At 44.9% G+C, this 140,882-nt stretch overlaps 2 protein-coding genes across 3 annotated transcripts; one reads left to right on the top strand and one right to left on the bottom strand.

The window, feature by feature from the left end:
- Positions 1–19,798: 19,798 nt before the first annotated feature.
- LOC136652333 (beta-1,4 N-acetylgalactosaminyltransferase 2-like) lies at positions 19,799–47,290 on the top strand. Its single transcript, XM_066629268.1, has 10 exons — positions 19,799–19,890; positions 27,442–27,579; positions 31,233–31,339; positions 33,677–33,717; positions 34,935–35,115; positions 36,099–36,185; positions 37,179–37,366; positions 41,022–41,162; positions 42,684–42,903; positions 47,037–47,290. The coding sequence occupies exons 1-10, from the start codon at positions 19,799–19,801 to the stop codon at positions 47,288–47,290; spliced, it is 1,449 nt and encodes a 482-aa protein (XP_066485365.1).
- Positions 47,291–68,313: 21,023 nt separating this feature from the next.
- On the bottom strand, positions 68,314–139,030 carry IGF2BP1 (insulin like growth factor 2 mRNA binding protein 1). Of its 2 annotated transcripts, XM_066627621.1 has the most exons (15): positions 138,856–139,030; positions 137,225–137,285; positions 89,022–89,070; positions 85,788–85,839; positions 84,937–85,000; positions 82,191–82,472; positions 81,000–81,134; positions 79,122–79,244; positions 78,326–78,461; positions 75,359–75,481; positions 74,129–74,245; positions 72,984–73,058; positions 71,755–71,886; positions 70,502–70,615; positions 68,314–68,406 (listed from the first exon to the last, which is right to left on the bottom strand). In XM_066627621.1, the coding sequence occupies exons 1-15, from the start codon at positions 139,028–139,030 to the stop codon at positions 68,314–68,316; spliced, it is 1,731 nt and encodes a 576-aa protein (XP_066483718.1). The 2 variants fall into 2 exon arrangements, with proteins under 2 accessions (XP_066483718.1, XP_066483719.1); XM_066627622.1 differs by lacking the exons at positions 81,000–81,134; positions 82,191–82,472.
- Positions 139,031–140,882: the final 1,852 nt, after the last annotated feature.

Here is a 140,882-nt window from a genome sequence, read left to right as displayed (position 1 = left end):
TTTTGTAAGCGGTCAGGTTTCTTGGCTTGCAGAAGCCTTGTTGCCCATTATCTGCCTGCGTGGGCTGTTGCTGAGCCATTTTCAGATGGCTTCAGTGGTGGGATTCAAATAAATTAACAACAGGTTCTATGTCCTAATGAGCAATGAGCAACTCAGCTTCAATTGTCTGCTGCAAAGGAAGTTGAAAGACTATGGCTACACTCCTATACTGTACAGTACACACTTTTCTGGGAGTAAGTCCCATTGAACATAATGGGACTTACTTCTGAGTAGACAGTCATAGGATTGCACTGTAACTTTAACACGCACCCAATGTCTAAATCCAAATTGCAAGGCTGCAATTCTGTCATCTATAGTCATACTTACAGGCCTCTGGCCACTAGTTTCCAAGGAGGATAAACATGCGGCTGAAATGCATACTTCAAATGGACATTTTTTCTTGAATTCTCAAGGCAGTTGTATAATGAAATCAGGAAGGCACCAAGAAGAGGAGGTGGGAACTACCAGGGCTGCAGGTTACCAACCTCTGGAGACACCACAGCAGCATAGCACCTTCACATCTGCACAAAACAACTTGCTGCACTGGGCTTTGAGCTGGGCCACCTTCCTTCTCAGTGGGAACTTGGTGATTTTTACCAGAGCAGTCAATCCTGTCAAGGATCTGGTTCACTTTTAATGATGAACATCTGGTCAGCAAAAGAGCACTGAGCACATAGTCTGACACCTCATCATCAACCTAAAGCAACAACAGCATAGTAACATCTTTACATCTCCCCTTCTTTTTTGTTCTATTACAGCTTTCCTCAGCATCTGCCTCTCGCCATTTTGCATGGCCCACCTCTGGGAAGTACAACTGGAAGTAACTGGAATGACTTTATCACCAGTTATTTCCTTACTAAGAGGCCAGACATGATGCAACAAACAATGGTAAGAGGCTCAGGCTACAATCCTATCCACTTTTTCCTGGTAGTAAGTCCCATTGACTATAATGGAACTTACTTCTGAGTAGACATGCATAGGATTGGGCTCCCAGGATAGATGGGAGGGCTTTTTTGAGTGCAAGAAAAGCTGAACGGAGCCTCCTACCACTGTTTGTTGCATTGTCTTGCTGGTCTCACTGCCAGGCAGTGGAGGTCTGGGGGGGGGTCCTGCCGTGAGTACCACTGGGCACCAGCTCAAGTACCACTGGTGGTATGAGTACTACTGGTTGAGAAATGCTGCTCTATTACTTTTACTACCCAGCCCCAAAAAGAATTCCAGTGAACTCTAAAGCTTCCCCCTCCAACTTCCAACTCTGCAATCCAATGCACGTCTACTCAGAAGCCCAACAAGTTCAAGGGGAGTTGTTGACTTCCAGGGTTTGAGAGAGAATGGCAGCCTTGAAGGACAGTTTCACTAATGAGCAAAAAAGTACTATGAGGGGACTGTTCTTCTAGGTTGTTTTCCGACAGGCAACAGCAGTTACCCATCACTTTGGTCTACTCGAGTGGTGAGTCTCCCACAAGTTTGAGGGCTGCTACTGACCAGGGTGCAATCCTACTTCCACTTTCCTGGGAATAAGCCCCATTGGCTATAATGAGATTTACTTCTGAGTAGATATGCATAGGATTCTCCTCAAAGGCTGCAATCCTATCCACACTTTCCTGGGAGTAAGATCCATTGAACACAGTAGGACTTACTTCTGAGAAGACCTGCATAGGATTGTGCCCTTAATGAAGTAATGTTTTGTGCCACATTCCTGCCTTTTTTTAACCTGAGGAATTTCAGCTGTGGGAGCATTGCCTCTTTGTGTCTGATAGTGTATTATACAATCATTGTGTAACAACATGTTGTATTGCAATGAAAAGATCCCAGGCACAAAACTGCATTCCCAAACCCCAAGGATGAAAACCAAGCCCATGGTGCAGTCCTGTGCTTGTGGGAAGTAAGGGCACAATCCCTATGCCCGTCTACTCAGAAGTAAGTCCCATTATAGTCAATAGAGCTTACTGCAGCATGAGAGCCCAAGCCTATGCATAGAGTCTCATTATAGCCAAAGGGGCTTACTCGCAGGAAAGTGTGGCTAAGAGTGCAGCCTTTGAGCACAATCCTATGCATGTCTACTCAGGAGTAAGTCATTATAGCCAAAGGGGCTTACTCCCAGGAAAGTGTGGATAGGATCGCAGCCTCAGTGAGGATGAGATGCTTCCTTCTTCACCTTCTGATTGACAGTGTCTACTCAGAAGTAACTCCTATTTTGTTCAATGGGGCTTCCTCCCAGGAAAGTATGGCAAACTCAGAGAAGAGGATGAGATGCAGCCTTCCTTCACCTTCTGATTGACAGTGGCTGCAATCCTAACCACACTTTCCTGAGAGTAAGCCCCATTGAACAAAATAGGAGTTACTTCTGAGTAGACCTGGTTAGGCTTGTGCTCAGTGCCTACCCAGAGGTAAGTTCCATTGCGTTCAATGGGGCTTACGCCCAGGAAAGTGTGGATAAGATTGAAGCCTCTTAAGGAGCATGAGATGCTTCCTTCTTCGCCTTCTGATTGACAGTGTGTACTCAGAGGTAAGTCCCACTGTGTTAAATGGGGCTTACTCCCAGGAAAGTGTGGCAAACTCAGGGTTGGCACTGAGCACAATCCTAATCAGGTCTACTCAGAAGTAACTCCAATTTTGTTTCAATGGGGCTTACTCTCAGGAAAGTGTACTTAGGATTGCAGCCACTGTCAATCAGAAGGTGAAGAAGGAAGCATTTCATCTTCGTCACTGAGGCTTCGATCCTATCCACACTTTCCTGAGAGTAAGCCCCATTGAACACATTGAACAGAATGGGGCTTACTTCATTGAACACATTGAACACAATGGGGCTTACTTCTGAGTAGACATGCCTAGCATTGCGTTGTCAGTCCAGAGGAGAATGAAACTCAGCTGGGGGCCTCCAAGGGGCACCTCCTCCTTCCAGCTCCAGACTGCATAAGTTTTTGGAGCTCCCCCTCCACCTTTGATCCAGGCAAGAGGGTCAGTCTCCCAAGCAGGCAGGCTCGGGTGGGAGGGGACGGGGGAGGGGGCTCACCCTGGGAGGGGGGCGCCCTCCTCTTTGTCCCGCCCACACCCCAGACCCACCAGGAGAGCTGAGCCGGCTAGCTCGGCTGGGGAGGAGAGGTGCGGGCGGGCAGCTGAACTGCTCCTCTTACCCTCATCAGGGCGGTTGCACTCCCCGCCAGCAAATGGTTCTCAGAACCAAGAACTTAATTGGGTAGGGGTTCTATAGAACCGAGGCGAACCGGCAGGATCCCATTCACTGGATGGCTTGATGGTTAAAAATAAAAGGGTGGGGGGTTGAGATTTTCCAAACCATTGGGTTGCACAGGTATAACCACATTGGAGGCCCATTTATCTCTTCATAGGTGAAAATGGGTGAAAAATAGCAGACCTATCTTAAAAAATGAAAAATATATCCCAGCATTCCTTCTCTAGCTTGTTCAGATACTACTACTCTTCTTTAAGAGAAGTCCCTGGAATTTTCAGATTCTTCCTGGCAGTTATTTCCTTACTGGCCAGCCACTGCTTGAGTCAAAGCTAGGACTAAGTCCATGGGAATGAGTGGGGGCAACGGTGGAGCTCAAGGCCCTCTACTGTATAACCATGGTTACCACTGCCACTATGGCCATCTTACTAAATGTAGACACATGGAATTCAAAATGGTGGCTGAAGAGGAAGGGAGATGTCTGAGGTACCGTAGGGGGGCTTAGAAACAATGCCTGATAAATTAAGGGTACCAGATTGTGAGCAGGCTTGAAGTGCTAGACCTGATACTACGAGCCCAATCCTAGGCAGGTGTACTCAGAAGTAAGTCCCATTTGAGTCAGTGGGGCTTACTCCCAGGGAAGTGTGGCTAGGATTGCAGCCTCACAGCCCAATCCTATCCACACTTTCCTGGGAGTAAGCCCCATTAACTCTAACTTCTGAGTAGACATGCATAGGTGCTTTTCAACCTCTTCATAAATGACCTGGAGACAGGGTTGAGCAGTGAAGTGGCTAAGTTTGCAGACGACACCAAACTTTTCTGAGTGGTGAAGACCTGAAGTGATTGTGAGGAACTCCAGAAGGATCTCTCCAGACTGGCAGAATGGGCAGCAAAATGGCAGATGCGCTTCAATGTCAGTAAGTGTAAAGTCATGCACATTGGGGCAAAAAATCAAAACTTTAGATATAGGCTGATGGGTTCTGAGCTGTCTGTGACAGATCAGGAGAGAGATCTTGGGGTGGTGGTGGGCAGGTCGATGAAAGTGTCGACCCAATGTGCGGTGGCAGTGAAGAAGGCCAATTCTATGCTTGGGATCATTAGGAAGGGTAGTGAGAACAAAACGGCTAGTATTATAATGCCGTTGTACAAATCTATGGTAAGGCCACACCTGGAGTACTGTGTCCAGTTCTGGTCGCCGCATCTCAAAAAAGACATAGTGGAAATGGAAAAGGTGCAAAAGAGAGCGACTAAGATGATTACGGGGCTGGGGCACCTTCCTTATGAGGAAAGGCTACGGCGTTTGGGCCTCTTCAGCCTAGAAAAGAGACGTCTGAGGGGGGACATGATTGAGACATACAAAATTATGCAGGGGATGGACAGAGTGGATAGGGAGATGCTCTTTACACTCTCACATAATACCAGAACCAGGGGACATCCACTAAAATTGAGTGTTGGGCGGGTTAGGACAGACAAAAGAAAATATTTCTTTACTCAGCGCGTGGTCGGTCTGTGGAACTCCTTGCCACAGGATGTGGTGCTGGCGTCTAGCCTAGACGCCTTTAAAAGGGGATTGGACAAGTTTCTGGAGGAAAAATCCATTACGGGGTACAAGCCATGATGTGTATGCGCAACCTCCTGATTTTAGAAATGGGTTATGTCAGAATGCCAGATGCAAGGGAGGGCACCAGGATGAGGTCTCTTGTTGTGTGCTCCCTGGGGCATTTGGTGGGCCGCTGTGAGATACAGGAAGCTGGACTAGATGGGCCTATGGCCTGATCCAGTGGGGCTGTTCTTATGTTCTTATGATTAAGTCAGCCATCTTCAACCACTGGGCCTTGGCACACTGGTGTGCCGCGAATGTTCCACAGGTGTGCCACTGGAATTTGGGGAAGGTCATTTATTAATAGGGCCAATGGGAGATGTTAGCCTCCACTGGCAGCAATTGATAATTGTCAAGTACCTAATGGCGTACCTTGACCCAGTGGCATAGCTGGCAGGGGGGTGGTCCACCTCGGGTACCACCCTTGGAGGGGTGACACCACAAATGACCTAACATCAGGAAGGTTAGGAGTAACCCCATCGTGCCATATACCGTTGGATGTGGAATTGCCAGCTGAATGCAATGCGAAAAACAGGATTGAAATCTCTCCATTCTATCAAAAGTTATGGCAGTAATACTGTAAACCAAAAAATGCATAGAACCCTATGGAAAGTGAAACCAAGCCATATCACGTGTTTACTCGTGAGTAGGTGGACTTGCCTTAGTCCTTTGGAAAGGGCAGGCTGAGAGGAATCAAAGGTCACCAGAATAGTTCCTATCCAATGAAAGCAGCCCCCAAAAAGCACCCAAGAAGGAAGTCCCACCTCCAAGCTGAGGAATGTATTGAGCCCTATGGAACGCAAAAGGAAGCCACATTGTCGAATTTACTCCTGAGTAGGCAAATGTGCCTTGGTTCCTGGTCAAGTTGGGCACAGGGGAGTGCAAGGCTAGCTGCATGGTCCCGATCTGATGAAAGTGGAGCTCAACAAATGCTCCAGAAGGCAGCCTCCCCCCCCCCAAGAATGAAACAGAGGCTTCCGCTGTAAGGTGAATTTTTACTTGTTTTTAGACTTGCAAAGCTGGGTGAGTCCTGACAGTGATATGCTTACTCTCCCCCCTCCAATCCTGGATCCCCCCACAATCTCCTTTTCACCCCCCTCCAACCTGGATCCCCCCACCATCTCCTTTTCTCCCCCCTCCAAGCCTGGATCCCCCCACAATCTTCCTAGTGACCACAATTCTGGAAATCATGGTTTTTAGGAATAATACCATCGTGTTATATACCATTTTATGCAAAATTTCATCCATTACTTGTGGGGAAATATTCACTGCATTTATTTTCTGGCCATTATTGTTTTTCATTCCATGTCATGACTATTGCTATCTCTGTCTCACCTACCTCACAGGGTTGTTGTGAGGACAAAATAAGGAGGGGAACCATGTACACCACCCTGAGCTGCTTAGAGGAGGGTGGAATAGAAATGTGAATTAATTAATTAATAATAATATAATCATTATAATTATATATTAATTATTAATATAATGTTGATATTATATTGATTGATTGATTGATGATATCAATATAATATTGATATTGATGATTGATTACGTCATACGGGGTGACAAAATTTTATGGGCCCTGGGTGTCAAATGACCTAGCTACGCCTCTGCCTTGACCATTTTAGTGTGCCATGAGATGAAAAAGGTTGAAAATCACTGGATTAGGCTGTCAATCAGATTTTGACATAGCCCCAATGTGCTGAGAACTAGAGCAGGTTTCTTTCCACAGAATTGGTAGCTGTAGCGATCTTTCCACACAAATTTAATTATACATAGTCCTGGTTTGCTGAAAACCATAGGAGGTTTCTGCTCCCAGAGTTGGTAGCTCTTAACTGGCGTTCCACACAAATTTAATAACGTAAAAGCGTTCAAGGAAATTCAAAAGGTAAAATGTTTTAAAATTCAAAATCATAATATTCAGATGAAAAATGTCCATGGCAAGCTTGCAATATGAGGGCAAGATTGACAGTCCTCTCTGGCAAACTGGGGCAGGACCAAACTGCAGTGACACCGCATTAAGAAAAAAGTGTGATGGAGTGCAATGGAGAGGAGCAAAATATGATTTTTTTTCTTTTAAAAAACCCCCACAAACCTTTTTCAAACAATAGCAGCTAAGTTTACCTCTTTTCCTTGAGAATGTACAAAACACACACAAAAAAAATTGGCTCCCATTTCTTTTCTTAAAAAATAATGGGCTGTTTCTCCTCAGTAAAATGGAGGTAAAGTCTTTGTAAAATATTTCACAGCACCATAGCGGAAAAGAGGGCCCAACATTTACAAGGACAAGAGTTGGCTTCCGACTCACGGCTTTCAGACAGTGGTACCTGCTTGTCTCAGCGACAGGTCTCAATCCTAAACACACTTAACTCCCACCGAGTTTCAATACAGTGAAAGGGAAGTTTATGCAATTGAAAGAACCACATGAGATTGGTTTGCTTTCTGCTGATTCATGTGGGTCTCTGGTGGTCCTCTTACATGGTTGCTGGTATAACTTTAAGTTTTGTTTGATGCTAAGCAGCTGGAGAGGTTAGTATCTCCCAATCATGATTCTAAGACCTCTCTGAGCAAGGGGCTGCTATTGTGCCATTATATGTGCAAACAGCCCTTTAGCAACACCTAGTGACAGCAAACAAGCATGACAAATGCCAGCCAAATCAGAAACCCTCATATTCCAACCCAACAGGCCTGCCTTTCACTCAGGTGGCCAACAACATACTGACCACCGTCCCGTGATGAAGCAAACTTCCCCCACCTACCAAATTTAAGTGTACTCAGAATCAGCCTGTCTATAGACTACAAAGGTGAGTATCACATAAAGGTGTGTCTTTTGTAGGGATGCTTTCAGCCACACAAATCTTTAACTATTTAGACATCGCAATTAAAGGTTGCAGGTCTTCAACTGGCCATATTCTTGAGGGACAGAACATTATCATTTTATTCTTGTAGGAAAGCAAAAAAAAGAAAAAATTAAAACTGTTCATTGGGAGGAGGGGGGAGAGAACCTGCCATCTTTTCCGCTACGTCTGCAGTCTCTGTCGTTCTCCATAGAGAGCTCATAACACTGTCGACCTGCATAACAACATCTGGCTCATAAGAAATTATGAAACTTAACTATCTTTAATTTAAAAAAATATTCAAGACTATCAGCTTTTATATAAAATATCAGCAAGTCTAAAAAGAATTTCAGTAGAACTTAAGCATGCTTATCCGTCCTCTGGACAGTGGCCAGCAAGAGGGAGAAATGTGTCAGCCACAGACCAGGGAAAAAATCCAGAGATGTTTAACTATTTTAATTGGGCAGGAAGAAGTGTCTGAAAGAGAGATTTTGCTGTAATATAACTCCCGTATACAAAATGTGCACTCGTGAAACCAAAATAAGGGGATTGGGGTATCAGATAATACAGGGAAACCACATTCCCCAATAGGTTAAAAAAATGACACATTTAAAAAGATATTAAGCTTGTGCACACTCCTACCAATGCTCCACAACTAGATTTTGGTTGGTGGCCTTGGCTTTTTAAAAGAATCAGATGATGGGAAAAGTAGGGTTCTGAGGGTCCAGTCCTTTCAACTTTCCCGCACTGTAGTGTGCGCTGCATCCTGTGGGGGTGAAGACAGTCACAGAGGCTTCCTCAAGGTAAGGGAATGTTTGTTCCCATACCTCAAGGCTGTATCATCACTGGGAAGTGTCCATTTGGAAAGTATAATGTGTGATTCTCTTTAAGCTGCTTCTTGTGGTGGATGACTCCTAGATTTCCTAGGTGGGCTGAGGGCCTCTGAGAGGAATTTTATCAGGGAGCACAAACTTTCTTGTGGGCCCCTTCCCAAAGGGGAAGGGGCAAAAACAGAGTGAGAGAAGAGTGGGGGTGAGCCAAATGGGAGTGGGCAGGGAACAAAACAGGGTGGTGGAGGGTGGCAACAGCCAGAAAAGTCATTGAAGCCCAGGTCTACTGGGTTAACCCACCTGCACCGTGTAAGCAGTTAGATACAGTAATACAGAAAACCGGGTTTTCGGGTTGTAAGTAATACTCAAAACCGAGTTTTAAGTTTCTCTCTAAAATCTTTTAAATATGGAAAAACATTGCAGGAAATTAGCATTATCGTATTGAGGCTCATACTAGAATGGAAAGTGACCTGAGTACACCAAAATGTACTTCTGCAACAGCTGCAGTCCCAGCTGCGTCCCGAGTTCCTATATGCTTCTTCTTGGTTAACAGATCCACAAGTCAAGAGCTACTGTAGCAGGCCAGTTTCCTCCCAGATTTGACTCTGTGTTGAGGAGTGTCATGTATGCAGTCCTGAGCCTTGCATATGTGGCTTGCAGCAGCATCCACTGCAGGCAGCAAGTCCTGTGTGGAATTGGAAAATGTAAGATCCTAGCAAATTTCTGGGCCTGCTGCTTTGGCTCCTGAGCCCCCTTTTTGACCCTGGACCCTTTACCCCCCTCTCATGGGCCCTAGTAGGCTGATCCTGGAGCAAAGTAGACTGGAGAAGGGAAGGTGAGGGAGAAATCCTTGCTGAAGAGCAAGGGGATTGAGGGTTGCCAGCCAACTGAGTAGCCCCTGGGAATCTGGGGAGGATAATTGCACTATTTGCCTGGAGACCAACTCCCTTGGTCAGTGGGAGCCAACTCCCTTTTTCTTGTTATGAAAGAATTTCTTTCAATGTGTGGAAATACAGATAATGTTGTACCCTCCTTTAGTGTTGATTTAAAATATCCTGCTTCTCTAGTGACATATGGCTTAGAGTTTAACAGTGCAATCCCATCTTGCACTGGAACAGGCAGGCCAGTGGACCTGCGCTGTCTCCAGCACAAGTTTGGGGCTGGCCGAGGCTCTGCCCAAGGCAAGGGAAAACATTTACCCCAGGGAGATCCACAGTGGGCCCAATGGGTCTATTCGGATCTGTGCCACCTGATGAAGTGGCAGAAAGGAGCAGTCCGGAGCCACTCCCCGCTGCCCAGGAATAGGGGCTAGGGTCTGTCATAACTGCTGGATCCTGGCCTGGCCTCCTGCTCACTGCCCACCTGCCCACAGGCCTGCCTACCACCCACCCTTCCCTGCCCCAAAACACCTCCCTCACCCTCTGTCCACCTCCCGAGCTTGGCCAGCGCAGACCTACTTTCTCCTGTTGCCAATGAGGGTGGATTCAACCTCTGTGGGCACTGCTTACTTCCATGGAGGCGCAAACATGCTTTACAGCACATTCGTGACATTCCCAGGCCAGCGCAAGGGACTTGAATTGGCCAAGCACATCTTTAGGATTGCGCTCTAAGCAGGATGACCAGATACAATGATGCCTACATCTTTAACTGTTGTGTAGAAGAGTGAATTTTGGCAGATGCAGCTCAACAGGGAATGGTTTAAAAAGCTGCCCTGCCAAAATTCCCTCTTCTATACAACCATTAAAGGTACAGGCACTCTGTCCTCCATTGTATCTGGTCACCCTGGCTCTAAGATGTATAGGACCTCTCTCTGAAAATATATACAGTATACCTCTTTAATGGATGCCTTTCCAGATGGTGAGAGACTGCTCTCAGATCTGCTTCTTCTTCTGCTTCCCATTTTAAGCAGTGGCAAAAAAGGGGATGAAGATGCTCCAGCCATGCTGTCTGTGCCGTATTCTAGAATGAAAAGAAATCAAAAGTGCACGTGAGTCTTAATTTTTTACTCATATTTATAGGAACCACAGAATCCTAAAAAAACGTTGTGTGTATATTTGCATATTTGTCTTTTAAACTTATTCAGAGAAATAATTTTATGCTGTTCTATAATTAGCATATTATGTAATTCAAGTATAGTATGCAAAAATTCAAAATATAAGCAGTATAAACAAACACTACTGACTTTTTAAGAGTTCAGAAGAAAATTAAAATACAGGTGGGAGCCTCTTAGCGACCTACTGGCTTACGCCGGGATCGCATATACAATGACCACATATAGTCACGTGGTTGTTGGGGGTGCACACCCCAACCTTCTGAAAGCGAGGGGAGCCCTGCTCCCCTCACCTCTGGAAGTTTGTCTAAGCCTCCCAGAGGCAGCCTATGTCCGAGCGCTACCTCTGCAAGGCTCAGACTGAGGAAAATTGTGCCTCTCGCACAATTTCCGGCTTCCTCCATGAAACCGGAAGTCGCACAAGAGACGTGATTTCCCTCAGTCTGAGTCTTGCAGAGGCAGCGCTCGAATGTGTGCTGCCTCTGGGAGGCTCAGACAACCCTCTGGAGGGGAGGGGAGTGGAGCACCCCCTTCTCTGCAGAGAATTCAGATTGTGTCAAGCGCCACTTGACGACGGGGATCGCAGTCCCATTCCCAGTCGTTAACTGGCCCACGACTGTTCTCTGTAAAACCTGCAATGTGGTTGTCTGTTGCAATGTGTTTTGTCTATTTTACAAGACTAGAGTAGGTTACCCTAGTGCAGGGGTGTCCAAAGTTTTTGGCAGGAGGGCCACATCAGCTCTCTGACATTGTGTCGGGGGCCGGGGGGGGGGGAAATGATTAATTTACATTTAAAATTTGAATAAATTTACATAAGTTTACTTACATGAATATATTAAAGATGAACTTATATGAATGAATGAAGGTCTTGCAATAACTCAGTGTCTATAAAAGGCCTTGCACAAAGCAAGGCTGGCCTTTCCTTTGCTGCCGCTGCTGTATCACAGATGTGAAAAAGCAAGCAGTGGAGGGAGGCCTCATCCCACAGCTCACATGAGAGGTCAAACAGTCACCCTCATGCTGAGAGCAGTTGCGTTGGGCCAGTGCAGGCTTCAACAAATCTCCAGAGGGCCAGAGGCTCATTGGAGACTGGGGGCTCCCTGAGGGCCGCATTGAGAGGCCTCGAGGGCCACAAGTGGCCCCCGGGCCGGGGTTTGGGCACCCCTGCCCTAGTGCGATAGCCCACTTGGTCCAGCATAAGTCGGCCGTATGCCTAGTTTTAGCATTTTGTGATTGAATCCCTGATATGTACTTACAGATGAAGGGATAGATTTGCGTTTACTTGTGCACTTCCACCTTTTCAGAATATGAACAGTCCCAATGTATATAAAGAGCCCTAAATGAGCTGTCAGGCTTGAAGGTAGCATGATTTAGACATTGTCACACAGGATATTGTAGTCTAGAGGGTTGAGCCTCCATTTGCCTGAAGATAACATCCAAAGGTCGCCAGTTCGAGGCCACCGGCACCGTGCGACCTTGAAGCAGCTGACAAGCTGAGCCGAGCTATTCCATCTGCTCTGAGCGTGGGAGGATGGAGGCCAGAATGTGCGACCAGATCAAGAAAGAAACATCTGAATGTTGTGGTTTCTTGAAAGATAGAAACCTTCTTTCAAATTGTAAAAATCCCTACCGGGATTTAAATTTGCCTGCCTATGTAAACCGCCTTGAATAAAGTCTAAGGAGAAATCTGAGGACCAAGAAAGGCGGTATAGAAATACCTGTATTATTATTATTATTATTATTATTATTATTATTATTATTATTATTATTATTATTATAAAATCCGCCCAAGGCGAGGCTTCTCTTAAGCCAGTCAACTAGAGTTAAGGAGGCAATTGTTCGGATAAACCAGGTTTTGCCTTCCTGGAGGCTATGCAACCTGAGGCCTCCTGCCATTAGCCCAACTGAAGAGAGATAGTAGAACTAAATTCCATTCTCAAAATGCAGTAAACATGGAGGTTGCAGGTGGCACAGAACAGTTGAATTGCTGATTGAAAGTGATAGATAAATTAAACAAATGGAAATGGGAAATATCAATGGCTAAAATCAAGGGGTGCTCCTGGACTCAACTGTGCTCCTAGGGGTGTTGGCAGGTGCTGTGATCAAGGGTACCTTTGTCCAGCTTCAGTTGGTGGATCAGTTATAGCTTGTCTTGAAGAAAGCCAATCTGGCTGTTATAATCCATGGTTTAGTCACATCACCTCTACCTGTGCTGCCACCAGTAGAGGCGAGGGAGATGGTGACAAGAAATAGGGCCTTCTCGGTGATGGCACCCCATCTGTGGAATTTCCTTCCTCTGGAATTGAGAACAGCTCCCTCTTTGGAGTCATTTTAGTGGGGTCTCAAGTCCTTTTTATTTAGGGAAGCTTTTAAATGCTGATATTCAGGGCCTAGCACTTTTTATGAAACATCTTTTAATCTGTGATCCAATTGCGTTTTATAGTTTTTGTGGTTTTAATTGTTTTAATGTTTTTAGCACTGTTTTTAGCTTATTGAAATATTGTTGTAAGCTGCCTTGAGGTCCCTTAAGCGGGATGGGAAGGCAAGGTAGAAATCTCTTAAATAAATAAATCTCATTTGAACCACTGCAACACATTCTACTTGTGATTGCCACTAATGGCTCTAAGAACTGCAACTGGAACAGGAAACAGCAGCTAGGGGGTTCTGTTGAGTATCTGCAATTCCTGTTACACCAGTACAAACTGTATTGGATACCAGTATGTTTTCAGGTCCAATTCAAGGTACTAGTCATTATCTTCAAAGGTCTATATGGCTTGGGACCAGTACTATATGTGCTTGAAGGTGTATCTTTTCTTGAATCTTTGGTCTTCATATGAAGGCATATTCTTCTTCCCATCACCATCTGAGATACAGTTGATGGGACAGGGCCTTCTCAATGGACACCCACAGCTTGTGGAATTCCTTTCCCTAGGAGGCCTGACTAGTCTCAACAGTGCCAATGATAGACTTTAATATTGTTCTTGGGTGTGCTGTCTGTTGCATTAGTTTCATATTGTATTATGATATTGTAAACAGCTTTGGTGGTCCTTACAAATTTTTTAAATTAATGCTAATCGGATCCTTCACCCTGCCTTTCTATAACAGCTTAGGCTGTCAATTTGCCACTTGAGAGAAGGAACAAGCCACTCTATGTCTAGAATGGTGATTTATAACATAATTGGCCCAAAAAGCATTGAAGGGCTTGAGACATCAACACCTGGGAGACAGGCTAATAAAAACTTTTTACACAGTATTTGCTGCATCTGTGGCTGCTTAGAATTGGTGGACAGCAGGTTCTTGAAGGCCCCTGGCTACAGCCTGGAGGGTAGAGGTGGAGCTAAAGGGATTTCAATACTAAAGGCAAGGGTGGGGTTTAGATACACCTGTATGAATAGAGTTCACAAGTTTGTACAGTGACAGCTACTTTAGTCCTTTGCTGTCTTAGATGTTTTCTAGGGTGGGCTCATCAACATGTTCCGAAAGTGCTGGAGGTAAGTGGTTCTTGGAATTCTTATAGTAGCAGCTGGGATTCAAGAAATTGTTCTGATGAGGAAGAAGAGCTCTCCAGTTTCTCTCTGAGATCTGGATTTTTAAGGGCAATTGGAAATGTCTATTTAGAAGCTATAATGTATGATTCTCTTTCAGTTGATTTTTGTGGTGGGTGACTCCTCTAGATTTGCTGGGTGGGCTGTTCCTGGCCTGAAGTAAACTGGTGAAGGGAAGGTGAAGGAGAAATCCTTGGTGAGGAGCAAGGGGATTGAGGGTTGCCAGTCAACTGAGTTGCCCCTGGGAAGGTCTGAAAGGATAATTACACCCTTTTGCCTGGAGACTGACTCCCTTGGTCATTTTTTTTCTCGTTATGCAAGAATTTCTCTCAACGTGTGGAAATATAGATAATGTTGTGTTGTCCTTTAGTGTTGATTCAAAGTGCCTTGCTTCTCTGGCGACATACGGCTTAGAGTTTTAAGATGTATAGGACCTATTTCTAAAAAATATATAAAGTATACCTTCTTTATGGTGCCCTTTTCAGATAGTGAGAGACTGCTCTCAGGCATGTTTCTTCTTCTGCTTCCCATTTTAAGTAGTGGCAAAAAAGGGAATGAAGGTATTGCAGCCCGTGCTGTCTATCTCATGTGCTAGAGCGCATGTAGGATTTGCATGACCAGCAGTGCAGGTTTCAACTTGCATGGCTTTGTAGGATGTCTTCGGCATCCCTGTAAAAAAAAAAATGTAGGGTGCAATCCTAACCCCTTATGTCAGTACTTTCCAGCACTGACAGAAGGGCAATGCAGCTCTGAGATAAGGGAACAAACATTCCCTTGCTTTGAGGAGGCCTCTGTGACACCCAGCTGCAGGATGCAGCACATGTCCCATTAGCACCGCTATACCAGTGCTGGAAAGCACTGACATAAGGGGCTAGGATTGCGCCCGTAGTGTGTGAAAGGCAAGTTTATCCTACTGTTGCCAAAATAACCCCAAGACAAACGCCCTGGCAAAATGGCAGATGTGTTTCAATGTAAGTGAAAGGTAATGCACGTTGGGGCAAAAAAAAAAAAAAATCAAAACTTTACATGTAGGCTAATAGGTTCTGAGCTGTCTGTGACAGATCAAGAGAGAGATCTTGGAGTGGTGGTGGACAGCTTGATGAAAGTGTTGACCCAATGTGCTGCGGCTGTGAAGAAGGCCAATTCTATGCTTGGGATCATTAGAAAAGGTATTGAGAACAAAATGGCTAATATTATAATGCCGCTGTACAAATCGATGGTCAGGCCACACCTGGAGTATTGTGTCCAGTTCTGTTCCTCACATCTCAAAAGGGACATAGTGGAAATGGCACCCAATTGTTCTTTTGTTTTTCAAACTTTCACTTAGAGCCAAATGTTAATGCATGCAAGACTAGGTCAGAAAGGCACCCCCAAAGGCCAAATCTGATGGAGAGCTACATGCTAATTGAGGCCCTGCCTTCAAGTCAAGGTATAAAAGAAGAGGCACCCATCTTTGTAGAAACTGCTTTACTGATAAGTTAGAAGTGCTACACAAACTTTAAATAGCAGTTCAGAAGTTTACCTTCACCTCTTATTGTTGCAGTTGTGGGGGGGGGGGGAGTGCGTGTGTGCATAGCTCCCAGTCACCTCCCTGCTTTCTGCTTGTGATCTGCACCGATCAGCAGCTGGTCAGGCTCATAAAGCTGCTTTAAAGGGTTTTTGCAGGTTGCAAAATGTGATAAGGTGCAGCAGCAAACAGTGAGGCGATTGGGAGCTACCTGCATGCGTGTGCGAACACACACACCCATTTGTGGTGGGAAGAGACAGAGGGTTGCCAATTGCCTCACTGCTTGCGGGGGGGGGGGGATAGTGTGTTGATCCCCATTAGTTCCTTCTAAGATTGTGGCCTGATATAGGCCAATTAATGTTAGGAGAAAGCATGGCTTGAGTGGTACGCCCAAGATACAAAAAGCCTGAAGGTGGCACATACCATAAAAAGGTTGGCCACCATTGTACTAATGAATAGCTGTGTTTGGATAGCTAAAGTTAATTGGAGAAGGTGACTGAAGCTTTGGGGTGGGGGGAAAAGGAACTGTTAGGATCAAAAAAGGTGGAGGGGGGGAAAGAATACCAATGCTATTCTGCTGGAGTTTGAGTACAAAGTCCTTTTGAGCAGCCAAGGGCAGGGTTGCAAGGACTGGGGAAGAAACCTCAGAAACATGTTGCGACCATCTTTTTTGTGGGGGGAAAAATGACTCCAAGATGGAGGAGATAGAAATCTCCCAGATGCAGCTTTGCTAGGGAGAGTGAGATCTCCCTCCAAAATGGAGGAGAAAGAAGCTCCGAAGACACAGAGAAAGGACACTCCCAGAAGGCTTTAAGGAGTGACCAATTTCAGCTTCTAGAGCAGAACCTGATTATAGAGCTTTTTACAAAGGAAGTTGAGCTTCTCTTTTGCTACGCAGCATGAGCTTCCTGCCCATCCAGGAGGCACATGACAGGCTGACTGGTTCCCCAATCAGTGAGGTTCCTGCAGGACCATAGGTATAGCCAGGTGAGTCCAGAAATCTAAAATGGAGTTAAACCAACATGGGGTTAGTCTGAACTGCACACATATTGGGAAATTGAGGCTGTTCATAACAGCCTCCCTATGGGTGTTGAAGGCAGTGGTTCTCAAACTTTTCCAGCTCACGCCTCCCCTGATCCTTGTAGCCATTGGCCACGGCTCCCCATTACAACACCTCACCTCAGTTACCCCCAAAATGGGGATGAAGGTGTTATAATTATACACTAGAAACTAAAAAAAAAAAGCTGCCAGCACTCTGAGGCTGCAATCCTAACCACACTTACCTGAGGGTAAGCCCCATTGAACAAAATAGGACATACTTCTGAGTAGACCTGCTTAGGATTGTGCCCTGAGTTTGTTAGCAGCACACCTGGAGGGTTTTGGAAAGGGGGGGGGGAGTGATGAATTTGCTGGGGGAGGGGAAGACTTTGTTTTGTATGTATCTGCTAATTGCAAACTGATGCAAACAGAGACCCAGAGACTGTTTGGCTGCAATCCTAACCTCACTTTCCTGGGAGTAAGTCCCATTGAACACAAAAGGATTTACTTCTGAGTAGATCTAGCTAGGATTGTGCCTTTTGTCTTACAATAGCAGCCAACATTTAGCAGCCAACAACAGTCAACCCCTGCTAACTGGTAAGAGGCACTTTTTCAAGTGGGTTCTCCTCTTTTATTTAGCAGGGGGAGAGTAACTGGCCCACCTCCCCCCAGCAGTGTTTTTTTTCAGTGGCTGTCTGCTGATGTTGCATCTTTTTAGATTGTGAGCCCTTTTGAGACAGGGAGCCGTTAGTTGTTTAATTTTTTTCTGTAAACCGCTTTGGGAACTTTTTGTTGAAAAGCGGTACTGTTAATAATAATAAATAATAACAACAACAACAACATGGGAAGTACCCCCCCAAGGAGGCATTAAGGAAAAAGGAGATGGCTGAAAAGGAATGGGTATTTTTATTTTTTAATCGATATTTGGAGACAAAGCCATCAAGAGTGGTTTTTCTCTTTTTTGAAGGGGGAGGAAAAAGAGAAAGGTGAAGATCCTTGGTTAACCTGACACAGACCCCAAGCCTATGTGGGTCTACTCAGAAGTAAGTCTCATTTGAGTCAATGGGGCTTACTCCCAGGAAAGCATTAAATGATGTATCAGATATTTTCCCACCCTGCCTCCAGACTTGTAGGTAGCATGATGCAGTCACAGTCACATGGGGTATTCTGGTCATAGAATTCCACCTGCACCTCCAGGAAAGCAAGGCAAGGCTTCTCTTAAACTAGTCAGCTAGAGTTAAGGAGACAGTTACTCTGATGAACCAAGTTTTACCTTCCTGAATTCTGTGAAACCTGAGATCTCTTATCATTAGCCCAACTGAAGAGGGATAGTAGAACTCAATTCCATTCTCAAAATGCAGCAAACATCGAAGTTTGCAGGTGGCACAGAACAGTTGAATTGCCCACTGAAAATTATGGCTAAATTAAACAAATGGGAAATATGAATGGTTAAAATCATGTGTTTTTGTTTTGCACCTTCCTTTTCTGCACCTTCCTAGAAAATGCCATGTCATGGTTTGATTACGGTTTCTGGATGTAGGGGAATTATTCTGGCTTCCCTTTTCTCTTTTACAAGAAAATGAGCATTTTGTGACTTGCCTATTGTGTATTATCCCCTGTTTGGGAAGAGCTGGGGAGGGTGCTGATCTATGGTGGCTCTCCTATTTGTCAGGGAGTCCCAGAAAGTAGTGTTAGGGGATTGTGCTTGACCTTTGGTATATGCCAGGGATGGCCCAATTATAGCTCATGTGCCACATGTGGTTTTTTGACATATAATGTGTGGCTGACCTCCTTTTTGCATCACAATTAATATAAAGGGTAAATTTAAAAAAAAATTCAAGCTTTATAGTCATTCGGTCAGTAAGACCTTTATTGACATAAAATAGAGAGAAACAAAATTTAATTATTTACCGGGATAAACTGAGACTCAACTGGATTAAAATGTAAGTTTAAGGAGTAAATATATTGAAGAATGTCAATGCTTCTTAAATACTGAAGCTCTTAAATATTGAAGCTCTCAAACATCTCTCTAGCCGTTCTCAAACATCTGAATTTTAATGTATGTGGCTTTTACGTTAAGCAAGTTTGGCCACCAAGGGCTTTCCTCAGCCTCGGAATGCCTTAAAAGGCATAAAAAATATCTTCCGGTATCCCAAGGGAAATCAGAAGTAGCATTCTTTTTGGCTCCAACAGCCATTCTGAAGCCGGCAGAAGCAGCAGGCAGGCAGACTTGCACTGCCTTTCTGGGCTTCAGAAAGCCCTCTGGAGGGGATTGGCGCACAGCTCTGGTCATTTCAGAGGGCTTAAGGGGGTGAAGATCACAGATTTAATCTTCTGTATCAGCAAGGGTTCCGAGAATGGATCCCCCACAGATACCGAGGCCCCGCTTCTGTACTGATGCCACCTGGCTCTACCTTCCGTTTTCATCTGGTATCAGGAAGCTATGGACTGGTGCTCTGTAGCTATAAGTGGCTGGAGGTGGGTAAACAAATTGAAACTTAATCCAGGTGAAATATAGGTGTGTTTGTCAGTAGGAAAGTGGATTATGGAGTGAATTTACAATCTGTCCTGGATAGGGTTTCATTCCCTTTAAAGGATTAGGTTTGCAGTCAGGGGGTGCTCCTGGACTCAGCTGTGCTCCTGGAGGTGTTGGTTGGTGTTGTGGCCAAGGGTACATTGTACAGCTTCAGTTGGTGCATCAGCCATAGCCTGTCACGAGGATATTGTTAAACAACTTTTTTCCTTTAATTTAAATGGCCCTTCTAATTGCATGGAGATAAAACCATGGGTAATTAGGTTATAACTGTGGAAGATTTATCTTCTCTTGAATCTTTGCTTTTCACATGAAACTGTGCTCCCCTTTCCATCACCATACAGTTAATGGGATGTGGCCCATTTTTTAATGGCCACCCACAACTTGAGGAATTCCTTTCCCTAGGAGGCCTGTCTAGTCTCAACACTGCCCATTGCTGAACACTGATATTTTTGGGGGGTGTACTCTCTGTTGTGTCAGTTCCATAGTGTATACTGTATGATATACTGTGGCTTGGTCCTTACAAATCTTTTAAATAAACGCTAAACTGATCCTTCATCTTGTCTTCCTGCAGTGTTTCTTTCTTGGGCATAACCATTGTGCTTTACATTTCTGCTCTGAAATTTTGGAAAATGAAACCTGAAAGCGAATTGGAAGTCCTGACTCCTTTGAAGCTCCTTCCAGAAGAAAAATATAGATCTATGTTCATGTTTGATGGAGTTTGGTAAGTTCTGGAACCATAGCTTTCCTCTTTAAAGATGAATGAGACAAGGATGTAGCATTGTTCTCACTTGAGCTTTTCTCACCACAAAGTCTGGAATCTACAATTTTGGCTCCAACCTGGGTGGCACATTTTAAGAGCCCATTTTTCAATGACTGTGTTTGGGAGTCTGATTTTAGATTACACCATGTTAGCTGCAATGCCACTGTGTCCGCCAGTTTCAGCTGATGAAGTGGTGGCACTTATTGGACAGATCAAGAATGGCAAAGCGGCCGGTCCAGATAAAATCCCCTCTGATATGATTAAGACTGCGCCCCTATGGTGGGCTTCCATTCTTGCTGACCTATTTACTTGGGTAGACGAAACCGGGATTTTGCCCAGATCTTGGTTACAATTAACAATAGTACCTATCTTTTAGGTATCTTTTTTTAAATCTGAAGACGACATTTGATTCAGTCAATAGAAATTTGTTATGGTCCAAATTATCTAAATTGGGCATCAATCCCAGATTATTGTTTTTAGCAAGAGGCTGCATTCCAATACTTCATGTTGAGTCAGATTGAACCCACAAGATAATCTCTCTGACTCTTTTTGTACCAATAAAGCAAGTGAAGCAAGGTAGTATCCTTGCTCCTGTTTTATTCAATCTTTTTATTAATGATTTAATATCAAACTTGACCTTCATTGATTTGCACTGCCTCAAACTTGGTCATCAGCCAGTACCTGTATTATTGTATGCAGATGACACGGTCCGATTTCTTGGACACGTGTCAGGCTAAAACGCCTGATAGCAGGATGTATTAAATATCTTTCTGCCAACAATCCTAATTACACTAAATCTAAAATTCTTGTGTATGAGGAATCTTGGCAGTATCGTTCCTGGGTTTTCCATGGCAAGGCAATCCAACAAGTTAAGACATTTGGGTATTTGGGTTTGAATTACAGATTGTCATGGTTCCCTCAATGCATTTTGCTATTTATTCTGCTAAACTTTCATCTCAGGCCTTCTTTTTACATTTTTTTCACTTGAAAAGAAATTCATTCATTCCAGCAGCTCTATGTATTTTTAATGTCGAAACTTCAGCCCAACTCCTTTACAGGATTCAGATTTGGCTGCCAGCCTTCAATCAGGATGTTGAGAGTTCTCTCAACCTTTTTATATTTGGCTTAGTCCACTGCATTCCATATGCAGCCTTATGTCTGGAGGCTGGGCAGTATAGACTTGAGATTTAGCTTGGGCCAAATTGATCAAGTTCTGGCTCAATGTTTGCTTCAATGTGGGGCAAGCTCCTCTTTTCCAAGCCTTACGTTCTGATTCCTGGCAATCTACAGGTTTTCGTTGTTTCATCCTTAAAATCCGTTCTGTTGGCCTCTTGCTGGATACTTTGGACAATGATACTTTGAAGAGGAACAGCATGAGCATCTTGTGCAGATTATGGGACATAAAGAGCATAAGAACAGCCCTGCTAGATCAGGCCATAGGCCCATCAAGTCCAGCTTCCTGTATCTCACAGTGGGCCACCAAATGACATTGAAAGCCAGGAAATTAATGCAGCTGCTAATAAGACCTGTTCCCTTTTTCAGCTGCAGTTACCATTGTTCCTTGGTTGTCGTCCTAGATATCTGTGTGTGCGAAATGATCCACAGATCCGTTGAGCTTTTACAGTTGCTCGATGTAATATGTTTCTATCTCGTGAGCTAGAAGCTAGATTTTGTCAGCATTCTCAGATTTCAACCAAATGTGCATGTAATCTGGGGGATACTGAATCCTTGTCGTAAGAGGCGACTAAACAACCACTGGGTAGATGGGGCTCGTCAGCCTGGGAAGGCAGCTCATCTGAGAGAAGGAAAACTCTGATCCCAAACCTCCACTGCCTTGTGGCTACATCCAGTTATGGAAAAGGTTTCAGGAGTCAACCTCGAGGCAAAATCCGGAGCCGGAGTCCCTGAGGCAGTTCATGGCTGAACACAGTCACGTTCTGGCAACTCCTGCGATGCCGCTGGAACCAACCGTATTGGCCTCTGCCTTTCCATTGGACCATGCCAGTGACGTGGAGAGGGGGGATTTGCTGCATGGGTAACAGCCTCTCCTCCATACCTACTTTACCCAGGCTTCGCGCACTGGAGAGGACACTGTGTTCCAGAACCACCATTCAGAGCGTGACACCATAGTCTTCCGAGACTGAAGGATGCCAACTCAAAATAGTACTGCACTGCCCTTATTATATGCATATTAGAAGCAAGTTTCTAAATCTGCTTTCAGGTGGCCCTTTATGGGCACGATGAAATTCTACGTCTGCCTCTAGTGTCTACTGACACGCTGGTCATAAACCAGCTGGCTAAGTTTTTGCATGATATTGTAACTAGATGCAGCTTCATATTCCCTATCCACCCTAACAATTCTATTTCTTAGGCAGAGAGACTGTTTATATTTTGCTTTGTCTGTATGTCTGTTTTTTGACTGACTGCCAATGCCCAATAAAGGTTTTTGAAATTGAAAAACTAGCTTTTCATTTGGAATAGGGGCAATGGGTATACCAAGATCAGTGCTTTAATGACCAATATATAAGTAGGAGGGCCTTGTGCAGGTTGAGTTCCCCTAGACCCACACCATTCTATGGCTGGCTATGACTCAATGGTACTTCCTCCTCAATAGATAAGCGTAGGATTTCACTATAGGTCTCTTACAGCCGTTGTGTACATGAGAGAGAAACCTGGGTGAAAAATTAATACATCTTATCCTTGTTCTATCCATGTTTGCTAAATGCCATCTTGGGCATTTTTCTAAATAATAGAGGACTGGGGAGCAGTCGTGCTTAAGACCACTTCACTTGTGTTTGCAATAAGAGAGCTGGATATTTAAATTTGTCTTTGTGGAAACCAGAGTGACCTTTAGGTAGGGTAATACAATCTGTAAAAGCATGACAGGGTATTGGAACCTAAGGGGGACAAAAATACAAAACACCTATTTGTTTTGGATACTTTATTGCTGTGATTTGGAGTCCTTGATTGTAAATACATGCATGGTGATTAACTTATTTTTTTAACCTTTTTCAGAGGTTTAAAAAAAAAATTCTTTTTAAACCTATTTTTAATTTTGTTTTTCAGATAAAGAGAACTTGTCTGGGGACCAGAGCTGGGTTCTAGATTAATGCATCTAGAAATGTACAGAAGTAAAAGCACATAAATATATTATACTTTAAGTAAGGCACTTGGTTTTATAGCTGAGATTTATATACTGTAACAAAACAAAAATATAAACACAACTGAAACACAAAGCTAACATTTACAACTTGGTCAATGGAATCAATATTGCTCCAAGCAGGAAGTAGATTTAACCTCATAATCAGTTTGAAAAGAACAACAATCATAAGGTGGGGGAGGAAGAAAAATGAGATCAATAGAAATAAGTTAAAACAAAATTCATATAAATGACAAAACTACTGTAGCTACTTATAAGTTGATCTCACAGTTAAGTCGAGGGCAGGTTTTAAGCTAAAAATCCTGGAATCTTTTGACTGCTGAATAAATTGGGCGGGGGGTTAAATTTAGGAGGGTGTCTGATTATAATTTTGTCTGATTTTACCCAAGGCCAGATCCTGAAAAATAACCTACTAGTAATTGGTACCTAAGAACTGTACAGCCTCTAATTTATTAAAAATACAGTAAATGATCATAAGGTAGAGGAGGTCAATGGCAAATGACCAAAGGGCTGACAGAAGTAGCACTGGCTTGACACACTGCATGGCGACATGAAAATCATCCTCCTACAGCCAGACTAAGCCCACAACCGAGAGAAATGGCGACTCCGATCCAAAATAGCAGACCCCGCCACCACACCGGACAAACGCTGAGGAAGACAGTAAATGATCATAAGATATATTTGTATTCATTAACACTTTAAATTCTGGTCTTCACAACCTTTTTGTAAACACTATCAGAGTAAGTACACTGCAAACAACATGCCAGTAGAATCATTAATCAAATCCTCCTTCAAGGTGGCTGGTGTGTGAAGCCAGAAACTCTCTATATAACACATAACTGGGAGTGTGCAATTCAATTCACAGCAGAGAGACACTCAAAAACCAGATGATAAAAAAACCAGACCTCTGCCAAACATTTGCAAATGAGAACAAGGGGGCAGTCTCCTTGTCTAATTGCTGGCATTTCAATATCGTGAAATATTTGAGTTTGCAAAGAAAGGGGGGCTGGTAGTATTCTTATTTCTATATTTGTAAGCAGGGCCTCTGAGAGGAATTTTATCAGAGGGTACAAAGTTTCTTTTGGGCCCCTTTGCAAAGGGAGAGAGTGGTGATGGGCAAGCAGAATAGGGGCAAAACAAGCTGGGGGGAGGGTAGAGACAGCTGGAAAAGTCTTTGGTGCCCAGGTCTACCAGCCCACATGGGTTGATAGTGTCACCAAGATCCCCTGCGGGCAACAAGTCTGAGTACTGTAGATAGGAAACTGTAAGAACCCAGGAAATTTCTGGGCCCCCTCCTTTGGCTCCTGGGCCCCTCTTTTGACTCTGGGCCCTGGGTACAAATTACCCTCTTTACTCCCCCCTCTCCTAGGCCCTGTTTGTAAGATGTATAATCTTACAAATTTATCAAACTCCTCCCTGTTACCTGCATCCTTTTCCTTGGCTTTTAAATACAGATGTGTGCCACTTAACAATAGGGATAATTCTCAGATCCCTTTTATGCACTTAGGTCATTAAGTGAACATTTAGTCCAATATATTGCCTTTGTTGTGTAAACACACACTCTGCCAGACACTAGCTGACTGCACAGGCTAGAAATAGATTGCCTCTTTGCATTAAGAGCCTCTCTGCTGCAGGCTATGGGAGATGTGATTGCCTAATTAAGAGCATCTTTATTGTGCTTTGACCACCTGCATATGCAGTCCCTCAAGCAACCAGTTAAGTGGCACATGCCTGTAGACTCTTGGTATTATGTTTTGTTTCCCCTTTTGCTCTCCAATTGGTTTATTCCCCCCTCCATAAGTGTATCAATTTTTTTGTAAAGTGGCTATTTGTATGGAGTACGGATGCTAGGAGAGGATTCTGAGTTAGGGTGATTACTTGCTAATAGTTCACTATAATCGAAAGTTTGTTTGTACTCTACTCTGTTTGTATTCTTACCCTGGGAAGGAGGTCTTCCTGAGGAAAACTTCTTCTGCCTTGCTGCTTAGCTTTGGAGGACAGCAGTGAGTCACATCACTCTATTCCCAGTTTCCCCTGTAAATGGAGGAGGGGGGAGCCAATGACAGGCAGCCCGATTCAATTGCAGGACAGTGTTGGTGGCTTCTGCAGTGGCAATGGCTGTTGCAAATGTACTTAAGGCATGTTGCTGTAGCTGGGAGCCAAAGGGCACTGACAGAGAGGCCACCTGCAGTAAGTTCCCCACCAAATGGTGGGGAGGTATTTCTGGGTAGGTGGAAGGCAGGGAGAGGGCGAAATCAGGTGGGCGTAGGCCCAGAAGGGGGATGGGAACTGCTGCCACAGAATCCTATCCCTCTTTCTGTGCCTTGGAGCTCCACACAGTTCTCCTCGGTTCTGCACCAGCTAAATAGATGGCGCAGCTCCCAGGAGACCTGTAGGGGCTGCTGGGGCTCTACACAGGGTAAGGGAACTGATGTTCCTTACCCTAAGGCTGGGGTCGGCAACCCGCAGCTCTAGAGCCGCATGCGGCTCTTTCAGCTCTCTCCTGCAGCTCCAGACTCCTGGTGAAAGTGGTGGCACTTGCTGTTCCGGAGCGCATTTTGTGGAGGCAGAGAGGAAGAGGCGAGGCTGGTTGGAGAAGTGCGGGAAAGGGCGCCTTGTTAGAGCCAGATCCGCGTCGGGGGCCACTCTTGGGCTGCACTACTGGGGCTGACTTCTGAGTAGACAGGGAGAGGATCCACTCTCAAGCTGCTCTCCTGTCCACACATCCCTGGGAGTGAGCCCCGTTGACTCTCCTGGGGCTGACTTGTGAGTAGGCAGGGAGAGGAGGGGCTCTGAGGCTGCTGTACTCTCCACACTTTCCTGGGAGTGAGCCCCCGTTGACTCTACTGGGACTTACTTCTAAGGAGACAGGCAGAGGATGTCCCCTGGTTCTGGTGTTATGTGAGAGTGTAAAGAGCATCTCTCTATCCACTCTGTCCATCCCCTGCATAATTTTATATGTCTCAATCATGTCCCCCCTCAGGCGTCTCTTTTCTAGGCTGAAGAGGCCGAAACGCCGTAGCCTTTCCTCACAAGGAAGGTGCCCCAGCACCTACAAGAGGGGGCTACATTATAAAAATGGGACCTGTAAGAGGGGAGCGCATTATAAAAGTTGCATATACAAGAGGGGAGTGCATTATAAATTGGGACATACAAGGGGGAGTAATAACTATAAATCTCTTTATTGTATTGAAAAATACATGTCATTAGATTTTGTATTTCATTGTACCTCTTTTACAATACTGTGGAAAAGACACAAAGATGACTATTTACTGTTGGTCAGGATTTTCTGCTAGGGAGGGCACCAGCCCAAATCTTGCCTATAGCACCAAATTGGCTAGGGCAGGCCCTGGGAAAATAAATTAGTATTTAATTTAAATTTATTTTATTTTAGCTCTTTCGTTTTTTATATGTAATTCTAAATTTAATGCAACACACTATAGTTTTTTTATACATAGCATAAAGGTAAAAAAAACTATATATGCAGTGCTATCTTCATTTTAGATGTCAAAAGGGTTTTGTGGCTCCCGAGGTTTTCTTTTCTCCGGAAAACGGGTCCAAATGGATCTTTGAATGTTTAAGGTTGCCGACCCCTGCCCTAAGGAGACCTCAGGCTGCTTTCCAGGCCCTGCAGGATACAGTGGTGGTCCTTTCTGCTGTACCAGGCATTACAGCCGGATAGAATACTGTTAATAAATACTGTTAATAATATAAGATTAGGCCCTAAATGCTAGGTGCTACCAGATCTACCATGCCAAGAGGCAAGTGAAAAATAAAATAGAAATCCTGATGCTACTAATGGGGTACAATCTCTCCTCTTCCCTTACAAACGTCCATCAGAGTTTGGGAAATTGACATTCTCCAACTGGGCTGAAGGGGCAAAGGAATGGTCTGAAGCCAGGAGGCAGTTTGAATTTGGAGATAATCGAATGAAGGATATCTGACTGAGATCTGGGATGTGGGTGAAACTGAAGCATCTTTGGAACCTGCTGTTGCATTAGCAACTGTGGGCCCACTCCTATCCAATTTTCCAGTGCTTTTGCTGCTGTGTCAGTGGGGTATGCACTGCTTCCTGTGATGGGAAGGCAGTCACAGAGGCCTCCTCAAGATATGGGAACATTTGTTCCTTTACCTCTGGACTGCATTGAGGCAGCACCGGTGCTGGAAAGTTGGATAGGATTGGGCCCTGTGTTGTCTGCACAGCTGGAAAAATCTGTTTTCCATTCCAACCTTCACTTAGCATATGGTATAATAGACCAATTTAATAATAATTTAGTTCTTTTTTAAAAGGAATAACTTGAGAAAAAAATGTGAAGATGTCTTATGTGAATGGTCTGTTCCCCTCTCATTAGGTTAGTGCCAAAGAATAGGTGTGACTGCCCTAGACTTCACATGCGGGAAATCTATCAGCTTGCTGACTACGTCGACAAGGATAAGCTTGCTTCCATCGCAGAAAGACGTGAGAAGGCATTTGTTGCTTTTCGGAGAAGGTAACTTTCCCCAGGGAGTAGGGCTGTGTTTCATATAATTATGCAACACAACAGGAAGGGCTGTCATGGGTCTTGCTGAATTAGTTCTTCTAGTCACTGTTGTGTCTTCAGTAGCTTCCTGGCCCATGAGTAAAGCCATCCCTTTTAGATTATCCCCCGTTTGTGATAATCCGAGGACAGGTCACCTTTTACCTGTGAGGTTCTACTTCTTGCTGTTAGAGCTGACATGGCCTCCTCTTTTTTCTGTTCTTTTGCTTTAAGTAGTTGTGAAAAGTATGTATATTGCCTTTCATCAGAAAGTTATCAAATGGGCAGCCCAATTCCAATTTTCACTGCTTAGGAGTAGGGGTTTTTAACATCATGAATATTATCTAGTTCTACCATGGAGCGGAGATTCAATAGGAGAAGGCTGAACCTTCTCCACCTTGGAGAAGAATAAAATCAATGGGCAGTCTAACATAATTAACTATCTTTTTTAATCAAAATAAAGTTTTCATAATATTAATACATGTTTCTTGACGCTCATTCTGAAGCAGTGACCAAGCCCTTCACGGAAAAGATTGCTGTGCTGGGCTAGAGGTTGATCATATCTGAATCTCATCACAGGGATTCTACTGTTTTTAACACTGGCATTTTGGAGAGGGTGCAAAGGGGTGCATTTTTGTTTGGACAAATTTTTGCTTCTTTGGCTGTTTTTATTGCTTCCTCCTTTTTGATGATTGATTGCTTTACATTGTAGTTTAAACTTGCTAGTTGCTTTGCCCTTCCTTTTCAGGATTAAGAAAGGAGTATTAAATCTTCAAAATAATTTCATACCAGAGCAGATACAGATCAAGGAATGAACGTGGGCTTCGGGTGATAGGAGTACAGAACATAATCTGGAACCAACAGGGAGGTGGATCTGAAACCCAGTCCTAGGATTCCTGTTGAAAACTGTGGCTGTGAAAAGTTTGGAAATGACCTTCAGAGTAGATGGATCAACACAACCACTGAAACAGAACAGCCAGCTTTTGTGTTGTTGCTCAAAGCACCTTCTATAAGCCTTGTGGCTAGGCTGGTCCTGCTCTAGTTATGGCTTAAAAACAAATAGGAGTGGAATAGCAGTGGATCTAGTGCTGGGCAAAGGTCTGTACAACTCTAGGACCATGCGGGAAGCCTCATTGTGACTCATTGTGTCAGTCTCACAGTTGTGCAAGCTTTGTTGCACTTAGAAGTATGGGGGTGGCTTTGCACACAGGGGGGCAGCATCTCGTGGGGGGGTGACATCGTTGACCTTTGCCCCAGAAGCAGGGTGGGGTAAGTCTGCCGCTGCTCAGGTTTAAAAAAGATGTTAACAGTTTATAGTACTGCCTAAAGTGATTTGTTTTGGCTTTCATGAAGGAGAATCCTGCCAAATATTGGAAAGAGTTCTCATGTAACTCTGTCTTGATTTGGGTAAACTGAACAAATTAAAATTGGCAATTCAAGTTCTAGCGATCAATAAAAATTCCAAACTCAGCCTGGAAATGCAACTCCCATGTATACCAAAAGCTTCTGCCAGTCAGAGCACACACAACTGAATTGTAAAGACCTATCTAGCTATGACCTCCTTTTGTTTTGTGCTTGGGTACAGCTTCCTCAGAGGCGAAAGCTTACCAGACTCCCCCCACCTGGGCGGATTTTTCTTCAAGCAAAGCTACTGGGGTTCATGTCTGTCTGAAAGTCACTCTGAAAATGTTCAGAGGCATTCCTTTTTGTTGATCCTTTTATATATTCTAGAGCTCAGCCCTGGCATTGAGAAGAGGTTCTGGGGTTGAGAGTTTAAGCCCATCAATAAAGCAATAATCATACAGTAGTCACCACTCATAATGCTGGAATGGTTGGGTGTGTCCATTTGCAGCAAAGGGGTGGTATTTGAAGAAGGTGATCATGCTGCAATGAAGCACTAAAAAGCGGGAAAGAATATACTGGTACAGGAAATTTATCTGCCCCATCCCTAATTCTTACATGGCAGTGTGCCAGCCTCTTTTCCTCCCACTCCATGAACTGAAAAAGGAAGTAGCTAATGGAATCCGAGAGGAAGTGGGGGAGGGGGAGAGACAGGTGGGAGGCTAAAGCAGTTCTGAGCATTCTCCTCTCTTCCATACTTTCTCTTCTGCTCTGTCCTCCGCTTCCTGTTCCAAACCAGGAATTGGGAGGTGGTTAAGAGGGAGCAGTGGGGGCAAGTGGGCAGGTCCAGATGAGTGTTGCCCCCCCCCAACCTGCCCCCTGAGACAACTACCTCTGTTGACCATACAAGCAGACCAGACTTGGCTTCTTCTGAGGGGTGTTTTACTCTGGCCACCTTGGGTGGAAAGCTAGGGGAAGCATTAGCCTGGTAAGAATGTCTTGTGTATTGGTGACTCATCTGGCCTCAGCTGGGCACATTTTAGTGTCTCCTCAAACTTGCTCAGCAAGCTGCACAAAGAGAAGGAAAGGATGGCAGTGGCTGCTCCTTTTCTGCTTGCTGTCGGCCTCCCCCCCCCCCGTGGCAAGGATGCTGTAGCAGCTCACAGCAGTCACTGTCTGTTGCAGTACGCAGCTGACACTGCAGCTCCAGAGACTCAAGGTCAGGCAGATACTCCAGGTAAATAACGAGGCATAGACACGGGAGTGCTCCACCACCAAATGTCCTTTACTTGAATTATGTACAATATTTACAGTGCAAAGGCAGCTCAGCAAGCAATCAGCAAAGATAGCACTTTTCTCAATTCTCTGATCACCGATGTAGCTTCCCACAGACACTCCACATAACATCTCCCACACAGCAGCTTGCACACGCTGCAATATATACTAGCACTGGCCAATGAGAGGCGGGCTAAGATCTGGTGATTGCATGACTCAATGTCTGGTGACATGTCTGGTGACATGGTATTGCAGGGTATTGCATCATCCCTGCTGTGTCCTGTTGCATCAGCCAATCCCATGATGCATCAGTGCTACACTGCATGCATGCAGGCCAAGACATCAGGGCCTAGCCTTGCTCTATCCAGCCTGTAAATTGACTATAGGCCTGGGGCATATATCATAACACTGTCACTGAGTGCAGGCACAGGGGAATGAGTGGCAAGAGCAGTGATATCATTCAGCTGCTGGTCAAAGAAGCTGAGGTGGTTGCAGGTGCTAGAACTTTCCCGCTTACTTGCCAGCACCTGGGGAGCAAGCAGGGACGCAAGGGTCCCGATTACTACAGGCCAAAATAAACCTGACTGAGCTTACATGAAGCCCACATGTTTGTATATGAACAGAGCAAAGTGTAAAAGATGGGTCTGCTTTTTAATGAAAAGGAATAGGGGTGAGTCTCAGATAATGCAATTGGAGATCCTTGCACTAGAAAACAAGGAAACCTGCAATACAAACGACTTCTGAACTGTGTGTCAGTGGAGCTGCCACCTTGCCCATTGCCAACATCCCTCTTCAACTTTTTAGCTGGACTCAAAAGACTCATTTTAGCGGGTCTCAAAATGACCTTGAGAAGAAGCCAAGTTTAAATGTGCATGTTGACTGCTTTAAGCTTGATTGAAAGGAAGCATTGCTTAAAATGCTGTGGTTATTTTTAAATAGTTTATTATGTATGTACCTTTTTGAAGACTGCAAATTTACCGTGCTGCTTTTGTCTTTGTGCTTGAATATAGGTATCCCTTTGCAGCTAAAGAAGTCCTTGTTGCTCAGCCAAACACTCCTTTAAGCTACCCCATTCAAGGAGCTGAGGTGATGCCTTTACACACAATTGTAATTCCAGGTATGTTGGCACCAATGGCTGAGCCACTGCCAGAAAAATGTTTTGGTTTTTTTAAAGTGGGGACACTGAGTGAACAATGGAATTCTTTGGCTCTGTTAAGACAGAAGTTGAAATTTGACTACTAGACTTGTTGCTTGCTTTTGCTTTTCTGTGGCAACTTAGGCAGACCTTGGCTTGGCTGCCAGTTTTTCATATATTAGTGTTTCATCTTGAATGAGATCATTCCATGAAGTCTCTGGATTTGATGCCCAGTTCCAGGCACCCTTGCCAGCTGCAGAGCCTACAGACTTTATCATTGGCAGACTAAGGCAAGAGAGGGAATGATGAGTGGACCAGTAGCAGTTCAAAGAGAGTCTAAAAGGCGGTGTCCAGGTTCTTTTTAACAACCCTAAATCCACATTAAGGCCATGATTCTAACTGTGCCCTATGCTGGCACAAGTCCCTTGGGCTGGCCTGGGAAGGCTGTAAAGCACGTTTGCGCCTCCATGGGAGGAAGCCAGGCTGGCGCTCTCAGAAGCGTTGGCCGGCAGAGGTCTCCGTGCCGGCTCCGTCACAGTTCCTTGAGTCGGCTGGGATAAAGGGTAAAAGGTAGGTGTGGGGGAGGCAGGGAGGGGGAGGGAAGGAGGCATTCCTGGGCAGAGGGAGGGAGGGCGATGGGTGGCCCATGGGGCAGGTGGGCAAGTAGGTTGCTACTGAGCTCTGACCCAGAACCTGTTTGCAATACCAGCACTCATCTTTTGGCATATGCGAACTAATAGCATACCTCAGCATGTGCAGCGGGCAGGAAGTCTGGTCTAGAGGGTAGAGCCGAAGATAACATCAAAAGGTTGCCAGTTCGAGGCCAGTGGCAGCTCTAGGAATGGTGAGACCTTGAAGCAGCTGACATGCTGAGCTGAGTTATTCCACCTGCTCTTTGGTGTGAGCAAAGAAGCGTCTTGGCTGCCCTTCAAGTGAGAGATGAAGGAGCTGCTTGTCAGCCAGCGTGGGAGGCAACTGGGGGCCAGCAGTGATACCAAACCAGAAAGATCCATCTGAAATGTTGTGTGGGACTTGCAAGACAGAACCTTTCTGTGATTGTAAAAATCCCTTTGGGAATTTAGAAACAGCCTGCCTATGTGAGGGGGTGCCTGCCTTGAATAAAGTCAGAGGAGTAATCCGATGACCAGAAAGGCAATATATAAATATCCAGTTTATTATTTTTATTATTATTTTTCTCAGAACCAACCTTCACATGGCAGGCAACACTTCCAGATCAGAGGGCAGGGTTCCCAGTTTGGCCCGAGTTCCTGAATTCCATTATATAAGTGAATAATTGATCTCAGAAAGTACTGTAGAAATGCTCAGTGTTCCTGTTGTCAGACTCTCTTTCTGAGGAGCTCAGAGTGTAGTATATTATGTGTATTCTATTGTATCAACCTTGTATGGTAGGTTAGGTGGCTAGATACTAGTCCAAGGTCACTCAGAGAGCCACGTGGCTGAGCAGGGACTTTAACCCAAGGCTTTCCCATTTCAGTCCCCCCTGTTCTCTATACCTAACTGGCATCTATTAGGCAAGCTGAGAAACTTGGTTGGGGCAGCAGGTTCTTGTGCTCTCATTGAAGGACATAAGGATTAAATTTATATAATTATATAAATAAATATATAAAAATTATATTTCTGTAATAAGGATCATTTAGTTACATTTTCACAATATCTGGGACCATTTGAATTTTCTTCCTTGGGCACCAAAGTATCTTCAGCCATCTCCTGCTGGGGAAAGGGAGTGAGTGAGATCAGGGAATGCCTATGCAAAGAACTCTTTCCTTCCCCCCCCCCAACCTTTTTATTTCTGCCCAGCTCCCCTCTTGCCTTCCCAGGTGGGGTAAAAACAAATATGGGGTATGGGAATCCAACCCGTCCCATTATATTTCTATGAGCATTTGGAAAGCAAAAACTTGTGCTTTGTCTTTTGGGGACAATCTCTAAAAGCCACTGTGACAGCAACAGATTGCCCTGACTTGTAATGCATTCCAATGGCCATTTGAAAGGGACCAATGCATTTCAATGGCTGTTCTTTATCATTTGTTTTAATATATCCCACACAGAGGAGTTTGATGGTACCTTTGGGGTTCTTTTTGGTGTATGGGTCCCTTCCTTGGAGAGTACTGCAACCTGCTGTCTAAAACAAAGAAAGGCAGCTTTGAAGCATCAATCAGAAGTTTTCTTACATTGAGAAATGGGCTTGTTGGGTTTCTTTTTTTTTTTTAAATAGACAAATGTATTTAATCACAGCATTGTTCTATGCTTCTTATTACTGTTTTCTGCATGAAGGCTGTCTCTTTCCTTTTGTCCTTGAAGGGCTTGGTTTCCATGGAACATATGAAGCAAGAAAACACCAGGTAACTACAAACTTTTAAGAACTGGTTGCAGGTGTGGTGCCACTCTGTTGCAATCTTCCTGACGTATTCAAGCTTCTTCTTAAGTTTCAGGTCGGTATTTCAAAGGCATTCAGAAAGAATGTTCACAACACAATCCTTGTTCCATTGAGTAAGTTCCATTGAGATCAGTGGAGCTTACTCCCAGGAAAGTATGTATAGGACTGGAGCTTCAGTGCAAACCCCCCTCCCCCCCCCCCAAATGTCTGAACTCAGATCTAGGAGAATGTTCCATGCAACTCTCCCTTTCTGGAAATACTCAAAAATTTCAATATCTAACCCCCTATTCTTTATCAAACTGCAAATACTGAATTTAGGATGCCACTTGGAATTGTGTAGTAGATAGTTATGACTAAACTTTAAATGCATCCCTGTATTTAAAGGTAACATATTGGTGGACAGATTGAGTGGCAAATAGAGACTTCCACAGTTTTAATCTCTCTTCTGGCATAATAGGAGACTTTAAACAAGTCAGTCCCTCTCAGTTTTAGAAACAATGGGGGGGGGGGTAATGTCCTATAGGGTTGTTGTAAGGATTACATTGGGAAAATCCACATGAAGCACTTCAAACTCTCAAGAGCTATAGAAATACTGTAACCTATTGCTAGTCTGTGATAACTAAACTGGGGAAGCAAAGGCAAAAGAGTGACCTTGAACTGGCTGTTATAATTGAATGATGATTGTTCAGCTGTTCCTTTTTGCTTCCCCCACTGCTGTTTCGAAAGCAGCCACCATCCTCACTGCTGCCACTGCAGTGCTCCTTCAACCCTCCTTGGCCCTGGCCTCACACTTTGCTTTTTGAGCACACAGTGGCAGGCCCTGCAGAGAGGGGTGGAGATATGGTTGGCTAAAGAGTGCCCATCTCCACTCTTTCATTCCAGCCTCTGTTCCCACCCCCTGCCATTTCAAAAGGCAAAGTGGGAGGCCTTGATGGAGGGAGGGAGAGATTATGGGGTCTGGTGGCAGCAGGGACTTTTCCTGCTGACACATAAGTGTGGTGGCAGCCAGAGGGGACAGTGGCTGCCTCTGCCAATATGCTGCCATGAGGTTGACTGGGGCTCATTAGCAGGCAAGCCTTGTACTTCTTTCCTCTTAATCGATATCCATATGCAAGCTGATTTACATGGATGAGGAAGAACCGTTTTGTCCTTAAAGCATTTGCCTTTCCACAAAACTTCTAGGTGATTCTCAAAACATCGCTTGGTGTTCTCAACACCCTTGCAGATGTTTCTGAAGAAGTGGTGCGCGGGCGAGGGGAGAAGAAGCTGACCATTTCTACTTCCAGCACAGAGCTACTAAATCACATCTTGAAACATGTCACATACACCAGCACCAAATATCTAATTGATGCAGTCGATGTGGGTAAGTGGGACTGCTACTGCTGGACTAGTCCTCTAACTTGGGCGCCCTTCGGGGAGAAAGGTGGAATACAAATCCAATAAATTAATAACGTGGGGAGCTTTGTCCTTTAATTGGCCACCTCTGTCTTGTTGAACACCTCTGCCCTGTCTTGTTTGAAATAAACAGGCTCTGCAGAGTGTGCAGGGAGTGCCCTGCTTATTTCAAACAGTATGGCACTGGAGAAGACAACAGCTGAAGGTAAGGGGGAGGGTGGGCTCTGGATCACCACACCTTGCCCACTCAGCTGTTGTCCTAAGCAGCCAGGTGGTAGTGCCAGGGGAGCTGGTAGTGGTGATAGTGGGTGGTGCAATCTTATGTATTTATTTATTTGAGGGAGTGCGTACCAGGGACTTGCAAGCAGGTGAGGCAAAGCCTCCCCTGACATACCTCAGATTCCCCTGTGATCGTGCATCCACTTAGAAACTGGGTGCAGCACAAGTGCAATCATGGGAGAGGCCAGTGGCATACCTGGAGGAGGGCCAGCAGGACAAATGCCCTGAGTGCCAACCCTCTGGGAGCGCCTCCTCAATCCTCCCTGCTGCCACCCGCTGCATCTTTGACTGTTTATTGGGTTTTATTATCTATTTATTACATCTGAGTGAAATAGGAGTATTTTTTATTTTGAGATATTTATATAAATGGATGTACATGTAGTATTGGATGTGAGATGGATTTAATTGTGTTGTATGATTGTTGTATAAATGTTTTTATGTCTGTGTCTTGGAGCACATTGAAATTTTGTACAATGACAATAAAGTCTTTATCTTTTTTCTTTAAAGGGAAAGTAACTGACAGCTCCCCCAGCTTCTGTCCCTTTAAAAAAACAAAAAACCCCTCCTCCCAAAGGAGGAGGGGAGCCCACAGTGATACAACACCAGTATACAGTGATACAGGACTGAGCCACAAGAGTTGAAAACTAACCCTTTCTTTCTGTTACTTTTCAGTAAACTTTTCAACAAGGACTCATCTTGTTAGTTTTCCTATGACCATCCGACAGCCAGCAATTCCTAAGCTGTTTGACCCAGGACCAGGTGAGCTTTTGGCCCTCAGTCTAGAGCCAATGTGACTTGCTATTACCTCTCTTAAGGCAAGAGAAGTCTAGGAAGTAGATCTATTTTTCTTTTCACATTTTGCACACCAGTGGCAGTCTTAGCTGCTGTGCCACTGGGGGGGGGGGCAGGACCGCAGAATGCCACCGCCCCAATGAGTTGACTCTCCCCCCTTCTGAGGCGCTTCGTTGTTTGCCCGAGAACTGGAAGTGATATTTTAAGGCCCTTAGAAGGCGTTTTGAGAGTCAGGGTTTTGCATGCAGCCTCCTCCTGCACTCCAAAGGCCCTCTGGAGGGAGAGGAAGGCAACAGGGGGCAAGGAAGACGCTGCTGCCCCTGCATGGCACCCCGACGCACCACATTAGCTCCATACTATAGAGCAGGGGTCTCCAAACCCTGGCCTGGGGGCCAGATGTGGCCCGCGGCGAGCCTCAATCCGGCCTGTGGCCAGCCTCTTGTCTGCTGAAAGCCCCTGGCCCACTTGGTCAAACATGACCGGAACTGTGCTTTGGTTGCATCTGGAGGGTGTTCTAAGGGCCAGAGAGGTTGAATGAATGAGCCCATTCATTTGTTTATTCACTCATCTAAGTTCCATCTCTAAATTTTTATATAAAATTTATATTTAAATTTTTTTTTGGCCCTCAAAACCATGCCAGACGTTTGATACCCTCTAGCCAAAAAGTTTGGAGACCCCTGCTATAGAGTTTCCCTAACAGCCACTAGCTGTATGATAGGATATGCAAACCGCTCAGCACCTGCCAGTCACAACTGAGCAAGCACCCAAAGTGGAAAGAACAACCTTGGAAGTACATGACTTCATAGGAAGATGCCGAACTCAAGCTGTGGTCAGAAATATTTTGATCCATGTGGGATTCAAGAGAGAGTGATACTCCGAGTGCAGTATGTAGAGGTCGTCTCCCCATGCGGCTGGTTGTGTAAGGGCCCACTTTATCTCCCCCCCTTTTTCATGTCTCAGATAACAACATTGCTAACCTGGTGACCATCACAACAAAGACTTTTTTACGCTATCACAAGCTGCGGGTTCTCATCAAGAGCTTAAGACAGTACTACCCGGACCTCAAGCTAATTGTGGCAGATGACAGTGAGCATCCAGAGAAGATTGAAGAGGCAAACGTTGAACAATATATTATGCCTTTTGGAAAGGTACCCACAAGTGGGGGTGGTTGTTTACTGCTGCTTCTCCTCTGCACACTGGTGGTGAGTGGGATTTCCTGGTAAGGTTTCTAGCTGTCTGATAGCTGCATGGCAGAAGGAAGGTGGACAGGTAATATTATCCTGTACACTTACAAACCTCCAGTCCATCTCCCAACTATTAAGAGAACTATAAATTCTCTTAAAATTAGGGCTGGAGCAGCTCAGGACAGGGCACTTAGAAGCTTCCTTTTTTTTTTTTTTTTTGGAGTCAAGTTTGTGGTTCCTCTAGGGCACAATTCCTTCTAAGCTAATGGAAGAAGGGAAGATAATGGTATGACAACAGCATGCAGTGAGTTTTGAAAGATGGAGGGGGGGGGGCCTTGACTGCCAGCATATCCTGGCAAGTGAGAGCAGTCCTATGAATGGGAGAGAAAGGAGGTCCTCTGAAGACTGGGGAGCCTGGCCTAAGCAACTCTACCAAAGTTAATGCTTCATGGATTCAACGCATATAGTACTCCCCAGCTCTGGCCCTTGTTTGAAGGGTGCACCCCCTAGCCTCAAAATGAAATGGCGGCGGCAGCACTGTTACAACCCACTTGTTTGGGTTGTGACCCACTTCTGTGTCCTGGCCTACCTGTTAAAGACCTCTTATCTGAAGACTGAAGTGCTAAGGAAAGGAGCAGTCGGTGGTGTATTGAGAGTGTGGCAAACCAGGGCACATGTCCTGGATGTCATTTGGAGAGGGGCACCAGCTGCTAGTGTTGCGACGGGGGGGGGCGAGGCGGCCGCTGGCCTTGGGTGCCACGATGTGGGCGGTGACAAGCTGCCCCCCAGCTCACCTGCGCCCCCCAAAATGGTGTCTGTGGCACTTGGGCTCTGGCTGCGAGCGTGCCTCTTCCAAGTGCAGCTGCAGCTGAGTTCCCAGGAGGTGCATTGATGCCCACCCTCTTTCCAAGCCGGGGGAAGCTGGAGGCACAGAAACAGAGCCGCATGGAGCGTCAAGTTTGTTGGGTGGTGGCAGCGGCAGTGACATGCACACACCCCCAAGCAGGCTGCGGTGTGGGGGGGGGGATAGGTAGTGCAGGGAGGGGATGGACCAGCTTCTAGGAAAGTGAGCAGGAAGGAAGGAGGGTGAGTGAGCAATGGGAGAGTGTGGGTGCCGCAGTGAGTAGTGGCTGCCCCTGGGAGGGAGGGCAAGCCAGCCAGTTGGAGGCAGAGCCGCAAGAAAGCCACCACTGAGCCAGTTCTTTTGGCGGTGACGTGCTCCTGGGCATGTGCCCATGACAAACAGCCAAGTTGGGGGGGGGGGTTTGAGTAGCCTGGGGGGCAGCTTCCTGGAGCTCGGAAGCAGCAAAGGCAGGAGGTGCGGGCAAGTGGGGCTGCAATACTGCCCTCACTTTCCTAGGAGTGACTATTATGGGGCTTAATTCTGAGTAGACATGCAGAGGATTGGGCAGCCAGCCAGCCAGTGGTGCTTCTGATCCAGGGATGGGGAGGGGAGGGGAGCTGGCTAGCCAGCCAGAGACTGCAGGGGTAAGGGTGGATGGGTGAGTGAGGCTGCAATACTATCCTCACTTTCCTGGGAGTAAGTCCCTTTGATTATTATGAGGCTTACTTCTGAGTAGACACATGCATAGGGTCTCTCTGGTCAGGCGAGCCTCTTCTGCCGCTGCTCCTGCATCCTCCCACTGGGGCTCCACGTCCTCACTTTGAAGAGTGGGAGGTGCAACTGCTGTGGCTCTGATTGAAGACCCAGCAAAGAATGGGGGGAGGCCAGGAGCTTCCAGTTTGCCCACCAGAAATTCCCAAGCACGAGTCCTGCCAGAGCACCCCAAAGATAAGCCCTGGGAACCACACACCACATTGGCTTAGCACAGGGAGACTTTCCTCAGGCACAGGGTTTCTCCCTGAGACCCCTTCAGGGGCTCCACAAGAGCACAAGCAGGCTGCAGTCCTACCCACACTTTCCTGGGAGTAAGTCCCCTTGACTAGTATGGACATGCCTAGGATTGAGCCATCAGCTAGCCAGCAGTGGCCCTAATCCAGTGATGGGGAGGGGGGGAAGAGCCAGCCAGAGATTGTGGAGGTAAGGGGGGGGCTGCTATGTGGAGGATGCTGTTTTGTGCAAGGGGGAAATTGTGGTGGTATGCTCTGAACTGTGGAATGGTTAATCTGTCTCTGAGCATGAGCAGAGTGCACCTTCCTCCTGTGACTGCAAAACACTTTGGAGCATATGTGTGGCACAGTGTTCTCCTGCTTAAAGATGCTCAGGCTGCCTGCCTGGGCTCAATTTGGTGATTGTGGAACTGAGATTTGGGGAGGGGGGATGGTCTCAGGTGGAGTGGAACAAAAGTGGTTGGATATGTGTTTGAGTGGGCTGTTATGTGGAGGATGCTGTTTTGTGCAGGGGGGGATGTGTTGGGGGGATGCTCTGATCTGTTGGACAATGGTGAATCTGAATGCAATAATAAATATAATATAATTTTATTTATTAAATTTTGTTATGGGGGTAACCAAATTTTATAGGCCCTGGGTGCCAGATGGTCTTCATACGCCACTGGCACCAGCCGCTACTGAGTGCATGCGCGCTCCAGTTGTTTCCGCAGTCAGGAAGCAACTACAAGGACCACTTCCTGGGCAGTCACAGTGGCGGATACTGCTGGGAGTGCGCTTGCGTTCCAGCTGCCCTATGACTCAGGAAGAGACTGCGAGAACTCGGAAGTGATGTCCTGATGTTGCATGACATCACGTGATGTCACAGTGTTTCTGCCCTGTACGCCACTGGGAGCAGTACCAGTGTTGCCACACTGACTGACAGAATGATGTAAGAATGGAACCTTCGGGGAGGAAGCAAGCATGGGCTTTCCCCATGTACTACAGAGCTTCCTGCAGTAACCCCGTGGAAAGGAAAAAGGAGCAGCACTGCAGAGGCTCTTGCACCCAGGGCCTAGGAGAAGGGGGTAAAGGGGGTAATTTGTACCTGGGCCCAGGGTCAAAAGGGGTGCCTAGGAGCCAATGGAGGGGGCCCAGAAATTTCCTGGGATCTGACATTTTCCTATGTTGCCCATATGGGATGCTGGGGACACTACCAATGCCACATGGATAGGTAGACCTGGGCACCAAAGACTTTTCCAACTGTCTACCCTCCCCTCACCCTGCTTTGCCCCTCCCTCCCATTTTGCCTGCCTGTCACCACCCTTTCCTGCTCTGTTTCATCTCCCCCTTTGCAAAAGGACCCAAAAGAAACTTTGTACCCCCTGATAAAATTCCTCTTGGAGGCCCTGCTTGCACCACCAGAGCAATGCAAGAAGCATTGCTTGAGGCATGGTATTTCTCTTGGATGACTCAGTTTAGCTTGGGAGCTGCTACTTACTGATGATGTTCCAAAAGTCATAAAACAAGCAGGCACATGAATGACTAAGTTGGGATGACCAGGCTGTATCCATGACAGCTCCACCTCTTCTCCTTCTGAAGCCTCACTTTGGAATGAGTTGCAAAAATTTACACACACTTGCCTGGGCTCCAGTGCAGTGTCCAGTTGTGAGGTGGAATGGCTTTCTAGTTTCCATGAGGAGTGAGGCCACCTTTATGGAAAGGGCTCCTTACTGCGCATTCATAACATCTTCTGTGTCTCCCTCTGACTTTTCCTGCTTTGTTTTGTCAGGGCTGGTTCGCTGGAAGAAATCTGGCCATCTCTCAGGTCACGACCAAATACTACCTCTGGGTGGATGATGACTTTCTGTTTACTCAAAACACCAAGATTGAGAAACTGGTGGATGTTTTGGAGAACAGCGACTTGGATGTGGTAGGCAATTGTCCCTTTCCCGCCCCCCTGATCTTCACCATGTCCTGTGCTAGTGTCTTCATTTGGCTTGTGTCTTAACTTACGTTGTATTCTTGGAAGAAATTCCTTTAACTTTCATGGCCCTGAATGCTATTCTACACGGAGACTGATGTCTAGCAGTGTTTGGTTTTGTGAGTCAATATAGAATGAAGAAACAGCACTTCTGGCTGAGAGCCTGTCTCTTTGATGCCTGCTTAACATGATCAAAACTACCTGCGTTGTAGGATTATTTCCCAGGAGGAGGGTAACAGTAGAGGACACTGTTCCATCATCATGGCCTGGGTATTACTCTCAGGAGTGTAACAGCACAGTGTTGTGCAAGAATGGAATTTGTTACTGGATGCAGAATTCAGCAGATTAAAAATTTCAGCATCTTCTCCCCTCCCTTTTTTTAATAGCTGGGGGGGGGGGAAGGTTCAGAATGTGTCGGCAATAGTGAAATCCTTAGTTTTCTATTTTTTATTTGATTTTTCACTTTTTAAAAATTTTTCACCCTTCCTCCAAGGAGCTCAGGGTGGTGTACATAGTTATTCACTTTTGTCCTCACAACAACCTTGTGAGGTAGGTGAGACTGTGAGACAGTGTCTAGCCCAAGGTCACCCAGGAAGCTTCATGGCTTAATGGGGATATGATCCTGGCTCTTCAAGATTGAGGTTGAACTCTTGAGGTCCAACTCCAGTACCACTACAACATCCTGGCTCTTGGGATCTCTCTATAGTTCCTTGTCCTTCCATGTGGCTGGTGAAGAAATTGCATGTTGCCAGGGAAACTTGCCTCCCACCATGAGTGGTGTTGGAGGTCAGTCAGCTGGGGCATTGGCCATGGGCCCACCTAGCTTGTCTGACTCCTCAGTCCCACAGATAGTACCCAATGCACCATAAAGTATAAGGTGGGAGTGCCATGGGGCTTTGCTCCAGAACCCTCACCATCTTGGTGCCAACGCTGTCTTCAGCTACCACAGAGCTGACCTGAGGGCTTCTCATGGTTGGCACAGTGTGCCACATGCTGCTTCCCCTTTACTCAGTGACATACTCCTGTTCCCTGAATTCAACAAGAGAGAAACAAAGAGGAAGAGGAAGTGTGGAGAAGGGTGGCAGATTAGGCCATCTAGCCCACCACACATCTCTGCTCTACACTCTGTCTCCTCCTCTTCTATTCCCTTAACTCAGGGAGCAAGGGTAGCAGAAGCAGGAAGCCTTGCAGGATGCTTGCTCTCCCCCACACACTAATTCACTACCTGAGCCAATTGCCTCTCTCAGCCTGACCCTGCAGCACCAATCTTCTTTTTGAAGCACCCAGATGAGCTTCCAAGGAACTACTCCAGAATGCAGCTTATAAAAACCAACCACACCCATTCCTGGTATCCTCAATGCCAACTTGATGCCAGCGCTGTCTTCAGCTTCCACAGAGCTAGCCCAAGGCCTCCCTGTGACTGGTGCAGCATGACGGGGTGCTGACCAAAGCCCATATGTTGGTTTATAGGTTGGAGGCAGCGTGAATGGGAATACCTTCCGAGTTAAGATTCACTACGAGGAAGGAGAAGACAGCGGTTGCCTAAACCTGAGAAGTGGCTCCTATCATGGCTTGGAAGGCTTTCCGAACTGTGTGGTCACCAGTGGTGTGGTCAACTTCTTCCTCGCTCGCACAGAGGAGAGCAGGCGTGTTGGTTTTGACCCACGGCTGCACAGAACGGCTCATTCAGGTAAACGGCTGTCCCAAATGTATGTGCTCCCACCTCTAGGGGTTTTTTGTGTTGGACGTATGGTAGCACCACCAACACCAGGTTGCTGGAAATCCTGGGTTAAAGTCCTACATTTGTCACAGCAAACCCCACTTACTGGTGACAACAGCAGGCAGTGGCTCCTCCCGCCAGCACAGGAGAGGGGATATCTGCAGTGGACAATGCTGCCCCAGAGGTAGCCCATATGAGCTGTGTGTGTGTATGGTCTACAGTGCTCTTGATACAGAGCATCACAGCTTACAGCTTCTAAAGTTTTATTGCTTGGAGTGGGACTCAAGGTTGCACAAGCCTGCTTGAAACTACCCAAGTTTATGCTTCTTGAACCTGAATACTGATGAGAGAGCATTCCAAATAGGACTTCTCTGGTAAAAGAGAAGATGCTTATAATGTTCATCTTGCCATGTCCTGAGAATCAAGCTGGTCCCAGAGATGAAGCAGGGTCTAAGGCCAGAGCTTCAATCCAAAATGGCAGTAGCATCACTGCCACAAGCTGTGAGAGATACAAGGAAGCCAGAACAAAAAAGTGTGCTGAGAAGGGGGAGAAATGGGCAAATATCCTCTTGATTTTGCAGCATTGATGCCCAATTGTAAGGTTAGGTTTTTTAATTCTTTATTCTGGGCAGCTGTCTGGAATGAAAAATGCTCAGCTGTTGCACACTTCAGCTGTTGCAGACTGGCTGCTGCAGTCATTTTGCAGTCAGTCAGCGGCCATTTTGGGAGCACTGCAAGAGACCATTGTCAGTTCCTGCCGTGCCTGCTCAAGCAGGTAAGGCAGTGATGGGGGCGAAGCTGTGGGGTGGAATGGGGTGGGGAGGCAGCAGGAAGTGATGGATCCAGTGGCGAAAGAGTTAAACGTTGAATGTTTAAAATGTTGTTCCATAACTGACTGATTTCTCCTTCACTTCCCCTTGCTCAATGTTCTCATCAGAATTTTTTATAGATGGACTGGGGGCCTTACGAGTTGGCTCGTGCAGTGATGTTTCTATAGGACATCAGCCAAAAAAACCTACAACTGACCTTCACCTAGCTGATGTTGAGAAAACATATGATACATTCCGGCACGATTCACAGGAACTGAACAGGTTTAAACGGGCTCTACTCTACTTTAAGAACAGATTGAAATGCTACACAAAGGGTTGATGGTCATATTCCATCTCCACCATCCCAGCGTCCCTGGATGTGATGTTTTGGGAAGGACTGATGCCCTTGGTTCAGTGGCTTTGGAAATGTCTTTCTTGGAATCACGTCTCCTGGCCAGAGCCAGAGAAGTTCTAAATTTGCTGACTGGAAACTGCAGTTCTGATTTACAATCAATTTTCCCATTTGGGCGGTTCTCACAGCAAGACTGTACTGTGGCTGTCTGAGGTGTTGCTGATTTTTTTCTTCCTTCTGTATTGAGTTTGACATAAGGCAAACTGGTAAATCTTGTGTGATGGTAGACATTTTGTATGTGCTCTGAGTAAAAGATAATGTGTTGTTGTTAACAGTATTTATATACCTCTTTTCAACAGAAGTTCACAAAGCAGTTTACAGAGAAAAGTCAAATAGCTGATGGCTCCCTGTCCTGAAAGGGCTCACAGTCTAAAGAAGATGCAGAACACCAGCAGACAGCTGCTAGAAAAGAGACTGCTGGGGTGAGGAGGACCAGTTACTCTCCCCCTGCTAAATAAAAGAGGAGCCTCCACTTGAAAAAGTGCCTCTTACCCAATTAGCAAGGGTTGTCATGGCACAAAAAGCGGAGGGGGTGAAACCTAGGGGCACAGTTTACTTGTCTTGCCTGCCACTCATTTTCATGGTGATTGTGTTCCCCATTAGGGTTATGCTGCTGTGTATTTTTTAAGTTCAGCTAATTTGTGAATGAAGATACCAGCTTCACAGGGCATGCTGATTTAAAGTTGAAATGGGCACTTTTCTGATTCCATATGGTTAAGTTTTATGTACATATAAACAAAGGCTATTCTGAAACTAAGTACCGCTTGGCTGTTAAAAAAAAAAAAGGACTTGAGGAAAACAATCTAATACAACTCAGAAGTTAAGTACCATGGCCACACTCCATCTCCATGCAATCCGCCTCTGAACTGAGGGAATTGTTATGTCATGGGGCAAGATTCTTTATCCCCTCCATGAAGAATGTTTTTACCAGGCTCAGCCAGCTCATAACCCCTTCTGCAGGTCGTGCTGTGTGTGCGTGAACCATGAATGGTTTCTCTAGTGCTCTCAGTCTCCAAACTGCTTCCCAGCCTGCCTGGCCTTCCTTCTCACAACAGCTTGATGGGGTAACAGAATATTTAGCCCTGTTGGAAGCACTGAGGCTGAACAGATGGATGACCCGATCCAGCAAACTTCATCAGCCTGCCAAATCAGGTGTTCACAGGCAGATGATCCCTTGGTAACAGGTGTGCAAATGTCTGCTGTGTTGGGGTGAGGGGAACCACCTCCAGCAATGGACTGGGTAATCTGTGTAGCTTCATAGCGATCCCTGGGTACGCTGCTCTTGTGCACCTTGACACTGTTTACTGAAGGGCACAGTGGTGCAGGGCCTCGAGAAGAATTTTATCAGGGGGTACAAAGTTTCTTTTGGGCCCCTTTGCAAAGGGGGAGGGGTGGAACCGGGTGGGGGAAGGTGGTGACAGGTGAGCAGAATGGAAACAGGGTGGAGGGAGGATAGAGACAGCTGGAAAAGTCTTTGGAGCCCAAGTCTAGTAACCCATGTGGCATCAGTAGGTCACCCAGCATCCCCAGTCGTGGTAGTTTCCCCACCATCCCATGTGGGCAAAAGTCTGAGTAGATAGGAAAACATAAGAAGTCAGGAAATTTCTGGGCCCCCTTTTAGACCCTGGGCCTGGGTACAAATTACCCCCTTTACCCCCTTCTCCTAGGCGCTGCAGCGGTGCATATGCAACATTTTGCTGCTCCCATTTTCTTTAGGGTCAGGACAAGGACTTGCCTGACAATTCCCCACTGCAGCAGTAATCTGAACTGGATCTCCAGCAAGAGGCTTGCGCTGTATGCAGCGCAGGATAGGCGTCCAAAGTGGTTCTGTCAGAGGTAAGGGGAAACTTAGGCACCCTGGCCCCTATGGATCTCCTCAGACTGGCTGTCCCACCTATGTGCTCCCACCTCTAGGGGTTTTTTGTGTTGGACGTATGGTAGCAGCACCAATACTAGGTTGCTGGAAATCCTGGGTCAAAGCCCTACATTTGTCCCAGCAAACCCCACTTACTGGGGTAAACCCCACTTACTGGTGACAACAGCAGGCAGTGGATCCTCCCACCAGCACAGGAGAGGGGAAATCTGCAGTGGCCAATGCTGCCCCAGAAGTAGCTCATATGAGCCCCTCTGTGTATGTATAGTCTACAGTGCTCTTGATAAATCTGAAACATCACCGCTTTCAGCTTCTAAAGCTTTATTGCTGGGACTTGGACTCATGGTTGCACAGGCCTGCTTGAAACTCCCCAAGTTTGGGTTCTTGAACCTGCATCCTGATGAGAGAACATTCCAAGCAACACTTCTCAGGCAAAAGGCAAGATGCTTACAAAGTTCATCTTGCCACATCCTGAGGATCAAACTGGTCACAAAGAACAGAGATGAAGCAGGGTTTAAAGCCTGAGCCTCAAACCAAAATGGCAGCACTGTCACTGCCACAACCTGTGAGATGCTACAAAGCAACCAGCACAAAAGTGTATTTGGTGGAGGAGGGGGAGAAATGGGCAAATGTCCTCTTGATTTTACAGTATTGAAAATTAGTTTTTTATTCTTTATTCCGAGCAGCCCAATCCTAACTGGGCTCCCTGGAATAAAAAATGCTCCACTCTTACACACTTCTGCAGTTGTAAATTGGCTGCCGACAGCAAGCAGCAGCCATTTTGCACTCATTCAGTGGCCATTTTGGGAGCGCTACTGTAAGAGACCATTGCCGGTTTCTGCCACACCTGCCCAAACAGGCAAGTCAGTGGCGGGGGAGGAATGGGAGTAGGGAGGCTGAGGGAAGTGATCTATCCAGTGGTGAAAGAGTTCAACGTTGAATGTTTAAAATGTTGTTACATAACTGACTTATTTCTCCTTCACCTCCCTTTGCCCAATGTTCTCATCAGAATTTTTTATGGATGGACTGGGAGCCTTACGAGTTGGCTCCTGCAGTGATGTTTCCATAGGACATCAATCAATAAACTCTGCAACTGACCATCACCTAGCTGATGTTGAGAAAACGTATGATACATTCCAGCTCAATACAAAGAAACAGATCAGGTTTAAACTGGCTTTACATTACTTTAAGAACAGACTGAAATGCTACACAAAGGATTTCACCCATTTTCCATCTCCAGCATCCCAACATTCCCAGATGTGATGTTTCCAGAACTGATGACCTTGATTCAGTGGCTTTGGAGATCTAGGAATCAGTTGGCCAGATAAGTTCTAAATTTGCTGAACGGAAACTGCAGTTCTGCTTTACAACCAATTTTGTGGGTGGTTCTCCCAGCAAGACTACTCTGGCTGTCCAAGGCGTTGCTGATTTTTTTTTTCTTGTGTCAAATTCAATTCAGAAGCAAACTGGTAAATCCTTTGTGTTGAGACAGTAGCCATTTTGCATCTGCTCTGAGTAAAACATAATGTGCTATCACAGCACCTAGAGCAGAAGAGGTGAAACCTAGGGGCACAATTTACTTGTTTTGCCTGGTGCTCATCTTCATCGTGATTGTGTCCCCCATTAGAGTTGCGCTGTTGTTGTTTTAAAGTTTAGCTAATTTGGGAAGGAAAATATTGCCTTCACAGGGCATGCTTATTTAAGGTTGGGCATTTTTCTGATTGCATATGGCAGTGGTTCCCAGACCGGTGGGTCACAACCCACCAGGGGAACCAGAAGCAGGGCATTCCCCTCAAGGGGAGTGGCCCCTGCTCCAATAGCAGCAATAGCGCTGCAGAGATTGCAGTGCTGCTGCTGCCAAGGATCATGGAGGCTCACAGCCCCCTCTGATCTCCTCTGCAGCTTGTTTACAGAACCCCTATTTCCAGTTTAAAGCTGCTTCCTGTTTTCTGCGAAGTAGCTTTAGATAGCAGATAAGGGCTGTTTACAGCAGCCACGGAGGAGATCAGACGGGGCTGCGAGCCTCCAGGACCCTGCAGGAGGCCAGCACTGTCCCCCTTGGCAGTGGCAATGCTGTGGTCTCTGCAGCTCTGTCACTGCCCCCAAACTCTGTAGTTTGGGAACCACTGGCATATGGTTAAGTTTATATTAAAAAAAAAATACTGCAGCTCTGGTAGACAAAAGCGCTTTCCGCTCCATTATAATTTAAAAGAGCTGGTGCGTGTGGCTATTCTGCTGTTACCCAGCATGGGGTCAGGGAGACTGCAGTCTGTGTTCAATCTCCATCTACCAGGAAGCCCAATCCTGAGCTGCCCAATGTGCGGGTCTGCCGCAGCACCAAAAATGGACGCTGCAGTATTCTGCATGCAACCAGGCAGCCTGCAGCAGGTCCTTGGAGGAAGGGGACTTTTTTACCCCTTCCACTGGGCTTGGGAAGTAGCCCTGAACTGGGGCTACTCAATTCTATGGCAGCTCTTCAGCTGCTGCAGAATCAGTCTCATTTCAGACCACGCGGTCCAACACAGGGCTCAGGAGCTGGTGGAGCCAAGCTCCACAGATCCCACCCTCCTGCCCCACTCCCTCACCTGCCACACCTCCTCCCTGTCCTCTACATCCACCTTCCCCCACCTCCCCCAGTCCCAGAATGCCTCCTCCCTGCCTCTTCCCCACACTCACCTCTCCGCTGCCAGGTAGTCTAGACTGCCTGGCAGCAGAATGCAGGACCAGCGCCAGAACTGGTCCAGAGTGGGTTTGAGATGGGCTAGCTCCAGCACTGGGCTCATGATTAAGGTTTGGGAACATCTTACGGTACATTTGTGACAGTGCGCTTGGCAGTGAGCCGGCACACATGGGTCTGGATCGGGCTCAGTCAGTAATTGTAGGGTTGGGTCCCATCAAGCCTTGCAGCCTGACTGCATTTTTAAGGACACAGAGAAAACAAGTTGTAGAAACAAGCAGGACGTTTGGGAAAGAGGAAGGAAGCATCCAGTTATATAACAGTCAACAGTTGTGACCACTTCCTCAAAACCGGTTTGGAAACCTGTAGTACTGCTGAATGTGAGCAAGTTCAAGACAACCACCCAGTTAAAATAAAAACATACAATTGTCCCATGCATGTGTAATCTTGGCTGTTTAAGAACAGGCACCTCAACCCAGTTAGTCTTCAGTGCTTACTACAGCAGTCTACCTTGGACAAGCCTTAGACCAATGGAAGATCTGTAGCTGTAAGGTGCTTGCAATAATTCACCTACTTCAACCCAGGAACCTACCTGAACTTCTTACCAATGTTTACTGCAAAGTCTACATGTGCTCGTTGAAAGCATTGAGAATTGGCTGTGTTCTGTTGGGGCTTGATGTTGTTGGCTCCCTTCTTCTCTGCTGCCATTTCTGGTTTTGCTAGAAGAAATTTCATATTGGCATCTTGATCCTTGACTGAACAGCCACGTATTTTACTCCTGCATTCTATCTTACCCTGTTTCTCTGTAGTTTTCCAGGCTTGCAGTTCCTTCTGTCATTGTGTCTGCTTCCTTCAGTCCCATGTCTTCTGTCCTCACCATGTGGTTTCATTTCTGGTAGTGTTCAGTAAATGTGCTGTTATTCATTCTTGGAGATGGTGATAGAACACTGGGAGAAGGAACTACTGTATAAGCTACACTGAATCCAAATCATCCCTATTTCTAGGCAGCTGTCATAATCACATCATACCAGTGGGTGCACTGTCTGGGCTTCACTGCCAACTATGAGATATGTTCAGGTTGTCTGGGATAGCTTTCCTATGGAGGATACCCATGCTATGCACACGTAGCCTTAACCAGCTGCTTGAAGGAAGGGGAAGGCCGAACCTTTGCTTCCTTTCCTTTACTAGATTGTTGACACTATCACCATGTACATATAGCTCTGCTTTCTGGAGTGGGCTAGGAACCATGCCCACAGAAACCTTTTTTTAATATGGTTCTCCAGCTAGGGATATACATTCTGGTGCCCCCTTCCCCATGCAAGTATCCTGTGGAGTGATAAAGCTATAGCCCTATGATCAAGCCAAGAAGTATAGAGCAAGGTTGTCAAACTCACTTCATACAGCAGGCCGAATAACACTCATGGCACTTGCTGAGGGCAAGAAGAGACGTCATTAAACAGGGAGTGGCATTGTTAAGCAGGTGATGGCCAGAAATAAGCACAGCGTTCTCACGCAGGAACAAATTCATTAGCTGTGAATGACAGAATAGGAAAATACGCAAATCTTGTTTATATTTTCAAGATGTGGGAAAGTCCAGTTATCAGGTGGGCTGCCCTTTAGCAACACCGCTTCTGCCAAGGCATCACTTTGTAGCTCAGCAACTGAGAGGTGCTCTGTGCAGTGATGCCGCAGCAGAAGCAGAGCTGCTGAAATTGTGGCCCACCTAATAACTGGGCTCACCCAGGGCCTCAGCAACGTCTTCCTTCTCCCTCATCCTTCTCAGTCTGCCCCTTACTGTTCTGCCAATACTGTTGTCTTCTCAGGCCTCCTTCTGTCTGTACCTCCCAATGCCTCAGCAGCAGTGGGTCTGCTAAAAGGGCAGTGCTATGAGGGCTGCCCTTTCAGAAGTGATGTCTCTCTGGAACATCAGAAGTGTTGGCAGCTCTGGGAAACCCTGCATGATAACTGGGCTCTCCCAGCACTGCCCTTTAAGCAGTTATACTGCTAGGGTGTCCCTTTGCAGCTCAGGAGCAGATGGCAGTCCTAGGAGAGTGCAATGATCACATGGGTGGAATAAAGAGCCTCCGTGGCCCACATCCAGCGCACCAAGATGTTTTACATCTTGGTGTAGAGGACGGGGTCTTCTCTTACATTCCAAGCTATTTCCCAAATGGCTCAGTATAATCCCTTGTACAATGGATTTGTACAAGGGATTCAGTTTGAAGACATCAGTTGCCACCAGGTTCCCAGCATACCCTTTAGCATCATCTGACCCCATTAAACAGGGATTATATGGAAGGGAAACTAGGATCCAGACTCATTTTTGGTGGGGGAAGGGGGCTTGTTCCTGACCAACCAATAATCTGAAATTGGGCCTATATCACTACAGTGATGGGGTGGAGTGGTCTCATAGGTATGGAAAGACAAACAACACAGGGAACAAATTTCTCCATTTTTATTTTTAAAAACGAAACAGTGGAGTAAAGCAGTTTGTGGCAATAACCAAGCTGGAAGTAAAATGGAACCTGTGTCCATCTGATATCACAACTTTGGATCTGAGCCAACTAACCTGCCTCATGCAAAGTATAAGGGGGTAAAAGACAGGGATTAGAAAGGGAAGGACAAAGGGAGACTTTTGTTGAGTTAAAAAAAAGAAAGAAATTACAGTTATCCAAAAAGATGAAATCGATTTTTTGTTTTAAAGTAAGTTCAACCTTTCATCAAAGGGGTCTGAGCTCATGATGATTTTCAATGCATTAGAAAGAGTATGACATGCATCTGGTCAGTATATCATACAGCAGACAAATTTCTTTCCCAGTCCACAGAAGCGTTTGCATATAAATTAATCTGCATATGCATTTTGCATATAGATTATTTGATTATCAGCACCTATACCTAAGTTGGTTTTCAAATACAAGAGAATCTCTAACATAGTAACAGGAAGACTTGAACTTCTTGCTCTTGCTTGAGATGGCTTTAAAGACAAAGGTATTGTTGAAGTCGGTCAACCCTACAGCTGTGCCATGACAACTGAATTGCACTTATGTTCACAGGCAGAATACCTCTGCATACCAGATACTGGGAACAAGGAAGAGCTGCCATGAATGTCTCAGAGGTACTATTTTGTCTCTTGTTGGAAATGGAACACTGGACAGGACAGATTTTGGCCTGACCTAGCAAGGCAGTTCTTGCAATGGCTCCCATATGCTCAAGTTATTTTGATAGATGTATTCACCAGAGATCCATCAAGGTCCTCAGTTTAGGAAAAAAAAAAATCTCTAATGCAGATATTTGGTACCCCCCACCCCCAAAGGAAGGAGATAGAAGAGTGGCACAACAGTACATGCTTGTGGGTTTAAGGCACAATTCAATCAATTGCTGGTAGATAGCTGGCTAGGGTCTGTCTGTTCGTATGCTAATAAAGTGGAAAGAAAATGGGAGCAACAAATTCTGATGGGAATATGTTAGGAAAAAAAGAAGAAACAAATATCGGTGGCATTTTAAAAAATCATAAAAGGGGGGAAAGAACAGTTGAGGTTTGGAGGGGGCTCTTACAAACTAATGAGCACTTTAAAAATCAGGGTTAATCAACTTGCAGCAGGGAAGTGGTCGCAAAACCTCAGTGGACCACAAGCAGCTTTCCAACAGTCATTGCAGTGGCCTGTAGCCATGAATGGTTTCTCTAGTGCTCTCACTCTCCAAATGGCTTCCCAGCCTGCCTGGCCTTCCTTCTCACAACAGCCTGATGAGGTAATGGAGATTATTTAGCCCTACTGGAAGCACTGAGGCTGAGGAGACAGACCCCCCCGGATCCAGCAGACGTAATTTACCTGCCAAATCGGGTGTCCAAAGGCAGATGATCCCTTGGTAACAGGTGTGCAAATGCCTGCTGTGTTGGAGCAAGGAGAACCACCTCCAGCAATGGGCTGGGTAACCTGTGTAGCTTTGTAGCAATCCCCGGGTGCACTGCTTGTGTGGACCTTGACACTGGAGGGCACAGCCGTGCATATGCAACAACGGGAGTTTGCTGCTCTCATTGTTCTTTGGGTCAGGACCAAGGACTTGCCCAACAATTCCCCAGTGCAGCAGGAATCTAAACTGGGCCTCCAAAGCCCAGTATGCATCCATTGGGCCATAGTAGAGCATGTTGGCCACAATGTCCCCCTTAACTGCAATGTGGACAACCTGCCTCTCGCCCAGCCCTCTACAATTCACCAAGCCTGCTTTAAGAAATGGGTGAGACCCCGTTTCTATTTTATTATTTTTAAGCAGAACAATATTTCTTTGGAAAAAAGAGAATTTTTCTCCCTACACTACACAGCATGTGGTATTATCACTACCTATTTATTTTACTCTATAGGTGCTAAGAGGTAGATAAACAAACATGAATTGGTTATAGTCATATTATATGTATAATATGATCATCATGCCTCTTAGGTTGACATGAAGTGCAGCTCAACAGGCACTTAACAGGGTGCTGACTGATACATTGACTGGAGTGGGGGGAGACTGGTTTAATGCCCCCTGTGTGAACTAACCCAAAGAAAGCTGGAACTTTCCTTCATTGTGAACATTTGATGCATGGAATGGCTGTGATTGAAAGGGAGAGTGTCAGATTTTAATCTTGGCTTGAATCCCTATTGCTGTATAATGGGAGAGGGCAGTCTTTAAAAGTGTGCTTTGGAGTTACAAATTACTCTATCAGGCTTAAGTTGTTCAATGCAAAAATGAACAGGCCTGGGAAGGCCAGTCTTCTGCATCAGATTAGCGAAAACTGGACACTAAAGCAGGAAGCTCAGCAGATTTCCATATATGGACCAGCTGCATGTACAGGTTGTTGAAGATAGAGGAGGGGATACATGCAGTAAATGAGTAAGGCACAGACAGTCCCAAGCATTACCCATATACATCAGGCACAACTGAACTGTGTGTGGAGAGACCTGCATGCAGCCCCTGCAGTTCTGGATTAGGGAGACTTGAGAATTTTAGCAGCTATCCCTTGTTTGAGAAGATCTCACTTATACAGGCAAAATTAAAAAAAATATTATTTTGCCTTTGGAAATCAAGTAACGGAAAAGTAAGGCTATTTCTCCATGGCCTGCACTATTTTATTTCCCCAAAACCTCTTGGAAGGCAAAACTGACCCATCATCATATGTGTAAAAGCTTACTATTTTTTTTGCTTTTTGAAAGTACTATACAACTGATTGTTTTTTTCATTCATTTCATGAGAAAGCATAAAGCCCTGCTATGAAAAAAAAAATTGAGCACATTGCCATATTGCAGAGGTGGCCAACCTTCCAATTTTAGGGATCCTGGACCTTTAACAACTGTGTAGAGGCAGGAATTTCAGCAGGTACACCTTGTCATCTCATAGAAATTCCCTCCTCTACACAATTATTAAAGGTCCCAAAGCCCTAAAGTTGAAAGCTTGGCCACCCCTGCCATATTGTGTGGTGGGGGTAGGGTGGGACAAAATTTCTTACCTCTCCTCTGACATTCTCCCCTTATTGACTTAGTTTACAATCACAGCCATTCCAGCCAGATGATATGTCCCACTTTGTAAACTGGAAAAGAAGCCAATTATATCAAATCAATCCGTCAGAAAGGCAACAAGGGCATATGCAGGACAAAGTCCTCCCATATGCACAATAGTGCCTTAAGCTGCTTCCCTGCTTTGCCTGCACACCAACAGCATGTCAGAGAGGTATTCATCTTCGCGCAAGTCAAACATTAAAATATAACATATTCTGTAAGGGACAATAAAGCAGCAGGGTTCAAATACATATTTGAACGAGCAAGGGGTTCCAACACTTTAACAAAAGATTTGGATAGCCAAACCCAAATCTTACTGAACAGATGGTCATCTACCACATGATAACCAACCACAATGTGTGCGTGTAAGCATATTAGAAACTGACAGTTCATACTGTATTATTAAGAATGCAACTAGTCTTCTTCCTTCAGTTTAGATGTCTGGTAAAATATCACTTGAGAGGCCATTAAGAATGACCTTCTTTCCCTTGTGGTTACATGCACTGTGGTGTTACCCACTGAAGAAACAGACATCTGTATTCACCCTCTATCTGAAGCTTCCTTGTTTTCGCAATGTATGGCAAGTCTTCCTGTCCAGCACGGGGCCTGTTCAGCATGTAACATTTTTAGATGCCATGGAAACATCTAGATTAATCCTGGTAGCTGTGTGCATGTGGAGTGTTTTATGTGAATGGACCTTTTTATGCTGTTTGTTCATAGTGGCAACATTCCAGAATCTCGTTTCTACTGCCCCTTCAAACAATGTCCATGTGAAACACTCATGTTTCCAGGAGTCATTCCTTGATTGAGAACTATGGGGCACCCGCACTGGTTCCCAGGTGTTGTCAAGGTCTCTGCTCCTGAGGAACCTAGATCAAGCTTTGCTGTGCCTTCTGGGGAAATCATGGATTGGGGATTTGGTTCACACTCATCTACAGCTCTGGAGCAGTATAAAGCAGCTAGTAGTCTCCTTGAAAAATCTTATATAGCCCCTATGTATAAAATGGTAGGGCTAGGCAGTCATGAGAACTAACTCTTGGACTTGATTCCATGTATAAGGGTTTTAACAGCCCAATCCTAATCACACTTTCCTGGGAGTAAGCCCCATTGACTCTGATGTGGCTTACTTCTGAGTAGACTTGCATAGGATTGGGCTGTAAATGAGATCAAAATCAGGGAAGGTCAGACACAATTCACCAAGAAGACCTACTGAAACACTATTCACTTAAATGGGGATGTGTGAAAGAACTTCCCTCTCAGTTGAACTCTAATATTTTGTGTGACTGCATGAAATGCCTGCAGCATTTGGCAGCTTTTGCATAATTTCTTTAGAAAGCCCATAACCGAAATATCAAGATATGGTTCCTGACTCCCACCTGCTTGCCAGATCACCTTTTCTAAGTCAGAAGTCATGTCCCTTTTGGCTGACTTTGATGGCACAGAGGGCTGGCTGGCTAGAGGCAGCTGAGAGCCCGGTAGGAAAACTTTAGGATTCGAATTCGAATGTCATTTCCAACTTTTTGAAAATTGCCTGCAGGCCACAGACTTGCGTAAGAAAACCATACAAGTAATCTGGAACCTTTCAATGAAATTAGCAACACTGCATGCTAGTTATGGTATGTGATAACATAACAAATCTATTAAGTGGAACTAAACTGGGAATGATGTGAATAAGACACCTATTATCGGCTATACAGTATTAGAATTGTGCAGGATAAAGGCACAGCTTCATAAAACAAGGTTCTACAAGAAATTTCAGCTGCCACAAAACTACAGTTTTGACCAAAACTAGGTGTGAGATGAACAGAGCAACACCATCCCATTTTACCAATCCTCACAATTAGGTGTTGCGAAATCTGGTGTTTTCACTTGCAGAACAGGGAATTTTGGTCCAAGCTGCAATCTTACATTTTGACCAGACAACTTCCCTACAGGAGGGATAACTGGATCCCAGTGCACCAGAACTAAAGATCAGACCTTGAGATGCAACTCTGGAAAGGGAAAGAGAAACCACTTGCCTACTACATTAGTTACCTTTATAGTTTTTCTTCAAGGCGTGTCAGTTTTCCCACTTCAAGGGGAGAAGCTGGTAAGAGATTATTCCAAACTGATCTCTCTTTTCAAGGCTTGCTTAGGGATATATCTTCAGAGTGGATAATACCCATTCATACACACACAAGCACAAACCAATCTTTTAAATTCATATCTTCCTGTGAAGCATGAGGTAGTTTCTGCATACGTGTAAATTTCATAGCTTGTTAACACCTGCATATCCTCAAAGAAATAAAGTTATGATAAGAGTCTCTTAAATTTCAGTCTTCTCCTTTTCTGAAAAGCCGTACGGCATAGATCTTTTTAAAAAGGAAGAATGTACGGTTTATTTTATTTGCAGCCCAATCCGAACCAACTTTCCAGAGCCAATGCAGCCTTGAGGTAAAAGAACAAATGTTCCCTTATCTTGAAGAGGCCTCAGTGACTGCCCCTCCACCACTGTGTGCATCCCACCAGCACAGCTGTATTGGCACAGGAAAGTTAGTTAGGATAGGCTGTTAAGTCTTTTAAAAGCCAGTTTCAATGAATGGCTGTCAATTCCTCTGACCCCAGAACCAAATCCCTCTGAAATTTTCTTCCTATCTGGCTCTGGATCCTAGATTTTGATTTTAATTCTCAAGCATACCGAACAAAGATTTTTAGGCATGACCAGTGCTTTCAGGTGGCTTAAGACTGGGGATCACTTGAGAAATCTTCTGATGGCTTAATTTTTTTAAACACAAATGTAAGCCAGTTTCCTGGACTCTGAAAATCAAAGTCAATTCAAAGACATTACAGGTTTGGCTCTGAAGAGAGCCAATAGGCTTGCACACAATAGGTTTTCCAAAATAAAAAATAAAAAAAAATTAGCTGTTAAGAGTTCCACTGCTAGTTTTAGCACTCTATCTAGAACCCTCAGCTTAACTGTAGTTTTAAGCGGCTTATATTTCACATGTTCACTAAGAATCTGGAAAACGCAGTAAGCATCTAGAAAAATTCTCCATTTTACGTTCTAGGCCTCCTGACAGTGTATAAGTAGTATCTGCTAAAACCACCCAGAGGACCCAAAAGTAGCCTAGGTAGAACTTCCAATGGTCATTTTTTTTCCCCCAAAGCTCAATATCTAGCCCTCATAATTTAGGCCCTGATGATTTTTGTCTTTCTACTGTCTCATTCCTCTCTTCTCTGTCAACTGCAGCAGTCCTTTTAAGGAAAGAAAAAGCCAATCCAACATGCAAATGAATTCAATTTATGTTACTTCTAGAAGAGTGGTTTGTTAAGTTTGTGGTAGCCAAACTAACAGTCTTGTGCCACCTAAAAAAAATGTTTTTAAAAAAAAATTTCCTAGATTTCCATGTTGATTTGTTGACCAAGAAATCACTGAAAGTCTGCCATAGAACCTGAGTGCATTGCAGATTCTGGGGCTTACTCTAGCATGTACACTCAGTTTGTGCAGCACCACCCAAGCTTCACCTGTTGCCCAGCATGAATGGAAAGGCAATGGACAGGAAATCTGAGAACATTCCCATCACATTCTTGTGGCCATATATTGTAGGGAAAGATGGACAGCAGTGGTCTAACAGACTTCGGATATTCTTCCCTGCCACTCTTGTTCTTCTCACTGAGAAACCCAGAAGGAGCTTCAAAGTAAACTTTGCATTCCCCATGACTGAAAACCACTGGATCAAATAGTAATATTTGTGCCAGTAATTTGCTGGATGGAAGAAGGATGGAGCAGAGAGTAAGCCCTAGGGCGCAATCCTAATCCCTTATGTCAGTGCTTTTCAGCACTGGCATAGCAGTGCCAATGGGACATGTGCTGCATCCTGCAGTTCGGTGTCACTCATGGAGGCCTCCTCAAAGCAAGGGAATGTTTGTTCCCTTACCTCAGAGCTGCATTGCCCTTATATCAGTGCTGGAAAGCACTGACATAACGGGTTAGGATTGCACCCCCAGTTAGGTATTATTTATGTGGACAACGAATATGATGTCGGTGGGGCAGGGAAGAGTGTATACACATGCCTGTCCCCAATGCTGATATGTTTCTGAAGTCCTTCCCCCCCATGTGTTCTGAGAAATGTGAGGAGAATTGTGAGGAATGTACCAAGGTGGAATGTCCACACATTCTTTGTCCACATAAGTAATGTCTGAAGAGCGCATTTGTTCTATACTGTTTATGTCTCAAATAAACACGGTCAAAATGTTTTTCTCACCCCCTGCCTCTGGAAATTTAATGGTAGTGCTGATTGTTCTCTGTTAAGAAGAGATGCATAACCTATTCAAAGGACTACCATTCCCAGAGTGTATGAGGGGGGAGCAACCATAACAGTTAACACTAATTTTGGTTGAGTTGAATTGAGACCAATGTTTCCCATTGTTTTAAGAGGTTCCTGGGATGTATCCAGTTGTTTTAAAAGAGTCTTGGGCATGCCCAAAAGAGCCCATAAGAGACTATGGAATTTTCAAGTATGCTTAATTCCGGTTGACTTGAGTGGGAGATTTAACATCCTCCGGATTGCAAGGCTGGGATGAGACAAGGTCAAAGATGTGAAACAGTACAGAGCTTGGAATGAGAAGATATTCCATTCAGTCTCAGTGTCGGGGGTACAACTGGATACTGTACATTGAGGAATTCCTGAAATGCCACGGAACAGGGAAACCTCTCCTCACATGGAACCCCAGAACACCATTAAAATATTTTCTTGCCTAGATATGGTCATGGATAAGATAAATAAAACCCAAATCACCCAGGTTAACCATGGACCGCAATAGCTTGCTGACAGATTTTCCTGAGGGACAAAAAGAAGGGGTAAAACTTTTGGAGGGGGGTAAAACACCCTCCTTTACAGGGGTAAAACACCTGGATCAACTGTCCAGGTGATATGCTGAAAGATTACAGGAAAAAGCTGAGATATTAGTAGAACTAGCCAAATAAGGTTTTTTTTTTGTTTTGATTCCTCCCCCTTTTGTAAGCAGTCAGGTTTCTTGGCTTGCAAAAGTCTTGTTGTTCATTACACAGGCCTACAAAACTGAGGGTCAGAATAGTTTTTTGCAAACTTTATGGTGGTTTGATATGAATTTGGGGTGCCAATTCCAAAAATGGCATCCGTTTTGCCCTATCATGTCTAGTTTTGGAGATAGAGTATAGCCTCATTAGCGAATGGTTCAAGCAGTTTCCTCATAAGGAAGCCATGGTGTAGGCTCCCTCATGAGGAAGCTGCTTGAACCATTCACTAAAGAGTCTATGCCGTTTCTCCAAAACTAGACGTGATAGGGCAAAAAGGATGCCATTTTTGGAATCAGCACCCCAAATATACCCAGGAGTTGGTGTAACGTTTAAGGAAGCAAAATATGTGTTGGCTTGTGTTATCTGTCTGCATGGGCTGTTGCTAAGCCATTTTCAGATGGCTTAATGGTTAAAAAGAAAGGGAGGAGAGTTGAGATTTTCCTAACCATTGGGTTGTACAGGTATAATAGCATAGGAGACCCATTTATCTCTTCATGGGTATCTCTTCATAGGTGAAAATGGGTGAAAAATAGCAGGCCTATCTTAAAAAATGAAAAATATATCCCAGCATTCCTTCTATAGAGCTTTTTCAAATACTACTTGTTCAAATAGAGCTTGTTCAAATACTACTACTTTTTTTTTTTTTTTTTAAGAGAAGCCCTTGGAATTTTCAGATCTTTCCTGGCAGTTCTTTCTTTGCTGGCCAGATGTTACCTGAGACAAAGCTAGGAATCAGTCCATGGTGGTGATTTGGGGCAAAGATGGAGCTCAAAGCCCTCTATGACCACAGTTACCGCCATAATTCCATTGCCATTAAGGCCATCTTATTAAATTTAAACACATGGAATTCAAGATGGTGGCTGCAGAAGCAGAAGAAGGTAGACATCTGAGGTACTGGGGGCAGGAAAAACAATGGGTGCATTCAGTTTACCAGACTGTTTGTGAGCAGGCTTGGAGCGCTAAACCCGAGACTAAATCAGTTCAATTCAGACATTGACATAGCCCTAATTTGCTGAAAACTAGAGCAGGTTTCTTTTCACAGAACTGATAACTCCACACATATTTAATGATACGTAGCCCTAGTTTGCTGAAAAGCAGAGGAAGTTTCTGCTCCCAGAGTTGGTAGCTGTAACTAGCATTCAACAAATTACAAATTTAATAACAGAAAACTGTTCAAGGAAATTCAAAGGGTAAAATGCTTTAAAATTCAAAATCATAATATTCAGATGAAAAACGCCCATGACAAGCTCACAATATGAGGGCAAGATTTGACAGCCCTCTCTGGCAAACCATGGCAGGACCAAACTCCAATGACTCCGCATTAAGAAAAAAAATCTTAATATTTTCAACAGCTTTGTGGAGTATTGTTATCACTGCAAAGACTAATCATCCACTACTTGATTGCTAACTAAATTGTCAAAAGAGATGCACCCTCCATAGGTCTAGGAGCTTCAATCTCTTAAGCAACTACATGCTGATTTCCTCAATGTCACAGCACTCTTGAGGAGGCAATGATTTGAACTTTGAATCTATGATGTTAAAACTGCTGCCTCCAATGGTTAAATTACATACTTACTTGGCAAATGACCACTGTTCCTACCCACACCCCAAACAAATGATGCAATTAGCTGGAAGTTCTAAAACAGAGCACAGCAATAATTATATGCTAATAGCACTTGACAGGGGGCCTTTTCGCCCCCTTTAAGGAGGCAGTTTGAAACAAATATGAAAAATTGCTTGCTGTCAAAAAAACACCTTATTAGCTATGGCTGATGTCTGAATTTAAACAAGAAAATTCACAGCTCATCAATGCAAGTCTGTATTAAAAGCAGAGACGTCAGAGAGTTTTAAAGAAGGAAACTAGTTTCCCCTGCCCAATTTCAGTAGGGACAAAAACTACAGATGCATTTAAAATAATATCTCTTCTACCTCCCCAATTTGTAATTTGCCTCTGGTTTCTATCCTAATTGAGGGCATCATGCAACTTACTGTCCCTAGAAAGGAACATAATGTCTCAAGCATATTATGAGAGGCTATATCAAAGCTTTCCAGATAGAAAACCAACAATTTCAACTTTGTTGTCAAAAGGAAAACCTGATAGTTTTTAAGAGTTCTAGGAGCAAGGGCTGAGGGGAGGTTCACTACAGACAGGGGCAGTCATTTTTTATTAAATTAAATAAAAGAATGGCACCCATATAGAGGCCTGATAGAGCATCCCTCAAGAACCCAGAGTTCCCAGCTTCTGTATTTGTGAAAAGTCACTGGGCAGGAATCAACTTGGTCTCTTGTGAATTCATTTACAAACACCAATTTTCAAACATTACATTTGGAGAAGATGATCTGCTCCAGGTGCGATTGAGAGGAGCAAAATGTGATTTTTTTTTTCTTTTAAAAAAACCCCCACAAATCTTTTTTAAACCACGGCAGCTAGGTTTACATCTTTTCCTTGAGAATGTACAAAACACACACACACAAATTGGCTCTCGTTTCTTTTCTTAAAAAATAATGGCCTGTTCTCCTCAGTAAAACTGAGGTAAAGTCTTTGTAAAATATTTCACAGCACCATAGCGGAAAAGAGGGCCCAACATTTACAAGGACAAGAGTTGGCTTCCGACTCATGGCTTTCAGACAGTGGTACCTGCTTGTCTCAGCGACAGGTCTCAATCCTAAACACACTTAACTCCCACCGAGTTTCAATACAGTGAAAGGGAAGTTTATGCAATTGAAAGAACCACATGAGATTGGTTTGCTTTCTGCTGATTCATGTGGGTCTCTGGTGGTCCTCTTACATGGTTGCTGGTATAACTTTAAGTTTTGTTTGATGCTAAGCAGCTGGAGAGGTTAGTATCTCCCAATCATGATTTTAAGACCTCTCTGCGCAAGGGGCTGCTATTGTGCCATTATATGTGCAAACAGCCCTTTAGCAACACCTAGTGACAGCAAACAAGCATGACAAATGCCAGCCAAATCAGAAACCCTCATATTCCAACCCAACAGGCCTGCCTTTCACTCAGGTGACCAACAACATACTGACCACCGTCCCGTGATGAAGCAAACTTCCCCCACCTTCCAAATTAAGTGTACTCAGAATCAGCCTGTCTATAGACTACAAAGGTGAGTATCACATAAAGGTGTGTCTTTTGTAGGGATGCTTTCAACCACACAAATCTTTAACTATTTAGACATCGCAATTAAAATTCGCAGGTCTTCAACTGGCCGTATTCTTGAGGGACAGAACATTATCATTTTATTCTTGTAGGAAAGCAAAAAAAAAAAAATTAAAACTGTTCATTGGGAGGAGGGGGGAGAGAACCTGCCATCTTTTCCGCTACGTCTGAAGTCTCTGTCGTTCTCCATAGAGAGCTCATAACACTGTCAACCTGCATAACAACGTCTGGCTCATAAGAAATTATGAAACTTAACTTCTCTTTTCATTAAAAAAATAAAATATTCAAGACTATCAGCTTTTATATAAAATATCAGCAAGCCCAAAAACATAATAATTGCTGAGGTAACGTCATACCTTGAGGTAGTTTTTTTTCCCCCATTTTCTCTCTTTTCTTTTTTTCTTCTTTTTTTCTCCTTTCACTTAAAACACACAGCAATGCCTGGCCTTTCTGCATACACTTCTTTGTTGCAAGGGATTTAAAAAAAGGACAGTAACTGCTTCATGGTAAAACAGCAAGTTCCTTGCAGCTGCTTCAGTCTAAATTCAAAGACGTCAGTTGAGTATTAGGCACATGAAAAAATACATGGAAACTCGATTCGCCTGCTGTCACACAGTCCAAATCTGGAGCCCGATATTTACTGGGACAAACAGGTCCAGTTTCACAGATCCAGGTTCAACCTGGACATCTGGCGAGTCAAGTTAGAACAAAAGTCTTGTCTCTGCTAAAAAATACAAATATTTCAATGCAAAAAGGGCTGGCTTTGTTCCATAAAATCCCACCTCCCTACCCTTCTTTAAAAAATAATCTGGAAAGTTTGATCCAATAGAGTAAGAGTGCAATCCTAAATACACATTGATATCAATGCACTTGCAACCATTAGGATCAATGTATCAGCCAAAAAAAAAAATCTGGCATGCTCCATAGTATGTGCCTCTAGGCTGAATTCCAATCATTCCAATAAAATTTTACTCCTAAGTGTGAGAGCTTAAGACCCAGAAATCCATTAACTCTAGAATATACATGTTCAAATCAACAAGATTGTCACAGCAGCTTCTGAGTGGAATTAAAGCTTCTGGACACAATTTTCCAATTTAACAAGGCTATACAGTTAGCCATTTGCCCATGTTAAAAAATCCTCACAGCGCAGAAATTGCCTGGGCCTGAGATTCAACATGCCCATAAAAGACTTGTCCCTTTTTTGGGTCAGTTAATAATTTTTTCCCCCCAGTTATCACCAAAGTTGATCCAATCTTTTGTTTGGTTGTTTCAAGATCGGGTAACAGCAGGCACACAAAATTCATTAAGGCTGCAATCCAATGCACACTTTCTTGGGAGTAAGGCCCACTGAGTTCCACAGAGCTTACTTTTCAAGTAAACGTGCTCAGGTTTGCGCTATAAGGCTGCAATCCTAGGCACACTGACTTGGAGGTAAGCCCTTAGAAGCAAGGGAAAGGGACGTGCTGTCCAGAATACACTGATGCAAAGGCATATATGACAGCGAATCAGACCTATGGGCTTTAGTTTAAGGTGATAAAAACAACAGCATACTTTTAATTATACTGATGCAAATACATTTTGAATCTATCTCACAAATGATTAGCATTGGATTGACCTGAGTCTGAAGTTCTCTAGAGCTTTACAGAAAACGGCCAAATTAACCCACCACATGCCTATTTTAACGCAGAGACAAAACTTCGTCCTGTGTGCAGGCTGCCAGGCTAGCAATTCCTGTCCTCTACAAAGACTCACAATTCACTTGAATATATTTTACACATTTTCTTTTCAAAGTTCGCATAAGAGTGACTGGGATCAGTAACCACATTACATTCTTCTGATGTCTATATTTGGTATCGCCTCATAAAGACACGGTATTTTTTGTGGCAGAAAATATTATTTTTTGAGATTAGGAGGAATTTTTTTTTAAGTTAGGTCAATTTTCAAGAAATCACTTTTGGTTTCATTTTGATTTGCCCTTCGTTTCCCCCAGAAAGACTTCCAAACTTCCCCAGGAGTACGTGTTTAAAATGAGCTTTTTGTTTCTACTGGAGTTAATTAATGTCTCTTCCTTGAAGTGTTCAAACAGGAATACTGTTTTGTTTTCTACAGTGGTACCCTGGGCAGTAAGTTTAAGCTGAGGGTTAGGTCGTTAAATACCCAAGTCACCTGATCACCTAGGAAAACCTTTTGCCTGGCTCCAGAGAAGGCCATCTGTATGTAGTCATACATTTCCAGATGTGGGCTTGTTATACCAATGTGCAGAGAAGCCTGCTACATGGAAAAGAAGAGACCATATCCAACAAAATGATAATGGTTGAAGAAAGAATTCCATGAAAAACAACAGCCTGCATTGTGGGCACAGTTCCATTTGTAAGGCAACATGCAAACAGCCTTCTCCTGATCTCTGAATTAGGACAACCATCTTTCTTTTTTTTGGGGGGGGGGGGGTACGTCTAGGTGCATCAGGTCCCTAAAAGCTGAGTAACACCATACTAAAACAGCTTCTGTCCCTTTAAGAGCTTCAGCAGGCAAAGTCGCCTGCCCTCTTCTCCCAAAGAAGGGAAAAATTATGATGGGATAAGCATCTGAAAGAGACAAGCCAAGACCTTCCTGAAATAAAGGGATTTGGGTCCTAGTGCTTTTAGCCTGTGATTCTCTCATTTTTTATTCTGGAGGGCAAGTAGTTTTTAAACATTAATTATTTTAGGGGACATACGCGCAAGTATTTCAATCAATTTCTCTCTGCCTCACCCAGGTAGTGTTTTAAAGCCAGGTTATGACACATGTCATGCAATCTAAAGGCTTGTGCATACAATGCATTTTACCCCTGCATTGATCGACCAAGAGGTAACTACTGCAATTTACAGAGGCAGCATTAGGAATTGGCAATCAAAGGCAGAAGAGTCTTACGCAAAGGTCTTTTTTTCAAAATGACAACTGCATGATTGACACTTCTCACTATAACCTGAGGCAGAGGGCCTCCAAGCAGGCAGAGTCCCATGCAAACATCCTCTTCCCACTCACTCATTCATCCATCCACCCCACCACCACACCCCAAGACTGCCTTTCTGCATTTACCACCAGATAACAGAAAGCCCACACTACAAAGCAGTAGCTAGAGGTAATTCACAAGAGATGAGCAGACAGCAACTGCTGGAGGGATGTAAGAGTGGTAAATGCAGAAAAACACATACAGACAAACCTTTAGACTGCATCCAGCAATCTGCTTGCTTCAAAATTCATCTACAGTCTACACGTAGGGACATTCCAGAGTAAATCACATGTGCTTAAGTCACACTGATTTCAATAGAACTTAAGCATGCTTAACTTTCCTCTGGACAGTGGCCAGCCAGAAGGAGAGATGTATCAGCCACAGACCAGAGCAAAAATTCAGAGATGTTTAACGGTGTTAATGGGGGGAGGAAGTGTCTGAAAGAGATTTTGCTGTGATTAAACTCCTGTATTAAAATGCACTCATCAAACCAAAAGAAGGACACTGGGGTATCTTTCTAAAAAATACAGGGAAACCACAATCTCCATGAGGTTAAAAAAACACACATTTTTTAAAAAGATGTTAAGCTTGTGCACAGTTCTACCTGTGCAACAAATGGGTCTGAAAATATTTGCACCCTGACAACTTGATACGTTTATGAATGTTTTTTTTCTAGAACCAGATAAGTTTATGAATGTTTTCTAGAAAATTAGAATTCTAATTTTCTAGAACACATTTTCACAAATTTTGCTTTTTTCTAAAAAATATTTAGCAACTCTTTCCACCAGGATTGCTACCTAAGGATTTGTGCCTTTGGTGGATTAAAAATGCAGCAAGTTCCCCACGGCTTGATTTTCCAATCACTTCCATGGTTTCCCTGGCTTAACAACTGAGGGCACCTGGGCGAGGGGGAGAAGAGAGAGTGAGAAAGAGAAACAGAGAAAGTGTGTTTTTCTCCCAAATTAATAAGGTTTCTCAACACAAATGGTACAATGCAGACATCACATTAAACCACAGTTAAGGAAGAAAGCCGTTTGCTGTAACATCTGCATCACACAAATCATGCTTTGCAATCAGCCAGAAAACCAAGATCAGAAACCTTTGAAATCTATGATTTGTGCTAACCATAGTTTGACATACCTGAATTGACAAACCATTGTTACAGCCACTGCTGTCTCTCAAGTAGACCCTGCACAATGCAATTAGATGTGCTGAGCAGATGGAAAGCAAAAGTAGACAAGCAGCTCTAAATCCCATTTTGCCAGGTTGTATGGAAATTCAAACCATGGTTTGGGTTCTAAAGTATAGTTAGTGCAAACCATAATTTACTGCAATGTCTTAATTGAGTCACTGTTTGGTTCCCAGGAGAGAGTGTCCTACAAAGCCGATTTGTCACCTTATTTCCCCTACTCACTTCCATTTAGTTTTGGGACAACTGGGATTACATGGCCTGTTTAATGTAGATCATACACCCTCACACACCTGCTGACAATTCTAAGGAATAATTTTTAAAACCCTATTAATACGCAGAAAGAATATTTTTAAGGTGACAGAAAGCCCCACAAGGACATGTATGCCAAGGATGTTACCCTGGGATGAAAACCTGAGATGAGATGAATTCTACCTCTAAGGTATGGGGATCTGGATTTAGCCTTCGGCCTCCTTGACAAAGGGCCCAATCCTATCCAACTTTTCAGCACTGCTGCAGCCGTGCCAATGGGGTGTGCACTGCATCCTGTGGTGCAGGGTAGTCACAGAGGCCTACTCAATGTATGAGAACAATTGTTCCCTTACCTTGGGACTGCACTGCAGCTGCATTGGTGCTGGAAAGTTGGTTAGGACTGGGCCCTAAGCCCGTAACTGTTAAGAGGGCCACAGCAACATGGATCAACTTGACATGTGGAACAAACAGGATTGCCGAGCCTGTAGCAGCAATGTTCAGTGCCATAAACAGCGATGCAGAGCTGCACATGCTATCTCTCTGGAGAGGGAATCAGCCACACTGGTGACTACTTAATTCTCCTGCCAAGCAACATTGAAACATGGCAGACCACTTGATCAGATACTTGGGTTGGTTTTCAATCAAAGAAATGCCAGCCCAAGGATCTTGTTCTGGCGTGCCCAAGAAGGGAAGAGTAACTGGGGCCAAAACACTGGACCTCTCCAGCTCTAAAAAGATAGGGTGACATGAAGAGAGATTCTGATACCCAGCCCCCACCCCAGCATGCACTGACTTCCACAGTCACCAAGGTGCAGTGGTCAAACAGAAATTGCTTATCCAAAGAGCGGGAATCCAAGGTTCACTAGACACCCCCCTGAGCACCTAAACTACTGAATTTTTTCTCTTGGTAAACAAAAACATTTTATATTTATATGTTGTTCCAGCAGACCCTAAACCTGGTTGCACAACTGAAGGGGGAAGAGGGGATTTTAACAGTCTTTTGCTTTGCCCTGGAAAGGGACAGAAAGCAGCATGTGTGAGCAGTCCTCTGCACAATCTCTCTGTCTCGCACACACATACACACATTCACACACACTAGATACTTGATTGAAACAAATTATGTGGTCTGATTAGAACTTTTCCCCCCCTACTGGCTGATCCAAATTCCCCCCCCCCTCAGATATATATATATCTGCAGCACGCCTGAGGAGCCAATCAAAACTGCCTTTGGCTCATGAGACATTAAGTCACCCGTCTACAACAAAGTTACTAATACCCGCCTACGGTAAACTGATTCCCAGACACTCTTAGGGTTCGGCATCAGTGCATCACTCTTTCTGCTTGGCTTTGTTTCATCCGTTGTCAATGTTGTCTGTTTGTCCATCTCTCTCTCTTTCTCTCTCTCTCTCTCTCATGCATCCGGGGTAAAGCAATTTCTTATTTCCTTCGTGCTTGCGTCTGGCTGTTCTGTCCCTTCTGATGCTGTTGTTTCACCTGAGCGAGGATATCGCGTATTTTGCGCTGAGCCATCTGGGAAGAAAATGAGGGTGATAAAAGCAAATGGATTTATAGCAAAAAGCATTCACCTAATATGATAGATGGAGTTCTGTCCCTCTCCCCTTAACAGCTGCCACTCCATTGGTGGAGTGGCTGGTGCAATGGCCTGTTGGATAGATAGGATTTGGCCATTATTCTTTCCATGCAACACACTGCATTCTGAGCTGCACTGGATGCTGTTTGGTCCATAACTCTGTCAGCTTACTTGGGATGTACTGCCAATTTTACAAGTGACACTAAAAATGCATTTTTGCTTCTAATACTGATTTAGATTACTAGTTGGTTATTATGGCATATAGTAAGTAAAAGCAGACATTTGAACACTAGAATTCTTTTGGCTGTTTTTAAAGTACAGAATGAGATGATTAAGATGACAGTGAGACCTGGTGGGGGCTTCCTTGACCTTTCAAGGGAAGCAGTATTAATATGCATTATTTGACACTAATATGAATTTTATATCTGGAATTTCCTCCTTGGAAGAAAAGCTGTTCCTGCACTAGAAAGTGGTAAGAGATTTTTCCATCAGCACAGAAAGTGTTACTATATGAACAAGCCTAGTGTGGGCTTGTGCAATGTCCTAGCACAGATGTGTGATTTATAAAAAGACAACAGTGGAAGGGCCTCCTGTGAAGTAGCCTAAGGTTAGAATCCTCCGACTCTAACCTTAGTCAGAGGAGGATGGTAGTGGTGGAGAATTACAAACAGGGAAAAATGTTGGGAGAGATTTTTAGTTAGAGCAGATTGCCCCAGGAGAACTGGAGGTGTGTGGGGAGGGAGAGGGGGATCTCTTTTCCAAGATCTCATGTAAGAAAAAAAAGTCTTTATTGCCTTGAAACACCCACAAGTGAAGGCACATTCACATGTGATAGTGTGCCAAATCCCTATTACATGGGGGGAAGGGGATTTAAAACACAGCACAGGTGACTGGCTGGAAAGAGGGTGCTTTCTCTCCCACCTACTTTCTTAAAGTAATTTTATTCCAAGGCAGGAGTTACTTCTGGTCACAGAGCCCCAACAAAAGAGAAAGCGTTAAAAAAAAAGTTTGAGAGAGCACAAGGTCCAGCTCCCTCCTCCCACCTACCCATTCTGCTCTTTCCCAATTTGTTTTCAGTGGTAACCCAATCCTGGTTCATTGGGGTCTAGTTTGGATCTGAGGCACCAGTCTGAAAATCATAAAACATGTTCTAGATACGTCCTTATACACCTTATGATATACCCAGCACTATATCAAGGATTGCATGTTTTCATCATTAAAAAATAAAATTCTGTGATCAGACTATATTATGTAGATAAGCGGTTCCCAAATTTTTTAGCGCCATAACCCACTTCATCCTCTGCAGTGGGTTGCAAAGCAATGCTCCCTGCAGTATCATAATGCCTTATTGGGAGCCCCCAGAGGCTGCTTTGGGGTTGTGGTGGGCCCATGACCTACTCCACTGGGCTCTGTGTGCCCCAGAACACCCTGCAGAAGCAACCAGAAGTAACTTCCGGTTTGCGGAAGTAAACCGGAAGGTGGTCACTTCGGCGGTTCATTCTGGGGCTTGCAGAGGCCAAACAAGTGGGTTGTGGGCCCGGTGCAACCCAGAAGTGGGCTCCAGGGGCTCCCAATAAGACACTGTGGCGTTACAGGGAGCACTGAGTTAAGGCCTAGCACACATGGGGTCACGACCCACTGCACATCAGGTTGTGACCCACCAGTGGGTTGTGACCCACCATTTGGGAAACACTGATGTAGATGAAACACATGAGCACAATCCACAAAATTTAACTTACCTTTTTGATACAAAACAGGAAAGCAGTGAACAAGCAATGCTATTTTCTCCCTAATCCTGAAAGTTAGAACCTTGTTGGTGTGGAAGAGAGGGAAAAGGAGACTTCTGATTCTGAAGATGGCAAACCTTATGCCACAAAGCAGTTTTTGCTCTACTATGGAAAACCCACCAACAACAGCTACTGCATATACCCTTAGCATATATGGCTTTTTTTTTTAAAGTGCCTTTGGTACGGTTCTCCTCTACCCTCTTCTAGAAAAGCCAACTAGCCAAGAATAATCTATCTTAGCCCTTACCTGGCTGGCATAGAAATGTCCAATGATTTTGACAATTACTTGCTCATTCTCATCAGGGGTTTGGTCCCGTGGGACAACTACTTCAGCCGCTGTCAGGTTCTGCAGCTCATTGACCTATATATGGAAAAACATTTAATTGCATTCAATTAAAAAAGAAAAAACTTAGATGCTATAATTTGATAGGAGATTCTTTCCCAAATTTCAAATTGTGCAGGCTATAAAAGTAGAGCATCTGCATTGTATACAAACGTTCCAAGGCTCAATCCCTTGCAACTCCAGCGGGGACTGAGAAAGGCCTCTGCCTGAAACCCAGAAGAACCTCTCCCAGTCAGAGGAGATAGTGCTGAGCTAGATGGACCAATGATCTAAAACTGAACAGGAAGCCAAGCCAAGGTGACAGGGGGAAGAAGGGCAGTAACTGGGGGGGGGGGATGAGAGAAAGACAGAGAGGCGGTAAGAATGAGAAGAAGGCAGCAGGGAAAGGAGCAAGGTTGACCTAGCAAGAAGGAAGGGAACAGATATGCTGGTTCAGCAAGGTCCATTTGTCAGGATCAGCCAACAGTAATGCCTAGCCCAGTTCCGACAACCAAGGTCCCCAAATTGTACAGCCCACTGATCTGACCTGAGATAAACTAGAGACAGTAGAACAGACCTGGGCCGCCTTGGTCATATTTTGTAGGTACCAGTGACCCAACCAGGTATAAAATGTCACACACCAACCCTTAGGACACATCCTTGGGATGAGATGCTGGGCACAGGGGTCACCACGCCTTGCCACCTGTGAGCATCCTTGATGCCATGTAAAACAGTAGCCTCTGAGAGCTGAGTACCAATATATCTCTTGGCTTAGTGGTTTGGATTTAGACACCAAACCACAGTTTGCCTTAACAGCAGTTTGCAAACCAGCTTCGAACTGTGTTTTAAAATTCTGGTTTGGAACCGACTTGCACATTTAACGAATGGTGATTTTTCAAAACAAACTATGACTTGGCGTTGCATCTGAATCTTCTTGAAGCCCTTTCTGGGTGCAAGTGTGAAGTGTGACTCTAATTTAGAAATACAGCACAGTTCAGCAATCAGAAGCTGGAGAAACACTGACCTAATACTGTATTTTTATAAATAGTCATCCATCATCAAACTCCAACAACACCAACTCAGACCAAGGTTAGTTTTACTGCTCCATCCTGAGCCATGGTAGTCCTAGCTGTTTCCAAGGTGAACTTTTGATGGACTCAACCCAACTCAACACTCACCGTTTTGCCTCCTTTGCCAATGACTCTCCCTGCAGCCGAGGCAGGGACTCGAATGTGTGTCTCTAGCTTCACTTCTTCTTTGGGCCCAAAAAAGTTCTCCTCTTTAAGTTTTCCATAAATACGTCCTTGAGCCTATGGGGGGGGGGACAGTGGGTAAAGGAAAAGACCAGGGAACTTTTAAACTGTTGATTAACTTATATATGACTTTATGATACTTCCTAGTCTTACTCCCATTTCCCTAACTCAGGGTTAGTCATGCTTTAAAAGTAAATCAGTACGTTTTAAATTGTCCTTCCTTCTGTCCTTTCCTCAGAGGTAAATTTACAGACTGATCCTAACTAGAACTGGGCCGACACACAGAACAGAGTTCCACTGGCATAAAATGGCCACTCAACACTCACCATTTTGCCTCCTTTGCAAAAACGGTGGCAGTGTGCCGCCAGCGGCCATTTTCCAAGCACTGCTGCAAGAGGCAGAGGAGCGATTGATAGCCTTTTGTCCCTGCCAGTGAGCCAGTGAAGGGGAGTGTGGAGGGGGAGTGCAAACAGAGTGGAATGGAGAAGTGATCAGGACCTCTGGGGAGCATGTCAGAGGTGGGCGGAGAGCAGGTATAGGTGGCAATGTTTCTGCAGCTATCCTGAGTCAGACACACCTCTGTCCCTCTACTCAAGTAGACCCAGCTGAGACCATGCAGGAGAGGAGGTGGGTAAGTAACAGAAAGTTTTAATTACTTCTGCCCTCACATGGTTTCCAGCTGCCCATAGGATGCAGCGGAGTCTGTAGTGGTGCTGCTGTGCCCTGAGGGCAGCATGTAATTAGAATTAGGCTATAAAATTGTAAACTCCTTGGAGAAGGACTTGTCTGCTTTATTTGTTTTTGTTACTCGATAAAGAACCATTTTGCACATGGTTGCATATCAACAACTACTATAGATTCACTGCTCCTCCTCAAGTCAGTAATATGATTTATGAAAAATAAGCAACAAAACAAGATTTAAAAAATTGCGTTAAAACTCCTCATACTTAAAATCTAACTAGTCATCCATAACCTAACTAAAAAAGGATCTGTGTAATTTGAAAACAGCAAATGCAACAAATATCGTGCATAAAAAATTCAGAAATAATTCAATTGTTTCCTGTAATGGGAAAAAAAAATCCTCATCTTCATGTGTAGACTGTGTAATTACAGTCCTGCAAAAATCGTGTGAGCTAAACCAGGAGGAATGAAACCTTGAACTGGGCTTCTGGTGGTCCCGTGATTATCACCATTCGCACTTTGGAGTCCGGTGTCTCTGGAGGAGCAATCTGGAGCATTCAAAGAGAAGAACAAAAGACAGGGTTATCAGTAATCTGACCAGGAGGCAAAACTCACTGCTGTCGGAGGAATCTACATCCCTTCCATCAAGACAAGCTGGTCTGATCTGAAGAGCATCAAATAGCAACCCATTCACTCATGAAGAGATGCATCCAAGGGGACCACTTGCAAGGGAAGGGCTGGAGTCAGGTAAGTGATGAACAAGAAACTGCCACATCAAGTGGACTGAAGCTGTCAGACTGGAGTGACTAAAGAGGGAGCCCCATAGCATGATGGGAGGAAAACCACCAGAAACTGGAAAGGTGGGAAAGCCTTTAAAAATGCTGTTCCATTGGTTTTCAACCAACCACAGATCATGCTACAGACCATGTCACCAGACCATGCTACAATGAGACCATGTGTGTAGGTGAGCATAGCACCACCTGGATAGATCAAGGTGGAAGCCCAAAATGGAACTGTGGTAAAAAAAACAATGACAGGATATACTAACTGTGGTGGCAAGGAAAAATCAAAGGAGCTGCTGCCTCTGAAGAGCTGACTGTGACTCCTTAGGGCAGTGGTTCCTAAACTTAGCAGGGTCATGACACCACCACACCCTCTTCTTCCCAACTCAGCCAGGCACCACCATCTTGGATCTCACAAAATCTCGCGAGATCCAAGAAGATGGTCCCCAAATCTCATGAAATTTCATAAGAAGGGAAACAGAGGCTGAGATACAATGACTTGCCCAGTGTTACACTATGAGCTGTGTCTTGAACAGCCAGATTCATATCTAAGGCATAATCCACCATGAAGTTCTCCAATGCAAACCCCAACGAAATGAAGGGGAGCTATGTAAGACCATGGTAGTGCCTATACAAAGCTTCTCTTCAACTCAGTGGGGATCTTCTTCTTTTATCACTTCAGGTGTTGAGGGACTCAGTGGGGATTGTGCAGAAGAACTTTCTACAGGATGGCACCCTAACTTCTTTTCTAGAACCAACGTGGTGTCAGATGTCTAGTGCCAAGCTTTGAAATAATCAATCGATAACAGGGACAAAAGGAAGAAAGGTATGGGTACCTTGATAGAGGCACTTGCAAATCTGGAGAGTTGCTTGATATGTTGTCCCTTCTTGCCAATGATCGCACCCACAGCCTGGGCAGGGATGAAGACATGCACCGTTTCTTGCTCAGGAGGCTGCCAAGAGAAGATTTTTGTGGCCTCTAATTAGTATCAGTCAAATTGGACATCCCAGTTTGACACAGAACAGGCTTTTAAAAAGTGTTGCCTGGTTCTCACCAGCCATTGGCTGAGTTGCTACGATGTCACAGCATGCTCACGTATATCTGACCACTATAAGGCAAGTCTTTGACCTAGTTCTCACAAACAGGAGTTGAGGTGGTTAACCTGTGTCTGGGATTGTAGGTGAATCCCAGATTGTACGTGGGGATTTGTATGAATGAACACTGTTCCATACAAATACCCTGCACATGGAAAGCTAACATGTTACGGAGAAAAGCCTAGCTTGCTCCCTGACGAGACACATTTTAAGTGTGTAAAAATGTTTTCATGGGAAAGCATTCTACTAAATGAGCCATCTGCCATCTAAAGAGATAAAATCCAAACATAGGTGTCCCACTAGGTCACTGTCATGGAATGTTGACCAGCAATGCAGTTTCTGTAAGAAATGAAAGTAAGTTCAGCTGAAGAAAAAAAAAGCCTCTTACTGATTCTAGGGACTATATGTTGACAGCAATGGAAAGGCAGAAGTACTGAGAGGCAGAAGGCTGGAACCACTAATGAAGTGAGAACCCAAAGAGAGCAGGCAGTGGGGACAGTAAAAAAAGAGGACAGAATAGACAGTGAGCTTTGTAAACAAACATTCTGTTCAGAGGAGAATCCTTTAAAAAGTGGTATGCAAGTTTTGGACCTGAAACCTGATCTTCCCCATTAAGGAATGGGGAAGATGTGTCTGTAGAGGGCATCTGTAGGCCAGAGCCTGAAACACTGCAGGTCCATTCCACCCTTCCCAGTTCCAGGAACCATACTGGAACTCCTTCTTTCCTTAAGGTTAGCATTTTTTTAAGAAAGCAAAGAATGAATATACAATAAATAAAAGTTGATGCGGTACACAGAGAAGACAAAATAAATCAAAACCACCACATTGAATTGTACTTGGAAAACCAGAGGAGACCAACATATATTACCACCAAGATGATGGTTGTCTTTATTGTGGCACAGTAGTTTATGCGAACAGGCCCAAGGGACCAGTTTCCCACATGGAAAGAAGGGGTCATGTTATCTACTTACCAAAAAAGAACTATAAGGAGCTGCCCCTGAGACACTACTTGGAGGAGGTGGTACAGCATTGGAAGAGGCAGGAAAGAGGCCGACAGCAGCTAGGTTGAGACCAGGTATCAGATGAGACTGCAGCTAAAATAAACAGAGAGAAAAAAGTAATGGGGGAACCAAGTATTAACCTTACAATGTTATTATGACTCTACTGGCAAAGTTGAAATGCTAGTTTTAGTTAGTGCATAGGAAGCGTTGCATTCAACTAACTGATCACAATCAACTAAACTGCCGATTCAAGAACTTAAAGAAACAACAGAAGGTCTCATGTAAAACTAGTGCACCCACTAACACCATATGTATAGTGCAGTGGTTCTCAAACTGTGGGTCGGGACCCACTTGGTGGGTCGTGATCCAATTTCTGGTGGGTCGTGAGAAGCTGGCGGCAGCCATCTTGAAGATGGCAAAAGACCAAGGTGGCGCCATTTTGGAAGTGGGCAAAGCCTGGGCATCGCCTTTCTAAGCTTCCCGGCATTGAGACATAACTAAGAGCAGCTTGCACATGTGCAAAGAAAGCAGTGTGCTGCTTTTTCCCAGAAAGCGTGCTGCTGCCTTCCAGCTGGACCTCCCTCTGCACTTGGAGGCTTCCCTCAGGGGGGCCAAACGCGGAATGCAGGCTTGGATTTCAGGCAAAGAAGGGCTGGGAGAAACATGGACGAGCCAGCCAGGCTTCTCCCCACCAACCTTTGTCAGCTTGGCTGCCTTGACGGGATGAGCTGCCTTGGGATTGCAAGACAGAGCAGCTCCCCCCCCCCCGGCAGCTGGATTGGGCTGGAGAGTGTAGGCGGAGACCTGAACACAGCACTTGGGTGAGTAGAGGCAGACCCGCGTGATCTCCCCTCTTGTGAGCCTGCCTTGAAAGCAGCATCACAGCCGCCACCACCCCACTGCCTTTCTCGTCCTCTGCATCACGACCACTCTCCCTCTCTGAAATCGCCTGGAAGCCGCGATCCTTTCCTGCCCTGGCTAGCATGTCCTCTCTTTATATCTCTGCTGGGGTGAGGGGGATCCCTGGTTGCCTGGCTGCCAAGAGAGCAGCCAGGAGGGGGTGGGAGGGAGGGCAAGCCTGGCATGTGGGGGGGAGCACCCAGGGAGAGTGCTGCTCCCCCAGCCGCTTCTCTGATGTGCACCCTTCCTCTCTTCTTACTTCTCTCTTAGGTTGCAATTCTGTCTACTCTTACCTGGGAGTAAGACCCATTGCCAATAATGGGAGTCAATTCTGAGCAGACGTGCTTAGGCTTGGGGGAGATGAGGGGAAGCGTCCCTGTTTATCTTCCTTCTGAGGGGGATACTACTTTTTTATTTCTTTTATTTACAAAAACTCAAGCTACTTCTTGTATTGAGGTGCATGAGTAGGGTGCACTTGTTTCTGGCTAGTGCTGAGCACAGTATCAAAAGCCACATCAATGTCTGTTAGTTTCAAGCGCAATACAAGAAGTAGTTTGAGATTTTGTAAATAAAGACAGAAATAAAAACAGTAGTAAATAAATACACAAATATTTTGTTCCAGATGTTTTATTTTTTTGCTTGATAGCAATGGTAGCGAGGGCAGGGAGAATTGGAAGAAGCTTCTGAGCTGGAATACTGTCTCTTGTCATTTACAGTTTGAGTTTCTAGGCAGGAACTTCCTGCTTGATGACATCATTTCCAGATCTGACATCACAGTGATGTCACTTCCTGTTTGATGATGTCATTTCTGGCTATGACATCACTTCCAGGTTGCTGACATCACTTCCGGTGGGCCCCAGACAGGATTGTCATTCTCAGAAGTGGGTCCCGGGCTAAAAAGGGTGAGAACCACTGGTCTAGTGTATTGGCTTAGACAAAGGTGGTCACATAGGGGATTCCTACAGAGCAGGGAGCAGTCGTTCTCAAACTCTCTCTATTGCATAGAGAACTAAGGTAAGTCTTGGTGGGGGCAGGGGGATGGTTACAAACAATCATGCCACAGGTGGTGTCACAGGGGCTTTTTTTTTTTTTTACTTACCCCTGTGTGTAGCAGCCTCTGGGGGTGTGGGGAGTCCCTTGCAGGGCTCCTTGAGTGTCAAACATTAAAAAATGTGATTGTGACCCGCTTCCAGTTTCACGATTCCAACCCAGAAGTTGGTTGTGATCACATTTTCAAAAAATGTTTTAAGGAGTGGGGAACCCTGCACAGGGGTCTGCAGAGCTACCTAAACCCCCTGGAGGCTACTGAAGACAGGGTAAGTTAAAAAAAAAAAAAAAGACTCTGTATCCCCAGTAGCAGCGCGATTATTCCAACTGCATCATCGCCATCCTCCTGACCCCACTCATTAAGGGGACAGAAACCAGCTTCTCAGGCTGGTGGGTCATGACTCACCAGTCTGAGAACCCCTGCTATGGAGTATGGCATGAAAACTTGCATTCAAAATGGTCAGTCATCTTCCATGACGTACCGATATGCTGCACCAACAAAAAGACTGTTCAGCAACCCCACAGCAGGGAGCTCCAGACACATTCACTTAGCTGGTAAGGCATACAGAGCTGGTAAGGCGCAATGGCTGTGAAAGGATTTTTCTCCATTTAAACTCACCTCGCTCATGAATTCAGGAGATAACCTTAGGCCTTAGTTCACATGTAAGGCCAAACCATGGTTTGCCAGTTTATTCATGCATGCAGCAGTGGGTGCACAAGCCATCTCAGGATCATTGCAATTGCCAACAAACAAGACCAATGTATGTATTCCTGCTTAAAAGCACTCTCCACCGTAGCCCTTCAACAATCTCCCTTTTGAACAATTAACTGATCTCAGTTTTGAAAACAAGTTCACAAATGTTTCTAGTCCAAAAGAGATTTTACTGGCCTGTATTACTTGTTGCATACTAGCTGCCTGAAAGAAAAACAGAGTCAGCACTGAGTTCCCTTGAAAAGAGAAAGGAAAAGATCTGTCACAGGCATACTTACACTCATCGCTGCTACGTCATTCTCATAGGCTTCCCTCACTTTTTTCATGATCTCTTGTTCTGCTCTGCAGCAATTTTCAATGGAGCCTTTCACAGTGATGGTCCTTTCGGGGTTGTACAGGGTCAGGTCTTGTAGACTGGGAATGGCAAAAAACCATTAGCAGCATGCTAACAACTTGTGGCCCACCCCAGCCTGTTTTTGTGGTCATTTTTGTTTACGACAGAAAGCATTCCATACAGCCTCAGTGGTCTGTAATTTTCACACAAGGCACTTCTCGCTGTGGTGTGCAATGGCATCATACCGAACAGTGGCAAGCAAGTGATAGGCAGGGAATGCTGCATCAGGTCGCTCTATCCAGCGCAAGATTCTTGAAGTCACAGAGCTGAGGCTACATGCTGATTATGTGTGCATGGGAAAAGAAAGCTTCAGAATTTGTTCATCTTTTGGGAGCAAAGAAGCCCTCCAGAATCTTGTCCAATTCTGTTCTACCTTTTTGTGTGATGTAAGTCATTGCTAATATGTTCAAGAGCTTTCAATATCGATATGGACATTCCCCATCTTAGCCTCTCACTTTCACAGGGATGGAAGGAACAGATGCCAGGAAACTGACAGGTGCCTATCTCTTTCTCCCTATGAGAAGCAAGCAAGGGCTTCCCGAGTAGGAACAGACAGACAGTCTGAGGCATGTTCTCACCCACTGTTCATATAATGAGGCAGAGCTACTTGCCAGTGTCCAAGTTACATGCAAGACTTTGAGAAGCCTTATGTGGATTAAGAAAGAAACCAAAACTCTTACGAGGAGATGGTAATCTTTGTCTCTGTGTCCTGCTCCACCTTCTTCAAGTTCCGTCCCTCTTTGCCAATCAGCCGTCCTACAAAGTTGTTATGGGCCAAGATTTTCAGAGGGACTTCGTCAGCGCTGGGGGGAGGGGAGGAAGAAATGTATTAAAAGAGTTGGAATGCTTTATATATCCTGTTCTACTGCTGACCAACTTCAGGCTGCCTCTTCCATTTCAAGCCAGGTCTGTGTGTGCAGCAGAATGAGGTAGTAGAATGGATCATACCACTGCAGACTGTGGGAGGGGACAGTGTTCCCTCTAAGGCATGAGGCCAAGCAGTCACACACCTCTCAGCTGCCCTCTGCACATTATGGAGCTCAGCAACCCAGAAATTTGGCAATGATGTCCTTGCTGAACATCCTAGTGACACTGCAAGAAATCACAACACCATGCAGCTATTAGAGGGATGTGTGCACCAGCGCAGACCCCTTAGAAGGAAGGCTGGGTGGGAAGTGCCATTTTTAAATGCTTCTCCATTAAAATAAAATGTCTGCAAATAAAAACTAAAAGGCAAATAAGGAAATGTGCTAGTTTTCTACCTTCCAGAAGTCTTACAACCCTTTCTTCCACCTTGTTTTCATGCAGGCATAGACCAGATCTCAATTTAGTTTAACAGAAAGGACCCCAGAGCTGCTTGATCCCATCCAGTTGTTAGCAGGACTTGCAACTAGCGGTGGTTCCCAAATTCACCAAGGCCATGACGCCCTTCGCACTCACAGAGCTACCACGCGGCCTCTTCTTCCCAGCTTTCCAGGCCAAAATCATGTGAGATCTCATGAGAATAACATGAGAACTTGTGCAAGGTCAGTTAGAAGAAGAGGCCACATGGCACCACACAGGGCTACTATGAGTGTGAAAGGGTACTACGGCCCCAGTGTGTTTGGGAACCACTGCTTGAGTCCGGTAAACAGCTAGGCAGCTGACACAAGTCCGAGAAGACCAAGGGTGCAGGGTGGATTGAAAAATGGGGTATAGGATCGTGAAACATAGGATCACTGCTTATAGGATTCACCAACCCACTCCCTGTCCTGAAAGACCCCCGTCCCCCCAGCCAAGACATGCTCCTGCTGCCAACTTCCCTGCACTGGTGAGGCATCCTGGAGCCACTGACATGCGTGTCATCCCTCTGGCCATTTTCAGCAGCGGCCCCAGCCCAGAAGTGTGCAGTAGCGGCCTGACTTTCGTGCTGCTGCAAAGGGCCTTGCTCTGCTGGAGAACGTTCCAGCAGTACAAGGCCCAGAAAGGATTGGGTTGTAAACTTCCATCCACTCACCTCCCCATCCCCTCCCTCCCTTATCAGGCAGGACTTGCTGCTGCCCCTCGACCCCCACAAGGGCCCTCTAGGAATGGAGATGCTCCATTTCCTAAGCAGGCTCCTCATAAGGAAGGATCTGGAAAGTTCCCATCCCCAGAAATGAGGAATGAGGGTGGAGTGGCACCACAGCCTTACCCGATAAGCAAGAAAGGGGAAGTAAACAGATGGATGGCGTGCTTCACCAGCAATTTGTAAACCAGCAACTCAGTTAACTGTGTCTTCGCCCACTGCCTCAGGTGGGAAGAGATGCCCGCTAATCAAGTGTGGCTGCAATCGTATCCACACTTACCTGAGAGTAAGCTGCATTGACTATAATGGAACTTACTTCTGAGTACACATGAACAGGATTGGACTCCGTGCCAGTTAACAACACTTAAACTGTAAAAGGTAAAATCAACCATAGCCATAACAACTATTTTATTTATGGTGCTTTATGTATTGTTTAGCTGCTACGTATATACTATACTAAATGGAGAGGCAGGATCTCAATACTTCTAATAAAGAAATAGCTCAGCTTTACGTCTTGGTGTCTTTCGCCTCCTTCTGCATGATTTCCAAGATCATTTTGCAAGCAGCGGAGCAGCCCTCTGGAGTTGAATGGATGCTGATGGCTTTCTCTGCTGCCCCTGCATTTTCTTTCCGGTGCACATCAATTCTGCGTGAGATAAGGAAGAGGCAAAAGAGTCACAAGATAAACTTGCAAAATCAGAAATTCAAAAGCACGTCAACAGAAGCTCCAAGCCATTAGCTTTCCTTGGCAGTTCCTTTCCTTCCACACTGGCTCCTTATCTCCACTATACATCTCCAAAACCCCTGACCTCTCCCCTCTACCTCTATCTTGTCCACTAAATGAAAACATGGGCACAGACTATGGTACTTCCAGGCCTCCTCAGCACACCATAAAACAACATTTTTGCAACACAACTAATTTTGAATCTTTGGTCACTGCTGTTCATTCTAACAGGGCTTACACAGGACATCTTTCCAGAGGATTGTTCCCCTCTCTGAACAGTTAGTCTCAGGGAGCGTTGGGTTCTTTCTATTTTTATCTTTGTGGTATTTTCCTGGCTGTAGTTTTTTTTTTCCTTTTTCCTGACTGGCTTTCTTGTGACTTTAATTAATGCAATTAAACACTAACGCTAAATATCGGTTATTGTCTTTACTGTAACTTTTTGCTGTTGCCTTTATTGTACTCTACTTTGGTTGCCCCTTGATGGGGGGGAGGAGAGAATGCGGCAAATAAATATGTTTAATACATCTAGCTCCTACTTTGTCACCCTTAATGGAACATCTTTAGCCTGTGGTGGCCACCTCACCTTGCATTTTGGGAGGACTACCTCTTGGCTGATTTAAAAGTAGGTTATTTCAGAATGCCAGATGCAGGGGCGGGCACCAGGATGCAGGTTTTGTCTTGTTGTCTTGTGTGCTCCCTGAAGGATTTGGTGGGCCTCTGTGAGATACAGGAAGCTGGACTAGGTGGGTCTTTGGCCTGATCCAGCAGAGCTCTTCTTATGTTCTTATGAAGGGAATGTTTTTGCTCTCCTAATACCTCTGCTTAACCCACTTTGGACTCTGGCCTGTTTAGCGTTTTAAAACACAGGCCTTCTGGACCAGGTCTGTGCTCCGCCCCACCCCATACAGTGCCTAGCACACTCTTGGCAGTAAATTAATGTTAGAAGTGGACAGGGTTGCTTAGCAGCTGGGGACTTACTTGGACTGTGTCTGCTTGGTTATGTTGCGAATGGTAGCACCCTCTTTGCCAATAATGGCACCCACGTACTGGGTGGGAACCAGAAGCCGAAGGGGGATGTCTACTGGCTGTTGCTTCACAGGTGCTCCTGAAGCCACAGGGGAACCCTGCCTGGGAGCACCACGTGTCCCAAAGCCTCCTCGACGTCCATTCTCTGCGCCCTGCACAGTCTGTTCATCAGGGATGTAGGAGACTTTCAGCGCATGATTTTCCAGCTGGTGTCCATTAAGTTTCATGATGGCTCTGCAGAAAAAAAGAGAGGATAAAAGGCTGGAACAACCTATATAAATCATGTAGTCGCAATTCATGTATATACTGAAATATCCACTTTGTTTCCCCAAAACAGCCCATAGGATTAAAAAGTGCTGAAAATATAACCAAGTATCCCCGATCCTTTAAAGTTTAGGCAAGGCCACCAAAAGGCTCTGGGAGTTGTTTCCCGACATCCTGATAAGCCAGCATGTATCATGTGACTGCAAAAGAGATTAACCTTAAAGATCCTATCCAGAGGCTGAACTGGCAACTGATCAACATCTGGCCAAAGTCCCTGTCAAGAGTTTATACTCAAGATTTTGCGACCCATTTGCTACCTGCCAATAATATGCAGCCCTTCTAGGTCTCATGTCTAGTTCTGCTTTGGACCTTTTTCCCAATCTTCATCCAGGTCCTGTACGACTTTTTCATTCCAGTTAAATCCCCCTTCCTTCACAAAAACTGTATAGCAAACTATTTTGTTCCCTTGGCAGCTGAGCTTTCTGTACCACCACACCACCTCAATCCATGCAAAAGTCTTCATCAAGCCAAATGCAATACCATATAGATTACTGAAAGGAATGAAGTTATACAAAGTCAAACATATACAAAGGAGACATGTGCATTTGCTGATAGGGAGCTAGCAGGTACACCATAGCAAGCCCCTCACTTCCTAAAAGTAGTAAGCCAGTAAGCACTCTGCCTTCACCCCACCACTACAGAGATCATCTCTTATTTCCTGTATTTCTTTTCCTCTACAGGGCCACCCTCATTATCTGCAGGGGTTCGGTTCCTGGAACCAAAATCTATGGATGTCGAAATTGACAGATTTCAAGGTCCCCAAGCTCTCCAAACAGCACTGATTTTTTGGGTCTGGAGGCCCTTCTGAGGCCTTCAGTGGGCCAAAAACCATGACTTTTAGTTTTTTGTTGATACCCAGAAGTCATGTTTTTTGGACCTTTGAAGGCCTCCGGAAAGCCAAAAAGCACAACTTCTGGTGTTCCGGTTTACAAGAAGCCCTCAGAAGGGGCTCTGGACTCAACCAGGGCAGGGCTCCAGTTGGGTTCAGAAGACAACAGGTGGCCCAACCAGCAGGTTCAGAACCCACAGGTATTCAAATCTGTGGGTACCGAACTCGTGGATTATGAGGGCCGACCTGTATTTCTAAGGTAACTGACTTATCTTCCCATCTCCCCATCCACTTCTGACAAGAGAAGGAGATGGGCAGTGCTCCCTCCTTTGTCACCTCTCTCTCATTATTGATGCTAAATAAGCAGCCACATCTTGAACTACAGATCTTGAAGAAATAGTAATTTTTAAGTCACTTCACATATTGCGTGTAACTGTACAACAACACTTTTTAAATGTACAGCTAAAAATGTAAAATGTGGTGTGACAAATAGCCATTTGGAAATAATAATAATAATAATAATAATAATAATAATAATAATAGGTATTTATATACCGCCTTTCTTGGTCTTTATTCAAGACTTTATTCAAGGTGGTTTACATAGGCAGGCTTTTATTTAAATCCCTTATTAAATAGGGACTTTTACAATTTCAAAGAAGGTTCTTTCTTTCAAGAACAACTACATTCAAGGTGTTTCATTCCGATCTGGCTTCACATTCTGGCCTCCATCCTCACACGCTCAGAGCAGATGGAATTGCTCGGCTTCAGCTTGTCAGCTGCTCCAAGGTCACACGGTGCCGGTGGCCTCGAACTGGCGACCTTGTGGATGTTATCTTCAGGCAGATGGAGGGTCTACCCTCTAGACCAGACCTCCTGCCCCTGTGAAATTGCATGTCACTAGCCAGATATCTAGGAGTGGTGACAATTTCCTCTTCAGGGTACACTTAGTGTCAAACCCTGATTCATTACTGCACAATATGCGGAATGGTGCGCGATGCAATAAATAGTAATACGTATTTGGATACTGAGCTGCAGTTCCACAGAGCTACCTATAGATGGAGATGTTAGCATGAACAAGACCCTGATTATGGGACAACCTGATATTGCACCCAAGCATCTCAGCTTAATTTCTCTGTTTTCTCCTTGAGCTGAAAGGATAGCTGGTGTGCAGCTTTATGCAGCTCAACTTTATGCAGCTCAACTTTATGCAGCTTTATAAAGTTGACCTTTATGCAGCTCAACTACTCACTCTTGCATGTGAAACAAGGCCCAGAGAAATGGGAGTGAGGAGCTAACATAGGTAAAGAAGGCTGTCAAAGATTGTCACTGTGCCCCCTGGTTAGGGGCAGTTAGAGTCAATTTATTTATTCCCTACTTTTCTCCCTTAATGGAACTCAAGGGAGTGTAAGCCAGGCTCCCACCGGGCCACTGACGAGGCTTAGCCCCTCTTAGCTTCAGCAAAGATGGATGTATCATTTATCCTCAGATAACGCCCTGTGTTCTCAACACACCCAAGGCCAAGCCAATAAAACATTTTTAACTTACTGTCTGGTCTGCTCCCGGTTGGAGTAGGTGACGTTGACGACTGCTGTCTCACTATCTGTATTCACTTGTATAAAGAAAAAGAAGATCTTGGTTAGCCAAAATGTGAACTATTATTGAACAGCTAGCTTAGTATTAATAGTCCAAGCCCAGCTCATGAGAGAACACAGCAAGTAGATGTTAAAGAGAGTAATCTTTCCAGAATGCCAGCAGGACTGGACCACAGTCTTCTTCTACTACAGGAAGATACAACCCGGAGGGAAAAAGATTCGTTCTGTTAAGTCCTGCTACATAACAGGAGCTTGGATTTCTCCCACATCCCATCTTCCTCAGAAAGGAAAAAAACAGGCAGCCCAATCCTATTGAGCTGCCCAGCTGGTGGAACTAGTGTTTCACCAGTGCTGGCTGCTGTAAGGCAGCTGTAAAATGCACTCTAGCCGTGCACTCTGCCAGAGTGCTGGCGGGAAATCTGCCCACCAGAGCAAGTAAGCCAGAGGGCTGGGAGGAATGTGCAACACGGCTAGAAGGGGCAAAACTCGGTGGGTAAGGGGGAGAAATGGGGCAGGGAGCCTGCAGGAAGGGGTGGATCCAGTGGTGATGGTGTGCACTGGATTCTATCCTCCTTATCCACAGCCTCCCCACCCCCTTCCTCACCTCAGACGTATCCCAGTATAAGTGCACACAGTCACCCCCGCTGGATACATGCCTTTTCAGCATGGCTGTACTGGGGTGGGAAGGACAGAACTGAGCCAAAGGATGGGCAAAAAGGAGTTCCTACTAGGATGCTAAATTCTGGATACCATTTTCAAGTCTCAACCCATAATTATTCTCTGAAACTTTTCAGGGAATCTCACCTTGTTCACAGTTTTCCACAGTACCATACTGGGCTAGCAAACCATCCAGAACCTGTTCAAATGCAAAAGATAAACACAGGGTGGGGGTGGGTAGAAAAACATTGTGTTAATGTGGAAAACCCTCGCAAGGTACAGTTGCAAAAAGAAACGCTATCGTTAGGGAGCAAAATCTCGAAAGAGAAGCAAAGCCTCAAATTTGTGTTAATTTTTTTAAATGGTTATAACATACCCAATCTGTTTTGATAATAAGAATCAGATATTCTCCTGAATCAGATTACTTGTCCATCTATTTTAGGGTTGCCTAAGCTAACTCATGGTGGCTCTCCAGGGTTTCAGTCAGGGGTTTAGCAGAGCCCTACCTATAGATGCCAGGGATTTAACCGAAGACACGCAAAGCAGATGCTCAATCAATGAATTACATGCTCCATTACTGATCATATCAGCCTTCCTCAGGGACCACACACACACACAGCTTCGTTTTAACAATGACTGATATATCCTAAATAAGGAAAAAGCCAAAGTCCAGTAGGCAAGTCAATCCAAAGCATGCACTTGGCTGGCGCAAGTCCCTTATCCCAGTTTGGGTCACAAACCTGCTGTAAAGCAAGTTTGCGCATCCGTGGGAGTCAGCTGGGCTGGTGCAAGGACACGTACCGGCCCACAGAAGCCAGATCTGGCCTCCACACCAACTGAACTCAGTACGTTCGTGCTGGCCGAGCTCGGGAGTCTAGGGGTGTGTGTGGTGAGGGCAAGGAGGAGGCGTTTCAGGGTGGAGGGGCAGACCGTGGGCAGGCCTGTGGGCAGGCGAGCAGGGTGCAGGAGGCAGGGCCAGGACCCAGCAGTTATGCCAGATCCTAGCCCCGTTCCTGGGTGGCAGAGAGCGGCTCCAGGCTGCTCCATTCTGCCTCTTTAGGTGGCGCAGATCTGAGTAGACCCATTGGGGCCACTGCGACTCTCCCTGGGGTAAGGGGAATTATTTTGTTCCTCTTGCCAAGCTTCAGCCAGCCCAAAACTTGCACTGGACACACCGCAGGTTCCGGCACAAGTTAGGATTGTACTGCCCAATGGATAATATGGTTCTCTGCAGAGTGGGCTACTTCACAGTTCTTATATTACCCCAGTCCCAAGCAACCCAGTATTGCTCTGCTATTGAAGTCCAAAACAGCACAGGCCATTTCACACATGCAGAGCTTAGAATGCACAATTAATTTAATAATTAATAATTATTAAAACATACATTTCTCTTAAAAGGATTCACCTGGTATGCTTTTTAAAAACAGCCTGATTAAGATTGGTTGGCAACCTTCAGTCTGAAAAGACTATGGTATAAGCCTACAGCACCCAGTATTCCCAGGCGGTCTCCCATCCAAGTACTAACCAGGCCTGATGCTGCTTAGCTTCCGAGATCATGGTATAAGCCTACAGCACCCGGTTAAGATTAATGTCCCAGTTCTATGCAGGACCTGTGCCAATGGAACACATGTTCCACAGGCATACACCATCACAAAAGTGCCATAAAGTGCTTTGTGACAGTGCTAGGAGCCGATGCACTGGCAGGTGCATGTTGGCAGGACGCATGCTGGAGCAGGTAAGTCCAGCACAGGGGCAGGAGTGAGCAGAACAGGAAGGGGTTGGGATAAAGGTGGGCTGTATCTAAACCCCCTTCCTGGGCCTGATCCGTCTGCCTGGATCCACTTGGAGCTGCACCAATGAGATTGCTGATGCAGGTCCGAGTTGACCCATAGCGGTTGCTGGGGTTTACCCAAGGGCAAGGGGACAAATGTTCCTTTACCCCGAGGAGACCTCCAGCAGTCAAAAAGTCCCCACAGGATCTAGCTTAGCCCACATTGGCTATGCTACACCACAATTAGGCTGTAAATCTGAATACGAGCATGTTTAACCAACATTTACAATCTCTTAAAACTTAATAGCTCCGTATCAACCACCACTTTCTAAAGAAAGGCTGCTTTCTCTAAACAAAGAAGTACGGCGAAAATGTCCTTTTGTGGTTAGGTGGCATAAATATGGCATAATAGATCATATTCTCTGTTTGATGCTAGGGGCCAGGGACAGGCAAGTCATCACAAACACTGGGATCCAATCCTGGCCCCAAGCAACGACATTGTGTACATCACTTTCAAAGTCATGTCCTGTGCTCACCTGGAAGGTATTTTTATGCTAATTAACTAACAGAACTCATCAATTTTTATTGTACACAAACCAGGATGTTTTCTTTTCATTTTATGACATTTAGACTATTCTGCCCAGTTACGAACTATGAGTCCAGGTTTCATTTTAAAATGCTAGTTGTCTTTATAACCAGAAAATTACCCACAGGCTCCAGGAGCAAAAGCTCTATTGGCTATATTGTGTTTCTGAAGTGGACTGGGGGAAAGCAGGACAGTTAACCAGTACAAAAGAGAGAGCAGAAGTGAAATATAAAACAGTAACATTGAAAAGTATACCAGCTGATAGATAATAAAAATTAACACATTTCAGAGCCCAATCCTATCCATGTCTACTCAGAAGATCAATGGGGCGTACTCTCAGGAAACTGTGGATAGGATTGTAGCCTAAGCTAATTAGGATGCATTATTATTTAGGAAATATACCAATGTTCAAATGAGTTCAAAGTACCAAGGGATACTTGATTTAAATCACTCCTTATTTTACCATGGTGATTTAAATTAACTTGATTTACAGGCCAACTTTCTACTTACATATCCTGACTGCTATAAACCAGTCAGCACCAGTCACAAAAGGTGTTCCCAACAGCTGCAGGCACTGGTGAGAAGGCTTGCACCTTCCTGCCCATCCCAGCACTTCTCCTGCTGCTCACTGACAAAGGCAAGACAGTAGGAGAGGCAGGAAAGGGTAGCGGGAGGGTGAAACAGGGATGGGAGCAAGGTAGGATCGGCAGCCATGAAGCTGCCCGCGTCCTATGTCCCCTTACCCAGAGGACACCTCCTGGACTGCCCCCGCCATCATAGTGGTCGCCATTTTGGTACCACAACATCAAATGGGGCGGGCGCATAATGGATAGAATTGGGCTGTAAATCAATTCCCCCAGCCACAGAAGCAACTTTTTCAGACATTGAGATGTACAGCCAGAATGAAAGAAAGGAGAATTTCCTTTGCTCTCCTGTTAGTATATAATCTCTTAGTATATCATGGGATTCCACAATATTAAAGACTTGGATTGTTGACCACATGCATTTCCATTCCCTAACTTACCTCCCATCGTAGCTGAGGGGGAATATTCCTTATCTGAATTTTGCGGCTTCTAAAAGAAAGAAGGGGGAAAATGTTATCTAGATTTATGGCCAATTCCATCTTGAAGATGTCACATACACAAAAGACAAAAACAGATCCCTGCCTGGAAGGCACCTAAAGGTAGCACAATCAAAAAGTAGTACAATCAACATTTTTTTCAGCTTCGAAAATGGGTTAAAAAAAAATGCTATGAATCCATAAAAGGTTTTTAGTCTGTATGTTCAAACTTTACCCATATTAGTTATTTTTATCCTGAAACAAAAGTTTCTCTGTCTAATATCTTGGGAGACAATTCTTACTTATTAAAGATGACGAAGCATCCTGTTGCGTTGTTTCATAGTTTAATATGTAAAACGGTGTGTCAAAAATTCACTTTGAATATTCCCTCACAGAATCCCCTTGGAGATCGAGTCACAGTTCCAATCCCATAAGTCAGTGGTCTTCAACTTATTTTGTGCTTTGAGCCCCCCCAAATAAATGCATATTGTATGAGACAGAGGACCCACCACTGATCCCTTCTTAGGACCCAAACTCCCAGCCCCCACCTCATTTCCCCCCACCTCTTGTGCCTTCACACCTGTAAAGCAGCAGCCTGAGCTGCAGGGCAAGACATCAAGCAGAAGCAGTACCTTTGATAAGGCAGAACCATTATTGGGTTGGATCCAAGCCCTCTCTTGCACAGGCTACTGTGAACCCCCCCCCCCAAAAAAGAGGCTTCGTGACCCCATTAGGATCACAACCCACAAGTTGAAGAACACTGCCCTAAGCGGCAGGCTTGCTCTGCTCCCTCTCTGGGTCCCTGCTTTGATTTTCAACAAGAAGGTGCCAGAATATAGGAGTTTGAAAGTGCAAAAAAGAGGGAGAAAGTGCAGGCAAAGGTTTAATACCCTCCTCCAAATGCAAGGGCCCAAACATCCCAAGAAAACTGTCATTAAGCCCTGGTACAATTTAAGAGCCAAGTACTATTTATGTTGGTGTGAAACGCAGAGCTGACTGGTGGTAAAATCCTGAGGTGTCACGATCACACTGCAAACATCAACACTATTTTGCTTTTTACCAGAGTACCTGATAGCTTGGTAGGGGGCAGGCACCGATGAGACTTGGAGTTTTCATTAAAAACGTTTTAATACTAGCTGTTGTGGAAAGAAACCTGAAATCATGAAGGGATCTCCTCAGAAATGCCCACCTTGCTGGGCCTCTAAACAGGCTTTTGATTTTCACTCACTAAATACCAGCCTGTCATCATCCCCCTTTTTGATCTTCTGTTCACTGCAGCACCAAGCAGCCCAGTTCTGACTGCCATGGTTCTTTCTGGTAAGGAACAGGGAATAGGAAACAGGGAACATAAACAATAGGGGAATAAGAAAAGGAAGGGACAAAAGGGATAACTTCCTTCCCACAAGCATCCTGCTTCTCTACTATCCCCATTCATTCTCTCCTTCCTGGTGTTCCCCAATTCCTTCCCTCAGCTGCGTCTTCCAGGCACTTCCTTCCCCCAGCCTCGATGCAAAAGAAAAAGGAGGATGAGAAATTCTTATAGCACCCTCTCCAATCATTTCAAGAGCAAAGGGGGAGTAAGCACCCTCACTCCCTTCTCCACTCCTGAAGCAACTGTGGGGGTGTAGGGGTGTGGATTGCCTTCACCGCAATAAACACTGGTGGGGATCCACTTCAGCTAGAAGAAGGCAAACAAGCATTTTCAAGGGACGTGGGGGGGCCTTTCCAAGTCCCGCTGTTTTTCTGTAAAGTACAGGTCGGCCCTTGACAACCACAAGAGTTCTGTTCCCAGAACCCCCACAGATACCAAAACCTGTGGATAACTGAATCTGTGGGTTGGGCCACCCCTGACCACCAGAGGTGATTGGAAGCACCTTCTGGTTGTGTCCAGCAGTGTCAAAAGGCATTTCCAGTTTTTATGAAAACCAGAAGTGCCTTTCCGACACCTCCAGGGGGTGTTCTGAGGCCTGGAGAGGCCACCTCCAGCCTCTCGGGTTTGGGTCCTCCAGCCACAGGTTTGGAACCCATGATGGGTCAAACCCACAGTGAGTCAAATCTGTGGGTTCCGAACCCGCAGATAAAGTGGTGTATGAAGAGGTGACCTACCATCAGTACAAGGCACTCTATCTTACCCTCAGGGCCAGCCCCAAATCTCCAGGCACCTGAGTCAGAATGCCAAGAGCTACATCCTTTATCTAGTACATGACAGCCTAAGTTCCTCTGAAGCCCAGAGGAAAGGTGCAAAAATAGTAGTGGACATTATTATTGTTGTTGTTGTTGTTGTTGTTGTTGTTGTTGTTGTACCACTTTTCAACAAAGTAGTTCAATAAATGGTTCCCTGCCCTCAAAGGACTCACAATCTAAAATGAGATGCAGAAGAGACTCACGAATATATTTTCCCAGATAATAGCTGCATATTTGGTCTGTGCCTGAGACTCAAAGGCCACCACTTTCTTCTCATCCATAATCCTCCCAATGAAGGAGGGGCAGGCCAGAACCCTGCAGCCACTCTCGGAGCAGTTCCCAGTTGATTCTGAGGGCCATTCCCTCTCTTCCAATTTAAGGAAAAGGGAAAGAAGACGGCGCTCTTCAGAGAGGCACAGAAGCGGTGTGCGCCTTCTCTGATTTTGGAGGAGACTTGTGCCACTTCTCAGGCCCTGAGGGAGCCTTCTGCTCCGCTTGTAAGCAGTGCAAAGGGCTCTATCGGAGAGCTTAGGGGCCGCTGGAAGCGGTGCCCAGGAGGCAAGTGTCACCCATCTCCTGGAAGTGGTGCTCACCTGTCATGGACACTGCTTTAAGAGCCCTTTGCGCTGCTTACAAGGGCACAGAAGGCTCCATAAGGGCCTGAGCTGCCTTCTCCCTTTTTCTCAAAGGAGGAACGGAGGAGGCAGCCGCATGGAAGTAATTTCGGAGGCAATTATGTGGTGCTGGGCGTGGGAAAGCCCAAGACCACCTCTGCATCTCAGGCCTCTGAGGGGTCAAAAGGCTTCAATTGAAAGTTGCATCCTGAACAGCAACAAGCAGCAACTAACAACTCCAATGAAAAGCAAAGGCAGAAGGCCAGGCTTTGGTTTTTATAGCATGACTGGCTAAACCAGAGGTTTCCTATAGCCTGCTACCCGCAAGGGTCAATGCTGCATACACCTACTCCCTTCTGGGCCTGAAGAGGGCACTGTGTCCTGAGCACACATTACTATAAAACAGAGTTTCTCAAGGCTTATCCTCTACTGTACCGCTTCACATGGTCCAGCTATTCAAAGTACCACCACCATCAACCCCTGTTATTTCTGGGTTGGGAGGCCAGATGTGATGCAACAAACACCAGTAAGAGACTCAGGGTGGACGGAAGGGCTATTATAACCACAGAGAAGCATGCTTTGGAGCCTCCTACCACTGTTTGTTGTGTCGTGATCCTGGTCTCACTGGTGGGCGGTAGGTGTCCACGGGTCCCACAAGTACCACCAGACACCACCTCAAGTACTACTGGTGGTACCACTGGTTGAGAAACACTGCAATAATATAATTTATAACACTGTGCAACATATAATTCAAATTACAAAAACAATGTAAAACAATGTAAAAAGAATAACAGCAATACTAGTATTATTGTGGAAGTAAACATAACTTCTTATATTGATTCAATTATGATTTGTCCAATAATTAATGAAAGAATGCAATTTTTCCTGAGAAGCACCTGATTTTTGCCTGCCTTTGGGCCCAATCCTATCTAATTTTCCAGCACTGATGCAGCTGTGCCAACAGGGCAAGCGTTGCATCCTGCAGTGTGGGGGGGGGGCAGTCACAGAGGTTTCTTCAATGTAAGGGAACATTTATTCACTTATCTTGGGGCTGCATTGCAGCTGTATTGGCACTGGAAAGTTGGATAGGATTGAGCTTTTTGTCTATGCTTATATCTGGTGAGTTTAGCCTGATATTGTATCTGTTCATTTACTTTTCATTTGGGTTCAGTATTTGTTATGTATCAAAACCCAGTTCACAAGAACATTCTAAGTGTGGCTCTTGACTATGAACGGGTTGCTCAATCTGATATTAAATTATTTTGCAAGGTGGATTATTTAACTCTTCCAAAATATTGCTCAGAGACAAACTACAACAGTATCCATCAGGCAGGCACCCCCCTCACCACAGCTGCCCCCCCTTCTATTATCCTAGGCCTCTTGGCTTTTACCACATCCTGTAGGCAATCTCAAGACATCATTCCCGTCTCCTAATGCTTCAAGACCTCAGGATCTGGGCCCCTGTCTCCTTCCTGACTCTCTGGAGCATTCTGAAAATCACATCCGTCGGAAGGAGATGGGGTGAGCAAAATTACACTCAGAGTGCGTCAGCTTCAGTCTCAGGGGGTCAATAAAGAGAGAGAGAATCTCTATAAAGGGCCTAGGGGGTTGTCTATAAAACATGCTCTCCTTTTAATGGCTGGGAGCATTGAGGCAAAGAAGGAAAAGAAAGATGTATAATGACAATAGAGGATTTTTAACAAGAGTTCAAAAACAAGAGCAACAAGAGACCCCCTCTTTTCCAGATTTTGCTCTTCCCAACCCTAGCTTCCCAAAATAGAATCACTGGGAATTTTCAGTGCCAAAATTAACCCATCGCTCCGTTAACAGCTGCTGCACACAACTGCAGGTGGAACATGGCCATTCCCTTGGACTTTCTGGACATTCCTGAATTCACCAAGCAGCTGCGATTTAGTGGTGGTGAAATGCAAATACTGTAACAGATCCATAGCCATGCGAGCCACTACCTGCTGTGACTATTTTATGCATGCAAATCCATATTTCATCCCATCTATGCCCACAACATCCTATGAATTTGGCAGTGACCCACCCCTGGTCTCTGTATTTCGATAACAAGGAAACACCACAGCTTTATTTACATGTAACATTGATATGCAAGATTTAAACAGCAGGCACCTACTTCTTTTCTAACTTTTTCTGTTCAGTGTTCTTTGCATGGTACTGTAAGACAGGGCTTAGATTTATAAAAAGAGGTGCAGTGGGGCTTTGGAGGCCAGTCCTCCCCCTCCTGCCCACAAAAGCAGGATACCAGAATAGTCAACATTAGCAAAATGTTGTCAGTCAGTTTTGTTACACCATCTACACAAGACATGGAATATTTGATATTATTTTAGATAGGCAATCAATTGGTTGGTCAATCCCAACCTTAACATCTTCAGATCCATTTATAAATTTATAATGGTTAGGTAAGGATTAGCACTGGACTTTACTTTCCATCTTTCTCTTCTTTCCCTTTAATACAGTGCTTCCTAAACTCCCTGGGCTTGTGATGCCCACTGCACCGCAAAGGCACTGTTTGAACCCAGAAACAAGTGCCGATGACACAAAATATGTTACGAGGTGACATCACTAGCCACTTACTTCCGGGTTGAGAGGCTGAACGGAACCTAAAAACAGCAGTAAGGAGACCAGTGCAGACACGAGGACTTTTTAATTGCGCGGTTTTTGCACCAAGCCTCCTACCATTGTTTTTAGGCTTGTGCTGTGGTTTTGGTGCTGGGCAGTAGATCTCTGGCGACACCCTGGGGAGTGCCTTGAGACACACACAGATTGGGAACCACTGCTTTAATATCATGTCTACCAGTCTGCATGCAATTACTTTCAATTGTAGACCACTTTGTAAATCAAATGGATCAACATAAAGGAGATAAATAAATAAAGACATAAAAGAAAGGTAGAGCTTTCATTCCTGGATATGTTGGTGCTGCTGTGGTTACTCAGTGAAAGAAAGACACTCTACACATGCTCTATCAGAGACATGCATTTTTTCCCAATGATAGGTCAGTTTTCCTGGCAAGCAAAAGTGTACTGCAGCTGAGCCCTATTAGAAAATGTTACTAGCCCTGGGTTTGGACTGTTTCTCTCTGTAGTAACTATAGCAGATGCAGTAACTCCTGGGAAGCCATCTTACAACCACTTACAAATGTGATAACAGATATTCTAGCAATGAATTTCTGTCACAAGAATGTAATCGCAGTCCTGCTGAATCAGGCCGAAGGCCCATCTAGTCAAGCATCCTATTTCACACAGTGGCCACCAGCTGCCTCTGGGAAGCCTACAAGTAGGAGAACATGATGAATTGGTCCAGCTGCAACAATGGCCTGCTAGTGGAGTACTATCTACTTCGCAGTTTACACCAGATTAGAGCAGTGCCCTCTGCAACAAACACACGGAGTGTGAAGGGCAGATGCACACTCCTTAGCATACAGAGGACAGAACAGTAGACAATCACAGCTCCTCAACACAAATGTTTAAGGTTCACTTGGCATGTAGGAAGTGTGAAGTGGCTGCTAAACTGCTTTGAAAGAGATCATTTCAGCACGTATTTATAACGTGAGATGTGAAAACTTCCCTGAACATTCAAGCACAGAACAAAATCTGTGCAAATACCACATAATTGCTGCAACATCAAATGCAAACCGTAAGGACGGGAAGAGGATACGTACTTATAATCAGCCATCATTTTTGCAGTCACCTTATTTCATTTGTTCTCACAGCAAACCTGTACGACAAGTCACTCTCATTCCCATTTCACAGAAGGGGAACTGAGACCCAGAGACAGCAATCTCCCACAGCCAGAGCTATTAAGATATTGCCAAATTTTAGACATCAAGTGCATGAAAGTTTTAAGTGCCAATATCAGTTCTTTAGACCAGGATAGCACTAAGAAACTATTTCTGGTTCCCAGGAAACAGCAACATGTTTTTGATTAGCTGGTGCTTAACAGCGCAGTACTGAGTACTGGAGTGCAGGGCTGCCATGGTGCCAAAATGACCACCGTGGCATCCTGAGCGTGCTGGGCAACCGCCGGTAGTTCTTCAGGAGAAGGGAACATTTATCCCCTTCCCCCGGCTAAGGGAAGTAGCTCTGCAATGGGGCTACTCGATTCTGCAGTGACTCTTTAGCTATTAGTCAGCAGCAGACCCTCAGGAGAAGGGGACATTCATCCCTCCCAAGTAAGGGAAGTAATCCTGCAATGGGGTTACTCGATTCTGCAGGCACAGAATCAAGGAGTCCCATGTTGGGCTGTGTGGCCCAACAGGGAACTATGGATCCCACCCCCCTGTACGCCTTCCCATGCCCTTCCCAAAGCGCTTTCTCCCTGCCTCCCCTCGCCCTGTCTCTCTGCTGCCCAGCGCTTCTCACAGAGTGCTGGGAGGCAGACTGAGGGCCCAGAACTGGAGCTGAGCCTGAGATAAGGCTTGCAAACATGCCTTATGGCACATTTGTGACTGCGCATGCCGGCAGTGAACCAGTGTGCAAAGATCTGGATCAGGCCCTAAGACTCTTCCAGATTTGCCCATATCTCAGGCGAACTTTAACCTAAGGGCCCAATCCTATCCAATTTTCCAATGCTGGTGTAGTTGTTCCAGTGGGGTGTGCACTGCATCCTGTGGTGGAGGGGCAGTCACCGGGGCCTTCTCAAGGTGTGGGAACATGTGTTCTGTTATCACGGGGATGCATTGTAGCTACACTGCAGCTGGAAAGTTGGATAGGATTGGGTCCTAATGCGTCTCAACTCTTACTTATTAAGCCTTTTACAGTTCTATTATTTGAAACCTACCACTCTATTAGATCAAAAGGAGCTACACTGGCTCCGAGTTATGGACATCTAAAGTGCCAGTATGCATGGCTACATTGGTGCTTTCATGCACACACAGTACATCCTCTGCTGTGCATTTGCACAGGCACGACAGAGCTGAGCCAGCAAGAGGTGGCTTTTTGAACTTATACATGTTCTGACTTCTGTACAGACCTCCAGAATGGAATCAGTATGTGCGCAGGAAACTTGGGGCCCAATCCTATCCAACTTTCCAGCTCCAGTGTCACCACAATGCAGTCCCATGGTAAAGGAACACATGTTCCCATACTTTGAGTTGGCCCCAGTGACAGCTCCTCCACCACAGGAAGTAGCGCACACCCCAGTGTGCCAAGTATCCCATTGGTAGAACTACACCAGCACTGGAAAACTGGACAGGATGGGGCCCTTAGTGTATAGAAGTAGTGAAATCTTTAAGTGGCACTTTAACTGTCTGTGTGTGTGCATGCGTGGCTTAAGGAACCAGTGACAATTGTATAACATTGCCCACATTCAGTGACTGCAGTCCTTGCACAGCGATAGGTTTTTCAGGCAATCTGCTCTACAGCAAACTGCAGACCACATCCAGCAATGCAATAACACATGGGTAACTACAGAGCCTACCCTGCTGTGATCCCCTTGCAACAAGCTGTTCTCAAGCAGCCACACAGCAGCATGTTTCTTCCACCATACATTGGATGGGGATGAGGCTGAGATGATAACAGGGTAAGTAGGCTTTGTGGTTAGACAAAATGCTGCTGTCACAGCTCATGGCTAAACTAATCCTGGGTTCATATTTAAAGCATGTAATCACTACATATGCCAACCTGGTAATGTACTTTCTTAAAATCAACTAATTGCTTGCAACCAATTAATGATTCAAATTTAAATAAATGTGTGTGTCTGCAAAACCTTCACGTTTTGCCATTTTTGAATGGAGGATGAATAGCATTCCAGGATCTAGGAGTGATGATCTACCTTCCTTTCTTCCAAGCAGAGTTCCAGCATCACCACCACCATCACATCAGAGACTGAGCTTCACTCCCCACCTAATTCATCTCATTGCACCCTGCAAAACTATTCAACAAACAGCCACTTAGCAGGTTGCCTGCAGAAAACAATGCCCTTTTGATGGCTGATGTGGTTCAATACATGCGGCACAGTATGGGTATTTCAATGTTCTGTTTTGAAACAGATGATAGGTCTACAAATGGTTGGCAACCTTCAGTCCTGAAAGACTATGGTATAAGCCTACAGCACCCAGTATTCCCAGGCGTTCTCCCATCCAAGTACTAACCAGGCCTGACCCTGCTTAGCTTCCAAGATCAGACAAGATTGGGCATGTGCAGGGTAACAGTTGCTGCATAGGTCTACAACGTACTTTTCATTTCATTTGTCCTTTTATCCCCTGAACCATTTGTTTACCTAGACCGTGAGCCCCTTGAGGACAGAAGGGTTAGCATTTAGAAAAACTGCAGTAAGCCGCTCTGAGCCTATATAGGATAGCAAATGAATAAATGAATGAATGAACAAAGAAAGATGGCAGGTTCTTTCTCAGAACCACAAAGCTTGGAATTTAATTGGGAGAAAGCAGGTAGAAAGCCAAGTCATCTTTAATATTTTTTTTTATTAAATTTATGAATAAGGAACACTCAGGGTGTCCAGACGTCTTCTTTTTCCAGGACATGTTCTCTTTTTTTAGCCATGTCCTTGAAGAGAACTGAAATGTTCTTTGTTTGACATTGAGTGGGTCCCTGCAGGCAGTGCATAGCCTTCTTATAACTAATAAACTATATGGAATAAATTATATGGAACATAGTTTCAGATTTAATAAGTAATATAGTGTTTATAAACAACATGAAATCAATAGATGAGTGTTTTTTAGCTTTTCTTTTGTCATGGTCCACATTTTTCTTGGATGTCCTACATTTTGGGGTGCCCTGTCCTTTTTGGGGGTTATGACATCTAGTCATCCTGGGAATACTTCCTATTATACTAGCATACCAGACTCAAAATGGATTCCAAAAAAAGCCAGAGTTCACAGCACATTTATATTGCCCAAACCCTGATTTTTAAAAAAAGCATACTGACATTTATCTCAAGCAAGTATTGTCAGGTTCAGTTGCCTGTGACGAGAACAAAAGGCATTGCAGTTTCATCCTGAAATGCAAAACTTTCCGCCAGCCGTGGAGACAAAGTGAGAAGAAAAGTCCTTCTTTAAGGATTTCTCCCCCCAGCAAATCTGGCAAAGGAAGAAAGGGGCAAGTGTCTTTGCTTCATATTAGTCTTACCATTTAACTAGGAGGACATATTTTAATCTTTAATGAAAGCTTTTAGTTGATTAATCGCACCACTTAGATCGATTAAAGCTTGCAGCCCTAATGCAAACTGAACAGCCAGATGAACAACAGCAAAAAAGAATTTTTTTTGTTGCATAATAAACGCTGACGATAAGTGTTTGAATTTTTCTGCCTAGAACTGCACAGCATATCAACGACCCTTTCTATAGATGTCTGGCAGAATTGGCTGGAGTAGGAACTGGTTAGACACATGTTTTCTTCTATCAACTTAAATCCCTCTGACCCCTTCCTATAGTACAGCATTCCTTGCATTCCAGACTCCTTAAACAATGGCTCCTCCATTCATTTGGGGACATGGAACAGCATTCAAGCAAGAGATTTCATTACAATTTCCATCCCCCCACAAAAAAAAAAGGAAGGGGGGAATCAAAAAACGAGACACAGGACCTTCATTCCAACGAGAAACACATTTTTGCTTCCTTTCGTTTTCCATTTTATATTACTATCTTGCCAGACTACAAAAAATAACTAATTTTAAAGATTTTTTGAATTTAAAAAAAAAACAACAACAGCTCAGTTCCCAAAGATTTCTAGGTGCATTAAAAGACCTGGAAAAATGGAAAAATTGAGAACTAATACCACAGAAAGGCAATTTATTCTACAAGAATAGGACTTGCAACTGGAAATGTTCAAGTATCCTAAGTCTTGATGGGGTACTGCAATACACCAGAGATACTATTCTTTGGGATCCTTAAACATTTCTTTCCTAAAGGAAAAACAACTTTGGGCCGAGCCTCACTACCACCCTGACCAAAGCAGCAACTTATCACTCACAACAAATGTGTTCTCTGACACACTGTCATCCACCAGTAGAACCTGCACTTCTACATATATCCTCAATATGGGTTTAAGTGGGACCAGCCTCCATGCCCCCCTTCATCCCTTTGAACCCTACCTCCCCTACTGATAGCAAGGTAGCATCCCCAAGATGCTAGGGAACAACAGCTACAACAGGGACATCTTGGACAACAGGCACTCACACTGAACTGGTTCGGGAGTGCCACACCTGTTGTTCGACTTTTGACCCAAAAAGGAACAATTCCATACTCAGACCTGAAAATGTAAGAGTTTGATTTCTAAATTTTCCATACAGCTGCTAGAATGTACCAAAGAAGATCCTAAAAACAGTGACAGGACAGGACCATTGCAAACTGGACAACTGTGTTCTGGTCAAATGCGTCCCGGTATGAGACATTTGTATTTCTCTGCATCCTGGACATTTGTGTCCCAGTATATGTGCATTTCTGTATATGTATATTTTTTAGGTGCAGTGGCTGAGTGGTTAAAGACACTGGACTGTTGGCTGCAAGGCTGGCAGCCCAGGAGTTCGAGACCCCAGTGCTGTGGAACAAGGTGAGCTCCTGGTACTTGCTTCAGCTCCTGCCAACCTAGCAGTTCGAAAGTATGTAAATGCAAATAGACAAATAGGTACCACTTCGGTGGGAAAGTAACAGCCTTCCGTGCACTTCAGTATCTAGTCATACTGCCCACATGACCACGGAAGACATCTTTGGACAACGCTGGCTCCCTCGGCTTGGAGATGGCGATGGGTATCACCCCCTAGAGTCGGATATGACAGTGCAGAGGAAGCCTTTACCTTATCTTTTATATGTATCTTTACATTAGATGTACTTTTTTATTTTTTAAAGGCAAGGTAGAGTTAGGGCTGGGATAAGAGGCTTAGGATATATAACATGGGGTTTGTTGCCAGTTATAGTGGAATGCAAATAACCGGAATGCCAGAACACACAGACATGTACACAGACAAAGACATACACAAAACCAGCCGTGAATGTCCAGGGATGCACTTGACCAGGACACAAAAGACCAAGATGCAAATACTTTAATACCCCTAAAAACATATCAAATGTAGAGCACAGCCATCAGCTGCCACAGATTTTAAGAGGAGGGTCTTGGGATGGATGGGGTGGAGGTGGATCTAAGCAGATGGCCAATGATAGAAGCCTCTAATAATGGAGGCTAAGCAATTTAGATTCACCTCCATCCAGTACATGCAACGTATATACAGGGGAGTTTTGAAGCGCAAGCACCTGAGAACAGCTCTTTTTATGTGGCCTCTGTTAAAAGATTCCTGGAATGCTGACCAAAAATACATCTTCCACAAATCTCTCTTTAATTCAGAGCCTAAATGAGACCCAACGCCTTGTCCTTTTATCTATAATTCTGGGACAGGGACTGAACAAACACCTCACAGTCTGCCTCTTTTCCAACAACTGCGGGAAAATTTTCCTCCAACACCGTCAAATTTTCCCTACTATTACGGGATAGTGGATACAAAAATTCCTTACATATTGTCCTTTTTTCATGTAGTGATGGGACAAGGAGACAACAATCCCCATAGTGGTGGCCCCTTTCTCAGTAAATACAATATGATATGATCTGGAGAAGCAATTGACAAATCGTGGAAAAAACTTTTCACTTGCAACATTGGTGCCCTCTTTTTCCCAATAGCCAAGTATCAGTGGGATGGTTCTGGACCAATCCTGAAGATGTTAACCTCTCAATAGTCCTAGCGCAATGATACCACAGGGGAGTCGAGAAGGCTCTTGCTCCCGGTTATACCACTACTATATAAGTTGTGCAGGTCAGATAGCCTCTGTTTTGTCATTCTCAATTTTAGGTACTCTCAACATTTCCACAAATGCTAGAAGACATTAGGCGATGAATTACCTCTGCTTCTGATATATATTTATAGGAGTACTGCAGAGATTCATCACTAACAGTCAGCTCTGAAACCAGTGGCACTCAATTTTCCCGGACCCATTAGTATAAAACAGAGTACAATCATGTGTATGTGACATGTGTCTACCAGTTATTGGAAGATTTCAAATTTGGAAACACACATTCTAGATACATGTGTTTGATAGGTACTTCTGCATGGGTCTCCCTCCCTCCATTTTATCCTCACAACAACCCTCGGAAGGCTGAGGTTTGTCACTGGTCCAGGCTCAGGCTGTAACTGTGACTTCATGGTTAAGTGAGGATTTGAACATGGGTCTTTCCAGTCCAAGTAAAATTCACTCGACGAAAACCAGCTTTCTTGTGATCAGAGGGGGAAAAAATGCACCATGTGTTACAAGATGCTAATTCCTGTTACTAGAAAATAATGCAGGGTCTATATTCGGACGATATATCTAAACTGGTCTGTGTACTATGGATTAGGAACATGCGCAAGCATGTTCTAGTCGTTTTCCTAGTGCTGCGGTTTTCAAACTCTCAGGGAGTTTGACAAGTGCAGTAAGTCCTTGCAGGGGAGGAGGGAGGCAGCAGGGGTGGGGGGAAGGCAGTGACGTAATCCTGGGGATCGCGTCGCTAAGGGGGGCTGCAGGGACTGGGATGTACTCACCAGTCCCTCCAGCAGCCTGTTGGTGTGTGGGGAGCCCTGTGTGAGCGTCTGCAGGGCTCCCCAGTCTTCTAAAAGTGAACGCGGAGTGATAGCGCTCCACCTGCGGTTTTGCAGAAGCAGGGCACAATCGCTCCACTTTCACTTTTGGAACGTCAGGGAGCACGGCAGACACTCGTGCAGGGCTCTCTGCACCCCCGACAGGCTGCTGCAGGGACTGGTGAGTACATCTCAGTCCCCGCAGCCCCCCTTAGTGATGTGATCCTGGGAATGGCATCGCTGCCTTCCCCCTGCCCCCGCCCCTTAAGGGGGCAGAGGTCAGGGCTGTCAGGTTGGAGCACTGAATAGCTCTGTCCTAGTGTGCCTGCCCCTTTTTCCTAAACACACAGGTGGAGCTGAATTTGCACCACTTCCTCACTTGCAATCTAAGCATAACTTTACGTTATTTTTGATCAACATTGTATATACGCAACAGGGATTCAAATGTGTACATCAGTGGGCTGGAGAAAAATGGGTTAAAGAGGTATTTGGATGGTGTGCACAGTTTGAACAAATGTGCCCCCCTTCCTGTGGTTAGGAGAACGGGAATGGGGCATGTAGGAGGAATTGGACATGGCCAATTCCACCTCTAATGGGGTGGGGACAGAACAGCTTGGATGGTATCTCTGGTAGAGTGTGAACTTGGGGAGAGAATGCAGAAAAGATTCATCTGAGGCACTCATACCTTTTATTTCACACGAATTAGCATTACCAAGTTCCTTCCCTTCTACAGACACCTTCAGGAAGGAAGGCTGCTCTTTAAAGAGATTCCAGCATCCTATCTCCAAGAGATGCAGCAAGAGGCAGAGAAAAAGGACATCGCAGCCAGGCACGAGTCTGATGTATGCAGCGGACGAGCCAACTCTGAGGAACTTTGCCAGCTGCACGTGCCAGACTCACACTGAACCATTCTAGTTTTACAAAGACTCATTTCTTCAGCCATTTTCACCTAGTTTCCTACAAGCACCCTCAGCAGATGTCTAGGGCTCCAAGCTAGTCCTCCACTGTGGATGACGGGCAACAGGAATGTTTTGGTGTGGAAAAGCGTTTAGTTGAGAGAGAGAGAGACAGACAGACAGACAGACAGACAGAGAAATGTCTGCAGAGTAGTGCAATGTGCAGCTTCTATAGCCTCTCTTTTGTGCAAAATAAGAACCATTCATTGATAGGGGAGTGAGGAATATTCAAAGAGGAATAATCATTAAAAAAGAGGCCACATCAACCTCTCTTTCTCTTGCTCTTGTGCACACAGTTTTGTTTTACTCTCAGACAGCCCAGAGGGATATTCTCATCTGTCAGATTCAGTGAGGAGATGATTGTACAAGGAAAGAACACTACCATTGCATGTACACTGCATTTCGGCTGCAGCCAAAGGGGCATGATCACCCCGCTTAACAAGGTATTCAGCACCGATCTGAGACATTCCCAGCTTCAGTGTGAACAACTCCAAGAGGATGTGGGTTTTGTCAGACATCAGAGTTGGCAAAGGGCTGCAAACAGGTAGAGAGAACAGGAAAACATGGCTGGGGTTTTGGTGAGGATGGTCGGTCAGTTTGCTGCAGGAAGGGGGTGAAATAGTCATTTCCAAGCAAAGGGGCTGGAGAGGGAGAAGTCATTTTCAGGCAGTCTGAATTTGGCAGTGTAATGTCCACACTCTTGACATCCCCCATGCACAAAAAATCTTATTCTGTGCCAGCCCTGTTGAAAATTACCAACATTACTTTCTCCTTCCTTCTGCCAGCTGGAGAAAGATAGGATTGCAACTGAGTCCTTTAAGCTGGCGGATCTCCAAATTATGACAGCACTACGCTGGTATAACTTTAAGTCAGTGCGAGTAGTATGCTGGCATCAGAGGTGGTGGTGAAGGGAATGGGCAGAGTTTGGGATGTGGTGAAGGAGGAGCTAAAGTGTGCCCAGCTCAGCTGAAATGCTAGGTACCCCCGGGGGCTGGTCCTGTCCCCTCAAACTTACACAAAGAAAATAACTGTTGCTAATAATAATACACTCAATGGAGAAACCCAGATGCCAGTCCCCTTCCCCAACTCAGGGACTCTGGAGGGCAGGATCCCAACTGAATAGCCAATCATGATACAGCAGCAGGAGTATACAAGATCTAGCAAGGGGACAAATTATATCTATCGTGTGGCTAGATTATCTCCATGGCTGCAGAAGTAAGTTAACTTTGGTGCTGGGGAACTTATGTAACAGAAATCAAGACAGAGTGCACTTTGCACAAATGCTCAAGAACCAAGGCTAATGACATAGAAGGAAGGGCAGGTGAGTAACAACTGTGTTCTAAGATTCCTTTATAGGTACTCATCCTTTAGGACTCCAGTCAAACACAAACATGACTAGGAACCAAAATTGCACTGCTGCTACTGGGGCTATAAGGAAGTGAGACCACATCTAGGTCTGCAAGGGAGGGGGAGCTCCTACTGTAAAAGCTTAACTCCTGAACATCCTACTCATTCCAAGCATTTCACGAAAAGAGATGGGTGTCTGAAGTACTCAAAGTGTACTTCTCTCCTTTTCTAAAGTATGGGGAAACAGCATGCTGGATAAACAACTCTTCCTTATTCAGCAGAAGGTAGGACTGTCTCCAGCAAAGACGGTGCAGAGTAACTATGCAGTCTGCAAGGCAGTTTATCTTGCTAACTAACCCCCAAACCCAGTCAAGCTCCCACCAGACACTGGGGAAGGCAATAAGAAGCACGAGCACTGAGATGGTGAACATCCAACACTCTGAACGACTCTTGTGAGGTTTCATCTGAACCACCACCCTCCACACAATCTAAATTGTATTCTCATATTTAGAAATAGATCAGATTCTGGCCTCATTTCCTAGGTTGTACACCACAGTTCCCAGGTTTGGGTGACTGCAGAACAGTCATTTGACTATTTCAGATTCCTACCTTGCAGCTGGAATGACAAGGGGAGAAGGGAAGGGAAGAGGGTGGGTGAACTTGACCCTTAAGGACCAAGTCCTTGAATTAATGACCCAGATTGTCTGAACTGGGTCACTGGGTTCTCATTTACACAGGCTGATTTCACGAGCCAGTTCGGAGGGGACTGCATGTGTAGCACCCAGTTCCTTTTGATTCCCCATCTCTTATCCCGGCACTGGTTGTCTATGCTCTGTAATTACGTTCCCCCACTGCAGAGGATCACTGTGGCTCTGCCGTAAAGGCGATTGAGTTAAGCAACACATCAGTTATGTGCTGTGCCTTCTATATGAAACGAGAATACTTCAAGATCCAATGGTAAGGGGAAATACAAAACCATGGACCAACGCTTGAGTACTTTGCATTGCAATTGAAAACATGTCCCCATCTTTTAAAATACTGTGTATTGGAGGGGGAGGGGAAAGACAAATGCTGGAGAAACAAAGACAGACAAAAATGGAGGAGGAGGAGAGAGATGGAAGACAAAACAAGAGATTGGGAAAGAACATGAGATTGGGGGAGAAACGCATAAAGATGAGGCAAGAGAGAAAGAAAGGTTTCGTAATGTGTAAGCGTACTGTAATTAGTAATAGACTCAACTACAAAGTGAGTCTCAACAGCCAATCTGATCTGGGGAAATTTTTCCCCAACCTCATATATTGTGGTCAGATTGGAAATGTGAGCTAACTCTATTCTCTGAGCCTATATGTTACCATGGAAAGTTAAATAAATAATCATCACCCTTTGCGATACCAGATGTAGCAAGGGAGTTTTCTTGCATCTGCATATGTTGAAAATACATTGGCATATATACCAACACGCAACGGCTGGGAGGTTTCCTTGGCAACCCTGCAAAACCAGCCATTTCAAAGATCTTTTACCCTCTACCAGCAGAAAGGGACGGGGTTGCCACCTCATGAGTGAACGTGGCCTCTGCGGGATATACACAGGGGGAAAAGAGGGAGGGTCTCATGCAAGAGGGTCAGCTGTGCTTCCTATTAGTGAGAGGAAAAGCAATGCTGCACATGTTCAGAGACATTCCTTTCTTATTACTTGAGACATGATGAAAACAGGTTCTGGAGCTGTGATCCACATGGCTAGAGGTAAGAGGCTTGTAATGAAACAGGCAAGGCTAAAAATAAATTCAGCTCCTTGATCTAGCAATTTGATCTAGAAATCTAGGAGAGCCTTCTCAGTGGCAGCCCCCTCCTCATGGAATGCACTCCCTTGGGACGTTCTCTATGCCCTTTCCCCCTTTTTTCATTTAAGTAGTTTTTAAAATCTTTATTCCTCCAGGTCTTCCCTGGTGATGTTTGAATTTCGAAATCAAACCAAAAATCTCAAGAGTGAGAACATGCATGATTACTGGGCTGGGACACCTCCCTCATGAGGAAAGGCTACACAGCGTTTGCAGCTCTTGTCTAGAAAAAAGGCATATGGGGGGAACATGATCGGGGGGGGGAGGAACAAAATTATGCAAGGGGTGGATAGAGTGCAAAGAGGGATGTTCTTTTCCCTCTCACACAACACCAGAACCATGGGACATCTGCTAAAATTAAGTGTCAGGAGAGTTGGAACGGACAAAAGAAAATATTTATTTATCCAGCATGTAATTAATCTGTGGAACCCCTTGCCACAGGATGTGGTGACGGAATCTGGCCTAGATGTCCTTAAAAGGGAATTGGACAGATTTCTGGAAGAAAAGTCTGTCACAGGTTACAAGCCATGATGGGTATGTGTAACCTCTTGGTTTTAGGCTGTGTATGAACACCAGGTGCAAGTGGGTGGCAACAGGATGCAGGTATCTTGTTGTTATGTGTGCTCTCTGAGGCATCTGGAGGGCTATCGTGAGATACAGGAAGCTGGAATGAACGGGCCTTTGGCCTGATCAGGCAGGGCTGTTTTTATGTTCACATGTTTTAAGTGCTTTGAGTATTATTGTTTTTAACCTACTGTTTTTTTAATGAGATGGTTAGCCACTTGATTCTGGAATGGGGTAGGATGTAAGTCTTTTAAAATATAAATAAACAAACAAATGTAATGTATGATTTGAGCTGCCTTTAGTTGGCTTGTTGAAGAGCCACTTTGCATAATCATGCACACAAAAGTTACGTTTAGTAATCAGATTCAAGCTAACCGTTGTTAGGAACACCAGCTTAGTTCCCAAACTCCAAGATGGGAACCTGCAATGCAAAATCTAAGGAAATGCACAGGGAAATTTATTTGTATGGAAATCTGTTCGCTCACTTGGGGAAAGTGATGGTGGCTCCCTCCTGAGCAAGCTAGCTACTTCAGGCAAGTAGAAAACGAGCTCTGACTTCTGCCTTACAAAGGTTTCCTGCTGCTTCCCAAGCCTGCACAACCAACACAATTACTCACGTTAACGGGAAAATGGTGCCACTGCTTGGGCATGCCACACAAAAAGGCACGCTGTTCCTTGTGGTTATCAATGCCCCTACATTCTGGAATAAGTACAAATCACATGTCCTCCTCAACCACCTCTCCTTCTCCAGAGCTGAGCTGACCGGCAAGCTTTCATCTCAAGTACAGTTAGTAAATCAGGAAACTTATCCAGGTTAATAGGCCACTCTTCCAAATACGGTGCCTGCCGGAGGCTGCTAAGGCCAGCCCTGCTAACAGCAACTGAAGAGACAGTTCCGCTGAACCTCCCTCCACCGGACAGGTAAGTAATGATGAGGCAACAACAATGACTCCAGCAATAGGCAAATCCTAAAATGTGAGAGGGGGGAATATCATGTGAATGCAAGGAGGAAGTTCAGCTGAGACACATGGAATGGAAAAACACCCAGATGATGGCACCTATTCTTAACTAAGCCTTCACCAGACCCTAATAAGCATTCTGCCTACCAACTGTGGACCACTATCAGCCTGTTTTTCTTTTCTCTCTATAGCAGGGGTGCACAAACCCCAGCCCAGGGGCCACTTGTGGCCCTCAAGGACTCCCAATCCGGCCCCCGGAGAGCCCCGTCTCCAATAAGCCTCTGGCCGTCTGGAGAATTGCTGGAGCTTGTACTGGCCCGAAGCAACCGCTCTCAGCGTGGGTCAACTGTTCAACCTCTCTTGTGAGCTGTGGGACGAGGGCTCCCTCCATTGCTTGCTGTTTCATGTCTGTGGTGCAGCAGCAGCAGTAAAGGAAAGGTCAGCCTTGCTTTGTGCAAGGCCTTTTATAGGCCTTGAGCTATTGCAAGATCTTCATTCATTTATATGTTCCATCTCTAATATACTCATTTATGTAAATTTATTCAAATTTAAAATGTAAATTAATTCTTTTTTTCCTAGCCCCCAACACAGTGTCAGAGAGATGATGCGGCCCTCCTGCCAAAAAGTTTGGACACCCCTGCTCTTCAGACAACCAGGGTGACACAAGGCACAAATATCGCCCATTTCATGCTATGCAGGCTAGAAGCAAGGCCAACAGCAGTGTCAGTGACCACTGGGAAACCAGCCAATCGAATATGTGTTTGCTACCAAGCATAGGGTGGCACCAGAGGGCTGGTGTACAGTGGTCCACGGCTCCCACAGGGCCCTGACCACTGAACTTCTAGGGCCCATGGAAAAATTCTCATTGGTTTCTGGGAGGAGGGGGGGGAAGAAGAGTCCAGTCAAATACAGTACAGTCAGTTCTTGCTATATGCTAGAGTTAGGTTCCTGGAAACCCTAATGCAGTGGTTGTCAAATTTTTTAACACCAGGACTTTTTTGAATGACAATCTGTCTGGGATCTACCAGAAGTGACATAATTAATCTGAAAGTGATGTCATAACTGGAAGTGACAACATCAAGCAGGAAAATGTTTAGCACCCCACATGAAAAAATAAAATCTAATTACAATTCTAATTAAGTAAATTAAAAGTTTACAATAAGTTTAAAAATTCATTTAAAATAAGAACCCTCCCAAACTGTCCAAACTGATCTGTTTTTATAAAATTCCCCAAACATCTCAAAGGCTGCAATACTATGCACACTTTTCCCAGAGTAAGTCCCACTGACCATCATTATTAAAAGCATATACATAGTAGCCTGTTAAGAGTACAAATCTGTTACATTTCCCTGAATGTAATCTCATACCGTGGTAGCATCAAGTCTCATATATTAAAAATAAAATGCACATTGAAATGAATGGGGACCCACCTGAAATTGGCCCGTGACCCACAGTGTGAGAAACACTGCCCTAGAGTGAACACACTGGATTCCCTCAATAGTCCTGATAATTGGGAAGCATTGTCACTTAGTGGTAGAGTGGGGTCCCTACTTCCTAGGGATGTCATCTGATCATTTTGATTGTCATTTAACTGAGGTCTTTAGCAAAAACAAGTTATTTCAACACAAGTAATTTTTTGAGAAGATAAATACACACACACACACACACACACACACACACAGAGTTCACGGTCCCCTGAATTGCAGAATATGACCATATTCCAATTCTAAGCTGACAAAAAGAAGCTGGTAATTAATGTTTCCTTTGACTTTTGCAAGGAGTGCACAGTGTTGTAGGGTGGCAGCGTGGGGGGCCGCTCCAGAGCAGTCGGCAATGATGTCACTGTCATTGCCGAGCCTGGGAGCGCCCTGACAGAAGCTGCAGGGGGGCTCAGATTTCGGCTGCGCAGCTTAGAGGGAACGGTGCTGGTAACGACAAACAGGTGGAAGGGCACACACAGAAGCAATGAGTCAGCTGCCACCAGCTTTATGAGCCAGGAATCCGAACACACCAGCTGCCAACACAGTGTTACTGGAGGCCATCGCATGTTAGAAGAACACGCTGGGAGTGATGGCAACATGCTGCAATAACTGAACTGCTAGGTTTCGTAGGGACCTCCTTACAGGTAGAAGGGGCAGTATTTAAGAAAGCAGTCTGATGACATACAGTCTTGCATGCAGACATCAAATGTTGCAATCCCACAGGAATGCCACAGAGCTGCTTGGACACGGAAGAGTTCAGGCAGAAGCCACCAGCGGCTGAAAAATGGGTCTAACCCAAGGGACAAACACTGTGATTTCACTCTTCTGTTTGCATTCCCCTGTTAAGAAGAGCAGCCCTGAGAAGGACCCTCTGGTCCTTCTTGGCCTAGAACTCTATTACGTACACCAGTGTTCTTCAACCTGTCGGGTATGACCCCAATGGAGTCACGGAGCCTCATTGGGGGGGGGGGGGTCACAGCAACCTCTCAAAGACTGGACAATAGAGGGAATGGATACAATCCAATAATGGTACAGGTTGAGCCTCCCTATTTGCGTGGGTTCCGTTCCAAGCACTCACCTGGATGGCAAAAAAACACCATAGCAAATCAATTTAAAAAACCAAGTTTCTTTGCTCCAGTGATTCAAAAACAGCCTTGCTGATCTTTGTGATGTAAGATAAGAGTCATTAAGAAGACAACCCATCAATCAGTCCTCCTCCAAGGGCTTAGAAAGCGCTTCACTCAGCCCCTCCCTTCACCAATGCAAAGTGTTTACCTTTTTATCACGTGCTCAGGGGGAAGGGAGGGGTCGCCTGGAGAGAGAAGGATTGATGGATTGTCAGCCAGCTGTCCTCTCTCTCTCTCTCTCTCATTAAGGAGGCTATTGGTAAAGGACCAGTTTTTTAAACTGATTTTAAAGGGGTGCATTTTCCCCTTCTCCAGGGATCAGCACATTTCTTCTCATTTGCAGGGGCCATTCGTGTTGAGTCAAATCCATGTATAAAAAAATCCATGTATAAACAGGCTGGACCTGTGCTACCTTATCAAAAGTTCTTGATATAATGCACCACAGCCTATTATCTTGCCCCACAGCTCCTAAGTCACCCTTACTCAGACTGCTACCTCACATGGCTGTTATGAAGTCACAAGAGGTAGGGGGAAAGGGGGCATGTAGGGGGGTTGGTGAACTGGGTTCAAGGAAGGGGGCAGGATTGGCAGTGGGTTCCTAGTCTCATACTTTATTTGTTTTTGGGGGGTCATGGCATGAAAAAAGTTTAAGACCAATGACTTATACCTTGACTGATCCAGGAAGAGAAGTGCCCCTCTATACTTCCTTTTTCCAGTTTTTCAATGCAATCAGCTTTTATGACAGGGCAGGGCTGTGTTTCTCAAACGTTTTTCAATTCTCTGTCCTTCTAAAATTATTCTGTTGGGTCCTCTAATGCAGCACCACTATTAGCTCCACAGATAAGTATACAGAGGTTTTCTCATGCTGTCATGTGCATACAGACTGCCGCTGCACGCGAGTGACTGTGCAATGAGGCTCATAGGTGGGTACATAGAAGAGGCCTTTCTGGTGCTGCCCCTCAAATGTGAAGTGCCTTTTCTAAAGAAGGCCACCTGACACTATGATTGCTGGCCTTGCAACAAACTGCTCAAAACATGGCTTTTCAGGAGGGCTTCTGGGAATAACACACATTGATTGTAGGATTGTGTTACTGATGCGCTGTTTCTGTGGTTTATCTTTGGTTTTTCTGAAATCACTTTAAACTCCTGTCTCCTTTTAATTATTGACTTAAATAGTGCAATCAGTGTGCGGGAGGTGTTACTTAAGAGTCAAAATGAATAATCCCATCACCACCCAGGATCCACAGAGAAACATCACCAGCAGCTGAGCTCTCCTTTTTCTAAGTCATTTTGGAGGAGAAGGGTCACTAAGGGTGCAGTCACAACTGTTGCCCTGCACATGCCTGATCTTGTCTTATCTTGGAAGCTAAGCAGGGTCAGGTCTGGTTAGTACTTGGATGGGAGACCGCCTGGGAATACCAGGTGCTGAAGGCTTATACCATAGTCTTTCGAGACTGAAGGTTGCCAACCACTTGTTCCCACTTTCACAAGTACAATGTGAATCAGTGAGGGTCCTCTGCCGTGGGGCACTCAACCCACCCAGATATTAGCTGATGAGGGTTTCACTAGCTTCAGAATCTTGTCTGTATCTAGAACTTTGTGCTCCCACTACAGGTGCCCCAAATTTGTCCCTGACTAGTACTTGAGATACGCTGCACTAAGCGTTCCCCTTTCTCACTGTGGTGCTGTTTGGTCCACTACTAAACCAAGTCAAGGCATGTCCCTGTATCTGTGGGGGATTCGTTCCAGGGACACCTCGCAAATACAGAAACTGAAGATACAAGGGACATCTGCATTAATACTGCTCCCGCCTGCCCATTAACATTGTTTTAAAGTTTATTAGAGTGAAGTATTTCTTGTTTTAACTTGTCACTGTAAGTATTTAAGCTTATAGCACGACATGGGCAGGCTGCTGGCAGCCTGAATACTTGACAAAACTAGATCTTACGCTAAAGAGGAAGTGGAAGTTAATTGCTTCCTATTTAACAGTTAGATCTAGTTTCATCAAGCATTCAGGCTGCTGGAAGCCTGCTCACTTCGGGCTATAAGCTTAAATGCTCAGAATGATCTACTAAAACAAGAAACACTTCACCCCGATAAGCTTTTAAGTGATGTTAATAGGCACGTGGGGGGGGGCAGATCAGTGGATAATTGAAACTGGGGATAATGGATCCGCAGATAAGGGGATCTGCCAGCCTTGTGGCACCTTAATGACCAACAAATTTATTGTGCTTGGAAGGTACAGCAAGACTGCTTGTTGATTTTGCTGCAATATATTAGCTCCACCTGTATGTTCTATTGGATGCCTCCCATACTTCCATTTCCTTGAGGTTTTAAATCAGTAAGCACCTGGGGTGACCCTTGATCCTTCCCTTTTCCTTTGATTCTCCTGATCATGATACTTTTAAAACTATTCGTAAGAAGGTTAAAATGATCATAAGCACAAGCCTTCGTTGTGCAAGGACCTGCATGTCGCAAATTTCTCAAGATCCTTTCTGCATCACATGCACGCACCTCACTGTTCTGACTTTACAGAAAATACATGATTTTGGATATCTCATGGTCACTTCTATATGAATTTTGCAAACCACAAGCAAGGAAATGGCCTCAAGTCACCTTCAGGGCTGAAAAAAATATTTTAAAACTGCTAGAAATAAAGTGTTGCAGGACACGGCAAACACAAACCCTACAACAGCATTTGCACTAACTTCTGAAACACATATAACAAAACAATCAGAGATCTGGAGCACCTGCCTTATGAAGGCTACAGCGTCAGATTTTTTCAGCTTGGAAAAAATGGGGATGAAGGGACAACACATGACTGAGACCAATAAAATTCTACATGCTGTGGAGACAATGAATAGAAGTTTTTTCTCCTTCTCTTATAGTACTAGAAACGAGTTGATCACTGAAACTGATTGGTGCGAGATTTAGGAACGGACTAAAGCAGTGGTCCTAGGGAAGAGGATTGCTAAAGGGGGCGAGGGTGGGTGCTTTGCACTTACTTCAAGAAGGCAGGGCTGCAGGAGGTACAGGGAGCCCTGCACAGCGCTCCTCGAGGCTTGGAACGTTTGCTAAAAGTGGCTGCAAAGCACTTCTGTTTTGCAGGTGCTTTGCGCCCGCTTTTAGCGAATGTTCCAAGCCTCACCTCCTGCAGCCCTGCCTATATAACGTGAGTGCAAAGCACCCCCCTCGCCTCCCTTAGCGACGCGATCCTGGGGATCACATCACTGCCCTAGCCCCTGCCCCGCAAGAACTTACTGAGGGAGTAAAGCTCCCTCAAAGTTTGAGAACCTCTGGACTAAAGTAAAGGAGCTGCTACTTTCTATCATGCAGGGATGGCCAAGCTGCGGCTTGGAAGCCACACATGGCTCTTCGGCATATAGTGTGCAGCTTGCAAAAATACGTTGGCTTTTGGCATCACAATTAATATAAAAGGTAAATAAAACGTTTTCAAGTTTTATAATTATTTACCAGGTATAAACTCAGAGTCCACTAGATTAAAATGTTAGTTTAATGAATATGGTGAGTAAATATATTTTAAGAATTTTAATGCTTCTTAAATCTTGCGGCTCACAACCATATCTTTTGTGGCTCTCAAAAATCCTAAGTTTATCATATGTGGCTTTCACATTAAGCTAGTCTGTCCACTCCGACTTAACATGTAATTAGTCTGTGAAATTTATTGCCATAAGATGTGGTTACAAGTCAAAGTAGGTATGTGCAAGCTCTTGGTTTGAGGCAAGCTGCCTCTTATTGCCAGATGCAGGGGAGGGCATCAGGACGCAGGTTGTGCCTGTTGTCTTGTGTGCTCCCTGGGACATTTGGTGGGCCACTGTGAGATACAGGAAGCTGGACTAGATGGGCCTTTGCCTTGATCCAACGGGGCTCTTCCTATGTTCTTATGACACTTCCTCGCCTTTAAAAGTGGATTGGACAAATTCATAGAGGACAGGTGTAACAATGGCTACAGGTAATGAGGGCTCTGCAATGCCCACTGGTTCACCTGCAGAATGCCTGTGAATACCAGGTGAAGGGGAGCAATGGTGGGAGAGAAGTTTGCCTTCCACTTTCAGTTGTGGGCTTCCCAGCAGCAGCTGCTTGACTGCTATGGGAAACAGAAGCTGGTCTAGATGAGCCTTTGACCAAACCCAGCAGGGCTTTACTTAAGTGTTGTTATTCTGTGATTCTATGGTAATCTGTTGGATCTAACAGTTTATTATGGTGGAATATCAGACAAAATATGGAGTGCTTATTTATCCAGGCAGTTCCAGTAACACACACGGCTGAAAAGATGCACATTGTTTTGTTTCCCTGAGCTCACAGCAGCAAACCGGCAAAGCTTTTAGGCTGCAGTTCTAAACACATTTTCCTGGGAGTAAGCCTCAATGAAGTCAATGGGACTTATTTCTGAGTAGACATGCGCAGGATTGGGCTGTAACTTCATATAGGATAGTGTCTTCTACTGGCTCAGACCAATGATCTATCCAGCTCAATATCATATACAATGAATGGCAGTGGCTCTCTGGGGTTTCAGAGGGATCTTTTCCAGCTCTAACTGGAGATGTCAGAGATTGAACTTGGGATCTTCTACCTGCAGAGAAGGTGCTATACCACTGAGCTATCTCCCTACCCCCTATGTGGGGGACTGAATCTAAGACCTTCAGCATGCAAAGCCTTCAGCCCATCACTGAATCATGGCCCCTACTTTACCCATTTTTACGGAGATTGGAGGAGAAGGTACAAGGAGCACATAAGGCATGGGGCAGAGATATACACCCAGGGCACAATCTTTCCAGCACTGACATAAGGGCATGCAGCTCTGAGGTAAGGGAACAAACATTCCCTTACTTTGAGGAGGCCTCTGTGAGTGACACCCAACTGTAGGATGCAGCACATATTCCAATGGCACCGCTATGCCAGTGCTGGAAAGCACTGACATAAGGGGTTAGGATTGCGCCCCCAGGTAGGTACAATTGAGCATCTCAGGCTAGGTGACTGGTAAGTAGCCATGTGCCAGAGTGGGGTGGATTCTTTCTAAATAGTTCTAAAGCAAAAGGTGTGCTTTGTTGTTAGATGATGCACAGATGCGTCGTAGCATGCATCCCATGTGATATGAGCTGCCAGGCTCCTATATGCTAAATACTGGAAACAAAGTGAAATTCCTTGCCCAAGAGAATGGAAGGTTAAATTACACAATCTTGTTTTATTAAACAAGATTACTTGGTAGATATGTATGAATCCTGGCAAACCTCATGTGAACAGGTCTGGGGAAGAGTGGAAGCCTTTAGGGACTTCTGGAAAAACAACTTTTGGTTAGAGGCCATCCTTTTTCTATGTGCTAGCCTTAACCTCTTTTGTGCTATACAAAGTTTTCATTCATGTAAACACCAACTTTTGAAATTTCTGAGCTATTTGAATTTTTATATATACTGTCTTTGTTTTCTTTTTCCTTTTCTGTATTCTAAGTTGATAAAAATATTTTTAATCAACTGATCCAATCAATTAATTGATTTAAACACTACTAGTTCTCACTGCAGGGATCGTACTTCATAGCAAGCTGGGGAATTACACTGCACTAAGATTTCAGTACATATTAAAAACAGCCCATAATGTCCAAGACCTAGAATGTGATATCTCTAGTCTAACCACATGTGGGAAGGGGGGAATTGATTGGTACTGCAACATTCAATTTGACGCACCCACATTTCATGGAGAAGTACAAAAGATGCATACTTTCCAACAAGTAGGTATATTTTGCCTAGCGGAATAAAAAACAATGAGGTTAAATTGACCGTTCTCAAATACTTAAAAGGATGTCAAGACAAAAAGGAGGAATATTTGTTTCGCCATCTCCACTGAGAGTACTTCAAGAAGCTATAAAAGAGAAATTTAACATGTTAAGAAAGCATTTTTAAAGAAATTCCACAAGGAAAAAATGAAAACTCCCATAGTCTTTTGAGCAAGGCAAACCACTGATCCCATCACAGACCAAAACATGGGGTTTCCCCAGGCCTCAGAATGCCTTAGAAGGCAATAAAAACATTACTTCTGGTTTTACGATAAACTTTTAAGAGTTTATCGATTTAAAAGTCATTCTGAGGCCCACAGAAGCCACGGGCTGATGCATGCGGGGCTCAGAAGACCCTCCGTAGGCAAGGGGAGCACAGCTTCCCTCACCTCTGGAGGGGGTGCACAGTGGGGCCTGTGGATCCAATCTGCGGTTAACTGAAATCACGGATATGGGATCTGCAGATACAGGGGGCCCACTGTACAATATTAATACTACGGTTCTCATACAGACCAAATGGGTTAGCTAGCCTATAAGCTAAAGAGAAGATCTGAATTGGCTGCTTTTCCTGGAAGAATATTAGCCCTTTCTAAGAACCCATGAGATTGAGCTTTAGGGGAAAAAACAGGAAAAAAAAATGCTATTTTCCCAAGAAAAGACTGGGCAGTTTGCAGCTCATGTTTTAGTATCAGGTTCCAGAAGAGCAGCTATGTTAGCCTGCAGCAGCAAAATGGATAGGGACACTTGAACGCCCTAAAGAATATGTAATTTATTGTAATATGAACTACAGTAGATGATCTTGCCTCAAATCATTCAAGAGGCCTTCTTGAAACTCCAAGGGCACAACTATACCAAATTAACTTATCGAATCATAGAATTGGGAAGGGACCACAAGATCACCTAGTCCAGTGATTTTCAACCTTTTTTTAATCTCGTGATACACTGAGAAGGTGCTGACATTGTCAAGGCACACCTTCAGTTTTTTGACAATTGAGAAGGTACACCCATTGACAACAGGGACTCGCATCCCCCAGGGAAGGGTCATTTGTTTGTTGGCCCTACTAACAAATTATCCTTCCCCAAACTCTCACGGCACACCTGCAAACCATCTGCAGCACACCAGTGTGCCATGGCACAGTGGTTGAAAATGGCTGATCTGGTCCAAGCCCCACCTGTAGCAGGAAACCCTCCTAGAGCATCTCCACCAGGTGCCTGTCAAGCCTCTGCTTAAAGATCTCTAGTGAGGGAGAATCCACCACCACCCTTGGAAATCTGTTCCACTGTCAAACCACCCTTACTGTCAATATTTTTTTCCTGCTCTCCAACCAGAATCTCCCCCTCTTGCAGTTTGTATTCATTTAATCTAGTTCTACTCTCAGAGGCAGTTGAGAACAAATTAGTTCCTTCTTCCATGTAACAGCCCTTCAGGTATTTGAAGTGCACTATCATACCCCCTTTCAGCCTTCTCTTCTCCAGGCTAAACATACCAAGTTTTCTCAACCTTTCCTCAAAGGGTTTCATCTCCAATCATCATCCTCGCCACTCTTCTCTGAACCACTCCAATTTGGCTACATTTTTTCTTAAGAAAAGTGTCCAGAATTGGATATAGTACCAGGTGAGGTCTGACAAACATGGAGTAAAGTGGAACCACTACTTCTTGTGACTACGAAGCTACAGTTCTACTAACGCAGGCTAAAATTGTGTCAGCCTTCTTGTAGATGCATTCAACTGCTGACTCATGTTTATCTTGTGATCCACCACAACTCTTTCACTTGTTCTGCTGCCAAGCCAGGTATTTCGCATTCTATAATTGCATCTGTCAAACTTCATCCAGTATTCCATTCTGCCAAGGTCTTCCTGAATGCTTCTCTATTGTGTTTGCTACTCCTTGCAGGTTGGTGGCATCCACAAATTTGATGAAGGCTCCTTGTATCTCGTCATCCAAGTTATTGATGAAGATGTTAAAGAGAACCAGGCTCAAGACAGAGCTGTGGGTTTCCCCTTGATTTCCACTCCAAACCATACACTAGGTCAGGGGTGTCCAAAGTTTTTGGTAGGAGGGCCACATCATCTCTCTGACACTGTGCCAGGGGCCGGGGGGGGGGAACAATTAATTTACATTTAAAATTTGAATAAATTTGTATATAAGTTTACATAAATGAATATATTAAAGATGAACTTATATGAATGAATGAAGGTCTTTCAATAGCTCAAGGCCTATAAAAGGCCTTGCACAAAGCAAGGCTGGCCTTTCCTTTGCTGCCTCTGCTGCATCACAGACGTGAAACAGCAAGCAGTGGAGGGAGCCCTCATCCCACAGCTCACGTGAGAGGTCTAACAATCACCCTCACGTTGAAAGCAGTTGCATCGGGCCAGTGCAGGCACCAACAAATCTCCAGAGGGCCAGAGGCTCATTGGAGACTGGGGGCTCCCTGAGGGCCGCGTTGAGAAGCCTCGCGGGCCGCATGTGGCCCCCGGGCCGGGGTTTGGGCACCCCTGCTCTAGGTTAATACGAAGCTATTGAGGAGCACCCTTTATGCATGGTTTTTCAACCAGTTGCAAATCCACTTGTATTACCTAACTATATTTTACCAAGTTGCTGATTAATATGCAATGGAGAACCTTGTCAAACTCCTTGCTGAGGTCGAGATAAATGACATCCACAGCATTCCCACTGTCCAGTAAGCTAGTAACCCAATCCAAAAAGGAGATGAGATTTGTCTGGCAAGGTTTTTTTGTTGTTGTTGTTTTTGACAAATCCATGTTGGCTTCTATTAATCACTGAATTGTTATCTAGATGTGTTCAAGCTAAATGTTTTATAGTTTGTTCTAACATCTTCCCCCGATATTGAAGTCAGACTGATGGGTCTGTAATTTCCTGGGTCTTCCTTTTCCTCCCTTTTAAAGATTAGGACTACATTAACCTTCTTCCAGTCTAGAGGTACCTCCCCTGTCTTCCAGGAGTTCTCAAAGATAACTGACAGAGGGCCAAATCCTATCCAACTTTCCAGCCCTGGTGTAGCCGTGCCAAATGGGGTTTGCGTTGCATCCTGTAGTGGGAGGGCAGTTATGAGGGCCTCCACAAGGGAACATTTGTTCCCTCTCCTAGGGGTTGCACTGCAGCTGCACAGGGGCTGGAAAGTAGGATAGGATTGGATCCAGAGGCTCTGCGAGTACACCTTCAAGTTCCTTTAGAACTGCAGAATGCAGTCCATCCAGTTCAAATGAGGTGAATTCATTTAGGCCAGCTGCTAAGTAGAGATTCCCTCTGTAAGTCTGGTTCTATCAGCCACTGGTGTCTTCAAGTCAGTTCTTCAGAAGTACTGGTATCTGAGAGACACCAGATTTGGATGTTTGGGTTCAGTGGTTCAGATTGCCGTTACATTTTCCTGCACCTGTCAGTCACCCTCTCCCATGTAGAGTCTTCTCCGGATTTTGTTCATAGCAATCTTCTCCTGTTGTTCCCTTTGGGGAAGTTCTTCATGTGTCGTATCCAGGAACTCCTCAGCTGCTTTGATTTGGCAAAGTGTAGAAACTTGCTCCTGTAGCCTTCTAATCTTCACTTCCAACAGTACAACCAGTCTGCATTTGCTACATGTTAGTCCTCAGTAACTGCAGGCAAGAAGACAAACACAGCACATACCGTGCACATCACCACTGCTGTGGTTTCTCCTTCCATTCACTGACACTGGTTTAATAGACATGCATGGCTTTCCCCAAAGAGCCCTGGGTAATGCGGTTTGAGAAGAACATTTGGGCTAACAGCATGCCACCAAACAAAAATTCCTAGTTTTGCAGTTAGGAACTATGACAGTTACACTGGTGGTTCAATATGCTGCACAGATGTGTCCTCAAGAGCTACAAGGTGCATCTGCAAAAACTCTGCAGGCTCCAGATGCAGCAGGGTTTAGGCAAAGTATGGGTTCCCCCCCAAACTGAATGTGATAGTCAACTAATCAGCCAAGTTATGATTAAGTTATAAATGTCAAACTTAAAATGTGGCACTTTGTCAATCTGTTCTGTTGACTCTGAACTAGGGCTGACACACTACAGTGGGCCCTCAGTATCAGCAGAGGTTCTGTTCCCAGAATCCTCACGGATGCCGAAACCTATGGATGATGAAATCCATGAACATAAGAACAGGCCCACTGGATCAGGTCATAGGCCCATCTAGTCCAGCTTCCTGTATCTCACAGCGGCCCCACCAAATGCCCCAGGGAGCACACCTGATAACAAGAGACCTGCATCCTGGTGCCCTCCCTTGCATCTCACATAGCCCATTTCTAAAATCAGAAGGCTACACATACACATCATGGCTTGTAACCCATAATGGATTTTTCCTCCAGAAACTTGTCCAATCCCCTTTTAAAGGCATCCAGACCAGATGCCATCACCACATCCTGTGGCAAGGAGTTCCACAGACCAACCACAGGCTGAGTAAAGAAATATTTTCTTTTGTCTGTCCTAACTCTCCCAAAACTCAATTTTAGTGGATGTCCCCTGGTGAGAGTGTAAAGAGCATCTCTCTATCCACATTATCCTTCCCTTGCATAATTTTGTATGTCTCAATCATGTCCCCCCCTGAGGCGTCTCTTTTCTAGGCTGAAGAGGCCCAAACGCTGTAGCCTTTCCTCATAAGGAAGGTGCCCCAGCCGAGCAATCATCTTAGTTGCTCTCTTTTGCACCTTTTCCATTTCTGCTATATCCTTTTTGAGATGTGGTGACCAGAACTGGACACAATACTCCAGGTGTGGCCTTACCATAGATTTCTACAACAGCATTATAATATTAGCTGTTTTGTTCTCAATACCTTTTCTAATGATCCCAAGCATAGAATTGGCCTTCTTCACTGCCGCCACACATTGGGTCGACACTTTCATCGACTTGTCCACCACCACCCCAAGATCTCTCTCCTGATCTGTCACAGACAGCTCAGAACCCATTAGCCTATATGTTAAGTTTTGATTTTTTGCCCCAATGTGCATGACTTTACACTTACTTACATTGAAACGCATCTGCCATTTTGCTGCCCATTCTGCTAGTTTGGAGAGATCCTTCTGGAGCTCCTCACAATCACTGCTGGTCTTCACCACTTGGAAAAGTTTGGTGTCATGGATTTGAACACTTGAAATCCTCCAAACGTGTCCGGAGCTGTGCCTACCCGACCCTCAGATGATTTACTGAGGCCTCTAAAAGGCTGAAAACCATGACTTCCAGTTTTCAGCCAAAAACCAGAAGTCACTATTTTCAGCTTTCCAGAGGGCCTCTGAGGGCTGAAGAGGCCGGACGCGGCCTCCACAGGCTTCAGAACAGCTCCCATCGCCTCCAGAGGGTACAGGTTGGACCAACCCCTCAGGTTTGGAACCCGCGATAGTTAAATCCACAGGTTCCAAATTCATGGGTAAGAAGGGTGGCCTGTAGTTTACTGTTCTTCTTCATTCTGGAGAGTATGATGAAGCCCTACTTTCTTCTTGAGCTTGGAGATAGGAAAGGGAGACAATCACTTTCTTGGTGCACTGTACAGCACATTGCACAAGTCCTTACCTCCTCTTGAATTCTGGAGCTGGGAAGAAGAGCAGGGGGTCATTTGTAGCCCCCACGCTGCACTCAGTATGATGTCAGGAGCCCGCCACAAGTAATGCAAGGAAGGGCCAGGGTCACAATGACCAGAAATGCGGAATGGCTACCAAATCCAATTAACATTTGCAATCACCAGCCTATGAAAAAGAGCCATCAACAAAGTTGTAAGCCATCCTCTAGTGCAGTGTTCCTCAACCTGTGGATTGCGACCCCAGTGGGGTCACAGAGTCTCATTTGGGGGATTGCAGAAACCTTTCAAAGCCTGTGCAAGAGAGGGCCTGGATCCAATCCAATACTGACACTGCCTTTATCAAAACTGAGTTCTTGATATAATCCTGCACGGCCTCTTCTTGCTATCTTGTCTGCAGCTCATAAGACCAGCCCCACTCAGGTTGCTACCAAACAGGGTTGCTGTGAAGACCTAAGAGGTTGGGGAAACAGGGCAGGCAGGGATGGACAGGGCAGGGTGGGTGGACTGGGTCCTGGGAAGGGGAACAGGATCACTGGTAAGACCCCAATCTCATACTTTATTTGTTGGGTTCATGGTACGTAAAAGGTTGAAAGCCACTGCTATAGTACTTTTCTTTACTCAGGCAATGAATTTAAAATAGTGCTCCCACAAAGGGATATGAATGGTATCAGGATGGATTTCTACATATAGTATGTTCTTGGTCAGAGTACACCCCCCCCACACACACACACACTGCCTCAATGCAGTCATTTTGCACACCCCGTACAGCAGATCAGCGCTTAAGTCTGCACATGGCTTGTGCAAGATGTAGGAGCCTGATTTTTTCCATCAACTCTGTGGACAGCTGGCTGAGAGACACTCTCTTACATAGTTAAAAAGACTTTTGTTACAAGATTCTCAAGTTTTCCCCAGTTTCTCCCCTCAAGGTGGTTGACTACAAACCCAACTCATCTGTACGCATCTACGCTTGAAACTTTAAAAATCCATGCTTAAAACCAGTGCAGCAGCCAAGAAGATAATTCATTTCATTCCTGATCATGTCATGGCTCTCAGGTGTCTGCTGCAATAAAATAAATGACCCATTTCCTAAAAGAGCGGGAGGGCTCTTGGAGGAACCTACTGCCCGTCTCCATGTTTAAAACAAACTTGAGCTTTGCCTGTTGTTGTCCTACTGAATGAAGCATGGGAATTTATGAATTACACCAGAATTTTACACACACAGGATGCAAATCTAGGAAACTTTGTGTTGACAGAAGCTGGGCACCAAGATGCAAAAGAAAGGGATTCCTCGTCTTTTCTTTCATTTTTGGCATTTATACCTTACCACCGCATAATTCAAAATCCAAAGTGGCTTGCATAAATGGCAAACAATATCAACAGTAACATAAAATTCAAAGCGATTACTAAACCATCACAGTGAAAACAGCAAGCGATACAACAGGCGCATACATGGCAGCATAAAAGCAGGACTCAATGGGAAAAAAAGCCTGGGAAACCAGAATGGTATTTCTCTGTGCTGACAGGACATTACAGTAGGTACCAGGTGAACCTACCTAGAGAGGCAGGAGAACCTACACAATCAGGGCCAGCCTTAGTGCAATTTGATGAGTCAGCTGCCACCCCAACATGGAATCAGCCATGCTGAGGTGCACTGAGTGGAGCAGTTGTGGACCTGCCATAAGGTCTGATGGGGCAAAAGCCCCGGACGCCAGCTGCTAGGACCCCACGGAAGCCTCTCTGAGGCTCCTCATGGGGGCGGAAACTGTGCTTCCGGTTTTCCGGAAGGTTGCATGAGGCTCTGTGAGTCTTAGGTGAGTGGGGGGCGGCTTTTTGTGGGGGGGGCAGCGACAGCCCATGGGGGGGCGCCATCGTGGACCTTTTCCCCAGGCGCAGGGCTGGGGAGGTCCACTGCTGGAGTAGAACGCTATGTTGACCCTCCCCCCACCCGCCCCTGGTTCCATATGGCCTCCTGGAAACAGCTGACAGTGACATCATCATGTTACCGTCAACTATTTCTGGGTGCCACACTTCAAAAGCGGCACTATCCACACTGGGCTCGCTATGGCTGCAGTCACCACATCTGCTTGGTGAGGGACCCTACAGATATGCTCCACATAGAGCTTCTGGGGCCAGTCCTGCCAACAAGGTAGCATTCTCCCTCTCACCAGCCACCTCCTCTGAAACTGGCAACATAGAGAAAGAGACACTATTATCACCGTATCACACTGACAGGCAGGTATCACTTCAGATACTGATGATCTAAGTCATTCTTTCAGGGCTTTGTAGGTTGGCACCAGCACTTCGAGTTGTGGGATTGGACAGAAACCGCACAGAGAAGAAGAGCTGGATGAGCCAGCATGGCTGAGGAACAAAGGAGTAAGCAGAATGAAGGAGACAAGAAAAACGTAAGAGAGTATCACTGAGGAAAGAGAGGCTATGTACTCCTGGTGGGAAAGAATGCTGGGAAGCGAATGGAAAAAAATTCACATATTGATATAAAATAGCAAGTCAAGTCTGCAGGCTCTGGGTTGAAATGAATGCTGATTCAGCAATAAGAGATTCCATAAGGTTCAGTTGTAAGGCGATCGTAAATCAGTGCACTGAAGGAATCAAGTAATGAAGGATTACTATTAGCCATTTGCCCAAGGTGAGCGCTTGCTTCCTGGAAAGTCCACCACTCAAGTCACTCGAGCTCTCTGATATACCAGTATAAACCAGCAGGTGGGGATAGCAACTTTTTTTATGAGCTAGAAAATCATTTGAACTTATCCACAAGGGCTAAAATCAGGTGTGACAAGGTTCCTGGTCGCCCATGATTTGTCTTTCACAATTTCAGCCAGCTTCACGGGCTGAGTTTATAAGAGCGGTCATTTGCAGCATGACATCCAGGCATTTTCCCTATAGGATACCCACCTGTTTCAGAAAGCACTTTATTTTTCCCAGCCTTCAAACTACAATATATCGTTGCTGGGAAAATGCAATACTCTTCTCTACACAAGAGGGTCACTGAGATTTGGAGGGCTGCCTGGCAAGTGTTACTGGTACCTACTGGATACTGCCTGTGTTATCAGTGACAACCCTTCCTTCTCCAGTGCTCCTCCGGTGAGAGAGGTGAAACAGACCAGTGTCAAAGCAACCTGTGGAAAAGTTCCTTAGTTAGTTTTGCCGTAGTCAATCAGTGGAGTAGAATTCTCCAGCAAATTCTGTAGACCTGCTATAGGGTGCAGGGAAGGTAAGAGAAAGAAACAACATAGCGTAGCAGTTCCCAAACTTACTGTAGCCACAGAGCCCAGTTGCGGCAGCATTATTGCCCAGGTCTTCTGAATGCCGCCTTCTTGAATCGTGTACTATCTCGCACAATTTAAGATGGTGGCACAGCGAGAGCTGGTAAGAAGAGACATCTTGCAGCACCCTGTGAGTTTGCCACAGTGCCCATGGATGCTGCAGCGCACAGTTTGGGAACCAAGGATATAGGGGGTTTCTCACTATTTTCTTTCGAGATGAACCAGTTTAAGCTGTCATAGGATACTGCTTTAGGGTCTGCTTCATCCAGACCCTAGTAAGGCTATTCCTCATCAGCCATTTACTGATATTATTAGGTTCTCTATCAGGAAAGCACTGACCCTTCAATGCCTTTGGCTCTTTTCAATCGAGGGAGACCACATAGCAAGAAGAGTAATCCCAGGGTCCTTACCACTTCTGCTATCCATCTTTGCTTCTGTGACTGTGTACACAAACTAGTGCAAACAAGTGTCCCAAATTAGACACCAGAGGTTCGCCATCGCTGCCGGTGTAAGCATTCCTCGGCCAATAAGGAAATCACTTGAGCCTTCCAAGAATTAAGACTTAATGATCTATAAACTAGACAGGGGAAGAACACAGTTTGCTAAAGGAAAGAGTTTTATCTCTCTGGGTCAAAATAAATCCAGGGCCAGGGCTCATCTTTTCTTCCCTTCCTTTCTTCTCTCCCTCTTTTTTCCAGGGTGTGCTCTACTCAGGCACTACTACCACTACAGCCTCTGCCTCCACTCTCCCCCGTCCACGATAGGAAGTAGAGGTGAGCCACTCTATCTCCTGCAACTACCCCACCATTCTCCTCCACTTCCATTTTTAGGAGACTGGACATGTGTTGCTGCAATGACAGTGGTGAGTGGCCAACACCTGTGTAGAGCACACCCAGGGGAAAGAGAGAGAGAAGAGGAAAGAAGGAAAGAGGAAGTGTGTAAGCAGCTGGTGGAGTGGTGTCTACAGGGGTGGCATTAGCCGCCTTCTTGCATCCACTTAAGGCAACTGCTTCATCTAGCTTCATGGAAGGGCTGGTCCTAAGAAGGACTTTCACTTTTTGGAGGGATGAGTTCCGGGTTGGCTATCTGTTGCACTGCCACCGTTGCTAATGGCCAGATGGCGGTACTGCAGATATTGACTTGGAAGGGATCAAGTGACACAAAGGGCCAATAAGGTTCAAGCTAGGCTTATGAAGATGCTGCCCCAGGTGGGTTCTTCATCCTGAGCAACTCATTGCCCAGGTACAAACCAACCTGCACCATCCCAGCAGCCTTGGTAAATTAAAAAGAAGAGGGTTTTTTTGTATTCTTTTCCCTTCTTCTTCCTTTCTAATGAGCTCTTGCTTCTCTTTCTAAATTATTTTCATTTCTCTCCATTTGCCTCTTTTGGTCATTTTCCTCTTTTTGTTTCCTTCTCCGCCAAAAGTTAAACAGTCCTCTGCCCCACAGCAAGGAGGTACATACACTGTTTTCCACTAGAGTAACAGAACACAAGTGTACAAGCCTTTGTCCCTCTATGATTCAACCCTTTCTCTTTGACACACCCCACAGACTGACTCAACCACTCTGGAAGTTCTTACTGCTAAAACTCAGGTGCCAGCTCTCAGTGGAAAATAGGGACAGGCATTATTTTCTACGCTTTCTTGTGGTTCATTCATTCATTCCATAGTGGAGCCCCAGACTGACATCAGTCTGCAAAAGCATTTCAGTGCATCAGGGCAAGCATTGCATTGTTTTAGGCATTAAACCTGGCAGCAAAAATTGGCAACATTTTTAAGTAATTGCTTCACTGAGCTTCAGTGCCTGAGGGTTTTTGTTTCCCAGCTCTGCACCCTTTCAGATACAGGGCCCTCAGTAACCACGGGGGTTCCGTTCCCCAAAACCCCACAGATATCAAAATCTGCTGATGATTGAATCCACAGATTTCAGGCCCCCAAATCCTTCAAACCCAAATGGAGCTGTGCTGTGGTTGCATCCAGAGAACCTTCTGAGGGCTGGGGGAAGGTCGAAAATTGAGACTTCCAGTTTTTGGCTGAAAACCAGCGGTTACAATTTTTGGCCTTCCGGAGGCCTTACAAGGTCTTCTGGAGGCCAGGGAGGCATCCCCGGCTCTAGGAAGGTTCACTTGCATGCAACTGGAGGGTACAAGTTGGACCCACCCATGGCTGATCAAATCTGCGAGTTCCAAATCCACAGGTAACATGGGCTGCCTGTAATGTCCATTTGCCTGTGAGTTCAGACAATCGGTGGGACTTACCCTGTACATACCCGTCTATTAATCGATCTTGTATAGAAGTTAAGGGCAAGCTTTGAACCAAAAATCATGGAATTTGCTACAACTAGTGGGTAAGTCAAGTGCAAAACTTAGGAACAGTCATTCACACGTCAAACAACTTGCCGGTAATTGATACCTAAGAAATCTACAGACGGATTTATTGAATAGTATAAAAGTGAAATCATGAGGTGCATTGTAATTCATTAAGGGCGCAATCCTACCCTGCGCTGAAACAGGCAAGCCAAGAGGCTTGTGCTGTATCCAGCACAGGATAGGGGCCCAAGGCAGCTCAGCCAGAGGCAAGGGGAAACTTTTCCCCTTACCTCCAGGTAAGGGACCTTTGCTCCAATGGGTCTCCTCGGACTTGCGCTACCTCCTGACGTGGCACAAGTTCGAGGAGGGTGAAGTGGCTTCATGCCTCTCCAAACTCCCCAGGAACGAGGGTGATGGAAAGATCAGATAACTGCTTCAAGTCCTGAGGCTATTCAAAAATCAGATACCGTAGCTGCAAAGAACCCAGCTCCTGCAGTTTGCAAGCATGTGTAAATATAGGGTGATAAATATTTGACGCTCTTTTTTCTGGTTATTAATTATAAATAAATAAATAAATTCTAGATCCCCCTTTTTTAGTTTGGAAAACCTAGGTGGGTCCCGACAAAGTGTTGTTTTAAAAAGGGGGTCCCAGTGCTAAAACGTTTGGGAACCACTGAACTAAGGAAATATAAAGCAATTTGCACACTGGAAGAAGTGAGTCATAAACTTGACTTAGGCTGCAATCCTATACACATGTACCTGGGAGTAAGCCCCAATGAACTTTATGAGACTTACTTCTGAGTACACATGTATAGGCTTGTGTGGTTGCTTGCTTTACGTGGGGCTTTGACTCCACTAAGACTTCTTCATTTTTAAATATTTGTGTTGCCCATCGGTTCAAAAAAAAGTCAGGGCAATCAACAACACCGAAACAACAAAATACCCTAAAATATAATACATATTTAAAACCACAGAAAGCACCAACAGCACAGCAGAGTGATAAAATCCACCAGAGACAATCAAACCATCAATTAAAACTAGCTTCAGGAATGCAGGCAAATAAAAAGGTATTTGCGCCTATCACCACAAAGGCACTGGACTTAGCACCAAGCAAGCTTCCCTGCGGAAAGCGTTCATATGTGGGGTACGACAATTGAGAAAGCTCTCTCCCTGACCAACACCTGCCTAACCACAGCAAGTGTGCGTGCGTGTGTGTTGCGGAAGGGGAGCTCCAGGAGGGATGGATGACAACTGTAGGGTTTAGACAGCATCATGTGGGAGAAGATGGTCCTTACAATTCTCTGGCTAGGATTATAATGGTAGATTACTGGTTAGGGCTGTAAACTACCAATGTAGCCATACCACAGGAGCACAATGTTCCTGTGGGGAACATTTATTCCCTTGCCTGAGGGTAAGCCTCTACTGTCTGCATGGGTCTACTCAGACCTGTACCACCAATTTAGCTGATGCAAGTCCAAGAGGACCAGGTAGTATATCCTACACCACTTTCCTTTGGATATAGTTGCCAAATGGATATTTTGGAAGTACAGCACACGGGTAGCCCAATTCTGCGCTGCTGGCGCCCAGGGTTGCAGCAGCTCCAAAAATGACTGACACTGAATCCTGCACGCGTCACGGGCAGCACCAGCAGTTCCTTGGGAAAAGGGGATTTTCAACCCCTTCCCCCAGGGTAAGCCGAGTAGTCCCACAATGGGGCTACTCAATTCTACATCAACCCAAGGGCTGGCGTAGAATTTTGAGCCTCCGTGTTGAGCCGGCGAAGCTCCACCAGTCCCACCTCCCTCCCACCCCACTCCCTCCTCCCTGCACTCCCCCCCCCACAGAACACATCCTCCCTGCCTACCCCCACCTACCTCTCTGCTGCCCAGCGGTCCACTCAACCTGATGCTCCAGTGCTCGTTCAGCACTAGCACAGCGCTGGGCTACCATTGGCGCTCCAATGGTGCTAGGGCCCACAAACATGCCTTATGGCACATTTGCAACAGTGCGCGGCAGCACGCACTGTAAAGGATTGGGCCCTAAAACTCTAGTGTGCATGGGGGGGTGTCCCTTTTTTGGTACTCTGTGCAAGTAACTACATGTATTAGTGTATGTCTGTTACAGACAGCTTTATTTAATTGCGTGAATGCGTGTTTTGAGGAGTTAGGTGGATGTATTGTACTGTTGACTAAAACTGTAATGGTTCAACATGTGTGAACTTGAGATATATAGCATACGTAGGAGGGCAGAGAGAAAGCTGACATGAGAATACCTGCCAGAGGGAGACGCCCGTTTGTCACATATCCCTTAAGAGACCTGTCATGTAGGATAGGACTTGATAACATAGTGATGAGTCCTGATTTTAAGTACAGTGACAACGTTGGTTTCGACTGAGAGCACAGTGACAGCATTCAGTACCAAGCCAGTTGCCCACCTTTTTCTGTCACAGTTCTATCAGAGTCACACAATCACAGTTCTATCTCCAGGACACTAAGCAGATGTTCAGAGAAACATCCAAAAGAATTGACAAGAAGAATGGCCCTTTGCCACCTTCCTTTCACTGGGGTGCGGGGAACGGGATTTAAAGCTATCCCGAGAAACAGCGTGTCCTAATATCCCAAGCAGGAATATTCTTATGATCATAAAAAGCCTCACTGAAAATTATAACTGGGCTACTATACAATCCCAAAGGATCATCCCTGCCTATTCCAAAACTGGTTACAACTAGAGACCATCAAATAAACTGAAAACCGCACACTATGCCAGGTTCCAAAGAACCACAAAACTAGTGCTGTGGACCCATAGAGAGATTTGGGATCAGTGGCATAGCTAGAGGGGGTAGAAAGGACACAGGGCACAATCCTAACCAGGTATACTCAGAAGTAAGTCCTATTTTGTTCAATGGGGCTTACTCTCAGGAAAGCATGGTAAGGATTGCAGCCTAAATTTTGCAGGAAGCCTCACTGCAGCATGCAAGGGGCCCCTCTCTCTCTCCTTTGGAGCCATTCTAGGCGGTGGGGGCAAAATAGAGTGCCACTGTTTGGGATGATGTTTCTTGTAAACATGGCCCTCCACCCACCCCAAATGCTGCACAGCAATCATTTTTGAAGCTGAAGGGAATCTCAGAAGCTTGAGTAGTATTGCATGTTCAAAGAGAAAAAGGGAAATTCCACTGCTTGGGGTAAACCTAAAGTTAGTCCTTCAGTTCCTAGCTCTGACAGTTCTACCTCATTTATACAGAGATACCTTACTTTCTCTCCTGAATGCAACTTCTGACACCCCAAGTATAGCTGGCAAAGCACAAATAAGACAACAGTCATCTGTATTTAGTGCTAATCTTAAGGCATCTCACTACCAAAAGACAACACTTCCTTTCCACAAATCTTCACCATACCATCTTTGCCCAACCTCTCTTACAGATATTCAGAGAAGATCCTACAGTTTAAAAAAAAATGACTTCTAGAACTTGACATTCATTGATTTACCTTCTAAAACAAATATTCTTCTCCAGTCGAAACGTAACCCATTTTTCAAGCAACTCTAAATTTACCCACCACATAATGTCAGGCTTCCACCCTTACCTTTTTTTATAACATACACTGTTAATTTTTTTAAAAGGAAAGGAAATTTAGATGTCTTTCATATTGTCTCCAAGGGAAATATATTCCACTCATAAATCAGAAAGAGGTTGACTGTTAGCTACTAAACCCCACCTAGAAGGGGTCTTGATGTTTATTCTCTCTCTTTCAAGGGTCTTTCCTGTTTTCCAAACTTTTATCAAATGCTTTCTGCAACAATCCTGAAGAACATTAATATTGTTGGGTACTTTTGAAGACTTAGAAAAGAGGGACTTTATTTATTTATTTAAAAATAGGTAAGGGCCCAATCCTATCCAACTTTCCAGTGCCAGTGCAGCCACAATGCAACCCAGAGGAAAGGGAAAAAAACATTCCCTTACCTGGAGGAGGCCTCTGTGGTTGCCCCCCTACCACAGGATGCAGTGCATGCCTCAATGGCATGGCTGCACCAGTACTGGAAAGTTGGATAGGATTTTGCCCTAAGTCATTTCTTCTTTTACATTTATTTCCCTAAAAATCCTAAAGTAGATGCTGGTGGTACCTATTTGTCTGCTATTAAAAAAAGAATATTCCTTACACGAATAAACCAATTCATTTTTTCCCCTGAAAGTAAAATCCCAGCAAGTGCCCATTTTTCCCTCACCAGATTAAATTCACAAGAGCTATGTCAGTGGTCAAAATTGTCTTTTTGAGGCTGCATGCAGATCCTATGCAGACTTATCTCAGAGTAAGCCCCACTGAACACAACTGGAGTTACTTCTGAGTAAACATGTATAGGATTGCACTGTAACTCTTAAGCTGGACCAGAATAAGTCCCCATTTAATTCAGATTACCAAAGGGCTATTTCTATTTTGCTAGATGACATACCTGTACCAATGCATGCAATGTTTGTGAATGCACAAAAAGCACAGAGGACACAGAATGCATCCTGTAATGCATATGAAACTACCCTACAGCACTCCTCATATCAACACCTGCATGCAAGGTTGTACACTTGGCACTGACAGCTCAAACCTGAGCTGCCTGGGGTGGTGGGCTGCAGCGGTGCCGAAAATGGCTGCGGCCGCATCCTGTGCATTCTGGGCAGCCACCGGCTGCTCGCTGGGAGAAGGGAATTTTGTCCCTTTTCCCCGGGTAAACTGAGTAGCCCTGCAATGGGGCTACTCAATTCACCGCCAGCCCAAAGTTCGGCAGTGAATCAAGAGCCTCCATGTAGGGCGGCAAGTCCAACACAGAGGCTCTGGCTCCGGTCCTGCTTCCCTCCTGCCCCGCTCCCTCCCCCCGGAACACCTCCTCCCCACCCTCAGCCTGCCTCCCCGCTCCCTGGAACGCCTCCTCCTCCCACACCTCCACTTACCTCTCTGCTGCTCAGGGGGTCCCCACAACCGCCGAGTGAAGGAGCTCTGGTGGCTGCCCAGCACCAGCCTGCGCTGGGCTACCACCAGCGCTCACCCACCGCTAGGGCCTGCAAATATGCCATACTAGTTACAGCCACTAGTTTTATTGTTGTGGAGACTAACGGAAAAGTCAGACTACCCTTTGGGTTCATCTGTAGCACTCTGTTTACAAACACTGTCTTGTGTCAGTTTCTTGTTGACCCCTCTGAACCTCTGGATTTGGGATCAAGTCAATATTTTAAATGAACAGAATTACCCTTCAAAGTTCTTGATGACCACATACAATTTTCTCCCTTTACTGCCCCAGTTTCCTCTTACAAGTTCACTTTTCACCCTACCACAGTTCAGTGAAGACATTTATTGCCCGTACAAAGAGAAAGAAACAATGCCGAACAGGTAAGTCCAGCAAAGACCTATGCAAAAAGCAGCACAGACTCATTACAAAATGAGCAAATGTTTTAACATATGCAAGTGAAAGCCCTGAGCAGGAATCAGATATTCCATATTTTTTTTGCTGCAACAAAGCATAATGTTAATTCTTTCACTGGGAAATAACACCACAAATCAAAGAATTCTGAGAGCCTTCCTTTGAACATTATTGATTGGCGATTGATTGAAAGGACAAAAATACTACCTCTTCTCTTCAGCTACAGTTTTATGAGGCTACATGTCCATCTCTGAACTGGTCCAGAGAGTTTCACGCATTGCATTACAAAGCACTGAACGTTTATCATAACGTAGTGTCCTGCTTAAAATACTGTAGATATATTGACAGGCACATTTTTTTTTTCAAACAAGATGCTGCAAATCAATGTTATCTTAATTTTATAGAACTCAAACAAGCCAAATATAAACCAATACAAACCACATAAAAACAAAAAAATAATTCTAAAGTGTGCTGCTTGGGGGGAGGGGAAGCAACCAAAACTATAACTGTTGATAAATTGCATTAAAACCACCATGTGCAGGATTCTTCCCCATAGAATTCTGGCTATTGAAACATATTCACTCTTTCCTCAGTGACCAAGTTTCATTCTCGTCAGACTAGTCACTTCCAGCCTTCATATTTGGAATGCTTTCTTGATGGGTTCATTTCATTTTCCCTCCTCTAATTTTTATCCATTCATATTTTTTCCCTTCTCTCCCCCACCTCACAACTCTATCCACTTTGGTCTCCTTTTTCAGGCTCAGACAACCCCACCCCTAACCGAACCTTCAAACATTTCTTAACATTCTTGAGCCTCTAAAATATCTTCCAGGCTGTTTCAATTAACCCTTTCCAACACCCAAAAAATAAACTTGCTGACTTTTCAAAGAATAAAATTGAAATTTTCCCTCCAAACCCTTTTCTCAATAATCTCATAACTAAAAACACACACATGCCAACCACACAAGTTATCTCTCCCCTCTATAAAGTATACTATACTCTCCCCTCTATAAAGTATACACATTATACTTCAACTACAAACACACCTCCTTGTAAGCAAGTTCCCTTGAAATCAATGGAACTTACTTAAGACTTTTAAGATGGGGAGGACATTATCACATGCCCCCCACAAACTTTATAGACAAAGTTTACAGTTAAATTTTTGATTTATATGCAATTTTTTCTTTGTAGGAAGCCTCAGAATCATTGGGCACCTCCTTCATTTAGAAAAGTCTCAAAAGTTACTCCAAGTTTAGGATGGCAAACTTTTAATTGTGGATAAAAAATTGCAACAGTCCTTGCATTACAATGAACATAAAATTAAATTTTAACTCATACACTAATTTTGGTGGAGATAACTCTTTAAACATATATTAAGTATAAAAAATTATTTCCCAGGTTGATAGATCATTCTGAATCTGTTTAATTCCTATTTAAGATAGAAATGCACAGAGAAGATTGCATAGTTTATGAATGGTAGACATTCTACATCAAAGTAACCAGATAAAACACTCACTTTAAAAAATAAAACCTGCATCACTTAGTCTGGGCATTGTTCTTAATTTCTAGTTATTGAGACTCAACAATTAATCCAAGTTTGATATTTATTTTATTTTTTTAATTAATTAAGTCATGCAATTTGATTTTATTTTTAAAAATCACTGCAAAAGGCATATATCCTTATTTTCCAAGAGTTTTATTCTACTTAACAGACAAAAATCTTTACAGATGAGAGGCTCTCTCATGTCACTGAGATCATGTTAATCATATTTAATTAACTAGTTCCTGTTCTTTGTATGATTCTAAACATGAAAATCAAATCAAGTCCTAAGGCAAATGGATGAATACACAAACACATACACACCCCCTGTAAACACTCAACCTGACTATAGTCTTATACTTTTTCATTAAAAAGAAATGGGAAAGAGCCATGAATCTGTCATTAAATACAGACTATCCTTACTTGTGCAAAGGACTTGCCTAAAAGATTCAACTTTTTTATCTTCCTATGTTCATAAGAAACAAATGCAAAATATGTATTGAGAAGCTATTAAAGTAACTTTATCACACACCCTGAGCATGGGGATTAAAAATGTATCTTCAGTGAACCTACAAATAAAGCCCTGGTATGCACCAAGTGACGTCAGAGCTACTCCTTTAAGGAGGACTCTTTAAGACAACCTTTAAGAGAACTCAAACATGGCCACTGTGAATGTAAAGCAGGGAGATGTTTCAGATGAATGGAGGTGAAAGCATACCAAATGATAACAAGTCTGAAAATCCATTTGGTTAACTTGGTTTTTTGTTTTGATTTGTTGGAGAAGCATCTCCGTCCAGTTTGCTAGCAGGTTTCATCCCTGGACTTATACACATTTAAGCACACTATATCTCAGTTACCAAAATTGTTAAGTGATTAATCACCATTTGGTTAGTTTTCAGCTTTATTTAAGGTCTTGGGAGAAACTGAACTTAGCAATTGCTCATCATCACCCATGTTCTATAGAACTGGATGGGTTTTTTAAAAGCAGCACTAAGAGAAACAACAATTATGAAATCTCTCTTCTCTCCCCCCATCACAGTTCTTTTCCTCCCCCCAGTATTTATTATGCTTTGTTTCATTATGGCATTACCTTCCCAATAACCTGCCATCCCATTGTCATTTAAAACCACTGCTACTTTATGTACCATGCTAGGAAGACTGTTACAAGCCTATTGATCACCCCATTACACAAGGCCTATGTAGCCTGTTGCTACAATAAGAGGAATTATCAAATAGACATTGGGACCCTTCCAGTCCACAGAGGGAGCTGGAGGAAGCCATTCATAAAATGTTTTGTCCTCCATCACCACATTCTCCAACAGAGTTTGAAAGTCCAAGAAATCCAAAATCAATTTTTAAATAGTTGTGATATCACAAATAATATATCAAAGTGCAGCAACAGACACTCCCATCCCAATCCTACCTCTATTTTCATTTTTTTAAAACTGCCTTGAAAAAAAGGGTTGACAATGAATTCTGCATTCTAAATTTTGTATTTACTTTGAAGATTTCATATGAATGAGTAATTGTAACTTTTCTCTAAAGCAGGGGTGCCCAAACCCCAGCCCTGGGGCCACTTGCGGCCCTCGAGGCCTCTCAATGCGGCCCTCAGGGAGCCCCCCATCTCCAGTGAGCCTCTGGCCCTCCGGAGATTTGTTGGAGTCCACACTGGCCTGACACAACTACTTTCAGTGTGAGGGCGACTGTTCGACCTCTCGCGTGAGCTGTGGGATGAGGGCTCCCTCCACTGCTTGTTGTTTCACATCTGTGATGCAGCAGCAGCAGCAAAGGAAAGGCCAGCCTTGCTTTGTGCAAGGCCTTTTATAGGCCTTGAGCTATTGCAAGACCTTCATGCATTCATGTAAGTTCATCTTTAATATATCAATTTATGTAAACTTATGTAAATTTATTCAAATTTAAATGTAAATTACTTCTTTTTTTCTGCCGGGCCCCCCAACACAGTGTCAGAGACGATGTGGCCCTCCTGCCAAAAACTTTGGACACCCCTGCTCTAAAGAATGGTGCCCATCATGTCTCCCGCAAACTGCCAACTATAATCTAGGCAACCAAAGACCAAGAATAAAAGAAATATGGTAATATTTCTTTTAAAGTATGGTGAAATAAATACATCTCCATAAAAGTGCATAATATTCACAGGAGCAGCAGTAAATGAAAAATTAGTCCCATCTTTTCATTTCAAGAATCTGGGCCAGTAGTTCCCTGCTTGCACAATTTAGCAAAAAAAATTAAAACACAAAAAGGTTGGAGGGGTGTCAGCATCACAGAGAAGTTTTATAAAGACTGAATTAATTGTACAGTAAATGACATTGCAATTTCAACAACACATCTTCAGCCTCCAATTTTCAAATTCTGGCTGACTACACCACTGAAGGCCTTTGTAAAACTTCCAAAGTAACTTCAAGGAGAATTAAGAATTGAAAGAAAATGTACAGATTGGTCACCAGAGTTAATTCAAATAGTTTCTTTTTAATGCAGAGAATGAAAAATTTAATACACTTGTCTCAAAATTGAGATTTGCCTGCACAAATTTGGGATTTTTAAAAATACGCTGTTCTTTTTTATTTCAATCATTGCCTTTCAACATGGGAAAAATTAAAGAAATTAAACCACTGCATTACCTTTGCTTTTTAGGTACTGAATGTTCAATCTCTAGCTGTTTTCCATGCAGCTCCACTTTGCCTAAAAACACAAGTGTCTTTTTAAAAAACCGTATTGAAAAGAATCCGGACGCCATTCTCATGTATAACTCAACTTCTAACCCTGTTTCTTTTTTTTTTTTTAAGGAAATTCATGTAGATTTCACTAGTAACCACATGGCCTAATCTTTTTTTCTCTCTCTTTATTTATTAAAAATAAAATTGGATTTTCAAACTGATAAGATTAAACAATGGAAGAACCAAGGAAGGAGGGGCTCTGAGTGCCACACTTTCTTGCAGATTTAACTTACTGCACACTTGAGTGTTGGGAGATCTGTCCCATCAAGAAGGTAAAAACAAGAATTAATAAGGCCTCTTCTGCTGGTTTATTCTACCCCCAACTTCCTTGGCTTTCAGAGTATACATGCATTTTTTTTTTAAAAAAGGGAAATCAATGAAAAACTGTATTCAGCAGAGAACAGAGAATGTGAAGCTGGAAAAGGAGTCTAATTTTCAATTGGTTCATTTTGGGTAAGGGGCAAAAGAGGTTTGTTTCCCAGCTAAGTCAGGTCTGCCTCCTTTCCCTCTGCCTCTATCTCTCTTAGCAGCATGGCGACCTTCGCGCTAATACACACATCACATGCCCCAGGAAAACCCAGTTTAAAATCAAAATGGCCAAAGTCCAGCACCTCCCCTCCTTCCTTCCTTCCCATATCCCTCTTTCAGAGGATACCCACTCCCCCAAAGCACTGCACACTCTCAAAGGGCAAAAAAAAAAAGAAGAAAAAAAAGAGCATTTGCTGTGCATGGGAAATCCCAAATGGCCTTGCAAAATTCACAACCAAGGAAGGTGAGGGGTTGATCATGTAACTCAGGTTTAAGGTTAATTAAATTTAATTTTGCTCCACCATTTCCAGTTACAAGGGGGTTGATTTGAGTTGGGGGGGGAGTGTCTCCTAAGGGGATAACCTCCTGGGATCAAAGTGCCTTTCTTTTGAATGTGCACATTGGGAGATTCGCCACACATTTCATGTTTTGCAAAAAGCAGAAGTTGTTCTTATAAAGTGTTGCTTGTAAAGGGGTGGGGGGCATCATCTACTATGTTGGGGGGGAAATCTGGGTGAGAGGGGTACTGATCTTTTTCAAAATAAATAAATAAATAAATAAAAACAAGGGACCAGTCGAAATCCAGTGCAAGCAGATAGCAAATCCTAGGCCCTACAAGTTATTTATTCATTAGGCTTTGCAAGAATGAACGCACACGTTGGGTTCTGGGCTTCCACCAGGGCAGAAAAGTGGGAGAGGGAAGGAAAGTAATCCCCCCCATACACATTCATACCCCTAAGTTGTGGGGGGGGGAGGAAAAATGCAAAACGAAAGTGAACTTTCATTGATGACACAGAAGAGGGAAGAGAAAGAAACAGGGCGGAAGAACCACGAGCACCAAGTGTGGCTGCTGCATGCATGCATCCTCCACGCGTGGGGGGCACACGCACCAAGGCATGCACACAATCACTTAGCATGGGAGGGGGGCTGCTTAGGCTTTGCGGGGGGGGTTGCAAAAGGAGAGAGGGAGGGATGGGGGAAGAGGAAAAGGGATCCATTTGGCTTACCAGAAAAAGTTTCTATGGCTTTCATGGCCCATTGGTCATCTGGGCAGTCCACAAAGGCGTAGCCAGATTTCACCAAGAACTGGCCACTGAAGGAGATCTTGTGGTCGTTGAAGACTTTCTCCAGGTCCGCCGGAGTCACGTTCTCGTTGAGGTTCCCAATGTACAGCTTGTTCATGGCTGAAGGCGTCGTGCACAAAATGTGGGGTAGGTCCAAAAAGGGAGGGAGTCAAGTCACCCAGGAGGTGGGAGCAAGAGAGAGTGGAGGGGTGGGAGAAGGAAAAAAATCCCACTGGAGGGTGGATGATGAGGAGGAGGATGAGAAGGGCTGCAACTTTCAAAGGGCTGCAAAAAAAATACTAATGCAAACAAATCTTTGCAAGATAATAAAAAGTTTCTGATTCAGTCTTGGGGGATCCAGCAAGTAGGGGGGGGAAAAACACCAGTGATTTTTGGGTGTGTGGGGGGGAGGAAAGGGGGGGACCATCTAAGAGGAAAGGGGGGGATGTTCTCTGTTTTGCAGAATCAATGGGGCTGATGATTGGTTGGGATGCAACTTCTTATGGCGGGCTTGGGAAAATGGCTCTCTCTCTCTCTTTTCTTTTTTTTCTTTCCAAGCGGCCCCCCAACTCCTTTGGAGTCGCAACTCATGTGTGTGCGTGTGTGTGCCTCGCTCTCTCTCTCTTGCACACACTCACTCACACACACACAGAACGTCTCTGAAGCTCAGGCAGCCAGTGGCGCCGCCCCTAAATAAAATCGACCTGGAAAAAAGGAGTGAAAAATGTTTGCAAGAGGAAGCCACGTGGTGGTAGAGCTCCAAAAGGGACCACCCCCCCTTACAGGGGGAGGGGCACACACAGGCACTCATGTTCAGAGGCGAGGCAGGTTTGGAAAGAAAAAATTGCAAATGTTCTCTTATTTACTTTTTTCCCCCTCCTCTTGCAAAAAAAGAAAGAAACCTTTAACAGTCCTGTGCCTTCCTTCCAAAAGTGTGCCTGCAGGACATCAACTCTAGATCTTCACTCTCTTCCCCCCCACACCATTTTATCTGGAGCTAGAAGGCTACCCACCCCCAGCACAATTCCCCTCCTCCCCCAGCCTTCCTCCACCCCTCCCCCATGAGCTCCTTAAGAGTTTGAATGAGATTTTCTGGGTGTAAACTTAATCAAAGGGAACTCTGCTTGGGGGGGGGAGAAGAGGAGACTCTCAGTGCGCGCGTCTTAGCCCCAAAGTTGCACTGTTCTGTATGGACAATTTGGAGATGGTGTAGGGGAGAAGAAGGGATCAAAGGCAATTGACCAATGCAATAGGGGAGTGGGTGGGTGGGTGGGCGAGAGCCATATTGGATCTTCTACTATATGAAGAGTTATGAAGACATTCCAGTGGAAACGATGGTTTGGGGGGGGGGGGTCTCCAAAAACCAAGAGATCAACGAATACACGGGGAGGTGGAGATGTGGCACCAGCGCGCCTCCCGCACTGAGCATCATCACCTGGCTGGCAGCGCAATGGTCCTTCTCTACCTCCCTCCACGGTGGTACCCAAGAAAAGTGGAAGAGGCGCACAATGACTGTAGCTCCCACGTGCGTGTTTTCTCTTTGGAGAAAGAAAAAAAGTGTGGGGGGGGGCAAACATACACAAACAAAAGGGGTGGGGAGTTCATTCTCCTGCTGCCGCTTTTCTGCTCAAAGCTGGTCGTTACAAAAAAATAATAATAATAATCCACTCTCAAGGCTTGAGAAATGGTTTTAAAATAAAGAGTGGCTTGATCAGGGGATCCACCGTCCCTCTTCCCAAGTGCCAAGAAGAGGTTAGGGGGGAGAAAGACGGATGGGGATGCATTTGCTCTCCCCCTCTGCCCAGGAATAGATGAAATGCAAACAACAACCCCCCCCCCCAAAAATATATCTTGCCCATTCCTTTGCTCTACTACTTTTTATATGTTTTTAGGTTTCATCAGGAGGGTTTTTTCCCCCTCCTGCAAAAATAAGTAGGTTCTTTTTGGTTGAAAAGCAATAAAGTTTCTCC

This window comes from Tiliqua scincoides, chromosome 5, assembly GCF_035046505.1.
Source record: "Tiliqua scincoides isolate rTilSci1 chromosome 5, rTilSci1.hap2, whole genome shotgun sequence".
NCBI lineage: Eukaryota > Metazoa > Chordata > Lepidosauria > Squamata > Scincidae > Tiliqua > Tiliqua scincoides.
Note: the sequence above shows the minus strand (reverse complement) of the source record. Positions and strands in the feature narration are given on the sequence as shown.

Bases quoted from the DNA above. Each gene is read 5' to 3' on its own strand.
- LOC136652333 (XM_066629268.1), top strand. From the start codon at position 19,799: ATGAAACCTGAAAGCGAATTGGAAGTCCTGACTCCTTTGAAGCTCCTT. The intron at 19,891-27,441 runs GTAAGTTCTGGA...CCCTCTCATTAG, and splicing joins TTCATGTTTGATGGAGTTTG to GTTAGTGCCAAAGAATAGGT. The intron at 31,340-33,676 runs GTATGTTGGCAC...TTGTCCTTGAAG, and splicing joins ACACACAATTGTAATTCCAG to GGCTTGGTTTCCATGGAACA.
- IGF2BP1 (XM_066627621.1), bottom strand. From the start codon at position 139,030: ATGAACAAGCTGTACATTGGGAACCTCAACGAGAACGTGACTCCGGCG. The intron at 79,245-80,999 runs GTAAAGCTGAGC...CCCTCCCCCCAG, and splicing joins GAGGCGAAAGACACCAAGAC to CGCTGACGAAGTCCCTCTGA. The intron at 78,462-79,121 runs GTAAGAGTTTTG...TGCCATTCCCAG, and splicing joins ACAAAGATTACCATCTCCTC to TCTACAAGACCTGACCCTGT.